At 57.6% G+C, this 121,896-nt stretch overlaps 8 protein-coding genes and 2 long non-coding RNA genes across 14 annotated transcripts; 4 read left to right on the top strand and 6 right to left on the bottom strand.

Annotated features, from left to right (window-relative positions):
- Positions 1–2,094: 2,094 nt before the first annotated feature.
- On the top strand, positions 2,095–22,379 carry LOC117650901. Its single transcript, XR_004588070.1, has 4 exons — positions 2,095–2,365; positions 7,318–7,504; positions 19,938–19,975; positions 22,134–22,379. It is a non-coding gene; the product is annotated as an uncharacterized LOC117650901 (long non-coding RNA).
- A 135-nt stretch (positions 22,380–22,514) lies between these two features.
- Positions 22,515–31,189, top strand: LOC117650822 (receptor-type guanylate cyclase Gyc76C-like). The gene is made up of 20 exons (XM_034394428.1): positions 22,515–22,808; positions 22,899–23,096; positions 23,174–23,239; positions 23,342–23,582; positions 23,666–23,812; positions 23,892–24,088; positions 24,177–24,351; positions 24,429–24,583; positions 24,666–25,220; positions 25,307–25,544; positions 25,628–25,777; positions 25,877–26,069; positions 26,147–26,287; positions 26,358–26,481; positions 26,572–26,670; positions 26,762–26,903; positions 26,988–27,244; positions 27,326–27,691; positions 27,780–28,013; positions 28,094–31,189. Exons 1-20 carry the CDS (start codon positions 22,515–22,517, stop codon positions 28,541–28,543), a joined length of 4,422 nt encoding a protein of 1,473 aa, XP_034250319.1. The 3' UTR covers positions 28,544–31,189.
- On the bottom strand, positions 30,571–35,093 carry LOC117650859 (solute carrier family 35 member G1-like). The gene is made up of 5 exons (XM_034394476.1): positions 34,987–35,093; positions 33,577–33,957; positions 33,058–33,495; positions 32,192–32,575; positions 30,571–31,924 (listed from the first exon to the last, which is right to left on the bottom strand). Exons 2-5 carry the CDS (start codon positions 33,955–33,957, stop codon positions 31,754–31,756), a joined length of 1,374 nt encoding a protein of 457 aa, XP_034250367.1. The 5' UTR covers positions 34,987–35,093; the 3' UTR covers positions 30,571–31,753.
- A 523-nt stretch (positions 35,094–35,616) lies between these two features.
- Positions 35,617–61,665, top strand: LOC117639072 (protein spinster). Of its 4 annotated transcripts, none has more exons than XM_034374457.1 (10): positions 35,617–35,786; positions 36,693–36,836; positions 57,874–58,070; positions 58,159–58,310; positions 58,401–58,607; positions 58,686–58,817; positions 58,908–59,169; positions 59,256–59,354; positions 59,440–59,656; positions 59,743–61,665. In XM_034374457.1, exons 2-10 carry the CDS (start codon positions 36,734–36,736, stop codon positions 59,796–59,798), a joined length of 1,425 nt encoding a protein of 474 aa, XP_034230348.1. In that variant the 5' UTR covers positions 35,617–35,786; positions 36,693–36,733; the 3' UTR covers positions 59,799–61,665. The 4 variants fall into 4 exon arrangements, with proteins under 4 accessions (XP_034230348.1, XP_034230349.1, XP_034230347.1 ...); XM_034374458.1 differs by having other exon boundaries at positions 36,686–36,836; XM_034374456.1 differs by lacking the exon at positions 35,617–35,786 and having other exon boundaries at positions 36,280–36,836.
- Positions 45,135–47,340, bottom strand: LOC117639071. The gene is made up of 2 exons (XM_034374454.1): positions 45,502–47,340; positions 45,135–45,341 (listed from the first exon to the last, which is right to left on the bottom strand). Exons 1-2 carry the CDS (start codon positions 47,252–47,254, stop codon positions 45,277–45,279), a joined length of 1,818 nt encoding a protein of 605 aa, XP_034230345.1. The 5' UTR covers positions 47,255–47,340; the 3' UTR covers positions 45,135–45,276.
- Positions 46,836–50,282, top strand: LOC117639075. Its single transcript, XR_004587338.1, has 4 exons — positions 46,836–46,965; positions 47,179–47,341; positions 47,486–47,672; positions 47,754–50,282. It is a non-coding gene; the product is annotated as an uncharacterized LOC117639075 (long non-coding RNA).
- On the bottom strand, positions 50,290–52,675 carry LOC117639073. The gene has a single exon (XM_034374460.1). The coding sequence runs from the start codon at positions 51,640–51,642 to the stop codon at positions 50,554–50,556; it is 1,089 nt and encodes a 362-aa protein (XP_034230351.1). The 5' UTR covers positions 51,643–52,675; the 3' UTR covers positions 50,290–50,553.
- Positions 61,666–62,319: 654 nt separating the features above from the next.
- On the bottom strand, positions 62,320–65,821 carry LOC117639074 (trypsin-1-like). 2 transcript variants are annotated; one of them, XM_034374461.1, is made up of 7 exons: positions 65,535–65,821; positions 65,387–65,452; positions 65,169–65,302; positions 64,872–64,969; positions 64,681–64,790; positions 64,379–64,587; positions 62,320–62,539 (listed from the first exon to the last, which is right to left on the bottom strand). In XM_034374461.1, the coding sequence occupies exons 1-7, from the start codon at positions 65,692–65,694 to the stop codon at positions 62,372–62,374; spliced, it is 945 nt and encodes a 314-aa protein (XP_034230352.1). In that variant the 5' UTR covers positions 65,695–65,821; the 3' UTR covers positions 62,320–62,371. The 2 variants fall into 2 exon arrangements, with proteins under 2 accessions (XP_034230352.1, XP_034230353.1); XM_034374462.1 differs by having other exon boundaries at positions 65,544–65,790.
- A 688-nt stretch (positions 65,822–66,509) lies between these two features.
- LOC117648838 (enhancer of split mbeta protein-like) lies at positions 66,510–68,221 on the bottom strand. Its single transcript, XM_034391370.1, has 2 exons — positions 67,890–68,221; positions 66,510–67,700 (listed from the first exon to the last, which is right to left on the bottom strand). The coding sequence occupies exons 1-2, from the start codon at positions 67,971–67,973 to the stop codon at positions 67,068–67,070; spliced, it is 717 nt and encodes a 238-aa protein (XP_034247261.1). The 5' UTR covers positions 67,974–68,221; the 3' UTR covers positions 66,510–67,067.
- Positions 68,222–80,666: 12,445 nt separating this feature from the next.
- Positions 80,667–82,219, bottom strand: LOC117649473. Its single transcript, XM_034392316.1, has 2 exons — positions 81,974–82,219; positions 80,667–81,859 (listed from the first exon to the last, which is right to left on the bottom strand). Exons 1-2 carry the CDS (start codon positions 82,103–82,105, stop codon positions 81,398–81,400), a joined length of 594 nt encoding a protein of 197 aa, XP_034248207.1. The 5' UTR covers positions 82,106–82,219; the 3' UTR covers positions 80,667–81,397.
- Between the last annotated feature and the right edge of the window lie 39,677 nt (positions 82,220–121,896).

Below are 121,896 nucleotides of genomic sequence, written 5' to 3'. Positions count from 1 at the left end.
CCGTCGTCGTCGTCTGCCGCGGTGGCGGCGGCGACCCGCGCGAGGCGACTTGACAGTAGCTGGTTTTACGAGCGTCTGGCATTCCAGGCATTTGATAAAGCAGTTACGACTTTGCCTTTCGTCTGTGAAAACGGCGTGGCCGCCACGTGTATGTTTGTGTGTGTGAGCGCGCGCGGGGCTCGGGGGTCAGAGCACGGCGGACGACGGTGTGCTCTAGGACGAAGCCATGGCAGCTTCCCCCCCCCCCTCCGCGGGGTCATGCATCCTCACTGCCCCTTCTCGAGGCGCGGCCGGCGATAGGATATCGCGGCAGTGCGGCCAGGCCCGGGCAGCCCGGGGCAGGCCTGGGGCAGGCCGTGGGCAGACTAGCCGCCCACCGCTATCCTCGTCCACTTGATCGCGGTCGTGGCGGTCGTGGTGGCCGTCGGAGCCGTCCCTCCCGTGGCGGCCGTGGCGGCCGTGTCCCGTCTTGGAGCCCCGGCCAGCCTGCCAGCCTCGGCTCTATTTTGGGCCGTTAAACGGAGTGTCCGCCCATTCAAGCGGCCACAGTGTGGGTGGTCCCCCTCCCCCTTCCTCATCGCCCGGAGAAGGCCGCCGAGGCCGCCGAGGTGCACCGCGTCGCCGTCTTCGTCGCTGCCGCGCACGCATGCGTGCACGGGGCCTTCCGTAGGAGTGCGAGAGAGACAGAGCGGTTGGCTCCTGGCTGGGACGAGAGAGAGGCACTCCGGCTCACATGGGACTTAAAGTCACCTCTGTATGGCCGGGTCCTTTCGTCGAACGGAGGCTGCGCCGCGTCCCCGCTGCCCAGTGACAGGACAGGGAGCCCTGCACGCCGAGCGCAAAGCGAAGTGCGAAGCAACCCGATTCGCAGCTGGAGCGAGGCGATAAGGATTAGCGCGGCTCGGTTCGGCCGAGTTCGGCCCCTATCCGCGGCCCGGCGGCCCGGCTTCGAGGCGAGGCGCGAGGCGAGGCGGCGTGGCTCCCTTTCCCTTTCCCGGTGCGCGGTCCGCGGCTCGCGGTGCGCCAGCCAAACCGAGCCCAGCCCAACGACTCCACAAGCACAGTGCGGAGCGGCCGAGGCGGAAAAACAAAGCGCCTCGCCACGCCACGGCACGGCAAGGCATCGGGTGATCGGCTGCGTGCGAGGCGGTGTCATTGTCATTGGGCCCCAGAGGCTCAGCCACGGCTCAGCTCTCCTGCAGCCGGCCGGGCCAGCGGCCATGGTGATGAGCGAGAGCGAGAAGAGAAGAGAGGAGAAGCCAAAGGCCTGCCTCATGGCCGCGGAGCCGCGGAGCACTTCGGCGGTCGGAATCGGGCCGAGCCGAACGCGCCGAAGCCGAACGCGCCGAGCCCGAGCCGAAGATAGGGGGCACAGTGTCGACAGACAGCCCGCCCGCTACCCGTCCCCGTGCCGTGTCGAGTCGAGTCCCGCTCCCCCGCCCTCCGCCCCGCGAGCCCCGCGCCCCGTAGCGTGCCCGCCGTAGACCGCCGCCGTGGTGCCCCCCGTCGCCCCGCCGACCCCGCCTCGCAGCGGCCATGCCCCGGGCCGGCGGGCCCTCTCCCTCTCCTCTCCTCTCCTCAGTCACCCACCAGCACCGGCCGCGCCTGGTCTGGCTGTCTGGCTGGCACACACGCCGTGCTTGCTTGTGCTGACGCCGTGCTCCGTGAGCTTGCCGACGTACCGCGCCACCGCGCACCGTGCCTTGAGGACTACGCGGGCCATCGCGCCAAGTGCAGTGAGGCCCAGCCACGGCCAGCCGTTCCCGAGGTGAACGTCGAGAAAGCCGCGTCGCGCCCCGCCCGGGGGCCACCAGGGCACCCGGCCCCGGTGCCAGTGAGTGAAGTGAGTGTGCTTACAAGACGCTGTGGCCGCCCTGGGCCGTCTGCAGCAGCGAGCGCGGCCCACACGACACAAGGGACAAGGGGCTCAAGCGCACACAGGTCCTGGCAGCCCAGCAGCAGGCAGCCAGCAGCACCAGCAGCCAGCCCAGGCCCCAAGCCCCGGGCCGCCACCGCCACCAGTGGCAGGCCGGCCAGCCAGCGCAGCCGCGCAGCCAGGCCTCGTAGTACGGCCCACCAGCCAGCTTGCCGGGCCGAGCCGAGCCGGGCCGAGCCGAGCCGCGCAGGGAGCAGAGTCCGAGTCGGCTTGTCGCGGCTCGCAGCCCCGCCGGCCACCTCAGCCCCAGCCCCAGGACGGAGCGGGCCGAGCACACGTAGGGCGTAAGCGCGGCTAGCGCCCCGTCAAGACAGTGGTGCATCAGGTGCAACAGTGCAGCAACAAGTGTCAGAGTGGCAGCGCACCGCCACGCCGGCAGCGCGACAGGCCGACAGGCCTGTATAGCCAGCGGCTGCCATCCAGGACAAAGTAAGGAGGCCTTCACGCCCTTCACGCCCTTTACTTCCAAGTTACCACCTCACGCTGTGAATACACGCCGCGTGCGAGGACGGATTTATTGCTGCCTTTACTGGTTTATGGGGGTGGCGGCAAGCTGAGCACCTGAGCACTGAGTTAGCACTAGCACACGGAGAAAAAGGTCATGCTGTGACAACTAATGCGCTAGCTGGCATCCTCACACGTCGAAGCCGCTTGCTTTTGAGCCGAGAATTTATCTGCGGCTTGAGATCATTTATCGCACTCACGGCGGGCACCGCGTTAGTTGGTGCAGTTGATAAACAATCGTCCTAAATAACAGAGACGGGACGCGCGACTGCGGCCGGGACAGCTGAAGCTTCCCCCCGAAAGCGTGAATCAATTTTCATATCTCCAGAATCGCCACCTCCCATGGCGTCCCGATTGTTTACCAAGGCATTTTTAGTTTTCTGAAAACTGTGCATGACACAACACAGCTACTTGCGTCTACAAAAGATACGTTTTCTATTATTAGGCACGAAGTAGCCTTATTTTTTTTCGTTTTGCCTTGTCTTACTGCTTTACTGTGCTGCGCGTTGGCCCGGCTGGCCGAAGACGTCGTCATGGGGGGCGTCGGCGTCGTAGTGCACGGCGTAGTGCACGGCGTAGTGCGCGGCGTGAGCGGGGGGCGCGATTCGCGGTTCAAAGACCGCGACGCGAAGCCTCGCGTAGCGCCGCCTGCCTTTCGCCACGTTTACGGCCTGCTTCGGCCTGCTTCGGTCTGCTAGAGGGCAAGCAACCGCCGGCCCGGCCGCGGCGTAGCGTACTACTACAGCACAGCACAGCGCACCGCGAAAGTGACAGTTCTGTTCCGCCTCGCTCGCCGACTCGCCGCCGGACCGTGCCCCGCACCGCACCGGGCCTGCGCAAGGACGCAAGGACGGCCCGCGCGGCCCGTGGGCCTGTGTCGCCAGCCGGTATCAATGGACGCTCTCTTTCCGAACAATGCTTTCCTCGCCGTCTCCCTCGCCCTCGCACCTGACGGAAGGCCCGACGAGTGCGAGAGAGACAGCGAACAAGTAGCGGGCCTGCGTGTTTTCGAGGAAGCACGGTGCGTGCCGTGTCAAGCTCAAGGCCTTGAAGGCCGGGCGGCGCAGCGCACGGAGACGGCGGCGACGGCTTGGGCCCTAGGCTTGGGCCCTAGGCTTGGGCCCTAGGCTTGGGCCCTAGGCTTGGGCCCTAGGCTTGGGCCCTAGGCTTGGGCCCTAGGCTTGGGCCCTAGGCTTGGGCCGGAGCGCCTCGTCGATGATCTGCGCCCTGATTCCGTACAGCGCCTTCGTCGCCGTCTCTCCCACGTCCCTGCGTAGCCTCCTGTGAGTGCGAGAGAGACAGGGCGACGCCGGCGCCTCTTAGGAATGAATCTGCGGGGCTGATGGCCTCCGCGCCGATCCGGCTGTGTCGTTCTGCGGCCGGCGGAGTCACGGTCTTTGTGCTTCGCGCACCTCGTGCACCGGCATCCAGGCAGACGGCCCGCCCGGTCGGCCCGCCACCCCCGCGGTGACATGGTGACATGTGCGGAGCGCGGAGCAGGTGGTCGCCAGCTAGTGCTCGTCAGAACTCCAGTACGCCAAGGTGGTTTTGATTTTCCACGGCGCGCACCGTCATGGGGTTGTGGGGCGTGTCACTCCACCGGCCGGAGGCGCTGCTCTGGCGGGAGCCTTTCTCTAGGGGCGGGAGTGACGTTAGAAAGGGGTGCACTGTAACCTCGTTGTGGCAAAGAAAGCCCCTGCCCTGATCCTGGAAAGTTGAACCTACCGCGCTTGGAAAATGAAACAAATCGACTGCCAAGTCTCGGGCGGTCTTGTCGGGGGTCTTGGCGGCCTCCTTGCGCTGACGCCGTGGCCGCCATGGCGCAGCCAGTCTGTCCTGTCAGGTCCAAGGTCGATTGCAGTTCGGCACTCGCAGTCCCACACAACGGAGCAGCAGACTGCATCCGAGGAATCGTTCCGGCGCTCTGACTCCGTCGCACTCACGGTGCGTTCTGCAGGGGGCGAGAGAGACAGAGCGACGAAACAACTCCTCGGAATCGGTCGGCAGGTCCGCCGCCGCCATGTCGGACACGCCTCGACGAGGCCACCGTCAGCGACCGCGACGCCGCGACGCCGACACAGCCCGCGACCTCTGCGCGGCATGGCGGCGTTGGCTTGCCGAATCCGCAATCCGGTCACGGACCGGCCCTGCTGCCCCTATCTGCCCCGTTGCTGTGTGATTCAGAAAAACGGTTAGTCAAGTGCCCTAAGAGTGCGACAGAGACAGAGCGACGAAGGCTGGATGCAGATCGCGCAGGCCGCAGGTCGCAGGGAGTGTTGAGTGTGCGAGGCATACATACGCGGCCGCGTTCAAGTCTCCAGCCGGACAGGCAGGCCGCCTTTGCGAGCAGCTGGGCCTGGATGACCAGGAGGACGGCCAGGATCACCTTGAGCTACCTGGCGGCAGGCGGACCCGGTGGGACCGTATAGACTGATTCCGCACAGCGCTTCGTGTGTTTCGTCGCTCTGCCTCTCTCGCACCTCTACAAGACGCCTAATTAGTGCGAGAGAGACAGCCGGCTGGCGGGGCGTGGCGCTGGACGAACAGCTGCTGGATTAGCCCAGCCCTGGATTAGTCGGTGGCGTGATCCACGGCCTGAAGGGCGTTCTGAAGGGCGAGCGGTCGCTATTGCCGAGGGTCGTTTTCGCACGCACTCACGGACGGAGCATCCCGTACAGGTGGGAGAGAGACAGAGACGAAAACGACTTTCGGAATGAGTCCGCTGCCTGGCGCCGGGCTGGACTTGCAGCATGCTTGTTGGGGGCCGTTGTGTGGCCCACTGGGGGATCCAGTCCCTAAGGTCGCGGGGCCGTGGGCCAAGCCGTGGGCCAAGCCGTGGGCCAAGCCGTGGGCCAAGCCGTGGGCCAAGCCGTGAGCCAAGCCGTGGGCCAAGCCGTGGGCCAAGCCGTGGGCCAAGCCGTGGGCCAAGCCGTGGGCCAAGCCGTGGGCCAAGCCGTGGGCCAAGCCGTGGGCCAAGCCGTGGGCCAAGCCGTGGGCCAAGCCGTGGGCCAAGCCGTGGGCCAAGCCGTGGGCCAAGCCGTGGACTTGCGCAAAGGCGCTGCATTGCAGACTGGGCCCGCTGGGCCGTGCGTCGCGCCGCGCTGGCCCGGCCTGCCTGTAGCCGAAGCCAAAGCCCAGCCCAGCCAAAGCCAAGCCAAGAGCCCCCGCCGATAGCATCTCGCCGCACGCCGCATGATGAATTGAAATTGGCGCCGGAGCATGACGGCCTGGAAATATTATGTACGCTGGCTTGTTAACTAACTGGTGTGTGTGCGTGTACCTGTGCGCGTGTGTGAGTGTGTGGGCAGGCCAGGGCAGGCCGGCGAGGCAGCAGGCGCGTCCTCGCTCAGGTCGCAGACCCTGCAAGATGCATGGTCCCGAGGTGCTCGTTGTGGGACGGCGAGGAGCTCGGGCCGCCGCCGCCGGCGGCCGCGACCCCCTACAAGCTGGCTTCCGAACAGTGCTGTCTCTCTCGCACCGCTACTGGACGGCGACGGCCCTTGAGTGCGAGCATTCGGAATGAGCCCGCTGGCGCCTCGAGGGGCTTAGTCCTCGGACCTGCCCCACCACGCGCGGCGGTGCGCCGCCCAGCCAGCCAGCCAGCGCCCCAGCGGCAGGTCATTCCCATACCATGCACTGTTGCCGCGGCGGCACTGCGGAGTGGCACGGCCACGGCACACACGGCACGCCAACCAACCAACGGCCGACCGGCCCGGCAACATTTATTTATGCTACAGTATTGACATCAGTTGCTAAAGATAGCCCGGTCCGGGCGGGGCGGGGCGCGGGGCGCGGGGCGCGGGGCGCCACCATGCACCTTCGTCCAGGACGCTGCGCTGCGCGGCGGCAGGCCGGCCGGACGGAACGATGGGCGGGCAAGCTGGCCTGGCAAGCGGTCACGCGAGGATTCACACAGACCATTATCGGATCCGAATCCCGAATCCCCGCCAGGTCGCGGCAAGTTTTGTGCCGGCCATTCTGCGAGTCCGCCGGCCGGGCGAGGCAGAGCGAGGCAGAGCGAGGCAGAGGGCATGCAAGCCCCAGCCCCCCAGACCCAACGCCTGGAAACTTGTTTATGATGCAACTTTGGTGCACAATCTCTCTGTGACGATGGCGGCGTGGCGGCTCTGCGGTTCTGATATCGCTAAGCAAACGGCAGGCCGGGCCTAGAGGGCCTAGCCGGCCTAGCCGGCCTAGCCGTAGCCGGCCTAGCCGGGCCGCTGCGGGCTTTACCGCTTTGCCTTCGTCCGCCTGCAGGCGGCAGTGCCTCTCGCACTCATGGGGCGTTCCGTACGGGTGCGAGAGGGACAGAGCGACGAAATGACTCTGAGTCAGACCACTGGCCGGCTTGGCTGGCGGCTGGCATGGCCGCGCTTCCCTTCCGCGACGTACTGCATGCTCTGTCTCTCTCGCACCCCTGCGGGAGTGCAAGGGAGACCGAGCGACGTGACCCGGTGACCATCCCCGTGAAAGGTCGCGCTGGCCCGCTGGCCGCCCACTTGGTCGTGGCGGTGCAGGCCGTGCAGGCGGTGGTGCGGTCCACTTCCAACTTCCATTTCCGGTTTGCGCCGTATCCTCGGCTTCGGCGGCCCCGCGGTCTTCTCTGGTCCGGTCTGGTGGCGTCCGCCGAGGCGTCCGCGCGTCCGGCGGCAGTTTCCGCCTCGTCCTGGCTTCGGGCTTCGGACCGTCCTGCCGCTACACCGTGTGATGTAACACGCACCGCGAGCATGGCGGAGCGTGGCGTAGCGTGGCCGTCTGGTTTGACTAGACCCGGCCATGCCCAGCCCGGTCTTCTTCGTGCCTCACTCGCGTTTTTCCTTTCCCCAACATTTGGTTTTTCGAAGCTCGCTTTGCTTACGTCTCGTTTCTGCTTGCAGGCGGAGAAGCGACACCGTGGCCAGCCGCGGAAGAAGCTTGGAAGCAGCAGCCAGATCAAAGCGGGGCCGAGCGGGCCGAGTGTCAACACAGCCTGAGGCAGCTCGGCTCGCCGAGGAAGTGGCTGCCAGCCCTTTTGCCCTGCAGCGCCAAGCTGCCTGCCTGCCTGCCTGCCCGCCTGCCTTGATGGTGAGTACTATCTGCTCTTACAGTACGGCGAATTAAAAGTCACTGTCTCTCTCATCACTGCGGTACGCCCCGTGATTGCGAGAGAGACGGAGCGCTGGGCGATTGGCGACGCCTTGAGAGCCAAGGCGGCGCGCGCACCCTGTACGCGCGGTATGTACCCGTTGGTACCGTAGCCCTCCAGTGCAGCGCCAGCGCTCACGGCCTCGCCTTACAGCCTCACGGCTCCGAGGAAACCACATAAACAAAGACGCTGGAATGTGACCTCACCGCGGAGGCGGCAGGCCCGGCCCCGGCGGCCCCGCCTGCCCCGCCCCCTCCCGGCATCCCTTTTCTATCAAACCCGCTTTCCCGCCCCGCCGCCCCTCCACGACGGCGCAACCGTTAACCACTTGCTGAATTGCAAACCGCATGCGACTCGCGTCGGCGGCGTCGTCGGTCATCGGCAGCGGCGGGGCGGGGCCGTTGGGGCGGGGCGTAATTTAAGAAATTCTGGGACTTGGCCTGCTCCACGCCGTTCTTGCGTTTCGTCGGAACGCCGGGCCGGGCCGCTGTGTGGTGGCGGGGCGCGGCGGGGCGGGGCGGGGACCCAAGGGCCGTGCGGTGCCGTGCGGTGTGACTGTGTACGCCGCCCACGCCGCCACCGCGACATGGCTTCCGTGACTGTTGACTGTCCGTGACGCGAGGTTGGCAGGCGTGGCCGCGGCGGCCGCACCGGCCAGGTTGACAGCCTCCCGGGCGTGGGCGCGCCACCTCACCTCTGCCCTACAGCATTTCTTGGGGCTGATTCCTAGCACTGCTCTCGTCGCTCTGTCTCTCTCGCACTCGTTGGGCGTCCTGGATGGGCGCGAGAGAGACGGCGACGAAAGCAGTGCCGGTGGCAACGACCGGCACGTAGCGTGGAATGAAAACAAAACACGAAACACACACCTTGAGGTGGCTCACTTGGCTTTTCTTGGCCGGCTGTCGGCTCTCAATTAGTTGGCCGTCGCTCGGCCAATCTTGTGGGCCCGGCCTCCACCCTCCACCCTCTCTCTCCCTCTCTCCTCCGCGCATCGCGCATTGGCATGGTTTCGAGCTGAAGTCTTTCAAAGGAGGCCGGCAGCCCATCACCCACCCCCGTTCGGACTCGTTCGGACGCTCCAAGTTCCGAGTGGCCCGCCTCCTCCCGCCGCGTCTCCGGCCTCGGACGCCGATGGTCCTGATGTCCTGCAGACTGATTCCGAGCTATGCTTTCGTCGCCCGTCTCTCTCGCACTCATGGGGCTGAGCTGGGGCGTCCCAAAAGGACGCGAGAGAAACACAGCGACGCGCTGTTAACTTTGCGAAGCATTGCCAGACAGCGCATCTTTCGTCCGGACTTTTGACGCGGCACGCGGCCGCGTTGCCGTCCGTCGTGTAGGGGTGGCACTTGTGTTTGCGCGGGGCTGGCCGGACCGGGGGAAGCCACGCCGGCCACGCCTTCGACCCCCGTCGCCATGGCAACCGCGACGCGATGCCTCTAGATGCCCAGGACGCCAGGACGCCCCTGCGACGCGGCGGGAGACAATTAGGCCCTGCATGAAGCCAGCGAGAGCGCGGCCTGCGCGTCGCTCTGTGTGTCGGGCCGTCGTCGGGCCGCCCGGGCGGCGCGGGCCTGGCCGGCCTGGCCACATGGGGCCGCCGCCGATGACGACGACGCGGAGACGCCAGCCCCGCTGTGAGGACAAGCAGGATTCTCTCGTTGCCCTCGTCTGGCGCACCGTCACCCCGGTTGGGTTGACCCGGTGGACGCTCCAGGAAGGCGCCGGCCTGCCGGCCGCACCAAGGCTACCGTCACGCCGCGCCACGCCGCGCCACGCCCGCCGCGAAGGTGGAGGCGGCGGCGCACTCTCAATGGGCCCAGGCCCAGCCCGGCCCGGCCCGGCGACTTTACCCAACTGCCAAGTGAACCGCGACAGGGAAGTACCGCGCGCACACACATCAATGATGGCGATGGTAATGAAATGCATTTATTTGCGGGCATGTGTGTGTGTGTGTGTGTGTGCGTGTGTGCGCGCTGAGGTCGACGCTCGTTGGCCAACGCCGCCCTGCCCAGCCTGTTCGCCGTGGCCTTGTATTGTCGCCCACTTGTCCATCCGGCCGTCCGGCCGTCCGCCTGCGGGCCGCGGCGAAGCGGCCAAGCGGCCAACAGTAGACTCATTCCGAGGGGCGTTTTCGTCGCTCTGTTTCTCTCGCACCCATTCGGGACGCCCCATGAGTGGGAGAGAGACAGAGCGACGAGAGCAATTCAGGGCGGCGAAGGCGGACGGGACGCTCTGCGAACGCCGCCCGCCGCCTGTAGACCAACTGGTCCTAGACACTGCGCCCTTCAGTTACGACGGCACTGCCCGGCCCAGAAGACCAGCAGCGCTTTCATCCGTCTCTCTCACACTCCCAAGGCGTGAATGCCGTATGTTGGTGCGAGAGAGACGGAATCAATCTGCCGGTCGTCGAGCCAAAGTGCTGCTGCTTCATTTGCCTCGACGCGCGTGCGAAGCGTGCGAGGCGTGCGAAGCTGAGGCTGCGACGCTCGCCACTTTGCGAAACGGTCTCAATCTTTTATCGCGTCCGGCGAGGCGAATTGAATGATAATTGTTCCGACGCGGCAGTCAGTCTGTCACCGAGACCGCGGAGGGGCGGGATGGGCTGTCTAACTTAGGCCTGCGGGCCTTATGAATGGGTGGCCAACCCCGAAAATCCCTACTATGCGTCTATGGCAAACCCCAGCCCCGTGTCGGACATTGGCGTCCACGACTTTCTGCGTTCACTCGCGCCGTATCGAGAGGGACGCGGATTATCGCGGTGGTCGTCGAGCGCGTGATTCTCTACGGTATCTCAGGCTGACCCCTGATGGACGCCGTCGACGTAGTTCTGGGTCTTGACAGTCTGACACAGCGCGCCGGCGCGGCGCGGCGTGGCGGTGCGCGACCGGACGTCACTGCACGCGCTCAAAAGTCACCGCGCGGTTCGTAGCGGGGCGCGGCGGTTGGACCCGTAATGAAAGGGTTATTCGGCGAACATCTGTGTCGCGTGCCGCGGCGCACGGCCGCATAGTTTCTGGCGGTGGCCGGCCTGCTTGCCGCGCTTGCCGCTTGCCCCGGGCCGAGGCGGCCGTGCGGCCGTGCGGCCGAGGCGAGGCAGACAGGGATACCAACTTGTTGCTTCCGCTCCGCGGCCAAGACGGCCCCCCGGCTGCCCCCGGCTCGGCGGCGCGGCGCGACGGATGGGCTGACGTCACACAGCCGCATAAAGGCGGGCAGGGCCGGGCAGGGCTGGCAGGGCGGCAAGGCTACGAGATGTGCAATAATAGGAGTCCTTCCGGCCACCGCTCCGCTTCCGACTGCCCGGCCGCCCATTCGCCCAGCGTCATCGCGGATCGGAGTGGAGTGGGGGGCCGGGTCACAGTCGTCGCAGTGTGGACGCGATTTGGTGTGTTTCGAGCCGCCGCGCGCCGCGCCGTGTTGGTGGTCCTGGTGGTCACGCGGCTGTCATGAGTGTGCGTGCTTGCTGCCTTCGCCCACGCGGCCAAGAACCACGACGGCCAGCTCAGCGGCGGCCAAGACGACCTCCGAGGCCCTCGCCGGCTTGCCTGCCTGTCGGCTTGGCGTGGTCGCGGGCGATGTGGCGGCGGTGATGCGGGCCGCGGTCCGAAATAGAGGGCGTTGCTTTTCGGGATGTTCACCTCAGTGACTTCACCGACCGAGGAGCGCGCCGGTTCCTTCCTCGGCGACCAAGTCAAGACAGTGTCAAGACCAGGAAACGGCAGCGCCTGCCCGTGTCGCGCCGCGCGCCACGCCGGCTGGACGCCTCGGCGCCGTGCTAATTAGAGGCGCCACGGCCTCCACACCGCCACAGCCAATCGCGAATAACTGTGAAAAAGTTTGGCCGCGGCGGCCGAGGGGCCGAGGGATGCGGCCGCAGAGACCGGAGTCAGCCCGCCGGGATCATCCTCGTCCTCATCCTCGTCCTCATCCTCGCCTACTGCCGCTGCTGGAGCTGGAACTGGGAGGAACAGGTTTCCAGGGCTGGCTGCACCAGCCGCGCCACCAGCCGCGCCACCAGCCGCGCCACCAGCCGCGCCACCAGCCGGCCCGATCCGATCCAGGCGGTCCAGGCCTTGCACGGCAGCAGGCGGCAGCAGGCGGGGGCAAGATTCTGTGCGTTCAGGGAGAACTATATTTAGCTCGGCGGTGCTGTTAGGCCGGCTCGGCTCCGCGACGTCCAGCAGGCTGACTCGCCATCTGCCTCTCTCGCGCACTGCTGCGGCGTTCCGTGTGACAGGGATAGACAAGCACAGTTCGGAGTGAGCCTCAGCCTGCTGGAGACCGTTGAGACGTTTGCAACCGGCCGCAGGTGCCAGGTGGTGGTGGTGCCACTGCTGCCGCGGGTGGGATTACTTTGTGCTGCAGTGTGGTGCACAGCGTGGTCTTTGAGCCGCGCTGTGCGCGTTCGTCCGTCCTGGACTGTCCTGGACCACGGCGAGGACCTCTGGCTGCTCCAGGCCTGGAAGCGGGGCCGTGCCGGCCGGGTCGACACCAGCCAAGACACCAGCCCACACACCTGCACGACCTGCACGCAGCTCACTCGGCTCAACATGGAGCGAGTTATTTTTAGACGGCGCATTTATTATTCATGAACCGGGCGTAAAGTTAGAAAATTGTCAGCAGGCGCGTCGAGGATGGAGGGGGTATAAGGGATGGGACTTGACCGGCCGAAGATGAGCGACCGGCTGACCGGCTCGGCCAGCAGGGCGTTGCCGGCGTGGACTCGAACTCCACGGCGTCCAGTGGCGCTGAGCCAAGCCGAGGGCGTCGCCGCCATGCCGCCACGCCGTCGCCAGGGTCCTACACCAGCCTCCACCGCGGGCACGGCCTCCATGGCCTGCCCTTATCTGGCGCAGGGCCCAAGGCGCTCCATTTTTAGCAAGCGATAGCCAAATGAAAGCCCTGCCGCCGTCTCCGCTGCCCGTGTGTTGAACCACGCTCGTCGGGGCGGGGCAGGGCGGGGCAGGGCCCAAGAGAAGTCGCTCTGCGGGTCGGCGTAGCGTCTTTTTATCCCGGACTGCCCGGCCCGGCCCGGCCCGCCTGATCTGGTCCCTACTGGTCCGCCCGGTCGGCGGGGCGCTGCGGGGCGCTGCGGGGCGCTGCGGGGCGATGCGCGGCGAGGCGGGGCCAAATGTCCAGCCGGCCCCAGCCCGGCACAGGCCGAGTTAGTGGCCTGCACTTCGTGGCCCGCAGCGCCGCAGCGCTGCAAGGCTCTACGGAGACAGCGGCTCCGAAAATAACTCTGCTGGTACAGACAGCATCCTTGACCAAGCCACGCCAGCGGGGCGGGGGGCGGGCCGCTGTGGCCGCGGGGCACCGCGGGGCACTGTGGGGCTCCGAGCGGAGCGCGGAGTGGAGAGGCGAGGCGAGACCGGGCGAGCGGAGCGGCGGCGAACCGAGCGCGGCCGGGCCTTGCGAGCTAAGCCGCGAGCCGCGAGCCCTTGCCACCGCAGCGTGCGACCGCGGGCCTAGCGCGCCCCGCGGAGCCACGCGGAGCCGAGCCGGCTAGCCATCGGCTGATAATCTTCCGATCCAGGAATAGCTGCTCATTACAGTGCAGTCACTGACGCCACGCACCGCGCGCACCGCGTCTCGTGACGTCACCAATTTCTCCCCGCGACGTCGCGCCGTTCACGGCCGTTTACGCGCGCACGCCGTCGTCACCAGCTGACTATTTCGCAACTCCAGAACTATTCATTTGCCTTTCACTTGAGTTGACAAAGTTGATACAGACTTCAACTCGGTCGGAATTCGTCTCGATTTGTGGCATGTAAATGTGCGCGGAGGCATCGGACGCGGTGCGTACTACTGCGCGTCCACTACACGATAGCGTGGCGAAACTCGAAACTCGCTTTCCTTCCCCCCGACTGCGTGCACTGCGTGCGGGTTAGGGTTATTATTTGAGTGTCGCAACGCGTGGCAGTGCGGCAGTGCGGCCCACTCGAGCAGCAGCAGCAGGCACTCGCCCTGTAATCAGCTGACCCACACAGCGAACGGCCCGACGGCCCGCCGAAGCCGAAATACCTCTCGCTCGATAGTGCAGGCGCTGTGGTGCCCAGGGATGCAGTTGCAGTTGGTACCGTGGTTCGGCGGTTGACCTTCTTTCGCGCCCCTTCGAGACGCAAGGGCGGATCCAGGGACGGGTTCAGAAAGGCTGTGTGCGAAAAGTTGCGAGCCTGCAGGGGTGAAGTGCGACTTGTTGCCCACTCTTTGCTCAGGCTTTCGAGCGAGCTTTGGAGGGGTCGAGGGAATGAAGACAGGGCTTATCCGACGTCTAATGACCCGCAACCGCAAGGCTACGAAGGCCTGTGATTCCTGTGCGATTTTCCAGCGTGCGATTGCGATTTGTGAACGTTCCCGTCAGGTGTCTCGCGGTTCACGTTCTTCGCACTTCGGGCCGTTGAACTCCGCCGCAGCAGACCGTCGTTTTCATCCATCTGTCTCTCTCGTACCTATAAGGAACGCCGCATGAGTGCCGGAGAGACAGAGCGACGAAAACGAGTCTCGGAATCGGTCCGCAGGCTGCACTCCTTCGGGCTTGCCGTTCGGTTCCGTTCCTTCTAGAAGAGCGTCGTGCTCGTGGACGCCTCGTGCGACCCGGGACTGCCGGCAGGCCCAGGGCTGGCCTAGGGTCGTGTTTCGCGTCCGCTTGCATCGCGTTGCTCCGTCGTGGGTCGCCCAGCCTGGGATTTTGTTTGGAGAAGCAACAGCTTTTCTAGATCGGCCGGGCGGGACAAGCGGGACACCTAAGCGGGCCCAGCCCAGCAGGCGGCAGGCCCAGCAGCAGGCAGGGCAGGCAGGGCATCGCGGGGACGGCGAGGGGAGGGGGAGCGGCCGCGGACTTGGCGGACACATATCGCGGCGGTGGCGGCAGCAGCACCAGCCAGCAAGCCGGCCAATGGGTCTATTTATAGACGAAACTTGTTTTGAAATGTTTGTGTTGGTGGCCGAGGTGGGGGCCAGAGAGAGCGCGCGCGAGAGAGAGGGGGGAGGGAGAGAGAGCGAGGGCAAGAGAGAGGGTGTGGAAGAAGTGCGATAAGCAACGTGTGTGTAGCTGACAGCGTTGTGCTGGCGTTGTGGCTTATGGCGGCCAGCGCGGCGAGCGAAGGGGCGCGTCGACGGACAGGGCCTGGCCGCGGCCACGGCCTGGCCGCCGTGAACCGCATCATCCCGGGCATCTCGGGCCTCGCCTCGGGGGCGTTTCCGTGTCGTCCGGTCGACCACCGCCCTGGCCCTGGCCGCCTTGGCGCCTTGGCGCGCCCCCAGGTGCCCCCGGCCAGGTCGCCAGGCCCCAGTGGCGGATCCAGAGACGAGCTGAGGAGGGGGTGAGACCTCCCCTGGATCCATGCCTGCAGGTCCCGGGGGAGGGCGGCTCGTCAGCTGGAGCCCCCGGTGGGGTCCGCGTCGTCCCTGACGGGGCCCCCCGCGCGAGGCCTTGGCGTCTGGGCGCTGTCCTTGGCGCGGGCCGCGGGGCCGCGCTGTGCTGTGTTCAACCAGGTTCAACTTGTCATGCAAATGACCGCGCCGTGCCGCCGTGCCGCCGCGGCAAGGGCCGGGCGCCGAGTTTGGGGCCATACCTGCTTGTAACGAGGCGGGGTCCTGCGGGAGGGGAAGGCGGGTGCTCACGCTCACGGTATGGAGTCCACCCATATGGAAGTGGCGCGGCTATTTTCAGCGGGCCTTGCTGTCTTGCTGCGTGTGGCACACTGTGGCGGGCAGGGCACTCTGTGGCACCGCCTGGCTGCCTGCCTCACTGCCTACGTGGCCAGCCCGCGTCCCGCGCGCGACGCGCGTTCGGGTTTCCAGTGTCTCCTCACGTGGGACGTGGGTGTCGCCGCCAGTGCGCGGTGCTGGGCGGTGCTGGGCGTTGCTGGTCCAAGCCAAGCCGCCACACTGTCGAATCTGGCCGCATCTCGCCGGCGGTGGCGGTGTCGAATGCTGGAATCCACGCGGTCCGTCGGCCCATCGGCCCGTCGGCCTGTTTGTTGGTGTCGGTGGCGTTGGATCGGGCCGACTCGGCTGGATGCGCGAACCAACGCCAAGCCGCGCCAAGCCACGCGAAGCCAAAGCCCTTGGCGAAGCGAAGCGCGATGGCGATGCTCGGCCGCTGCGTAATACAGTTGGCACAACGCGTTGTGGCTTTCTGCGGCGGAGGGCGGCGGCCCTCCGTCCAGTCCCTGACGTCGACGTCGGCGCATTGTTTTGCCGCCTGGCGTGGGGCGTGGCCGCCCTAGCAGGCCCTAGCGCGAGGCGGCCCTGCAACGCCCTCCAGGCCCGCTGGGCCTGTCCCTTTCGCACACATACGGGAGTATCTAATAGTGCGAGAGACCTCTCGCCGGCGGCGGCGTGCCGCTCAACCGCTCAACTTCTGTTTTTAACAGTGCGCTGTGTGTACCGGCGGTCGTTTACGAGGTTCTTTTGAACCTATTTCCTGAAGTGACCCCCCTCTCGGTGACGCGGGCTGAAAGTACAACTGCTTCACGCCGTTGCTGCGGCGCGGCGCCTTACCGAGGGCCTCGCTGCCTCGCTGTGTCAATCGGCTGTAATTGCTCTGAGATCACCACTGCGCTGCGCTACGCTGCGCGGCGCTTAGCCCGCTTGGCTCGCTCGGCTCGCTTGCTCGCTTGCTGGCGGACGGGAGCGCGGCCTTCCCTTCCGCCTTCGCTCTGCCTTCGACGGGGAGCTGGGGGAGGCCGCGCGTCCCGTGCCGTCCTTGAGCCGCCCTTGTCCTTGGCGCGCTCGCTCGTTTTCGTCGCTCTGTCTCTCTCACACCCATACGGAACGCCCCATGAGTGCGAGAGAGACAGAGCAACGTCAGCGACTCTCGGAGTCAGTCTGCGGGCGATGCGGGCTGCCTACACGCCCCTGCGTCGTGTTCAAGCGGCAGCACTGCATCGTGGCGCCCGGACGCTGGCGACGCTGGCCCAGCAGACTGACTCCGTGAGTCGCTTCCGACGATATGTCTCTCTCGCACTCATGGGGCGTTCCGTATGGGTGCGAGAGGGACAGAGCGACGGAAACGCCTCTCGGTCTGCCGCCACCCACGCCGACGTCACGTGGCCGTGCAGGCCGGGCACGCGGAGGGTCTGCTTGGAGTCTGCCGGCACACGGTACACGGGCCGGCCGAAATAGACGACGTGTCTATACGGGCTTTCCGCTCACTTCAAGGCAACAGCATCTAGCACCTCCACCGCCTCGGTTCGGTTCCTCGCGGTCCCGCGGTGCAGGCCCGCTCTGCGTGACTGCGGGGGGTGCAGAGGGGCGTGGGGCCGGACGGGTGGTGAATGGTTGCCGTGGTCTGCCTCTGGATCGCCGCTGTCTCTCTCGCGCCCCTGCGGCACCGCGGCACCATGAGGGACGCGCCGGGAGAGCGAGAGAGACAGCACGGCGAAAGCACTGTTCGGAATCAGCCTGCAGATCCTTTGCACGCTCTGCATCGACCGGGTAGTGTAGTGGGTACCAAGCCTCTCGTCCTCTGCAGTTGGCGCCCCGCCAGCCGCGCCCGCCGCGCCCGCCGCGCCACCGCCACACCACCGCCGCCGCCGCGCCGCCACGCACATAACTTGCGAATAGTTGATGTCGGAGGCGCTGCCGCGGTGCCCAAAGGTCCCGCCTCCCCGCCCCGCCTTCCGTTTGAAGTGCGCAAACTGCGGGCCGCTTTTTGAGAGGCGCGGGCCGCGGCGGCGACGTGCACGCTGCGGCACTGCTCCATGTGGTGGCCGCGTGCGCACTGCGCGGGCTGCGCGGGCCTAGCAGCCTGGCCGGGCAGTGGGGGCGGGCCTATCTCTTTGACGTGGACGGCCTGACGGCCTGACGGACGGCCTGACGCGTCCCTGTTTGTGACCAAAAACTGCGCGAAGAAAATGCTCCTGAAGTCGGCATCTTCATCTTCACCAGGGGCGGTACTCATTTCTGAGCCCTTTGTCCATTTTCAGTATGCTCGTGCTCCCTAAGCGCGATTTTTGAGGGCCACGAACAGGGACGGCGGGACAGGGCCTGACGGACACGCTGCTACACGCTGCTGCCACGGTGCCAGCAGCAGGCCCTTTCCGAACAGTGCTTTCGGCGGTCTGTCTCTCTCGCACCCCTGCGGAACGCCCCAGGAGTGCGAGAGAGACGCACACGGAAGCACTGGTCGGAGCAGCCTGCAGTGCAGGCCGCGGGGCTCAGTGTTTGTGACTATCGGTGAAGGAAGTTTATGGCCGCCACCACCAAAGCGAAAACGTGAACGTGGATCAAAGAGGAGGGGGCGGGGACCATCCCCGTAAGTCGGTGCATGTGTGAGTGGGTGTGAGAGCGTGACGGCTTTTCTAAGGCCGTGGCTCGCGCTCAAGGGGCGCCTCGAAACGACCTGTAATCCTCATAGAATCACCTTCGTACTTTCAGGCCCAGGCGCGGATGCAGGGAAACGGTAAAAGAGGGAAAAGGGGGTGGGGAGTCACCGGTAAAGTGTAGTCGAATCGCTGTCCAGGCTCTTGCGTGCGCACCCACGTTGCACTCGTGGATCTTGAAACAAACCACTCGTCTCTATCGAACGAACCTGGCCCGGTCCCAGGCCCAGGACATGACACATGTCGGCGCGCGTGTCTCGATGACCTTGAAGTCTTTAAATCCAGTTGGGCGATGTGTGGATGGCTCGCAGGCTTATCGCGCGGACCCAGTGGGCCCGGCGATAGGAAGGCGGATAGGCCAGGCCGATCGGGCGGCCACTCTGACTGAACGGGGCGTCTCGGAATCTCTGGGATCGTGCATCGCCGCGCACCGCATCGCGCATCGCGCCCGCAGCCTGCCGAAGGAGGAATGCGATCCCTCTCCAGAGTGTTGTCCGAAAGGGGACAGGAAGGGAAGCGGGGCATCGCCCAAAAGGGCCAATTTTTGACCACCTGAGGCCTCGCTGGGATCCTCTGGGAACGCAGCAAACACGTCGCGACCCTCCGCCGCGTGCTTGAGCGCCCGGCGGGTGCATCGCGAAGCGAAAGAGGCGGGGAGGGGAGGGGGAGTGCGCCGTGCCGCGTAGAGCCGGCCTGCACGTCAATTGGACCAATCGAATCAAGTCCACTCAACGACATATGACCCTCCCGCTGCCTGGCGTACTGGCCGTACTGGCGTCCCCGCCGAGCATTTAATTCAAGCAGCCCGCTGCGCCGCGCGCAGCCCTAGGTCGAGCCCCAGGTCGAGCCGAGCCCCAGGTGCACCGGGGGTCAAGTGCTTTACGTTTCGGCGACGCCGGCACAGTGTACTTGGTGTGCTCGGGCAGCTCGGCGTGGCGGCGCCGTGTTTGCCGACCAGGGCGAGGACGGCGAGGACGGCGCGGCCCCGGAGGAGCCGCGGGGCGTGCAGGGCCGCCAAGGCTGCAGGCACGAGCGGAAAAATTGGGAAAAGAGTCGGCGAGGTGCGAGGGGGTGGAGGGGCTGGGCTCTAGGCGTGGCGCGCTGGCGGCGCGCGGATCGGGCACGTGCGCGCGGGGGCTTCAGGGCACCAAGGGGCACGCGGCGGCCGCGGCGACGGCCTCATCACTCTTGCCTGTTGATTCAAGTGAAAGGCGAGCGGTGCGCCCCGCCACGCCCCGCCACGCCCCGCCACGCCCCGCCCGTCTTACGAGACGCCGGAAGGGGGAGGGTGGTTCAATATTGAAACGGGCGGGGCGGATCCAGTTCGCGGAGGTGCTGACTGGACCTGGCAGCGGGTCGCTGCGGCTCGCTGCGGCCGGCGCCGTGCGTTCTATGTTCCCCTCACGAAGCGCCAGCACCGTCTGCCAGGCTCCCTTCCCTGAAGCGAGCCATGAGTCGTCTCGTCGCTGTCTACATTGCGCCCTCGAAACGCCCCACGAGTGCGAGAGAGACACGGCGACGAGATCGCTCGGCTGGACCCTGGTGGTGTTGACGGCGTGACTGAGGCCGTGGCGGCGTGGTGCGGCGTAGTGTGGCGTCCTCCCGAGCGTCCGCCAGTGCCGCCAGGCCAGGGCGCGGTCGGCGCTCGGCTCGGGTCAGGTCGGGGTCGGGGCGGGTTTGCCCAGTTTGCCCTGCAAACACTGCGAACGCCGCGAACGGGGGCGGGACGGGGGCGCCAGCGACAAGGACAAAAACAAAAGGGATGGAACATGGAACTGGCGGTGCAGCAAGGCGCAGCAAGGCGCAGCAAGGCGCAGCAAGGCCCGCCCGCGCGCACGCGTGCTCGGCGGGCCGGCCGGCCTCTCGGGCTGAAGGAGCTGAAGCCTTTCGGAGACGGGGCCGGGGGGCCGGGACTGCCGGGCCTCACCGCCATGCCGCCATGCCATCGTCGTTGATGTGCCTGGCGATTAGCGTCGCCCCATGATGCCGCGAAGCCTACCGCGCCACCTACCCGCCTAATGTTGTTGTTTGTGTGTTTCAGATATCGGCCCTAACAGTGCGCGCGGCATGATGAGATCCGTGAGTGTACACAGCGGGCGTAGTGGAGTCTAGCAGGGCGGCGGAGAGCGCAGCGGGACCAACGCGTTTCGGAAGCCGGTCGCGTCACCGTGGCGTCACTCCGTCTCTCTCGCACCTATACGGGGCGCCCGTGAGAGCGAGAGAGAAAGAGCGACGAGAATGACTCTCGGAATGTCGCGGAGACTAGCAGTCTCGGTGCGGCCGTGCCGTGTGCCATGTGCCATTTGCCTTCCAAAGCGTCCCCAGCCTCCCCCGCGCGGCCGGGCCGGGCCGGGCTTGGCCGGGCCGGGCCGGGCGTGGCGCCTCGCACTGTGACTGGCGCGTTCGGCCGAAGTCATTGTCTGCCGCTCAAACGCCTTCCAACGCCGTCTTCCCTGCCGGCGAGCCACGCCGGGCCGGCCGCGCCGCCACCAAGCCGCCACCGCCTCGCGGCGTGCACGCGCGTGGGTGGAGCCGCGAAGCCGCGTCGTGTCAGTCGCTCGCTCAAAGCGGCGCAATATTTTTTTCGCCCAAGATTTACTACATTTGCCTTCCTCTTTATCTCGCGGCGCGGGCTCTCTTTCGCAGCTATCTCGCTCGCACCTTCGGCCGGCATGTTTACGTGCGAGAGAGAGCGAGCGTCTGCGCTGCGCGCACATTCGCACAGCACGTTGTGTACTGTCGGTCCCAAAGTGCCCCAAGGGGTAGCGCCCGAAATGGGAGCCAAATTTGCACCCGAGTGGTCCAGGACCACTGGTCCTGGTCCTGGTGCGGCACGCTGCGGCACGCTGCGGCACGCTGCGGCACGCTGCGGCACGCTGCGGCACGCTGCGGCACGCTGCGGCACGCTGCGGCACGCTGCGGCACGCTGCGGCATCGCGGGTATTCTTCGGGACTTTCTCGCGCGCATTATTTTTACCCCATCGCGAGTGAAGCCAGGCAAGCCAAGCCAGGTGTGGCGCAGCGGAGAGCTTATCTTATCGCGACGTGTAGACGCGCTGCCTGTTCCGTCCTGGTCCCGTCGCTGTCGCGCTGCCGCCTGTCTCTCGCCGCATCTGCAACAGCGGCGAGGACGAAGACGCCGTTCTCTAGGGCGTCCGCGGACCGGCGAGCGGACCGAGCGGGCCGCGCGGCCTGCTGCTGCGCCTTACTGAACGGAGCCGAGGCGCGCTTGCATGCTTTATTTGAATTCAATTGCTCGCGCGGCAGGGCGCGGCGGGGCAGGGCGTCCACATTTCGCTGAACAGCTCGGGGCCCCGCACTGCCATGGCACTGCACTGCCGGAATGCCTGGCGTTGGCCTGGCGTTGGCCTGCCGGCCCGGCCGCCCCACTGGGCCGACCATGAAGGCCTCTGCTCGACGTTATCGCCCCTTTGATAACAACAAAGCCCGTGACGTCTACGCGGCGGCCGGGCGGCCGGGCAGCGCCCCTCGACGCCGAGGGTAGGGAAGGACTCGGGGCCGGGGGCCGCGTCGTCGCCGTCGCCAGGGCGAGGGTCTGGCTGGCTCCGCGGAACTTGCAGAGGGCCGTTTGCATCCGGGTGGCTAGAAATAGCGAGCCGCGGCTCCAGGGCGCGGCTCGTGCGGCTCCACGGCGTGGAAGTGGAAGTCCACAAGGCCCAGCCCGGCGTGGCCGCTACGCCGCTCGCAAGTACGGCTACGGCGAGATAACAGATTCGCTCCGCTGTGCTCCGCTGCTTCGCTCGGCTCGCCCCTTCTCTCCCCGCGCTGTGTCGTCTCGTACAGACGGCTGCCTCGCCTTCGGCCGGGCTGCAGCGGGCCGTTCCTCGTCCTCATCCTCGTCCTCGCCCAGCCTCGCCCAGCCTCGCCGTCGGTCGAGTAATTGGCGTCGTGGTCCAGCAGAGCGTCGCAGAGCATCCTAGTGCCGATCTAGTGCGGAGGTGTGCCTCGAAAATTGTTTCGTGGAATGAGGGAGGGAATTTAACGTTAATTGCAACCGTGCAATATTGGCGCGTCACCTTCGTCTTAGGCTGAATCATGGTGGCAGGACAAGTTCATGACCGCCTCCCCTCTCATCCGCGTCTGTGTGTGCGTGTGTGTGTGTGTGTGTGTGTGTGTGCGCGCGTGTGTGTGCGTGCGTGCGTGCGCGCGTGTGCTCCTGGCCTCGCGGAAGTGCGCGGCCACTGCTAACCTGGCTTGTTTCTCCTCTCTGTTGCAGTGAAGGGAAGGCCACCGGCCTGGGCTCCGGGCTTGGTGCTCCGGCCTGGAGACGCCCGGGGCTCCGCCCGCTCCGCTGTGAGCGCGTCTCCAGCCCGGAGTCCGTCCGGGTTGTCCGTCCGGGCCGTCCGTCCGGGCCGTCCGTCCGGGCGTGGGCATGATGCGAGGGGCCCGGACTGCCCGGACGAGCGGCATGGCGCTGGCTGCGCTGGCCACCTCTGAGCCTGAGGCCGACCCCTGCCCCTGCCTGTGCCCGCCCCCGGCCGCGCCGGCCGCGCTGCAGCGTCTGTTCCGACGCCCGCCATCGCCATCCACTGCCGCCACTGCCGTCGCCACCGCCCCCACCCTGGTGTCCAAGGCTCTGAGGTGAGGGGTGGGTGCCATGAGCCCTGGGCCGGTGGGTGTCCTGCTCGCGCTGTGCTGCCTGCTGGCCTGCTTGCTGGACGTGGCCTCCCCGCAGCCCGCCCCCGCCCCACAGGCCCCGGCCCTGTCCACGTCCCTGTCCACGTCCCTTGGCCTCAGTTTCGGCCCCAGGTCTTCGTTCTGGGGTCTGCGGCCCTTCACTCCCAGGCACAAGAAGAACATCACCATCGGCTACCTCACGGCCGTCAAGGGCGAGCTCACGGACCGCCAGGGTCTCGCTGTGTCGGGCGCCATCTCCATGGCCCTTGAGGAGGTGAGGTGGCGTTGCTTTCCTTGGGACTCAACTCAAGAATGTGCAAACTTCTGCCTTTAAATCATGCCTTTCTGTTTGTTTTATTTTTAGATCAACAATGATCCATACTTGCTTCCTGGAGTACACCTTAATCTTCGCTGGAATGACACTCGTGGCGAAACTGTTACAACTACCCGCTGCATCGTGGACATGCTGTGCGATGGAGTGTCGGCGTTTATTGGACCCGAAGGGTCATGTCATGTGGAGGCCATTGTTGCCCAGTCTAGGAATATACCTATGATAAGTTATGTAAGTGGTCCTTTGACTATTACTGTTCTGATTAATTCGCCTGAAATGAAAAAATTATGTGTTCTCTTAATTTTCAGAAATGTTCTGACAATAAGGCATCAATGGCCTCCACTTTTGCGCGGACGGAACCCCCAGATATTCAGGTGATTTGGGAAAATATTTTCCTGCTCTGTGACTATTGCTTTCTTTTTATATATCAATCTGTTCTAATCTTTGAATTATTCTTTTCCTTTCCTTTACTGTAGGTTACTAAATCATTGATCTCATTGCTCCGTTATTACCACTGGGCAAAGTTTACAGTGCTCTATGAAGAATCTTGGAGCACTGTAGCAAGCTCACTCTCTGATCAGGCTGCACACAACAACATGACTGTCCAGGAAAAAGTTCAAGTGCAAGATACTCATAAATGCTGTCAAGAACATCTAAAGTGCTGTCAAGCAGATTATTGGTATAAAATTGTACAAAAAACAAGAAACAACACCCGCAGTAAGTACAATAAATTTATTTCAAGTGTAACAGCCAAAAAGTTGATGGGATGTTGTCTTAAATATTATGTGTCTTTCTTTCAGTATATGTATTTTTGGGCAACCCTGGCCTATTGATTGACTTGATGAATGCCATGCAGACTTTGCAACTTTTCGATTTTGGAGAGTACATGGTTATTCATGTTGACATGATGACATATTCAGCAAAAGAAGCTACAAAATACCTGTGGAGTAAGTGGGTGAATTTCATGAGATATGTTGATTACCACTTTGCAGTATGATAATATTTAAAAATGTTTGGCTTTTGCAGAACCGCAGGATTTTCACAAAAATAACTGCATGTTTGATGCCAACTCTTTGAGAAAGGCACAATCCTTGCTGGTTATTGTGTCTACCCCACCAGCATACAGCTATGTAGATTTCACTGAGAAAGTTAGATCTTTTAATACCAAAGATCCATTTAATTTCAAAATGCCTCAAATATTTACGAATGTTAATTTTAATAAGGTATGGGGTATCTCTTTTTTTCTAAACGGCTACTTGGTAAATTGAATTTTTATTAGTTCATGTTGTAATGAATGACTCTTTTTTATAGTTTGTATCTATTTATGCTGCATACCTATATGACTCAGTCAAGCTCTATGCAAGAGCGTTGGATAAATTGTTAAGAGAACATGAGGAAAAAGGATCTCTTACTGATGAGGATATTGACAGAATCGCTAGCAACGGCACACGTATTATTGAAAACATTAGGAATCAGACGTACACAAGTAAGAATTTCTCATTTTATTTGCTTATATATTCAGCCTTACCAAGATGAAGCTAACAATTTTCATTCTCCTTTAAGGTGTCACTGGGGCCACAATTAAAATTGATGAGAGAGGTGATTCAGAGGGCAACTTTTCTGTCCTTGCTCTGAAATCTTTCAACCTTCGGTTAGAAAACTTTTCCTGCAACTATCACATGGTACCAGTAGGACAATTTCATCAAGGAAAATCAACAGTATGTATCTACCTTTTGAAGACAGCGCTATGCTGTCTGTTTAATCAACACTATTTTGACTTCTCTGCCTCTTGTTTCCTAGGAATACAAACTCAACTCACCAAATATGCAAATTGATTGGCCTGGAGGTCGCAAGCCAGATGATGAACCGAATTGTGGTTTCAACAATGAATTGTGCCCAAAGGATCATTCTCACCAAGGAGGTGTGGTAGCTGCAGGTACATTAGCAGTTTTGCTGTTTTGTGCAATAGTTGTTACAGTCAGCATCTACAGAAAGTGGAAAATAGAGCAGGAAATTGAGGGACTACTCTGGAAAGTGGATCCTGCAGAAATTCGAGGGTATTTCGGAACAGATATGGTTTCTTCCCCTAGCAAGCTCAGTCTTGTAAGTGCGACCTCCTATGAGTCCCGATATGGTCCTCAAGTATTTGCTGCGACTGCCCAGTATAGAAGTGTTGCTGTAAGAATTAAGGAACTGAAGTTTTCTAAAAAGAAGGACATCTCCAGAGAAATAATGAAGGAAATGAGACTTCTCAGAGAAATTCGACATGACAATATCAATCTTTTTCTTGGAGCTGTAATTGAGCCCATGCGTATTCTTCTCCTCACTGACTATTGTGCCAAGGGTAGTTTGTATGTGAGTATTGTGGGACATTTCATGATAACAGTACTACTAGCTGTCTATTCATTTAACAATGTTTATTTTTTGACAATTTTTTGCAGGATATCGTTGAGAATGAAGACATCAAATTGGATAAATTATTTATTGCTTCTCTGGTTCATGATCTCATTAAGGGAATGTTGTACATCCATAGCTCGGTTTTGGTTTGTCATGGAAATCTTAAATCATCTAACTGTGTTGTGACAAGTAGATGGGTGCTTAAAATAACAGATTTTGGCTTACATGAGTTACGGCACAGTGCAGAAAGTGGTAGTATTGGTGAGCACCAGTATTTTCGAAGTAAGTAGTGTGCATCCTTTTGCCTGTTATTTTACTCCATTCAAAAATTCCTGTACCAAAATTCATTCTGTCTGTTTTTACAGATCAGTTTTGGAAAGCTCCAGAACTTCTAAGAGATAGTTGTTTATCAATTAGGGGGACTCAAAAAGGAGATGTTTATGCATTTGCCATAATATTGTATGAAATTCTAGGTAGACATGGACCTTTTGGCATACATAACATGGAACCTAAAGGTATTTTTTATTTACAAGTGTATGACTAAGTTTAAGTAAGTTTCATGGGAAGCCTTATTTGATTTTTTAATAACACTGTACATATTCTACTATTTCCAGAAATTGTTGATCTTGTTAAAAATCCACCTAGCAGTGGACCTTACCGACCAGATGTTGATATGCTAAGAGATGGTGAAAATGAGTGTCCAGAGTATATTCTGCAATGTATGCAAGACTGTTGGTTGGAAATTCCTGAACAAAGACCAGATTTTCCAAGTATTCGCTCCCGTCTCAAGGAAATGAAGGAGGGCAAGTGAGTATTGGTTTGAATTATCATTCGTTTGATTGAAGATACAACTCCTACTTACTCTTCTTTACCCCTTTCCCCAGATATCGTAATATAATTGATCAAATGATGGATATGATGGAGAAATACGCCAATAATTTAGAAGATCTAGTGACAGATAGAACTCGTCAGTTGTTTGAAGAGAAACAAAAAACTGAAGACTTACTTCATAGAATGCTTCCAGCGTAAGTTTTTATGGTTGATCATTTTTATTCATCCTTGGCCAACTTTTGATGTTCTAATCTGCATTTTCAGGCCTGTTGCTGATCGCTTGACACGAGGAATTGGTGTTGAACCAGAATCTTATGATTTAGTAACAATTTATTTCAGTGACATTGTAGGATTCACTGCAATGTCAGCAGAGAGCACTCCACTTCAGGTATCAATACCTCACTATTTAAGAATTCACCGCTTAAATTATTCATTTGTTTTATTGATCATTCTTTTAAACTTTCTTTCTAATTTGCAGGTTGTCAATTTTTTGAATGATCTCTACACATTATTTGACAGGATTATCAGAGGGTATGATGTGTACAAAGTAGAAACCATCGGGGATGCTTACATGGTGGTAAGTGAACTCACATTGCATTCACTTTTCTCAATTCTCCCCATTTTTTGATTCATTAATAATTGTACTATTCCACCCTTTGATTGTTTAGGTTTCTGGTTTACCTCTAAAAAACGATAGCCATGCTGGGGAAATCGCTTCAATGTCTTTGGAATTACTAGACGCTGTCAAAAACCATAGAATTGCTCATCGTCCAAATGACACTCTAAAGCTCAGGATTGGCATTCACACTGGTAAGAAATGTTTGTTTATTTGGTTAGTCATTGTGTTGGTACTCTCAAAGTCGGAAATGTAGCATTCTTGCAATTTTCCAACAGGGCCTGTGGCAGCAGGAGTTGTAGGATTAACCATGCCACGGTACTGCCTCTTCGGAGACACTGTCAACACGGCATCAAGAATGGAATCCAATGGGGAGGCACTTAAAATCCACATCAGTCCTCAGTGCAAGGGTGCTCTTGATAAAGTTGGGGGTTATATTACTGAGGAACGTGGCCTTGTACACATGAAAGGAAAGGGGGAAGTCATGACTTACTGGTTGACTGGGGCCACTGATAAAGCTATCAAGAAACGAGAGGTTTGTAAAACTTTGGTAAATTTGGTGTTAAACTTAAATCATTAACCTTCTTTGCTTATTGTATTTTCTTTCACATTCCAGGTGGATATTGCAGATTTAGCACCTCTTTTCTGTCGACCCCGCCGTAGTCCAAGGCTTAACACAGATTCTCGACATGCTTCACTTTGTGGTTTTGGGGGCATACCAGGGGCAGGCAGTCGCAGGCAATCCAGTGTTCCCAGAGGAAACAGTCAAGATGTAGACAGCTCTTCTACCCTTGGCTTGGGTGCAGTCTCTGGGGGAAGCATCCTGGGAGGTGTTCTGGGGAGTACCTCTGGAAACCTCCATGGAGTTGTTGCGGGAAGTCTTAACAACAGCAGCAACAATAGCCCTTCTGGCCGTCCCTTACGTAGAGTTCAGATTTCAAGCGGAGGGGATGTGTCATCAAAATCCACCCTTAATAGTCAAGTAAGTATTGAACAGCATTACCTTTAAAAACACTTCTGCTTTAATTTTTTGCACTAGTTTCCAATGCTCCTTTCTTTGTGTACTTCAGTCATTAGTGGAACCAAGGACAGATGAGTGTTCTCAGCAGCAACCAAGACCAAGAAGGCTTCTTTCTTCGGTTGCCTCTTCCTCTGCAACGGCTGGTTACACTAGTGGCAGTGACGATGAGAATGAAATTGAACTATTGAAGTATGGTCCAGTCAGGGAGTCTAGGTCACTTGATCCTTTCCCTATGGAAACAGAATTAGAGCAGCTACCGAAAAGACAGCCTCCCCTCTCTCAAGTATGTTAGTCTTCCTATTTCATATAACATTTTGATTATTGTAAACTAATAATAAACATTAAATTCTTTTTTTTTCCCAGGTGCGCCGGAGAGGGACTCGTTCTCTTGAACATTGCGATATATTTGACCGCGTGCGTCCTGTGTCAGATATTCCTTTGCACAAAAACAATCATCGCACATTTCCAAATGGTGCTGTTTCTGGGGTCAACCCCGGTAGCCGGGTAGCTGGGGCAAGCTCAGAAGACGTTAGAGTGCCATTATTAGCGCCAGCAGACTCTCTTGTTCCTCGTGGTACTGTGATTGTCCCAACTAAACGATGGAGATCATTAGAACAATTAAAACCTGCCGCTGCTGCCAGTAATCCTACTTATTTTGGAGATGGGAAGAAGGCAGATGTTCGGGGTTCAATAAAAAGCTGGTTGTATGGACTTTTCAATGGAAATGGTTTACGGTCCAGTGAAACATCACTGAGAAAAGGAATGAACAGTGGATACAGTGATTTGCCAGGTGAGAAGGAGAGTATAGTGTGAAAACGAACCACAAAGTACGGAGGAGTTTTGTGAGTTACTGTATCAAGTGTATTTCAGTAGTTGTGTATTGGTGCCTTTTCTGTGATTGTGCTGAATGTCAGGACCCTCTGGGTTTTGGCCTGCAAAATGGACCAATTTCTACCAAGACAACATTCTGCTTGTGATTTTCAGTGATGATTTAGTCCACGTCAATACTATGTGTTTTCTTGTATGGGGCGTTGTCTTATCATGAGATCTATGCTCTGTCATTTTTAACCATAGCCCTGTGTTATTGTAAAACACATCTCATATTTTAATTTGGTTATCAAAAGATGATTTGTAAATACGCTGAAGATGTGAACTTGTAAATTTAGATTTATGTATGTATAACCACTGAATCATTTGTGTACATGGCTGGACTAGCATCTGTCGCAATCGAAAGATTAGATTGGTTGAATCACAACGAACTGCGTAAAAAGTTGCAGTGAGGAAAAATGTTTAATTTTTCTTAAAAATATTTTTCAGAAAAAAAATTTAAAGTTTGTTGTTTTTGTAAAACATTTTAGGGGTTGTTCAGATGTGCATTACATGTTCCAATGTAGTCTTTTTTGTTTTCTTCCTATTTTCTTCTTTCTAGATATCTTAATTTTATTTCTTCCTTATATGTAATGTGGCACTCTCATCTAGTGGACAGTATGAACAACTCTCTAACATTAATCTTCCCAACAACCTTTTTAAAAAAAATCTAATCAAACAAACAGAAAAAAATTTATGAAGTTAAAATAACATGCAGAACGCACTGGCTGGTGCTTTGCACCAAGTCATTGGTAATTATTTTTACAGGGAAGCCAGCCATATATTTATGAGTCTCACAACATTGCAATTTGACCATTTGTTTCTACCTTTGAAGCATCACTAAAATTGACCTCAAGGGAACGTGTATGTTTATGTTTTGAATAAATTTTTATCTCCCTTGCGTCTTTAACATACTTATGAATGGCTGTTTGTTTGTATGTTCCCATCTTTAATTACCAAACAGAATTTGGTGCTAGTCCTTTTTATATTGTCTGCCTATTTTGCTGTTGTTTTATCCACGGTTTGTTTCATCATGTTGAATATTATCCTCCAGCACTGTGACACGGCACTGACTTGCAGCTAGAACATGAATACTCTCAGAACATTCCTATTCGTGTAATTATTATATTCCTAGACAGTGCTTATTTGTTCAGCTTCTGCTTTATCTGTAACATGTGCCATTTAATATTTGTTTGTTTCTTTTTATTTTATTTTTTTATTATTTTTTCTTTCTTTTCAAAAAACTTGGTTGTTGATTTTGTCTGTTGCCATGCTAGATTATTTATTTCATACATACAGTGTGTTTTTGTTGCAGGGCATTTATGTTATGCAATTTTCAGGCAATCTCTGAATATCTTATCTTATTAGACTGAGACTAATAGAGCAAGTTTCTCCTCAGCCTAAGCTTAGTAGAACTTGAACTGACTTGTAGCTCTTTCCTGTAAAAGTCTTGAGGTGCTACATTCAGTTGTGATTGCCAGTCGTAGCTTCTGTAGAAGCTGCTTTAGTTTTAAGTTAGTGGATTTCTTTGGTAGCAAACAAATGGACAAATGTATGGTTTTGAGCGTGAATATGAAATTCTTGCTAGTCACAACTATTCATGTCGTATTCAGTGGTTATAGAAATTTCATGTGATTTATGTGAAACCTGTGATATTCTCTCATGTGCATCAAAAGGATAATTTGTCATTTATCAATGCCCAGTTCAAAGACAGCATCTAATCCCCAGGTATCTTGGAGATTTTTTTTTTAAAGAACCACTTAGGTTATTGAAATTTAGAACATGACTTCATGTAATGTGAACAAACCACAGGCTTATTTCAGCTGAAATTTTATCAGGGGTTCTCCCATGAGGACTTACAAAACAGGAGAAGGAGTCCATTGCTGTATGCTTTTGTTAATAATATTTTCTTTTGACATGCACACTCTCCAAATTACAAATGACCATTCTAAAACATGCTATATTTGAATTGATTGACATTGATTAAAGTTCATTAAGGGTGGATAAGTTCAAATTTAATTAATGAAGAGAGTTGATCAACTACAGCAACAATCGCTTGCCCACCATACTGATTGTTTCCTTAAGATTCGTAATTGCCTCAGGAAAATGGTTTCCACCCACCTTATGCGTTCATACTTGCGCAGGTGCTGTGGTGTTTAAGAGTTTTTTTGTTATTGTTGTTTTTATGGAAGACTGTTATTTATAATGAAACAATTGTGGTAATTAATTATTTTATGCATTATATTGTGTTATAACAAATGATTGGTACATTTGGAAACAAAGTAATGGAACGATGGATGGCTGTGAAACGTAATTATATTTTCTCTTTTTTTTAAATATGTGAAATATACAGATGATGTGCCAATTTATTAGTTGTGTTTTTTGTGTATCACATAGGGTACAGTTCCTCTGCTGACCCATGTTGTAATACTTCCACTTACCAATATACTTTAGAAAATAGTGTTTCCAATTTATAACAAATGCTGTATTTATATATGTATGAATATACCTTTGTTCTATATGCATACATATATATTTATCTGGATAATGCTGGTAAGCAAGACAGTTGTTGAAGTAAAATTTATAAACTCATGGAGCTAGTTTTACTTCTTTACCCCTTTCTTTCATGCGCAGAAGTCAAAAGTTGTATTTGTTACGTCCTTTGGGCAGAGAGTGCCATCTTATCAAAAACTATTCACCACTCCCTGCACATGGCCGCACCCCAGAGAGGACCCAAACCAAAGTGAGGCCATATGAGGTCTAAGGATGCCAATTTGACGTCCTAGTGACATCCTTTGGCATCAGTTTGACTTCATTCAAACTTCATTTTGACTTGCCGTTCTCCCTGAAACCTCTGCCTTGTTCCTGCAAGAATGCAACCGCGCTGTAGGGATGGCAACCCATCAGTGGCAGACTGGCAGAACGAGGCGGGCGGCGGCCAATCATCGCAAAAGAAGTAGGGCAGGTTCCTGGCCTGTCTCGGTCACAGGATCAGCGCTAATCAGGATCAGGACTTCCCGATAGCTAATCCCGGTGCCCAGTCCAGTCTCCTCGTCTCGACGGCGTTACCGAGGACGCGACTAGAGACTGTTCTCCTCCTTATCCTTGTCGGCGAGTCCTGACCGGAGCCCTCTTGTCCTCCAAGTGATGAGCATTCTAAGGCACGCGCGCCGCCGCTCGGTGCAGCTGGCTCTCCATGCCCATGCCCAGGACACACACCAGCACCAGCAGCGCGCCCGTCACGCTCATCCAGTCCGGCACCTCGCCGAAGCCCAGCACCTGGATGGCGAACGCCAGCACGATGTCCAGCGACCGCGTCACCGCCACCTGCAACACGCACGACGAACACAGTGCCCCGGCGTTCTGTCTCTCTCGCATTCTACGGTACGGGCCATGAGTGCGAGAGAGACAGAGCAATGAAATCTCTGTTCGGGGGCCTCGGGGTGGATGACCCGTGATCACTCCCGTCGTGAGGCAGGTTGCCTATCGGCGGCGCCCAGCTGCATGCAGGTTGCTGAGTGCTGATAGCGTTGCGCGTCAGTTGGCGTCAGCTCGTATTTCATTTGGCATTGCCCGTTGCCGGCCGTTGCCCACCTTGCCGGCGCCCTCCAGGCTGAGGGCGTGCGCCACGAGCAGCTGGCCGGACAGGCCGAAGGCGGCCACCATGCCGACGAGCGCCCACTGCCACAGGCCGTGCGGCAGGCGTATGTCGCCCTGGCGAGGGCCGAGGTAGGCCAGCAGGCTGCCCGACGTCAGCAGCGACCACAGCGACAGCTGCAGCACCACAACCGAGAAGTGCACGTCCTTGCACTTGCGCATGATGACGATATTGGCGGCGGTGAAGAGCGTGGCGAGCAGCGCGCACGCGTAGCCCACCACGTCGTAGGAGTGCCCGGCGGTCGCTGTGGCCACCGTCGTGGCCGCGACCGCCGTGCGGAGTCCTGCCGCGGCGTTGTGTAACAGACCGAGCGTCGGGGCCTGCACGTGCAAGACGAGGCAAAAATGTCAACTAATGTCAAATCAAAATGGAGGCGGCTTTCGCGGTCTGGGCGGGCGCGCTTTAGAGCTTTCCATCGGAAAACGGAGACGTCGTGCGATCGGTTCGCGTAGTTCGCGACCGTCGCGTGTTGTCCTAGTCAGTCCTTGACACACTCCTCGACGCCGCCGCGCTCTTTGCCCACCCCGCGCCATTATTTTTTATCGGCTTTGTTCCGATGAGTAGAGTGGCCCACCTGCCCTGCTAGCACACTAGCACCGAATGCATCAATCCCATCGACAGTGGCACAGCCCTGGCACAGCCCTGGCACAGCACGGCGCCCACTCAAGTGCGGTGCTTGGCGGGGGGATTTGGCTTCGGTAAAGCCGCGGCCGCCACTCAAAGCATAGATTCCGCAATGCCAGCAAACTGATTCCGAAGAGTGTTTTTTGCCGCTCTCTCTCGCACTCACGGGGCGGCTTACCTGGAAGAGGAAGGGCGGCTTGGAGATGAGCACGACGCCGGTGAGCAGCATGCAGACGACGAGGGTGCGGAAGAAGCCGCACGGTTCGCGGAGAAACAGGAAGGACAGGATGAGCACGAAGACGGGCGAGCTGAAGATAATGGTGGTGGCGTCGCCCAGCGGCAGCCGCCGGAACGAAAAGAAGAGCAGCACGAGCGTGAGCGCGCCGACGACGCCCTGCAGTTGCAGCAAGCCGCGGTGGCCCTTGGGCCCCAGCACGCCCACGCCACTGTACAGCGCCACCGGCAGCACCACCACCACCTGCACCAGCGACCGGATCACCAGCAGCTCCATGGGGTCCACGGAGCGCAGCGCCTTGACGGCCGCCGAGGACATGGTGAAGAACATGCCGGACACCAGCGCCAGGAAGATGCCCCACCAGTTAGTCTTCTCCAGGCCCTGCAAAGCGCCCCACGAAGCGACGGTGAAACGGTGACCTCTCTTGGGCAGCCGATGGGGTCACTACCATAGGAGACTCACCAGACGCGCCGTCAAGGACTCGGTGCGGCCTCGGCCCCGGGCGCCGCCCCCTCGACCGCCAAGGGAGCTGCCCATGTCCTTCCACGGCCTGTGGGCCGCGTGCTCCGCGCGCTCGTCGAGGGGCTCGGCCTCGGTCTCGGCCAGCAGCACCGTCACCTCGGGGAGGCTCTGGTAGTAGTGGTGCGGCGGCATGTTGGCCGTGCTGAGCGAGCGCTGCTTGCCCGGCAGCAGCAGCGTCTCCTCGCTGGCGCTCATGCTGGAGCTGTAGCCCATCCCCATCCCCAGGCCGAGCCGCGACGCGGAGAAGCGGCGCCCGCCCTGGCCGTGGTGGCCCTGCCCGTGGCCACTCGAGTAGGGCGGCGGGCCGCTGTCCATCTGCATCTGCAGGCAGGCGGAGGGTTGGACCAGTCAAACGATAAAGAAAATTTCAGCGAAAGAGGGCACCCCGGCGAACCGGCCCTCTTCCCTGCGGCAGTGGTGCTCACCAGACCATTCCCCCATCTCACCACAGGAGGAGCAACCTCGGAGTTACAACCACTCACAACCACCGCAGTGGTCCGTCATTGGTCACGACATCTGTGGCGTGGAGGAGTCCTCTCGTAGTAGGCCAGGCTGCACCTTTCCCAGTGGGCGGCATTCGATGCCCGGCCCCCTTCCCACTCAGGGGCCATACAAGCTGGTCAGGAGTCTCGCGTTACCCTGCCCAGCAGCAGAACCGCACTGAGCTGAGAGGCACTGGTGGCCGGCCGATTTTGTATACTACTTGAACCGCCTTCGTGCGGTGCATGCTTGGTAAAAACATTCGCAGGGACTCGTGCGACAGCAGCAAACGCTACGCATACGCGGTGCATGCGCGGTGCGTCGACCCCTCGACCGCGACACCGCGACGCCGCGACTCGGCCGGAGCAGATGGTCATTAGAGACCTCCACCTGCAGACGGATTCCGCACGGCATTCCGCCGCTCTGTCTCTCTCGCGCACTCGGCGGCGTCCCGTATAGGTGCGAGAGAGACAGTGCCCGCGTCCGCCCTCATCGTCCGGAGGTCATGTGGGTCTACGTCGCGCTGTCTCGCGAGAAGGGTTGTCGGGGCCGTCTACGTGGAAAGAATGGAAGGGAGGCGTGCAACCAGGACAGGAACTACACGAACTCATTTCGGCTAGAGCGAAACCTGAGCGCCAAGAATGCGCCTAGTGTCTCGAGTCCCTCGAGTGGAGGACCCCGCTTATCGGGCACGGCGGCCAATTGCTCGTGGACAGTGTAGCAGACAGCTCCGCGGCGGCGGGGAGGCGTTGTCCGAGGGCGTGTCCGTGCCCACCCACACGCGACCTACAAGAAAATCACCCTGGGGACGGGGAAGGACCAGGGATAGAGAACTTCGCAAGGATGTAGTCAAGATGACTTTGCGCCTACCTTGAGCCTTTAGCACCTTGAGAAAGAACGCCAGCAACTTCCAGTGAGGGCGCGTCGCGCGGCTGCAGGCGGTCCGCGGTGGCGCTCCGTGCGGTGCGTGGGCGTGGGGCCGTTTGACGGCGTCCTCCCCGTCAACCCCAGGGCCGCGGGGCCGCGGGGGACGCCCGCCGTTCATTACCATTCTAATTTGGCGCCGCAGCTGCGAGCGCGGGCCGTGTCAAGAGGCGGAACCAGAGACGGCTTGGGGGGGGGGGAGGGGGGGAGTCGCAAGGGCTGCAGGGCTGCCTGCCTCCAGGGACACAGCGCGACTTACATGTTGCCTTCATTTCAGGCCGCTTTGGGGGGGGGGGCGCCCCTGGATCCGCTCCTGGCCGTGTCCGCATCAAGGCGGATGGTGTAAGGTGCAAGGTGCGCGAGACGCGCCGTTTCTGTGTAAAACGAGGTGGACTGGACAGGGATTCAATTCGCCCTCTGACTCGTCATAAATTACCCCGAATGAGGAGGATCGATCAATGCTCGCCCAGATTAAGGAAACTGTCAAAGAGCCACCGCGGTGACAGCAGGCGCAGCTGTGGGAAAGAGGGGCGCAGATAACCTATCTAGCTACCACGCGCGCCGACACACGAGCCGTCAGGTACTCGGGCGGCACAGTCGCTCCTTAAGAGCCAGTCCTGCTGGTCCCACTGGACTGCATCGTCCTGGCCGCGTCTTGGCGTCGAGGGTGTGGGGCTCACTGCCAACTAGAACCTCAGCCGCGACCACAGAACATCAGCTCCCGGCAAACCGTCCATCAGGACCAGGTACTTCTCCTCTTCATGCTGCCCCGCCACCCTCTAGAACTGCTCATGCAAATGCCGTCCGTTTCCTCCGAGTTTTTAAAACTAGATTTCGACGACAAACCGTCATTCCGTGGCCCCACAGTGGCGTCGTGTCGGCGTCGGTTCCGCGGCCCCGTTCGAACCGAGCCGCGACTCTCCCGCTTCACGCGGCGCGGCGAGCGGCCCTTGCTGCGAGGCTATGACGGGAGTTTCTATGAGAAACTTAGCAGTCGGAAAAAAGCGCTTGAGACGCTTGATAAGATAACAACAGAGGCTAGGATTTAACGTGCGTGCGGCAAGATGAACATTCTCACATAATTCTACGTTTTGAAGATAAAAAGTACGCGGTGAACGTGTATTTTCCATCAAAACTAGCCTCCCACGGGTTTGAATTTCTAGCCAACGCGATAGCAACAATACTTGCGTAAAATGGCTGTAAAATTAAAGTAAAAGTCTGCCATGACAGAGAAACTCAATTTTTGAAACGAAAAGTCGGACTTCAAATAGTCAAAATAGTCTCAGACGGCGCGCGGTGGCCTACTCGCCGACGGGCCGCAGTTTGTGAGGTTGGCAGCCCGTGTCCAGCGCGGCGCGCTCCCTGGCGGCGGTTTTTCCAACCCGCCACGAATTCAGTTGCCGTTAGGCCGCCCAGAGAGATGGCGGCAGTGTCAGATCGGGCTTGTCACTGAGCGTAACGTTCCACCTTCCCTCTTCGTGTCGTTGCGCGTTGTCGTCTCGTCCGACGCGAGTCAATGCCGGCCCAAAGACTAGTGGACAGACATTCCCTGAAAATCCTCAACATGGAGTCCGCCGGCATCCCGTCCAACAACTCCCATCAGCAGCTCATGTCGGCCGTGGAGGATAACGACAGTGGTCTTGAGTCCACAGCTGCCTCGTCGCTCGTGTCAATCCCCGGAGAAAGGAGCAAGATGCACGTCTCCTGTGGGGGCGTCACGCTGGGGCAGTGGGTGACCATGGCCATCCTCTGCTTCGTCAACCTCATCAACTACATGGACCGCTACACCATAGCGGGTGAGTACGTGGCTTGGGGGTGCGCCCCGCTTCCCGCGGGGGCTGCGCTCGGTGTCAACATAACCTGCTCTGCAGAGTGGTGTTTGGCTGACGCTGGGGAGAATGCACTTATTTCGCGTGCACTCATGAATGGAGAAGTGTCAGCCAAATTTGGTGGCATCTTTTTGTTGAATTCTGGAGTTTGGTAGTTCAGGGCAGCATTCACTGGAGGCGTGCTAACTGGAAAGTAGGGCACGTCATAGAGCACTCTCCGCAGCATTTAATGTTTCTTGAATATGAGCAAATTTTATCTGAAATTGCACTGCATTCACTTTAATCCCAATCTTACCTGCTCACTATCGTTGTGCAGTATCTATGTGTCTAGGTACTTAGGTTTCTGAAGTGTTTCATGTGAACCCCCTACAAGGATCATAGTTGCGGAAATTTTCAAATCGCATTATATTGATCCAGTTTTATTTTGAAAAGAAGCTACTATATTTTATGCCAAAGTAAGCTACAGCCTAACTCTATTTAATTCAATCAGCTGCAGAACAGTATTTGACATAGTGACAGGGTGCGTTGAGCATGTTGCACTTGCAGTGCATGTGCAGTGGTGTCGACTAGCCAATCCCAGCCCCCTTGCAGTGTGGTGGGGCCTCGATTCACGGAACACTGCGACGTGCAACGAGCTGCTCGCTTCGACTTTCGACTCGGCACTCTGGTTCTGGTTCTGAAAGCTAGACAAATGAATGTCCGGCCGGCCGGGGGGGCGGGGCGGGGGCGTGGCCGAAGAATGCAGGGCGGGGTAGAGCCGCGTCTGCGTCGGCCTGACGCCTGACGCGGCCGGGCCGGCCTGGCCGTGCTCTGGTCAAGCCGGCAGCCATGCCGAAAACGCAGGCCGTCTTATCGAGTGGCAGGCTGCACTTTGAGGTGAAGGATCTTGAAATGTCTTGCCGCCCCGCCCCGCCCCGCCCCGCGCCCTGTGCCTGCCTGCATGCCCTGCGCCCTGTGGCCCATGCCGCGGTATATTTAGCGGGCGGGCTGACGGGGCCCTCTGCGGTGGGAGTGGGGCATCGCGGGGCCCTGCAGGCTCTGCTCGTCTCTCTCTATCGCACCCTTGCGGGACGCCCCACGAGTGCGAGAGAGACGGGCCGAGACGGGGTGCCCAACGCATGGTGTAATGGTGACGTGTTGAACAGTGGCTGCATTCAGCGGGAAGACCAGGACCGCCTGGCGCTGCTGGGTCGGCGCTGCTGTCCGCTGCCAACGAGTCCAACGAGGACCCGCAGACCGCCTCTCGCTGTCCCTCTCGCACTCATGGGGCATCCCATCTCATGCGGGTGCGAGAGAGACGGAACCTCGAGACGCCCCCTCGGTATCAGGCGGCAGGGGAGTGCTGCTGCGCTCGGCGGTGCGGGCGGGAAGCTGGCCAGGCGGCACTAAACAGTAAAATAAAAATTAAACCGCCGTTAGCGTTTTGGAAGCGTGCACGGAGGGGCGTGTCATGCCGTGTTATTGATCCTGGCGTTTTTACTGCACTCGGGGGGAGGGAGTCGACGTCGTGGTGCTTCTCCGACGGAGTCCTGGAAAGGGTTCACTGGAAGAGCGAGTGGGGGACTGGGAACCAGACGAACCAGACAAATCAGACGAATCAGACCGATTAAATGGTACTCGAGATCGGATCTACAACAAGAAGGCCTCCCCGCACCGGCGTGGGTGCGTTCCTGGGCCCACGCTCCACGCCCCATGTGTTGACACTCGGCGTACAGTGAGGCTAGGCCCGCCGCCCCACCACCCCCGCTGCGCCCGGTATCTTATCGAGGGCCTGCACGGCCTGCCCGACGACATCCGATCGGTTATCTATCTGTTCGGCTGCACTGCTCATGCCACCGCCGTCAGCATGCCGTCAGGGCGGTGGCGTGGTGTGCGGGCGAGGAGGCCCAGGAGGTCTGACTCCAAGAGTCGTTTCCGTCGCTCTGTCTCTCTCGCACCCATGTGGCGCCCATTAGTGGTGCGAGTGGGACAGCGACGAAAACGACTCGGAATGAAAGGGGGAGGTCATTGTAAATGACTCAGCATTGTCCCGAACCTGCCTTATTTCGCGTGTCGCGTGACATTGGGTGACGCCAATGGCTGGCGAGGTGGCGTGAGGTTGAGCTATACTCATTCATGTGGCCACATTGCTAATGCTCCCCCCTCCACGCGTGTGGCGCCACTGTCCTTCGGCCGTACAGGTGTAGGTAATCGGCGGCGGTCGACTCGGCGTTTTGATGCCGATTCGTTGTCACTTGAGCGGCCGCCTCTCGAACCGCGATTCTCCCACGCCCACCAATCAGGAGGCGTGCCGCGGATGTGCGAGAGAGAAGCACTTTTTGGGATGTGCTGTCTACGTAACTACACTGCAACATGCAGAGCAGTGACGCGGCGCCCTTATCGCTGCCGCGGCGGTGCGTGGAGTAGTGTGAGTAAATAGATAGCGGGTATTTCGAGCAGGCGGTGCCAGGTGGGTCCTACGCGCCGTGGGCCGTGCGCCATGCGTCATCGAAGCGACTCAGGTGGATGGCGCGGCTTGCCTCTCCAGCCTTTTTTCGTCCCAGGAGAAAGGGGATGGGGGCGTCGCCCCCTGAAAAGGTAGGCAACAAGTCCACTCTGCCCATGCAGGCAGGCGACTTTGGACCGCCACCGCTCCCCCCTCTGGAGCCGCCTCTGGATCCGCCCTCGGCCGCAGTGCCGCGGCGCCGCGGCCACAGAGAAAACAGCTTTGCTGGCCTCCACGTGCCGAGTCACAATCACAATAAGGCCCCAACCTGCCGGATGTCTTGACACGACGATTTGGACAAAGTGCCTCCTCTCTCGGTGCGGCACTGCCTGGCCTGATCGTCGACGTCGCCGTGGCGCGGCGCGCTGGGCCCGTTCGTTCGGCTCGGCGGTGCTAGCGCGGTGCTAGCGCGGCCTGCGGCCTGCTCGCATACCAAATGAGGAGCTTGGCCGCGCGGACAGAAGTGTTGAAGAAGTTAGTACTAGAAGAAGGTGTAGTGTTTGGAGGACGCTAGGATGTCGAGCCCCGCAGGGGTCACGACGTTCCTCGAGGTGCTGCAGCCATGGAGGCACGCTCGCAGGACGAGGTGGCGGACCAGATGATCGCCGTGCTGCAGCAGACTGATTCCAAGATTCGTTTTCGTCGCTCTGTCTCTCTCGCACTCATGGGGTGTCCCGCATAGGTGCGAGAGAGACAGCGACGAAAACGACTCTCGGAATCAGTCCGCTGAGGCTGCAGGTGGAGGTTGACGCCCCGCGGGCCATGGTGGGCGTCGGCGCTCCCGCCCCGCCGTCGTGCACCTCGGCAGTCGGCAGTCGGCCAGGAGGGCCTTCCTCTGCACCGGTGTGCCCCCTCCCTCCCAAATGGCGTTCCTCGGGGGGCGTGAGGCGTGAGCAGCGCCGTCGTCGCGTCTAGTAATGAGCTCGTCGCAGTGCCCCGCCCCTCGCCACTTGTCCTCAAAGGAAGTGGAAACGGTTTCTTTCTTCCTTCTTCGTTTTGAAGAATCGGGCGACGCGATGCAATTGTCTCGTTCCATTAGGCGAGTGGCGTCGAGGCGGGGTGCGGCGCGGTGCCGGCGAGGGGTGCGGCCGGAAGGGGCTGGCGGGGCTGGCCGTGGGCGTCGTGGCGGTGCGCCGGTTGTTGGCCGCCACATCGGCGCGGCCGTGCGCAGCAAACTGATTCCGAGAGTCGTTTTCGCCCCTCTGTCTCTCTCACACCTGTATGGTGCCGCCCTTGAGTGCGAGAGAGGCAGAGCGACGAAAACGGCTCTTGGAATCCGTCTACAGTATGTACAGTGCGCCAATGGCACGCCGGCACGCCGGTTCCCAGAAAGTGCGTGCCCGACAGAAGGCTGGGCTGGCTGACTGACTTTGCAAAGCGGCCACACGCCGCAAGCCACACAGTGGCGTGGCACCATGGCACACACCGCGTGGCTGCGCACATCTGCGCCCGTCTTGCATTCGGCGAGCCTCGGGGCGGTCGTCGTCCCTATGTCCCTCCACGTCGCACAGCGCGCTCCCCAATCCGCCCGCGCCAATCCAAACTTGGCGGGAAATTTCCCGCCCCTCGCTCCGCCATAAGATGAGACGAGCGGCGCGCGGCCGGACCAGGGACCAGACCAGGCGGGCGTCGTCGCGTTGGGATCCCCCTTTGCTTATGTTTACCTCCGCGGACGCCCCGGCGGTCCCGGCCGTGTGTCGGTGGCGCCATGGTGACGCACGCCGCGCCGCGTCATCGTCATGGTGCCCCGCGGCGTGGCGGCGCTGCGGCGTGGCGCGGGGGCGGCGGGGCGTCACCGCAAGGCGGCCGCCAGGTGGCGCTCTGGGGGGAGGGGCGGGGCGCGCGCCGCGGCGTGGCGGGACGTGGTGAACGCGGAGCCGCGGAGCAACATCGCCTGATCCGCGAGCGAAAGTCCGCGCCGCCCCGCTCCCCCTCAAGCCGCCGACTCACGCGAGGCAGGTGAGCGACAGAGCGCGCTACGGCCGCGTGGCCGGGCTGCCTGGTGGCCCGCGAGGGGGGCGGGGCCGGCGGTGTGGTGCGGCGCGGGAAGGTTACCGCGTGTCACTTTGAGGTTCGGCGCGCGGCTCTGGCGACACAGAGGCGCCGCTGCTGCAACCGCCAAGTCGCGCCACACAAGCCAATCACTGTAATCGTCTTGGAGCGGCGCCGCGCACCGCGCTGCAAGGCGCTGCAAGGCGCTGCTGCGTACTAATGTCCGATTTTGCAGGGATGCGACCGGATGTGAAACCTCGGGGATGACGCTCGGGTAACGCGCTCTGGTGGCCGTTTTCGACAACAAGACTTGGACTCATCAGACGACACTTGTAGCACCTCATGTAGTGTTGTTATTATTATCATTAGATTCAAATAATAGTAAAATTATCATAAAAACAGGAAGTACATTCTAAATTGATTCAGAAGATTACATTCTCGTGTTTATTAAATAGACCTATTAGATCTTCGTCTCCCATCTCACGTTTACACGGGTAATGCCTCTAACCATAATATCTCTTAAAATTGGTTCATTAATTAAAATTCTATCGTTTCCAAAAGACACTGACGATACTACCGAGGACTATTTTTCATGTTCTGCTTCAGCCATGAAGAAAAGTCTCCTCTCTCCTCTAACAGAACGTAACCTCTGCAGCAACAGAAGAACAATCACGTATGATGTACGTGTTAAATTTTCTTTTGAAATCTTTTCATATTGCTTCTGTTTATCATGACGACATGTGTAGCGCCGTCTTGAATTTATTATTTTGCAGATCTAGCAACTTTGCCCAATGTCAACCGTACCTCTTGATCCCTGATATACTGAACAATTTTTCCTTTCCAGAATATGGACTTGAATCGCTTCACCAAATTTCCCAGACAAACAAATACTAACCTCTGCCACAACAGCAGAACTCTCATGTATGTGTTACATTTTCTTTTGAAATCTTTTCACATTGCATTTGTTCATTATGACGACATGTGTAGTGACGTCTTGCATTTATTATCTTGCAGATGTAGTAGCAACTTTGACCACTGTGAAACTGTACTTCTTGATTCATGATATGCTGAACAATTTTTCCTTACCAGAAGATGGACTAGAATTGCTTCACTGAATTTCCCAGACGAATAAATACTTTTTCAAAGCAATATATGTTCTGCTATGTAAGTATGGTACAATTACAATGGCTTCATTCTGTTGGGGTCAGGATGTTGGTGTAATCAAACATTAAAATTTCCTTTCACAAAATTAATGATTCATTCAAATTAAACCCTTTAAAAAATTAAGTAAGATAAAGGATTAAAAAATAATTTAAAGCTGTCTCTGCGTTTATGCAGGGTTGACACTGCCTATCAAATCTGACATTCCACAATAGAACGGTGTTTGGTGTCATATCCAGATTTTCTTCATCCATACAATTTCAAAAGGGCAAAATGGTGCATTAAGAAAGGTGATTCATTACAATAAACTTTGAAATGGAATACAAGAATTTGAATAATTAAAATAATTTAATATTATATGGTCATAACTTTTCATAGAATTCTTACTGAATCAAATGACACCTATGATACTTTAACGGTGGCGAGGACGAACAATCTCTGGATTTTATTTACACCCTTAACAGTTTCCTTGTCAAGAGATGTCTGATTTGGTAGCCCGCATTAAAATTTGGAATAAAGGTACAGCAATTTTGGCTGTTTAGTTTGGTAATTTACCATAATTCACATCCAAGCTTCACTTTATGCCGGTGAGTTTAATAAAAGGAAGCCAAATAATGAAGCTTGGTGTTTCAGTTAACCTCCACTTGAAGGTGGAGGATTCAGAAAAAGTCAAACAAGAATTATGTTTATTTTAAAGAAAAAATAAACCATAACTCTTATTTTAGTAGGGATTGTGTTTAGTTTTAAACACAATTCTTACTTTTGCTGGAGTGGAGCAGATGAGATGACCTGCAACATAAACACAAGTTAATTAAATGTTTCTAATCACTCCTTCTATTTCTATCATTACTTTATTTACATAACATATGTTTGGATTATTTACTTGCTAGAATATTTGGCAAAAAATAACAGGACAAATTATTTGAATTTGTGACTAGGCTATATATGTGTATACAATTTTAGGAACATTACAAGAGAATTAAATCAACTAAGTAAAAATAATAGGACAAATTATTGACTAGGCAATGTGTGTATGTACAAAAATATTTACAGGAACATTACAAGAGTATTAAATAACTAAGTTTCTTAATTATAATGACTAGTTTAACCATGTTGAGTGCACAGCCCAATTGAAAAGTTCCCTGCCTTTGTTGGCTGACTGATGAGGAGCTGTACCAGATTGGCTCTAGCTATTCTTATCGGTCCACCACTCAAATACATAGGTTGTGAATACTTTAGTATTGTGAGCATGCAAACTTTATTGCCTGTTTATTCCCTTGTTGGCGGTCTGATGAGGAGCTGTACCGTAGTGGCTCTAGCTATTCTTATCAGTCCACCACTCAAAGACATTGGTTGTGAATGCTGTAGGATTGTGAATATGCTGACTTGGTTGCCTGCCTTTGTTGGCCAACTGATGAGGAGCTGTACCGTATTGGCTCTAGCTATTCTTATCAGTCCACCACTCAAAGACATTGGTTGTGAATGCTGTAGGATTGTGAATAAGCTGACCTGGTTGCCTGCCTTTGTTGGCTGACTGATGAGGAGCTGTACCATTTTGGCTCTAGCTATTCTTATCAGTCCACCACTCAGAGACAGTTACCTAATTCACTCATGTGCATCTGTACTCAGAACCGACCTGTATGTTAGAATTGGGGTGTTTCGTTAAGAGACATGAAATGTGGTATGGTTGGTGGCAATTTTGACATATCACATGCTTTTTGGGTACATTTTTTCTGCAACTAACACATTTTTTGTTTGAATAGTTTAAATTTCTTAGGCAATTTCCTGTTATAACTAGATAAATGCTTTTTCTGAACTGATCTATATCTACTGTCAGTGATTTTTTCTCATGAACTATTTCTTTGGCATAAAAGCAGACAAATGCCCCACAGCTTATCAAATCTTTTTGCTCTATATGGGTTGGGCATCTGACTCCCCATGTTTTTGAAATTTTGTACTCCTCATTAACAAGTTTTGTCAATTTGGGGAAAAAGTCTAAATAAATCTTTCCACAATTTTTGTCTGCAGGGTCATACACATGGATTTCCCCAAGCTTTGGTTTCACAACTACAAGAATCCAATGGAGGTTGGTGAGATTAGTAGGGATCAAGAGTGTCTCAACAGACTCCGAAATTTGGTCAGTGAGAAGCTTTCTTGCCTCTCTGCTGTCTGACATTGTGTTCAGTATATTGGCAAAGCAGCACCTTAGAGCATGAACTTTGTCATTGCCAGAACACAAGTGAAAGAGGTAAGCATCAATGACATCCTCATGAAGCCATCCCCTAGTAAATCGATAACCTAAAGTTATCAAAGATGAACTTTCAGCATCACTAATATGTGGATCTAAAGTTTTTAATGCTACAAATGTTATACTGCTTTTTTTGCCAAAGAAAAGCACATGGTCATGAATTGTATTAGCAAAACCTAATTTTGGTGTGAATGAAAGCTCTTTGTTAGTTTTAAGTTGAGACTGATCACGGAATACAGAAGTGATGTTCGGCTTCACATCAACAGTTGCTAATTTTGGCGTGATAACTTCCTGTTTTACTGTACATAATTTAGCCTGTTTTGGTGGAAGATTTGGTAACATTGAATTAGAGGGGTTGACAACTTCCTGCTTTACTGTAGACAATTTAGCCTGTTTTGTTGGAAGATTTGGTAACATTGAATTAAAGGGGTTGATAACTTCCTGCTTTACTTTAGACAATTTATCCTGTTTTGTTGGAAGATTTGGTAACATTGAATTAGAGGGGTTGAAAACTTCCTGCTTTACTGTAGACAATTTAGCCTGTTTTGTTGGAAGATTTGGTAACATTGAATTAGAGGGGTCACTATTCTCTATGTCATTTGGGGAACTGCTCTGAACAAATTCATTTCTTTGGCGTTTTAAAGTAGCCCTACCTGCTAAACTTAAAAGAGAAACTTTAATATTTTTCTTTTCCTGGTATGTTGGATTTTTATTTACTGTATCAGTTGGTTTAGGTTTCAAGGCAGTTCTCTTAAATTTGAGATCACTTTGAGTCACTAATTTTTGAGGTCCGTTTACAGACATAGTAGGTTGAAATTTAGTTCCCATCTCTACTACAGGGGCTTGTTTATTTGTATTTCTTGTCATGGCTTCCATCTGCTGTAACTGTGTTTTTATGTGGTCCAAGAATTTAAAATTTTCTGGCTTACTACATCTATCTTTTAAAATTTCACAAAGAGATTGAACTTCTTCAACGTTTTTCCTATCTTTTTCTTCTTTGGAGTGTACCTCCACTTCTACTGGGTTTGTTAAATGCAAATTCCCACCCTCCTCTGCATCCCAAAATTCCCCCTCCCTGTCTGTATGGTTAGTGGTTGAAGTCTCTCTGAGAAAGATAGAGTGAACTTTGTGGATGTGTTTACACATTCCCCCAGGACAAGGACAAGTACAAGTATACAAATGTTCACACAAACCTTTGCATGCTTGTGTGACACACTGGACAAAGCAGTGGTCCACGGGACATTTTTCATTATGCTTTACCACAAAGTATTCTTCATCCGAATCCTTCTTCTTTTCATCCTGAGACCTAACAGCCCAGACATGACCCTTAATATGAGTCACATCCTCATCCTTAATAGCTATCCCTCTAGTGTGTTTCCTTTTCTGTGTCACTGTGACACTTACTTCTGCCTTTCCCTCAGCCTTATTTTTCCACAGTTTCATGAAATAGTCTCTTTCCATTCTAAGGACTATTTGTGTAAGGTCATCAACTCTCTTGTTCTGAATTCTCTCCATGTAATATGTTTTCAGTAAGTTGTGCAGTGACTCACAATACATGTTGGTGTCAGTGTTTCCATGTGGGAAATTACGATAGCACAAAGCCCAAACTGATGGCCTCTCCTTGTAATACTTTTCAAAATATTCAATGAAAACAGGGCACCTACTTTTAAACTGAGCAATGAAACCTATAAGCAAAGTTTGGAACGTTGGCTCATGTTTTTCATACATCAGAACTGCTAAACTATGGTTAATAAGTCTCCTCAATTCTTTGTCTCCTATTGATGGCATATTTTTGTTCCAGTTTCTTCGGACATGCCACGTACAGAGAACATGTCTCGTCCCAGGGAAAATTAATAAAAAGGCCTTATACTCTGCCTGATCATCGTCAGTCATCAGAAGATTGACTTCCAAGTTCGGACACCTGAATTTAATGCTCTCAAAGGCAAGAGCCAATGTTTCCTCATCTTGAAAATTTGTGATGAAATGAGCAACAGGGTACCCCTGTCCATACGGGTCTTGAACTACCATGTTAACTAAGTAAAACCCATACTCATTTGTGGAGTATGTGGAGTCTATACACAAAACAGTTTTGCAACCCTCTTTCATAACATCTAACTGCTCTTTAGTTTGAAAACCAACAATAAATAGTTCTGCACTGTTTTTTATGCAATCAAAGTTAGGATGCCCAACTACCACTGGTTTGCCCTGAGGTTTGTAAACTAAAATTGGGCTAAAGTTCCCATCATCAAATCCATCATAGCGATCATTCTTTACTCCATCTACTTCAAATCGGCCAATGTGCATCAAATTTCTCACATGCATATCCACTGATATGTGATCTTCCTTGTGTAGTCTTCCTTGAGCTTTAATTCTGGATTTACAGTGTTTGATGTACTGCAAGGTAATGAAAAATTCCTTTTTAGGTCTCTGATTTGGGTCCCTATTGCCCAGCTCACCAACATCACCTCTCAAAAGCTCAAGAATTTTTGCTGGCGCCATACCAGTGATCAAACAAGATTGAATAAAGTGTCTTGTGGTGAGCTGAACCCTATGCAAAACAGTATGGTGAAAAATTAAAGGATGGTTGTGAGTTTCTATAAATTTAACACCAAATTTTACCCTCCGTTTCAGTCACCAGCATTCGTGCAGGACAATGCACCTCTGTTGGAATGCGTCCCTTTTCCCATTTCCATTTATTTTTGCACTTTTCCTTATCGTCTTTCCTTTCAGGAGCATCAAATTGGCATGTAAAGTAGCGATACTTAGAAGTGCCCTCTTCATTGCACTTAGCTCCATAAGGAGCTCTAAAGCAGGTCCATGACTCTGCCTCAACTTCATCCTTCCAAGCTGTAAACTCAGCCATTGTTTTGAATGACATCTGCCTAATTTTGAACTCCTTCTGATGATCCTTGATAAGGTGATCTACCATTGCAGTACGATGATAAAATGTGAGTGTGCACCCTGGATCTAAGCATTGTGTGTGTTTGGCTACTTTCAGTGTAAAACCCTCGGCTGTGCACTCAACTTTCTTGTGACGGGAAAACTCTTGTTTGGTTGAGAACTGGTTGTGGCATTTTTCGCATTCTCTGGGGTAAACAACTTTTGGTCTCATAGCATTCAATTCGGTGTCCCCACCACCATTACACTTCTTTTTATGCCGACAAAATTGGACTTTGTTCTCTAAAACAAGCGCACACCTATCACACTTCCTTGGGTACATGGAAACTTTCTTCTCTTTAGTACAGCTCTTCTGATGCTTATAATAACTCTGCCTAGTCGAATACATTTGACCGCACTCACACTGTCGAGGGTACTTGGAACCAGGTGGAATCAAGTCATCGTCTGAAGAGTCCTGAAGCTCTACGGACTCTTCCACTTCTGCTACATCACTCCTATTTATTTCCTCGTTTTCCATCTTGCCCTATCAATGTACTCAAGATATTATATTACTGACTAATGCTTTAAATATTAACAAAGACTAGTTGAAGACTGTTTAGCGATCGAAGGAATCACTTGAAAACTGTGTTCCATTGTTGAAGTATGAAATATACATACTAAATTACCAAAACAAAAACTTTTTATCAATTCTAATCCTTTTTCATGCACACCTATGGTTCGAAACTAACTATTAATTGTTGGAAAGTCAGCATAGCAACAGAACAGGTGCACCTAGCCTAGACGCCTAACTGCTATGGCGCAGCGGGGGGTCCCGACTCGTATTTCACTTACTTTTTATAACGCCCTGACCACAAATTCCACATGGAATAATACTTGATGAAATTAAGGGAGAAGGTTAGCTTTAATGCCACAAAAGGATACCAGAAGTCTTCTTCGATCAGTAACGCGCCAAATCGAACAGCCGATCGGCTCAATCCAGTGAACGGGCTGGGGTCATTGACCTTAGTTTGGACAGCAGTGTTGCCGATGACCGGCCATCACCGGCTCGACAATGGGGCAATCATAGTGTCCTACGTAAAGCAGTGTTCTCAGCCCGAATTTGGCCATGGAAAAGATATTCTTAGAGAAGGAAAAATAAAACCTTCATCCATGATGAAACATAAGAATCTTATCAGGTTTACGTTCCAGTTTCTAATTTAACCTGAGTGGGCGTGGCTTGGCAGGGAAGGAACCAATGGGCGTGGCTTGGCAGGGAGGGAGCCAATAGGCGTGGCTTTACAGAGAGCGGCAAATTCAAAACAGTTTCTTCTCACTAGATAGGTTGGGTGGGTACATGGTGAGCATTTTCTACTTCTCATCAGGGCGTCGAAATGTAAAATGACCTAGAAAATTAATTAAATCCAAGAATGTTAGAGACCATTACTTTCAGCTTTATTTAAGAGTTATTAGCACTCATTTACAGAGGTTTTCACTCTCATGAAGAGATTGGCTTTCTGATATTATTTGAGTTACAACACCCCATTTTTAAAAAATTCCAAATTTGTGCATTTTTACAAATCCCTTTTGCTGACATGCTCGCTAGACTCCTTTGTATCCCCTCTGTGAATTAAGGTGTGTTAAGAAACAAGTAGACTTTTCTATTAAAAGAAAATCAGGTTTGCTGTTGTACAGCGAGCAACATGCCCCAAAATATGATTTTTTCTCTCCAAATTTCAAAAACAGCTGTCATAAGTTTAGTTCGTTTTCACTTTCACCCACAATATAATGTAATTTTAATTGTAAAACTGTATTGGTAAACATTTTGTGTCAGGTATGAGGAATGAAACAATCTTTGCTTTATGATTCTATTTATTGAAAACTACAAGTAACAAACAAAAATACTGAGTATTTAGGGAATTTAACAAATCATGATAAAAACAAATCTTTTCATCTTGACGGGGATTCACCACAAAGATTGCTTTGCTGTGACCTCAAATGCAGCAGGAGGGTAGCTTCGAAAAGTTTCAGATTAGTACTGCCAAAAAACAAAAACTGAGTTAACAAACATGTACTGTGAAAAGAAAATGTACTAAAAGAATTTTACTTCATGATCTCTCTGCATTTACACAGGGTTGAGACTGTCATCCAAACAAAGTTCACATACTTCAAAAGGCTGATGCACCTGAACATTGTTTGGAGCCTGCATTAAAATTTGGAAAAACCGTGCAGCAATTTAGGCTGCATTTAGTTGTCGGCAATAGTATTTATGGTTGGGTTACCACTAGCTACCAATAAGTAATCAGTTGGAAATGATCAAGCTGAGCAAGATTGGAAGCTCTGCTATTAAAAGGATTCTCATGTTGCCAATAAGTAGGCATGCATAAGCAAAAAGAAAGCACCTGTTGGCCGTCACTAGTAAAGAATTTCCAAAGGAAGGTGCACAATTTACTGAAAACTTATTGGCAAAAAATAAGCAAAATCCAGTAGAAAGATCATTAGGAGCTGTACCAAATGGCTCTAGCTTTTCTAATAATCAATCTCTCAGAAGATTACTTAGAACAGTCAGAACATACACAACATGACCAGAGAGACTAATTAAATTAACAATACCAAATTTCCAAACAACCCACAAGCTACAACTGACTGGATGCAAAAATTACTGAAAGAGCAATGAACTAAGCCAGACCTCCAAAGGGAGCCAATAAATAAGTCAAGCAGGAGTGAAAAACAAGCAGAACTCAAAGCAGCTTTTGTAGATAGATCATTAGGAGCTGTACCGTAATGGCTCTAGCTATTTCTAATAATCAATCTCGCAGAAGATGCCTTTGATAATACCAACTTGTGGATTGTTTGGGATCAACAAAAACACTAACATAAAACACAAAACAGAAGAGGAAGAAGAAAATTAATTATTTACAACACTACAAAGGAGGGAATGACGAAATAGATTGGTCCAAGGAAGTCTTCAGCAGCTCCAGGCCTCTGTAGTTAAGGTGGATAAGATCCTGCCGCTGGTTGCCTGGGGGACCCATGACACTTTCAAAGAAGCTGACATCCATGTTCTCCGTCCACTTGACCACCTGGATGTTGGCATGGAACTTAGGAAGGTGTTCAATCAGCCCATTCAACCAAACAACGTGCTCTGTACACTCAGCATGGGCAGGAACAGGGGGAATGCAAGGGACGATGACTCGTGTGCACCTGGAAGCTAGAGTTTTGCCCAGTTGGCGAACAGTGGTCCTCAACGTGTGGCGGATGGCCCTCCTGAAATCCCCACCATACTTGTAGAGCTGCAAAACATCATTTGTGCCAATAAGAACAATTACAGAGTGATGAAGTTGGGCTGGCTGGATGATGAACTGCAAACTCTTCATGCGTTGACCAGAAAGGCACAAACCAAGTCGCCTGGGAAAACGCTCACGAGGCTGCTGCTGATAAGAGCCAAATGTTTGAGAAAAACGGAGCATTTGGCTGTCACCCAGGAGCTGAAAACCTTTGTAAGAGGGTTCGCCAACGTGCACATCAGGAAACCTGTGGGTGGGCAGCACTGGAGGGGTGAACACAAAGACACTGACAGGGGAAAACTGAAATATCCTGTAAAGTTCTGCCTCCACGTTACACCACTCGAGGTGGTCGTTGTAGCAACCAATGCGAGGCATGGCCACATACTTGATGCCCATCTGTTCACACAGTTGACGCAGCTCCTGCAAACAAGACACGAAATCCTGCCAACGGGGACCATAGGAATAGCTGAGAGCCTTGGACACAAGGTAGAAAATGGGAGCTTCACGATTACACATGTTGCCTGGAAGGACAGCTACTTGGCCTGGAACTTTGCCCTGATCCAGAAGATACTGCTGATGACCGAACCTGTGTTTGAACTCAACAGCAATGCCTTTACCCATTTTCAAGTCAGCACCCACACAATGAGCCAACGCATAATTACTTCTAGCATACGCAAACAGATCAGCCTTGATTTCTTGAACCTTCTCACCACGATGCTGAGCCATAGTGAACCTATTCAGACAGAGAAAAAAAGAATATGTTAGTTACGCTATGCTGAGGCAACAGGTGCAATGAAAAGATTAGCATAGAAAGTCAGTCATGAAACGTATTGAGCGCATTTTCAAAAGTGTAATTTAGTCCGTTATTTCTATGTGCGGTAAGAAAACACAGGAAAATCGCACGAAACGCGTGTTCTTCTAGACAAACCCACAAGTTTGTCACTGAGGTTGACATAACCTATGCTCCATGCAATTAGTTGAAAATTCCACATACAACTTACCCAGATGCTTAAAACGGCAAAACTCAAACAAAAAATAAATCGGCAATTAATATAATAAAGATAACTTGCAGTGATATAAGGCGACTGAGACGCTACGGTAAGCTAACAAGTAAGATTCTTAACTCCAATTCACTCAAATATTAAGACTATACTAATTAATAAAAAGATATAATGACAGTTATCCTAATAAAGTCTAAATAGTAGAGTTTAATGATAATCCCTAATGGATTTGATACCAGTGAATAAAGTCAGCGGTTGGGAGAGTATTCAAACTCGGAGCTAGTCGGAGTATAGAAAACGGCCACCAGAGCGCGTTACCCGAGCGTCATCCTCGAGGTTTCACATCCGGTCGCATCCCTGCAAAATCGGACATTATGCTGCGTACTGCGGCGTTCTCGCGGCGCGTGCGGCTGTTTATGCCCATCCCATCCCATCCCATCCCGGTGCGGCCGTGCGGGTAAACAGCAGGTTCCTCTCGAAGCGCGCAGCGCGCCTCCACGTGAGGGAGGGCCGACGGGGCCGGTGTGGTGGACGGCCAAGTGCAGGCGCGGTGGCGCTAAGTGCAGCTATCTGTGGCCGAACCTTGAGGGCTTGGGCTGGGCTGCCGCCATTGGCTGCCGCGTGTGGCGATGGCGATGCCGGCGGTGCGCTATGCGCTCCTGCCTTTCCGCTGGCCAGCCAGGCGTCAGCGAAAGTCGACTCGGGGAGGACTCGGTTCGACTCGAGTGCGGATGCATGCATTGCACGATGCATTCACATTCACCGAGCTCGCTGCCGGTCGCGGCTCGCGGGGGCATCGTTTGTTGTGACTCGCATCGCAAGCTGGACGCGGGCGCGCCGTGGCGGGAGGGAGCGCGGAGATGCGGATGACCCCTGCCATCAGCTGATATCCGCGTGTGCAGTGGCTTAGCAGCCGAGCGATTCCGCTTTGTTTTCGTCGCTCTATCTCACTCGCACTCTTGCGGCGCGCCCATTGAGTGCGAGAGAGACGGAGCGACGGCCTGCAGCCACTGCCCCCGATCCGAGGCCGTCAGAGGACGGCGGACCACGCGTTGCCCCCCGGCCCCGCCCGTCCCGTACCGTCGATAAGTCTGTTTATTTTGCTCGCGACAGTCTGACCTGCCGAGTGATTCCAAAGGGTCGCTCTCTGTCTCTCTCGCATCCTCACGGGACGCGCCATGAGTGCGGCAGAGTGACGAAACGACGCTTGGAATTGAGTCTGCCTGCTGCAGACTGATTCGGGAGTCGCTGTCTCTCTCGCTCTTATGGGGCGTCCCGTGCGACTGCGACGACAACGACTCTCTCTGCTGGCCTGGCCGCGGTGTCGCGGTGCCAACCCTCGCGGCCTGGTGGCCTGGCCCGGGGCTTGGTGCAACGGGGAGGGTCCTGCGGACCTGCGTGCGTCGCGGTGCGGCGGCGCCAGGCCGTGCAGTGCGCCTTCCTCCCCGTCCCCTCACCCCCGCGCCCGCGCCTCACCTCGCTCACCTGAGCAGTCCCAGTCCGGGGGGAGGGGCGGCGGGGCACCGGCCGCGCGGCACCACGCGTTCCGAGCCGGGCTCCCATTGGCTGCGGGCTCGGTCGTACGATGCCCGGGCACCGTGCCGGCACCCCTCCCCCTCCCCCTGACCGCCAGGAGAGTTACATTGACGCGAGGAGCGAAGCGAAGGCTAAGCTCGCGCCATGAGCTGCTTTGCCGGTTTGCGGACGCCGAACGCTCCCCTTTCTTCGGTCAAGGACGAAGGTCAAGATTCGCGGCCTCGGAGAGGCCTTGGCGCTGGGAATGACACGTGGTGAGGGGGAGAGAGCGCTGCAGTGATTAGACGCACACCGCGCCGGTTTTCCTCGTCTTTGGGCGTGTGGCGTGACTGTGGAACCTGGGCGCCTGACGTGGACTTTGACGCAACGTGCGGACGGACAGTGTAGCGGCAGTGGCGCGGTTCGGGGGCTCAAAGACCCCCGGCACTCTGGCCGCACGACACTGCCCCTCATTAGGCCCGGGATAGAAAAGGAAAAAGGACAACACATTCGCGACTGGCTGTTTGCGCGGCGCTCGCGGTGTTTCCCCTCCCGGACTCGCGCGTGTTTGATGGCCGGAGGCGAATGGCCACAGGAGGAATTTCGGCGCGGCGCCGTTTTTTGCGTTTCCCACAAAAAACGAGGTGGCTGTGAACTTTGATCGCGGCGATTGCGCCACGCTCTCACGCTCCAGCGTCATCGTCGTCGTCGTCGGCCACGTGTCGCGTCCCGGGGCCGCGCCGTCCGCACCGTCCGCTGTCGACACACGTGGACTCGGCGGACTGCTGACTGGCTCAGGTGCACCGGTGCACCGCCACACCACACGCGTGGGGCGTGGCGTGGCGGGGCGTGGCGGGGCTTTAGCGGCCGCGCTGCAGCCTGAAGAAGGCTTGGTTCAAAAATTAACGCCCTGGCCGCGGTGCGTTCGCCGGGCATGCGGCCGGCTGGCTGGACGGACATGGGCCAGGCGGGCCAGGCGGCCGGGCCACGTAGCGGGCCTGTCTCTGTGCCCTGCCTGCCTGCCGGCCGGCCTCGCCGGCCTCATGGCCTCATCAGCGATGCCACCGGCTCGGCCCGGCGCGCCGCCCGACTTGGCCGGCCCGGCTTGGCTCTCGCCCTGGCCGCGCTCGGCTCGTCAGCGGGATTTCTTGGCCGCCTCGGAATGCCGCCTCTGCCTCTACTCGGCGGGGCTGCGGGGCCGCGGGGCGTTGTGCATGGACAGCCTGACGCTCGCCGGCCCGTGGCTGCTGCTGCTGCTTTGGGGCGTGGAGCCGTGGCGGAGCCAGCCTGCAGCCCGAGCCAGGCCCACCAATTAATGCGTCTGTTTCTCCGTCTGTGTGTGAGTGTGAGTACGTATAGACGATGCACTGCACTGCCCTTGAAACAGCGCCTTGACTCTGGCTGGCTGTACTCCCCCTCCTCCTCCTCCTCTCTCTTAATCCGAAATGAAACCTCTCTCTCCTCGTGTGCCTGCCGTGCAGATGCTCTGGCTTTCTCATCCGCCAGGTCATTGCCCCCCCCCCCCTTTCAATCGCGGATAACGCGAATCGAGGTCCAGCCGTTAATTCGCTCGGTGCTTTTGTTGTGTGCACGTCCTCACACACACGTGGCGCGGCCGTGGCGGGGCCGTGGTGGGCCCACGGGGGGCTGCCGTTGGAGAAAGGCGACGTGGCGCGCTACGCCGCCCCGCCCCGCCCCGCCCCGCCCCGCCTGTCGTGCCGCGACGGATGTGGAGTGTGGCTGCTGGATATCCGTGGGCCGTTACCGCAGCGACCGCGGCTTCACAGTGTCGCACGCACACGCACGCCCGTTCACTGCTTGCGCCGCTTGCGCACTCTCGGCCTCAGGGGGAGGCTCTGGGAGGAAAAGCCACACGGCGGCACGTACTTCGGTACCGATGACGCTTTTCCGCGGCCGCCGTTCAAGGCCGCGACGCGCAGACGCGCTGCGGGTATCTGGCTGGGTCTCTCTGTCTCTGCCTCTGGCCGCGCAGATGCGAATTTGAGAGGCGCGCGAAACGACGGAAATAGCAAACGCAGCCAGTCGGGCTGCGGGAAGGGGAGGGGGCAGGCCGCCGTGGCCGCCGTGGCCGCCGTGCCGTGGGTGAGCCTGGGCGGCGCGCGGATTGCGGTAGGTAAGGGACGCGGAGCGCCGCGCCCACCGCGCCTTGGGCGGGGCGGGGTGGGGCGGGGTGGCTCGCCGACCTTGGGGCGTGGGGGCGCCACTGCGAGGCTGTCCCGGCCCCGGCTCGGCTCGCTTGGGGATGGATGGACGATGGATGGGCGGGCTGGTCGGTTGCCACGCCGTGGAGGTCACTGAGTCCGCGGAGCTATCTTGCACCCACTTCAGCGCGCTTTGGGGGATTAAATTTAATCCTAATGTAAAAATCGCTTGGATGAATCCGAGATAATGCATGCGTGACACGCCGGGCGGGTGCATGGCCAATTTTTTTCCCAATCGTGTTTCTTTCTCCTGTTTGGTTCTGTTTGGCACTTACTTGTCATGGCATTACCAATTCAGCGCAGGTTTCGTTTCTTGCGAGTGCCACTGTATGCAGATGGGGCGCAACGTTCTTGCGCAACTTCCGGCCTGCCCAGTGTAGTATCAGGTGGTCGGAATGCGACTGGCTGACTGACGGCTAGTCGATCTGGTTTCTTTGCGTGTTTTGGCCTCGCTGGGTGACGCGCTCATCTGTGTTTCGGTGTCATTATCCCCCCCCCTTCCCTTTTCCCCTCTGCGCGCTTTTTTTTCGATGTTTGCATCGGCTGGTTGTTAGAGGTCGTGTTTTGTGTCCGACGCGGCCTCCGCCGGGGATTTCGGTTCAGCCATACTGGGATGACGGCTGGATCTCGCTTCCTCGCGATCGGCGTCCTCAGCGTGCGTCGCACTGCGAGCCTTCCTTGTCACACGTTCATGTCACATGCGTGGCATGCGTGGTTGGTGCGGCCCACTTGTTCCCCTCGCTGTGTCCAATGGGTCCTAAAGCAGCCCTTGGGCCCTGGAAGGGTCCTGGCAGCCCGCGGGATTTGAAAGACCCCCCGGCAGGGCGCCGCCTTGGCCATTCGAAGAGTCTAAAACCCAAAACGCTAATCGTTTCCGTCTGGCCTGCACTGCAGCGGGTCTCAGAGGGGCGGGTGGGCGCGGGCCCCGGGGTGCTGCCGTGGCCGTAGCTGCCATCCGGGTCGCGTTTGATTGCTTCGTGCCGAAAGACGCGCCTTCCTGGTTTCTCTGACGATGTCGTTCGCGCCACTGTGTGGTCTGGGCCGTCGTCGTCGGGGAGGCCTCGAGGCCCGCGGCGGTCACCAAGCCGTGCCCCTTACAGTGCCCCGTGCTGGCCGTGCTGGCCGGACCTGCACTGTTTGGGCCCTCCGCCATCCAGGCCGCCGCCGCCGCCGCGGTGGTCAACGACTGGCTTCCGCTCTTGACGGTCCGACGGGCGCTGCCCTGGGCGCTGCCCTGGGCCCTCTCCACTGGAGAGTCTCCGCGTGGGGCCTCCTGTTGCTGGCCTTATAGGGCGCAGGCGGGGCTCGCGGTGCGTCCATGCACGGCGCAGCGGCACCGCCCCGCTGCTGCAGTCATGGGCCAGCCCTTCCGAAACGAGCCCAATTTAGCACTTAGTGGCCTGCTGCAGTGCAGCCCTCACTTGACATGCGCGCTCTTCGCTGGCCGGCTGGCCACGCTGGCCTGCTGCTCTGGTAATCTAGTCGGCCGGCCCTTTCGCCCTAATCCGCTTGACGCCCTTCTGCCAGCCGTGAGCGCGGCCCGGCGGCACGCAGCGCTGGTGCCGCAGGTCCAAAGGGAAGGGGGAAGTCCGCCCGGCCCGCCATTGTGCTCGCCCGCAGCACCCGCAGGCCGCACGTGTAGCGTACCAGTGTAGTGTCACACACCTTGGGGCTGCCTGGCTGCCGGCGGCGCTAGGGCGGCGCGGCGCGGGGCAAATCCAGGCCGAAATGCAAACGCTGGGGCATGGCGGCGCGGCGCGGCATGCGGGTCGACGCGGACGCGGCAGTGCTTTCTTCGCTATCTCTGTCTCTCTCGTGTCGTAGAACGTCCCGTAGGGGTGAGAGAGAGATGAGCAGCGACGAAGCACTGTTCGGATTCCGACTGAACACAGGGCAGAGCGCCGTCGTCGCGACGCTCCTCTTGCACGTGCACCCCCTCCCCTTCCCGCCCCTGTCGCGTCGCGTTATTTCGGTCCGAAGCGCACACCGCTTTGCTTTTTGCCGTACGGGCCGCGGGCCGGGCATCCCGATTGTCTTCCCCAAGCACTGCATGCTGGCGCCGATTCGTCGATACCCCGCTCGCCACGGGGGTAGCGAGGAGTATCGACGGGAGAGTCCCGCGGAAAACTATTTTATGTCATAGGCTCTTCTCATGAATGCTGATGACTGAACATGCCATGCCACCTCAATAAACTCGGCATTTCCTTTTTCTGTTTCAGGCGTTTTGGACGATATTAAAACGGCGTTCGACATTGATGACGACAAAGCAGGGCTTCTTCAGACTGCTTTTGTTGTGAGCTACATGGTCTTCGCCCCCATCTTTGGATACCTGGGCGACAGATACAACAGGAAATACATCATGGCTGGGGGAGTGCTGATGTGGAGTTTGACCACTTTAGCCGGATCATATATGAATGTAAGGTTTACATGATTTAAGGGGCAATGGTTTCGAAGTTGAACTCGTATTTCTAATCATTTAATTGTTCTTGCATTTTCTTCCCTAGAGCTATGGCTCATTTATATTATTCAGATTGTTTGTTGGTATTGGTGAGGCAAGTTACTCAACAATAGCCCCTACTATTATTAGCGACATGTTCGTCAAAGAAAAACGTTCCCACATGCTAGCACTCTTCTACTTTGCTATCCCAATTGGCAGGTAATTGATTGACAATTTACTATCAATTAGGTTTTATATTTCTTTGTATTGTGAAATGTATCTTAATTTGATTTACTATTTCTTTTTCAGTGGATTGGGATACATTGTGGGAGCACACATGGCCAGTTCATTGGGAAGTTGGCATTGGGCCCTGCGACTTACTCCTGCTCTTGGCATTGCCTCGGTGCTCCTCATTCTGTGCTTGTTGGAGGAACCTGTGCGTGGCGAAAGTGAGGGCACACGTGTAGAAGCCTCCCACAATACGTGGTGGGAGGACCTAAAGCTGCTTTTCACCAAGTGAGTACATTGCTAGTTTTTCAATTACATATTTAATCTGATGAATGGTGAAACTAATTTACCTCTTTCTTTTCCCAGCAAATCTTTCATGCTATCAACAGCTGGGTTCACCTGTGTTGCTTTTGTGACCGGTGCACTCGCATTCTTTGGCCCCAGTTTCCTTATTCTTGGATTTAAACTTATCCCTGGTGATGACAGCGCCAAAGAAGAGTAAGTGTTTATTTTCTGTTAATATATATTAAATTTTATTCTTTGAAATTTCAATTCCACAATGTATTTAAATTTTTACTTTTATTACAGTGTATCATTCAAGTTTGGTGTGGTTGCCATGCTTTCTGGGCTCATAGGCGTTCCGCTGGGCCCGTTCCTGTCCCAGCTCCTGCGATCAAGATACTCTCGCATTGATCCTCTAATTTGTGCAGCTGGGTTGATCATAAGTGCTCCTATCTGTTTCTTTGCCATTTTGTCACCGACAACAAACAAAACCTTGTGCTATGCACTCATATTCACGGCAGAACTTTTCCTGAACTTGAATTGGTCTATTGTTGCTGATATTCTATTGGTTAGTATAAATTTTACCACAATCTCCGGAGAAAAAAAAAGTTACTGTGAATTAAAGTGCCTCACTCATATTAATTTATTTTTCAGTATGTTGTGCCCCCTTCACGGAGATCATCAGCTGAGGCCTACCAAATATTGTTTTCACATGCCCTCGGTGATGCCAGCAGTCCTTTCTTGATTGGTTTGGTAAGTAAATATCCATATTTTCACATAAATCTTTGATATTTTTAAAATCCCCTCAAAATAACTGAAGTTTTGTCTTTTATTTCAGGTCTCAAATAACTTAAAGAAGATTCTTAATCCAGATTCATTTACCATTCCTACCAATACTTCGGTGCCAGTTACTTCCTCTGATGTAGTAGATTTCCATAGCATGCAGTATGCTCTGTTCATCACATGCTTCATTGAGGTGTTAGGGGGACTATTTTTCCTTCTAAATGCTATCTACATCAGAAGGGACAAAGAAGAGGCAGAAAAGGAGGCTTCATGTTAGTATCTTGTGATGTCCCCATTGCTCTTTTCATTTGCGTTTTGCTGTTTTTAGATTATTGACTGTTGGTTCTCTCTTTTTCAGGTGATGCACTTCCCGAGCCAACCCACTTCATAGCCAATGACCCAAGAGAGAAATAGGACTTAAGTAGTTAATTTGTAAGTTTTAAATTTGGCCTAAGCTGTAAGATGTGATAACACGCTTTTTAAACTAAATCCCAGAGTAGCCAAATTTAATACTTATCTGAATTTTTTAATATCTAGTTCATCTAGTAGATAGTAATGGATTTGCTCATACAAAGTTGCGACTTGATTTTACAAGGCTTGCAAACCTTGATTTTTAAATTCAAAACCAGTGCCTCATGAAGAAAAAAAAAACACCACACCTCTGAACCTGTGTTGAGAATGTACTGAGCTGTACTGTAATAGATTTAGAAATGTTACCAAACTGATGTTTAAAATGATAGTATAAACTTCTATGTTGTATCTTCCTTAGTTTTTAAATGTCTGAAAGTTTAAGACTGATAAGCAGCCATTAGAAAGTTAAAAAAAATGGTTTGAATGGGGGCACAAATGCAGTCCTGTGATAATCTTGTAGCAAAGCTTTTTGCCACTTTTTTATCTTGAAAAAAAAGAAAAGAAGTTGTTTGTACTTGATGTATGGCCATTATTTATTGAGCATTCGTGTGTTTTTAATATTGGAATTTTAGGTCAAAATGTCACCAAACATTACTAAATTTTAACATTGTTTGTGTGTATGCATGTGTGCGTGTGCTGTGTACTATGTTAGAAGGGGTGGGATGGGGTGGGTGGGTGTCGCTGCTGACTTTCTCATTCTGTTGTAAGGGTACCTTTATCCATTTTCTCTGAAAGTTGTGATAGGTATGGATATAGGTGTATAGTAATTGTTTTATATTTTTAATGTACATAATGTTGTGTTATATTTATTGAGTCTTTTATAAGAGGAGTCTTAAATTGGACAATACTAAATCTCTATGAAACCATAACTGTCCTATATTTATTTAATGCATTGCATTTTTAGATTGAACATTTTGATGTTTTTAGAACTTTTTAGCTCTTTTTCTTTGTCAACTATGATAGTAGTTATGTACAAGAGTAATTTATCCAGAATATAGGTGCCAATAACTTCTTCCATGTAGAAGTTTTTAAAAGTATTTTCTGCACCAAAGTCTCTTTGTTTTGTTGTGTATTTCTTGATTTTTATTAAATTAACTTTATATTTTGTTAGCTTCATGTTTTGCTTTGTGGTACAGGGGGTCAGTCAAAGATGACACTTTAGCTGATCGTATCTCAAGCAAAATGTTTATTCTTCCAAATTTTCATAGAGGTCTCTCAGTTCTGTTCCATTAGTAACATTCCTCAATACCTGGATAAGCAGAAGTGATGTGACTCTGAGCAGAACACTTCATCCTTGTGTGTAGTCAACCGAAGGTTTGCACTGAATTCTTGCACATTGTTTTCATTTACATTTTGTATTTGCCTCTCCTGTGCCGTTTGAACAACTGTCAGGATTCCTAATCCGTCCAAATTAGCACATTCTAAGTTCTGAGATAGTTGAAGGATGTTCATTTTGAATATTAATTACATCCAAGTATTAGAACTGATTCTTCCACTTATTTCGGAAACTTATTCAGCGGCAAAAATGTGAAAGTTGTCACAATTTGTGTTTGAGAAACCTTCTGCTGGACAGAAAGGAATCTGCACTCCAATTTTCCATCAGTCATTTTCATATAGCAAGGTAAACACAGGTGTTTTTCCATAAGCCTGTATGATTTATGAAGCCTGTAATCGAACATCACTGTGTTTTATCTTCACTCTCTCTTAGCCTCTATTTATAACTTGTTTGTTAAAGTTGAGAAATAGAGGTAGTGTTCGTTTGGACATCGACTGTTATGTGATTTTAACTATCATCAATTTCATCACCATCTGAAAGCAGACTCATTTACTCATGTCAGCCCAAAGCAAATAAACTATATTTGTTGACTTATTGCATTGTTTTCATTTAAAGTGACACAATCCAATCAAATCAACGAGACTTCAAATTGATGTTGACACAACTGCAGCATGTACTAGAGCAGTCAATGTTTAAAAAAAATGAGAACAGTGTCCATTCAAAGCGGGGGCAACAAAACAGAAATGAGTGAATAAAAGAGTCACTGGCAGATGGGCACAGATCACACCACAAGACGACATGCCTCAAAGCGTTGCTTTCGTAGAACATCCTACTTTCCCGCCTCTGTGGTTCTCGTGTACGCCGCTAGAGTCGCCACTGTCCCGCGCGGCCAGGGTGTGGGAGCTGGGTGAGCTGGGAGCTTGCTGGAGCAGCTGGAGCTCTGGAGCTGGAGAGCGCCGGGGCTGGTGTATCACCGACATGACAGGGCGGGCCCGAAAGGCAGACGATCACTTGTGGTCCAGCCGTTAATCGCAATCGCAATCGCAATCGCCCGCCGGGCAGGCAACCACTTGGAGTTCCCCGCCGTTAGGGCTGCCCACGTGCCGGGCGCTGCGACCGCTGTCGCCCGCTGCTGGTGTCAGTTGGGTTGCCTACCTGCAGGAGGTATAGTCCGCTTCCGCAGCCCAGTCGGCCTGACTGACACAGGACGAGTAAAGGGAGGGGCAAGGGAAGCATAAGCGGGCTGCATCGGGTTGAATCAATCGTATATTCGTTTTTGACAAAATTGAATTGAAAACAACTAATACGATGCCATGGTGTCCTGAATAAATGTCTGCAAGTCGAACACGCTGACGGCCGCACTGGGCTCTTTCGGTTTCTTGCAGTTCTTCGGCGTCCTGGTCACCATGGCGACGACTGTGAACGTGTTGTCGGCCAGCATCTCCACCAGAGCACCTCCCTCGTCGCCCTGGACAAGGAGTGTGTCACTTTCGGCCAATCACAAACCACTGCAGACTGCACGGTAAAAACGCGTCCTGGAAAAACCAGGCCCGAAGGGCTTCAAGGTTGTACGGAGGGCCCGTTTCCAGGACAGTCCTGGAGGAAATGGCAAATCTTCCAGGACCGTCCTGGAACATGGTGCGTTTTTAGCAGATGATACCTTTAGTACTTTAAAACGTACCTAGAACAATATAAAACACTTAAAGGTGTCAGCTAGCTTTTACTCGAGAGTCCAGAAACCAAGGCTGTATCCTAACAATAATGGGGGCTGGCTGCCGGGGCGGGCTGGTGAGTGAATGGGTGAAGCTCAGCCTGCGCGACGCATCGACAACTCCTCCTCCGGGTACAGCGCGAGCGGCACCGGCCAACAATGCCCTACCCCCTCTTGCACAGTCCCTCCCCGGTACAGCGCACAGAGCAGCAACAATGCCTCACGGCTCGGCCCAGCGCGCTCGGGGCACGGCGCGGCGGTGCATGCCACAGCTCGGCTCGCACCAACACTGTCCAGCTCGCTTAGGTCTATGTACCAGGTGGGTCACGGACCCCGTGTGAAATGGTTACTATGCAACCCGCTCGGAGCCCTGCATTCGGGCTTGCCTATGCGGCAGTCGGCGGGCGAACGGGAGGACTAGGGGTGCCACCCGTCTTGCCCAGCCCCAGTTGTCGTTCCGCGGACACCTCGCGGCCTCCGCGAGGGCAGTCCGCCGCGGGTCTCGCGAGTCCTCTCGCGGACTTCGCAAGTCCTTTCACGGGTTTCGCGAGGGCAGGCCGCGAGGACAAGGAACGCCCGTGAGGACTCGCGAAACCCGCGGCAGGACTCGCGGAATCCGCGGACTGCCCTCGCGGAGGGCGCGAGGTGTTCGCGGAACGACAACTGGGGCTGGGCAAGACGGGTGGCACCCCTAGTCCTCCCGTTCGCACGCCGACTGCCTCATAGGCAAGCCCGGATGCAGGGCTCCGAGCGGGTTGCATAGTAACCATTTCACACGGGGTCCGTGACCCACCTGGTATTTTATTGGGCTATCTATTTCATTTCATACACAATTATGAATAATCCCGAACTACTACCTGGAAGAAAACCAAACGAGTTGCTTTCATTAACGTTCGTTGAATGAGATTTTTTTGAAGGGACGACGACGAATCAAGGAGGACCCACCCGCGACCAATTACGGGTTGCTGGATTGACGGATCGAATACTCCGTCGCTCCAGTGCCGAGGCCAACCCGCCGAAGCGGATTGCTTTTTAGTCACCCCAGCGGGGTGGCCAGGTGAATGTGACTCTGACCACTACGCTATGAAGCTTGTACGTCTGGCCGCGTGTTGGACGGCGGGTTTGAGTTGCAGTGGGAGGAAGCCAGTCGAAAAATGTAGTGAAATGATGGGATTCGATCCCAGGACCCCCCGGGTCCGCGCGCCTTTTGCCGCTCGGCCACCACGGCCGATGCCGAGTGGAGCGGCGTGAGGTGGGTTCTTGACGCGACAGGAATGGACCGACCCGGTCAAAATTTCGCAAGAAAATTGGGGAGTCGAACCGCCGACCCCAGCACATGGAAGCGACGCCTCTACTCCTTAGACCACCACGGCACACACGAACGAACGGCTGAAGTCACGGGTTTCAACCACACTGGGCGAGGCAGTAAAATTAATAGTTAATATTTGTTAGGAGTTGAACCCCCGACGTGTGGGACTGTTCTACACGGCTCCGCTCTGATGGCCTCAAACCGTCACCCAAAAGACAGCAACAAGTCGAAAAGAAAATTGAGATGCTGGTATTCGAAGACGACTCTCCACTGGCTTCTGAACTGACCTCGCACGGAGTTGACCCTGGCGCGACGCACAGCGCGCGGGGCTGGGGCGGCTGGGGCTGGGGCTGGGACTGGCCGTGGCGGACCGGCGGGGCGGGGCAGCGCGTCGTCTGGACCACGGTGACCTGGAGGGCGTCCGGCTTCCTCCGCCCCCAGTTGAACCAGCCGCCGGGGGAAGACACTCCCCAGCCGGTGACGATCAGGGCGCCGCCTTGAACGCCAACAAGGACAACAAGCTTTAGTCAGAGAGATCCCTTCGTGGGACCATGGCACCAGGCATGCAGGGACTTCCCTCCTCGCTCACCTTCCGTGGTGTACTCCGTCAGCGGGAGCCGCGCCGGCCGCACGTAGTCTGAGAACGTGAAGGGGGTTTTGGTCCGCAACATCGCGACGTCGTTCTCCCACGTCCTGCTTCTGCGCACAAAGCAACTCACCGATCAGGCCGTGTCAGTGTGTCAGTAGACGGAGAGAGTTAGGCAGACAAAGTGTTCTCACTCGAGCTTCTTGAAATCAGGGTGCACAACCGTCTTGGAGATCTTCACCACCTGTTCGCCGTCTTCCGTGATTCGCAAGTTACTCTTCCCAGCGGCTACCTATAAACAGTTGCAAATTTAGGTTACGAGAGGTAACGAGAGGTTGCTTTGCGTTCGACTAGACAGCGGAAGCGACCACACTGTGTGGTCGCTGAGCGCCGGCAGGGTAGGCAGCCCAACGCGCTCCACTCCGGGGGCTATGTCCTGTCCAGCGCGTTGGGCTGCCTACCCTGCCGGCGCTCTATGACTCAACACTTGCCCTGAGGAACCACGCGCCCTCGACGCACGACGCCGCGGTCAGCACCCAGTCCGCGGTCACGATGGACCCCCCGCACCGGTGTCTCCAGGAGCCCCACTCCAGGCGGCGTACTGACACCTGGTAGGGGAACTGACCTGAAAATGCAGTTTCGAATCATGCAGCACGTCTCGTGTCCCTGAGTCTTGCCGAATCGGCGGCCTGCTGAAAGCGCTCGTTACCTTGCAGAGCTGTGTTGCCATCTACAATGAAGAGGCCCGCTCCAGACGGCGGCGGCGACGCCCACACTGTAAACAACGAATTGCCGGAGTCCTAATCGATTCCATTTTCGAAACAGACGCAGCCGTGCTCGTACATATGAATGCGCACCGTTCGTACCTTGCAGTGCCGCCGAGACCACGAGAAGCGCGAACAACAAAGACGCCATGGTGGTCGCGCTTGGATTCCACTGACTTCCACCTCGCACAACAGTCGAGGAATCACTGTAGGACACGCTTATCGCGATTGGCCAGAGACTTTCCCTTGTCATCGTATCTCTCAGGTGTACCGCCGTGGAGTGCTTTTCTCATTGCCCTGTATTGGCATTGGCCAATCAGGCTAAACAATCTGTCAACACTCCCGCGACCAAAACTTAAGCGAGAAACGAGTCAACCTGACGCGGTTGTGGTCTCCGACAGCCCGTTTGCCTACGTCCGGCTAAGCGGGTTGCCTATGCGCGACTGGAGGAGAATGGAGCAGGTCGTGCGGGCGGGGCGCCTCAGACCCAAACTACGGCTTTCCACATTAAATTTCAAAAATTAAACAACGATGTATAATCTTGCGCGTACACGCGGGCACTGCTTAGAGCTCTACCACATTTTCCGATTTGAGTATCAGCGATCAACTAGCGCGCTCTGGCGGCGGGTGGTCGGACTACTGCCGGCGGCCACTGCGCTCGCGCCGAAGTACGTCCGAAGCTCAACAGATGGCGCACCTAGTGGCGCCGCGCGCCGCGGACGTGGAAGTCCCTTGCGGCTGCCGCCTACTGCCGCCGAGCGCGCGTATCTAGTACACGGCCACACTCCCAGCCGCACTCTCGGAAGTGGCGCCTTCAACCTGTTGCAACAACTTGTAATTTTCTACTTTTGTAACTTGTCGTTCAAGCGAGGCGCCGCTTCCAATATTTTCAAATTGTTTCATCTCAACTACTCTGTTTCTCTATTTCTTCTTTTCTTTTTTTTTGTGTTTTTGGTTAGTGATTCAGTTTTCCAGATTTTCTTTTCCTTGTCTCTTTTTTCATGTGTGCTTTTCTTTCATTTTATCATTTTTCATTTTTGGAAGGAAAGGGAAATGATAAGAGAATGGTAAGATTGAATTTCAAATTTTAATTAAAAATATTGAAATGTTGATGTATCACAGATATGCTTGCAATACAACACAAACATCGTATATAATTTTGCGAAAGCTTGAAACATCATTAAATGATTTATCACAGGTACAGCATAACAATCACAATTGACAATTCCTTCAAAATTCTGAACAATCATTTCTCAGACATCAAATGCAATCAGCAGGAATTGAAAATTACCTAACCTAATTAAAGCTTGAGCCCTCTTACAAATTAAAGAATTGAGATCCATAATTAACACTCTCACAAAAAAAAAAACTACTGAGTCTTTCCCTCTACAAAAATTGATTCAATAAATGAGATCTGGATTAAGTGACTCTACACTTTAACTTCTAATTGTACCAATATTTAACTGAGAATCATGTTGACAAATTAGCAACATTTTACAAAGGCTTAAAAGACAGTGGTATAACCAGCCCAAAATCAGTACTGTCATAAACACGCCTTACTCTACATGACTCAACATGAACATTTTTCTTTCATAAGGCACATGGTGATAACACTGAAGGCACTGTTTACCAGGGCCGCCACATGGAGTCGACGACGACGGGCTTCTTGACGGAGTAGTCGACCACCTTGAGGAGTCCGCTGGTGTACTCCATGTCGTGGCTGGAGGCGGTCATGGGGGCGGACACCGGGGAGGCGGCGCGCGGCGAGGCGGAGTTGCGCGAGGAGGCGGGCGTCAGCGGCATGGCGTACTCCTGGGGGGCCGGTGACGGGCAGGAGGACGCCGGTGAGGCAGGGGGCGAGGAGGTGCTGGTGGTGGTGGAGCCGGTGGCGGAGACCTGCACACTGAGCGGCGCCAACTTGTCCATCTCGTTGAGGCGGTGTCCCAGGTGGGTCATGAGCTTGGTGCCGAGCTGGACGTCGACGCCGGCGGTGGCGGCCAGGCAGCGGGACACCTCGGTGGCGCAGTGGGTGAAGCCGGCGCGGAAGCGGTCGGCGTCCGTCACGGGGTTGGCGGCAAGGCGCTGCTCGCGGCGCAGGCGGTGGAGGTGGCGCACAGTCAGCTCCAGAATGTCGGCCTTCTCCAGCTTGCTCACGTTCTCGCCTTCAGCGGCCAGGGCGCCGACCATCAGGTCCTTGAGCTCGTCCAGGCAGCGGTTGATGCGGGCGCGGCGTTTGCGTTCAAGCATTGGTTTCATGACCTGAGGAAAACGAAAGAAGAATCTGGTTAGACGACCGTTTAAATGGCAAGCAGAAGGAACGAGGGAGTTTGTTTTGAAGATACTTTGTAGCGTGTATGGATAATTAAGGCGCGTTAAGGCACGTTAAGACCAGCAAACTTTAAGGGCTGATGACACAAGACAGTGAGCTCAGTACTAAACGATATTTACCTTTCTGTATTGGTAAGTCCTGGAGATGGGCTGGACCTGGTCCATGTCGACATCGACGGGAGACATTGCTTGTTCGTTCAGCATGTTTGAAGATTTGGCGAACGAGGAAGAAGAGTAGGCACAGCACTACACTTGCACTTCACTGCAGGGCACAACACACACGAGGAACTCGGTGAGTAATCCAAGAGAGCGGAGCAGACGACGACTCGCTGCGAGAGCAGAGGAGAGACCACGAGGGAAGGCACGACGTGCACTCGGCAAGAGCTCGACTTGGAATGATGGCCAGGGAGGGGAGGCGAGCGCTTAAATAAGGGAGCCCAGGTGAGGAGGGGGACGGTGGGGAGACTGTGCTGGCTCGCCGGGCGCGCCGAGCCGCGTCGAGCCGGGCCTGCCGCAGCGCAGCGCGGGCAGCGCGCAGCGTGCCTGCACACCCGCCACCCTCCCCGCGCGCTCCCCGCGCCCGTCCCCACCCCGCCCAGCCCCCGGCCCAGCCCGGGCACCGTCGGATCGTGGGAAACACTCCCGAGCCCACGTTCCCATGCCAGCCAGCCACCTGTGTGCGGGGAGGGGGCGGCGCGGGGCCGGCAGGGCGGGCAGCTGCTTCTTGCCTGGCGTGGCCTGCCAGACCTCTTTTCTTTGGACGAGGGGGGAGGCGAAGACGACGGTAGTCGACGGCGTGCTCCTGGCCGGGCTGTCCTTAGCCCTGCCACAGCGAGACCGGCCACGCCGGCGACGCCTTCAGGGAGGATGGCTGTCTCTCTTCAGCCACCGCCCGGACGGATGCCTCTCTCTCCCGCACACTGGAGAGCGATGCTCGCCGCAGGCGAGACACGCGCAGTCAATGCGCCTGCGCGCTCCGTCTCTCTCTTGCCCAGCACGCGGCCCATGCTTCTCTCTCTTCTCCGTGCCTCTTTGCGCCTCATCCTCGCTGTGCTCCCGGCAGTCTCCCGGCGGCGCGCGCTTATTCACTTTTTGGAGGAAACGCATTGGAGACGGCGGAGAGAGAGAGAGAGAGAAAGAGAGACGGACACAGTGTCGGCGTCCGGGAGTTCGGGAGGGGGTATCGCGTACGGCGTACGTTCCTGGACACACTCCAACCACGCGCAGGATTCCCACACTCGGAGGGCCATCTGCTACCGCCCCGCCGCGCCCCGCCCCTCCTATCTGACGGCGCGTTCTCACGGATCGAGCGGCGGGGCGAGGCGGGGCGGTGCCGGGGCGCACGGCGCAGCGTGTGGTTGACTCGCGCCTCGCCTCGCGCCCGTCGCGCGCCGGAGCGAGAGAGACGGAGACTGCGGCTCGCGCCGGGATGAGTTACTTGTGCCGTGCGCGGCTCGCGGCGGCTCGCGGCCCAGGGCGTAAGAGCGCGTGGCGCGGCAGGGCGTGGCGGCTTTTCCAGCGTGTCGCGGCCAGGCTCCAGGGCGGCTCCAGCGTGTCGCGCGTGTCTGCTGGAAACGGAAATTCGGAGAAATGAGAAAGAGACGGGCGGTGGCGATAGTAATCGGTCAGTCAGACTGTTTCGCTTTCGTTGGAGTGATTGGTGACGCCGTCCGCCTGACACTGTCGGTGTCGCACTTGACGGGGCACTGCCGGCAGCCCGGCCTGCAGGCACCCTGCAGGCACCCTCTCGTTGCTGCCGCCGTGCGCCATGTCCGAGGCCCCATTTGACTGACCTGTCCTCTAGCGGCGCTACACTGCCTGGCTGCCGGTCCGTCCGTCTTTCCGTGATCCGCTAATGCCCACCGGGCCACCGGGACCGGCCGTGGACCGGCAGACGGCGATACTACACTTTATCTGCCTTGCGGTCGATGCGGGGACGAGGCTGGTTGCTCGCCCCCCGCGATCCCGCGAACTGTTGTCGTCTTGATTTGTCATCGGTCTGCGCCAAAAACGGATCGCGCCGAGCGGCACTGCGGCCACTGCCCGCTGGCGGCGTGCTGGCGGCGTGCTGGCGGCCACCGCCTGGGGCAGCGCGGCAGCGCCATCGCGGCGGTCATTAAAATGCCCTACGACCGACTCGCGACTCGCGCAGAGCCGTGCAAATCTCGGAAACGGCACGCCGAATCGCCCTGCCGGGACTTTGGCTCGTGAAATAAAATCGGAGTGGCCCGAGGTGCGTTCAAGTCCCCTGCGCGCAAGCGGAGGAAGCGCGTCGATAAGGCGCTGTTTGAGTCGCGCAAATTGTGGCCCTTCCTCAATTGGGCGGCAGAGCTTCTGCGAACGGGGCGTGTGTCACTGAGCGGAAGCGCCTTATCCCCACATCGGGCACCACACCGCACCATCGCCACCAGAATCAACACTCCGATGTGGGTTAAACGGGTGCACGGCAACAAACGGAAAGAAAGAAACTGCAAAGGCTGCCGTCGATAAAGGTGCACGTGTGCCGCATGTCCGATGAGCGACTTTTAAATGGAAGCCACCTCGGCACTTCTTTTTAAAACGAGTCGCAATGTGTCGAACGACGTCCAACGAGTGGAGTGAGGCCGGGCATGCGAGCCGCGCGCGTCCAGCAGCGCGTCCAGCAGCCAACCCACTCTGCTTTCTTCCGCGCCCCTCCTCCGATCGTCAGCCCGGCTGCCAGCGGCTGCCAGCGGCTGCCAGCGGCTCCGGTGTGGGAAAATGCAGCAGGTGGTGGCGTCCGTCCCGGTCCGTCCTCAGAGTGTGCTGCTAGTGCCCCCCGGTGCCCCCGCCCCTCCTCCCGCTGCAGTGGGGCTCTCCGAATCTAATGACTGGTCTCCGGTGTTAATGTCGTAATACGGTGCTGGTGCGTCGAGCGGGTTGCGCGCACCTCGTTTGCAGGTTAGGTGCCCGGCGCGGCGTGGGCGCTAACGCGCGTCAACGCCAGTATGCCCGAGCGTCGCCGCCTGGATCGTCTTATCTACTTATTTACAGAGCGCCAATTTCACGGCCTTTGTTGACTCGACGGCGCACTTTCGCACTTGCTGCTGTTTGCTGCTCGCCGCAGCCTTTCTTCCTGCAAACGAGACAACGGCGGCGGTGCGGCATCTTTGAGGACTTTGTCTCGGGGTCCTTGGCCGGGCTGCCGGGATGGTAGGACCTGGAAGGGCTTTGCAGCCACTAAGCCGCCTACAAAACACCTTTCTGCTTCCTCGGCACCTCGGCGAAATGGCGACCGGGTGACAGTAAATCATGGCCGGAGACGAGGGCCCCAAATGCGGCGCCGGGCGGCGGTGACGGCACGGGCGGGACACGGCGGGGCAGCTCTGCAAAATTTATTGTTGACCGTTCGACGGACTAAAGACCGAGTGCAAGGACACTGCTGCTTTGTCGGGCTTTGCTTGGTGTTTCAGCAGAAAAATAAAATTGTGTTTTTGTCGCTTTCCATTTGATAGCTCATTCTTGGCTCTTGCTCAGCCGATACGCACATAACAAAGTGAATATGAATGTGATTCGAGAGCTGTTTATCTCGCAACGGTGCGGCCATTTGACGCCCGGTACACCCGCACACCTCGCAATCAGCCCCCCCCCCCTTTTTCTCTCTGTCCCGTAGGGCCATCGTCTCAAGACACCAAAAAAATCATGCATGTGGGAGATATCCCGGAGGAGAAGAAACGACGAAAAAAGGAGGACTTAAATATAATGGCCGCCAACAAGCGATCGCACGTGCTACCACTGTGAGCGCTCTCTCTCCCTCTCTCTCGCTCTCTCGCGCGCTCTCGCTCTCCGTCTTGCTCGTTTTATTTCTTGGCTGCGTCGTCTTATCTCCCTCCCGCTCGACCGGCCGCCGCACCCCTCCGGGGACAAAAAAGAAGTGTGGAGGTTGGATTGCGGCGGCTCCCCCTTCCTCCCCTTCCCCCTCCCGCACGTCTTGAAGTGCTCCTGCAGGACCAGCTGCGTTCCCACGATCCGAGCCGAACCCTCACAACATGACACTGCACTAGGAAGGAAGGGATGAGGAAAAGGCGGGCGGCAGCGCGTGTGTGTGTCTGTGTGTGCGTGTGCTGGTCTTGTGTGTGTTTTCGTATTATGGAATTTGTGCGCGCGGGGCCGGGGGGCCAGGGGGCTCGGCAGCTCGGCAGTGGGTCTTGGGTGGGTGGGGCGAGGGAAGGGGTGCTAACGGACTGCGCACTCCAAGCGAAACCGAAGAAATAACTGATTTGAACAAAATGGCGCGAAAGGAAGACAGTCCAATTTGAGGGCGCGATGTGCCCGAGCGATCGGGTTGGCTGTTGGCGCTGGGGTCCGCGACGCCCACCGCGTAGTGTGATAGGGCCTCGCCTCGCTTTGCATCGGGGACGCCGCCTAGCTGACCTCCCGGCGACCTCCCGCACCTTGAGCAGGCTGGCTGCATGGCTGGCTGCATGGCTGGCGCACGCGGCTGCATGTGTGGTGGTATGCGGCGCGCGGTGGCGCGCGGTGGCGGCTGGGGGTGGTGGAAGGGGGTGAGGGTGGCGCGTGGGAACGCCGAGGGTGCGCGCCGCCCCCTGCCGCCGCCCGCATGCCGCCAGCTGTTGCATGCCTCGGCACTCGGCACGCCGCCGCTAACCAGTTGCGTGCCAACGAGGAGCAGTCCGAAAGCGCGCTGGACGGCGCGCCGAGTTAGTGCGCTCATGCCGACGACGACGCCGGCGATGCCGGATGGCTTGGCGCGGCGGGGAAGCAGTTGGCGCGAACCCGCCACTTTGGCGCGCGGTGGCGGCATGCACCACGCGTTGCGCCGCGTTGCGCCGCGTTGCGCCTCACGGTGGAGACTTTGCCGTCGGCGCACGCCACCACACATCCTCATCAAAATAAACAATTCAGAAGAACATAATTTTGGCTTAGCTCTAAATTCATACGAGGGTCGTTGAGATTTCCATAGCACCTTGCTCGTCATACTGTCGCAACGATAACGGCCTTCTTCGCCTCGACACGCAGCGCGGCGCAGCGCGGCGGAGCTTACGTACTTCCCAGGCGAGCAGCCTATCGACGAATTAGTAGGCGCATAAGAAGGCGCACGAGTGCGCTTTGCGTTACAAAGTGTGGCTCGTGTTGACCCCTGGCCGCCCCCGGCGCGCCTTGGGTCCGCGGCGTTGCAATGAGCCGTGTTGTATTCGCCGGCCTCGACGGGGAGGTATAAGGGCCTCGACGGCCATGACGAGCAGCGCGAGCAGCCGAACGGCAGTGGACTGTCTGCCTCACTCTCGTCGTTCATGAGGAGTGCCGTGAGTGCGAGGGAGAACGACCGACGAAGCGCTGTTCGGAAACAGCCTGCTGGCACGCAAAGAAACTAAACTGCGCGTAAGCCGACACGCGCGAGACGCGCCCTCCGCGAAGAAGGCCGCCTTTTTGCTCACGTGCACCACCGCGGTCCGATCGTTCGATCCTAATGCGATGCAAAAGGAATGCTACAAAATGTGCCGGCTCGGGTTTGGTTTTCACGGCCGCCAAGGGCAGGGCGGGCAGGGCGGGCAGGGCGGGCAGGGCGGGGTTAGCGACTCGGACACCTGAGTGCCCCCGTGGAATGCAAATGGCAACCGCGACACGTGGCAAGAAGCACGAAGCGTCATCGGCTGACCATCGTTTGCAGAAGGAAGCACGTGATGTTCGGATCTCTGCTCGCACTGCTCTGCACCCCGCGCCTCGAAAATGCGAAATGACTAGTAAGGTTGTACCGGCGGACCACTCTCACTACTAAAATTCGCTAATCGACTCGGTAATTTCTCTCCAGGCTGACGGCTTGGGACGCCACGCCACTCACGGTCAGTCTCGAACTTAGTCTCGGACTGAGTCTCGGACTGAGTCTCGGACTGAGTCTCGGACTGAGTCTCGGACTGAGTCTCGGACTGAGTCTCGGACTCCGCCATGCAGGCCGACAGGAAACCGCGCCACTGAAGCAGCCAATGAAGCGCTGGGCCGCGGGTAATCAGTGGTACCGAAATTCACGGAGGACCTGCTTTGAATTGACGTCATGGCAGCAATGAAATGCACGGGTAAGTTCGTCGCTGGCGAATGCGCCGCCTCGATTCTGGGACTCTAGGTCTGACCAGGGCTGCGCCAATGGCAGCGCCAATGGCAGCGCCAACGGCTGCACGTCGATTTGATTGGCCCTAAGCCGACTGGCGGACTGTCGAGCGATTCAGAAGCGTCGTTTCGTCGCTCTGTCTCTCTCGCACTCATAGAGCCCTCCGTATGGGTGCGAGAGAGACAGAGCGACAAACCGCTCTTTTGAATCGCTCGACTGGCGCCAACGTGCCGGCCGAGCCGCCCAATCGCCACTCGCCAAACTCAGTTAGGCGCGTTCAATGGGTACTCGTTCCGGCGTTCCGGCTTGCGGCGTTGCGCGTGAGATGCACGCGTGGCCCACGCGCGCCAACGGCCCGGCCGCCCGGCGCTGCGCTAGCTGCGCTGTCCCCGTGGACGGCCGGGTGCCCGCCGGGTGCCCGCCGGGTGTCCGCCACGCACACACACGGACGCACACACACGCCCAACACGCCCCAGACGGCAACCCCACACAGGAGGACCGGAGAGTTTCCCACGTTCGGGCCAAGCAGGCCAAGCAGGCGAAGCAATAGGAATGGTCCAGGTGGGGGGTGGGGTCGCCCGGTCGCCCTGAGGTAAGGGAGGCCAGGTGCCGCTGCCGGGCGAGGGGCGAGGCGGCGCGGGGAGGGGTTGGATCGCACACACATCCTTCCTTCCCGTTCCCACGGATCTGAAGGAGCACGCTGTGCATGCTCCGCTATGCAGGCATGCAGGCTGTGCGTCAAGGCGGGAGGGTGCGAGGCGGCGCGGCGGGTCGGGGAGGGTCGGAGGGTCGTCCTTGGAAGGGTGCGTCGAGTCCAAGGAAATAACGCAACCTCGGCCGGCCCGGCCGGCCGTTGGGACGCGGCGTGCGTGTGCGTGCGTGTGCGTGCGTGTGCGTGCTGCGTGGCCACCACGCGGCGCGCCATTTCCTTTGGCGCGAAATAAAGGCCCTGCGTCCGAAAGGTTCCACAGCACGCGCGTAAAGCAACATCGTGCGTCGCGGTTTCAGCAAACAACTCAAACAAAATAAAGAATGTTTCCGAATTTTTCCAATGGCAAGGCGAGAGTTGTACAGTTCGCCGGAGAATTTCAGTCTCCGAAGAATTTTGAACGCGTTGGAAGCCTTTTTTGGGTAGCCTCCTACGCCGAATTCGGGCCTTCTATCCCGTCCGCCCCGCCTGCCCCCTGTGAATGCATGAATGCATGCATGCGTTCGGACCTGACACTGTACACGCTCGGCCCACGGCTCGCATTGCTACCCGTTCCACGTGTTCCACGTGCACACCACGGCCTCGTGGCATCCGGGGCTTAACACGCCGTAAAACAATAGTCCCAATAGAGGTACACGTACGTCCCTCCGAAGAGCCTACCGCCATGAACAGGGGGCGGGGGTGGCTGGCGACGCATTGCGTATTTGTCATAAGTTTGTTGTCCGCCACGCTGACACCTGCGCGGTGCGGACGGTCGGCTGGGCAACGAACTGTCCACGTGCAGCACGTGCGTGTCGCCTGAGTGGCCCGACGGGGCGGCCTGACGGGCCTGACTCCTGGTGCCTTGACGCCATCTTGCGCCATGCGGGCGGGCCAACGCCATGGCGACGCGGCGACGCAGAGGGGCTCTACCGGGCCACGCTGTGTCGCCGCGTCTGGCGCGCTGGTCATGAAATCTGGCCTGTGAGGCTTCATTCATAAAGAAGCCCCGCAGTGGGGCGGGCGGGGCAGGGCGTAGCGCTGGCCATCAATGGGCTGATGGACTGCGGCCCGCAGTAACCCAAGCCGATAGCACGGCCAGGCGTGGGGCGCAAGGGCGGGGTGCAGGGCGGGGCGGGGCGGGATGCAGGGCGGGGCGGGGCGGCCAGCACTCACAGCGACGCCTTTGATCGGGAAAGAAAGAAAGCAATCAAATTTATCAAGGAGCGGGAGGGTGGGGCGGAACAGCCCACGCCCAGGAAAGTCCTCGGCGAAACGCCCGGTCGGTCGGCATTAGCGAGTGGCAAGGGGAATTCCGGGGAAAGGGCGCGGCGAAGTAGATGCAACTTGCAGCTCTCCTACTTAGAGTAGAGCGCCCTGGACACTGTCCAGGTCACCTGGCTGACGCCTGCGGCCGACGCCTGGCCGCCTGTCATCTTCGTCACGTCGCCGTTCGATGCGCACTTCCTGCGCCCTGCCCTGATTAGTCTCAAATGAGCGCGTCGGTCCGGTCGGCGAGGGCCCCGGCCACCTCCAGGCTCTTGTTCTTGTTCTTCTTGTTGCTGCGGTGATGATGATGCTGAGATGAGGTCCGGTCCGACGGTCAGCCCCTTCCCGCAGGGAGCCCTCTACCACCGCCCCGCCCGCCCCACCACGCCTCCGGCCAGGACTCCGGCGGCTCGATGGGCCCCTGCCCCGCCTCACCCCGCCCCGCCCCGCAACGTCGAGTAGTGGCATCACGCCGGGCAGACTCCGGCAGCACGCCCTTCCCTCCCCTCCCCGCCAGACACCTTTCCTGCGCCCCGGCAGCCCCGGCAGCCCCGGCCCCCTCACCGGCGGCATGCGATGCGTGCCCGGTCCGCCGGGGCGGCCGGGGGTCCTGGGGGACGGGGAGAGGGCTGGCGGGGGCACCGAGAAGCGTGGGAACGCGACGGGAAGGAACCTCGGCGCGCCTCGCCTCGAGCGGGCTGCCTGCCTGGCTGGCTGCCTGGCTTGCTGCCTGGCTTGCTGCCGGCCGGTAGATGGAGTGGCTCCGGCCGGCTTCTTGGCGTCGGCGCACGAACGGGTTGGAGGGGGAGAGGGGTCTGCCGGCACGGCGCGGGCGTGGCGGCCGTCTCGACGGCACGCTCGCGTCCAGCCCGCGGCGTGGGGGCCACCGGGGGGACGTGGACATGATTGGGGCGTCGCTGTCCTGTACGGCACACCACGGCACGCCACGGCACGCCCCACGCCTCGTGATGCCGGTGTGTGATACATCCAAGTGCCTGTCCACGCCAGGACGTGCCGCCAGGCGGGGAGTGGCGGCGCGGCGCGTCTAGGTGAACGTGTGGGTGAAGCCCCTGTGGCCCGCGCATACGAATGCCAGTGTATTTCAGAACACGTGTTTCTTTACCGACGAGTGGGACACGCTGGAATGCCTGATGGCGTCGGATGGCGTTGACAAAACCTTCGCCGCCCGGTCCGACGAAAAATATGGAAATGCCCAGGGTTGGTTTCGGCAGCTTGACGGCGCGTCCGGCGACGGCCAGGTCATGGATGGCCCTGGCTCCGCAGTCATCAGCATTATTGGGCCCGTGGTCGAAATTTGGTCGCGGCGGCACGGACTTGGCGCACCTCCCCCTCCCACCCCTGGCCACGCGTCGCGGCACGCTGCGCCGCGGGCGGCGCATGCCTCCGCATGCCGGCACACATGGCGCGGCGCCGACGCAGCGCGCGTTCCCACGGTGGGGTGGGGGCCGCGGCGCGTCGCGGCACGTCGCAGCTGGCGATGCGCGACTGCCGCCCAACTAGCCCCGCGACTTGGACCGCCGGCCGGCAGGGCGGGGCTGGCGGCACGGCGTCGCGGCCCATGGTCTAGTGCACACGCGCCGCGCTGGTATGCGCGCCGAGGTGGCACGCCGTCATGGGAGAGCGCGCGCCCCGCCAGCCCCGCCGGCGTCGTGTCGTGCCGCCGCGCTCGCGTGCCCCCGCGCGATGTGAAGCGATGCGGCAGCACCTGGCGCCGCGGCCGGCGGCCTGCCAGCCCCGTCTGCCCGGCCGCGGACACGGAGGCCGCCCCGCCTGCAGCCAGCCAGCCGCACGCGCACAGCCCGGCCTCCCGTGCGAAACCTCGATAAGCCGAAAAGGGTGCGGCCCCAACAGCGCACCCACCCACGCACGCGCCAAAACCCGACCCGCGCGGCTTCGAGTCCACCGCGCAGACAAATGGACCCGCGTACGAGGCTCTCGTCATTTCAACACAGCAAGCTTGGCAAGCACGGCAAGTACGCACTGCGGTCATCTCCGCCAGCTTCCACCGGTTTCCAGAAGAAGCTTGTTGGCGGCCAAGGCCAGTCGGTGCGATGGTGATTCACGCTGTCGCGGCTGTCGCGTGTGTTTTCACGAGGGCGGTCACGGCGGCCACGGTGCCCCGCCGCCACAAGCCAGATGATATCGCGGCGCGGCGGGGCGGGGCGGCGGCCGGTCTTCATGGGAAGTGGTCCCGCGGCCGTGTGCCTCCGCTAACAGGTGTCTTCATGTCACGGTCGGTGATCGCAGTGGCGAGGCAGAGCGCGCGGGGCGCGGACCAGCGGGGCAATCCGCCGCGCCTTCCTGCACACCTATTTCATTTTTTCCGGGACCATTATACGCCCCAGTCGATCGTGCCGCCGTTCGCTCCCCCATTTCGCCTTTCAAGAAAAAGATTCCCCATTTCGTATCATTATGTGTATGCTTTTTATGGCCGCCCCGCCTCCGCGGCGGGCCCAGCGGGCTGGTGGTGGCGGTGCGGTACCTGTGCGGCGGTACCGCCGTCGGGGCCGCGCCCAGGGGCCGCGCTGCCGCGTGACAGGCTGCGCTAGGTTCCCACACTGCGGCCCCACCTGCTCCCCGGCCAGGCCACCCCAACAGGTCCATTGTGATGGTCACTGGGCAGGAAGTGCATTTCGGCTGGCCCCGGGGCTGGCCCCCGATATGGAAGTCATCTCGGTGGGGCGCGGCCGACGCGGCGCGTTGTGCCCCTATCGAGAAAAAGGAGGAACGGCAGCGAGACGTGACCGGAAACCTGGATGGGAGTGTGACTCCCGCCGCCGCTGCAGCGCGCTGAGGCTCTGGAATTCGTTTGGAGGCTGCTACCGGTATTGATGATGGTAATGACGGGGAAGAGGCGAGCAGCGAGCATCGCGCAGCACCGCGCAGCACCGCACAGCACCGCACAGCACCCAGGAGCGAGCGGGGTCCGCCCGGCCCGTCCGGGGCGCATTCCGTCTGAAAAGTGTTCAACTGGGCTCAAAATGACTGCAGCCTCCCTAACCACACGTCGGCGTGCTCCACGCTGCGTGCCCGGGGCGTGCCATAACTACGCATGCCAGGCCTTTTGCTGTTATTGACTGCCGACTCGTCGCTGCGTCGGTTGGATCATATCCTGCACAATTTACTTTGGGCCCAAGTAGTGGTCTATTGGGGAGCATTGGACTGCTGCCCGCTGCCCCGTCCTACCACGCGGAAAATGTGTCAATTCACAAGAAACAAGAATCCCCAGGATGTCCACAGGAACTTGCCTACAGGCCGAAAAAAGTTGGCTAGTTTCGTTGTTTCCATAGCGGCCTTCTCGCCCTCCTTGTATCTCGAGAAGCACTTGATTGACTTTGGCGCCAAAAATACTTCGCGCCGGTTTTACCGCGGTGGGCTGCCGTTCTAATAGCCTGTCGAATGACGCGCTGCGCCGTGACTGCGCCAAAGTGACCGGCAGACGACGCGGCGCAGTTAAAGTGCCTGGGGTCGTTTGGCTAATCCGCGGGCAGTTCGCCCCGCGCCCCGGCGGGCCCGGCGGCCGGGGGGGCCACACAGTCTGGCCACTATCGGCCCGCTCGCGTGGCCGGCGCGGCAGCGCGCCCCAGGGACACGTCAACAAACACGCATCAACTCGATGCCTCTGCGAAGGGCTCTGAAATACGCGCCTGAGGGTGACTTGGTGCAGTAACGAGCGATGAGGCATGCCGAGCCACCTAAAAAATTATCGACCACTATCACTGTTTTTAGAGTACAAATTCGATTGTGAAATCAAGCAAATTGACTTTGGTTGCAACTCGGGGCCTTCAAGTTACAGGTGGTGCCCACATTCGAAGACAGCTCGTCATTATCGTGCGAAGCCTCTTCTAGTCACGTCCCGCCGCTCTCCGTTTTCTCACTAACGCTATCGAACAACAACTTCTAAATCGTACTGCTTATCGAGTTCCCCCGAAAACGCCCCATTTGATCCGGCGGGGATCAGACATCGCTATCGTCGCGCTGCCGTCCTTCACTTTCCACTCGATAATGCGGAAAAGGGACGAAGCGACGAGGCCAGGGCCTCTCTGATTGCGCCTTATCAAAGGGAAGAAGTTTCCTGGTCTAGCCTAATCCAACCACTACCCTCCCATTAATGAGGCAAGCTGAAATTTTGGCGCTGGCTCCGTTCAGTCAGTAGTAGAGCCGCTTAAAGTAAGACTGAAATGACCGGTGATCTATCGTCCTGTCCCCCACTTCGTTTCATGTTTTCGATTCATCGTCCAGATCGAAACCCAAACCGCGACGCCTCTGCTCTCCTTCCTCAAAATCTTTGACTTGCTTTTCTGCCGGCGTTTTTCCGCGCACAATGCTTCAAAGTTTTTCTGGCTGCGTTTTTGAAGAAGCGCGCCCTCGTGCAACAACAAGCGCGCCCATTTGACCACAAGCTTCCCCCATCCGCCGACGGAGCGCGCCTCTGCGCCGACTGCACCGCCTCGGCGACGCTGGCGCTGCGTGGCGCGCGGCAGAAGCGTGAACTGCAGGGAGCACGCGCTCGGCCCGCGCTCTTTGAAACGCACGTGCTCTCGCGCCGGCGGCCATGCTGGGCGACCGCAGCGCTGGCACCCCTCGTGAAGAGTGCGGCGATCGAGTCAACTATCTGTGCAGGTCTCTGCAGGTTTGGACAAGTTCCGTGAAGTGTGGGTGCGCAGGTGTTTCGATTTCCTCATTCAAATTTCTTTTTGAAGTGTGTGTATTTTGTGTTCCTGCCTTTTTTGGGTGTTTATCTTTTCTCCAGGCATTTCTTTCTTTCATTATTTCATTTTCGTTGGTTTCAGAACGGGTTTTTAGGGGTGCTGTTGGAATGATATAACTAGGATAAGGTTCAATTGATTTTTAATTAAAAAATTGAGAAACGATTCATCAACATACAGTCACTGGTGAGGGCACTTGGAATTTGTGCAACTCATAAAGCTTTGTACCATCACAGTTTCAAAATTAAACTACTCAATATCACATGAATCAATGCGATTCACAAACAAATTGAGCGAATGAAACTCAGTTCATAAAATGTACATGTTACCGACACTTGTGCGATCTGCGCGGGCTACACATACTTCACAACAAGTACATCAGTCACAAAAGAATTAACGCTCCTTACAGTAAAGCTCCATATCACTTCAAAGGACGGAAATTTTTAAATTCTAAAAACTGCGTCCTTCAATCCGTCTTACTTAACTATGAGATCACAAAAGGCTGCTGATTTCATAACTTCACAACAAAATCCTAAACTCTCAACATCGATAAAACTTCGCAAAACGTAGCGGTCCCGGAAATTATTTTTATGGCAATACAACGCGGATCCACTACTATAAAACGAAAGACCTAATCCATCTAATTAAAGCTTAAAACCAATTGTCAATTATTTATCAGATATAATCCGATTTAAAACAGTAAAAAATTCTCAAACTGATACAGTTTAAACAAAAGCGAGTAACTTTCGTCACACGAAAGTCGACACTCACGGCACATTTCCACTCGTTTCACGACGGCCGCGACCGAACACAACTTGAGCAACAAATTAAATCACTGGGCTAATCACTTCACTGGTTAGCAGGCGCAGGGCGTGCAGTTGGCGATCGGGCAGGCGCTGGCGAAGGTGGAGTAGGGCTCGTAGGCCTCGAAGGCGGGGGTGGCCTGGACTTCGGGGAGCTGGTGCTCGGTGATGTAGGGCGTGTTGTCGCTGCAGCACAGGTCGCTGTCGGCGCTCATCGGGGTCCAGCAGAAGCCGTCGACGGCCTCCTGGTCAATGACGAAGTGCACGGGGATCACCTGGGGCTGGCCGGGCACGATGGGGATCTCGACGACCTGGCCGCCGACCCACACTTGGATGGAGGCGCCCTTGGGGTGCGCGAGGTCGTCCAGGAGGCGGGCCTCGAGGGCCTCGTTGGCGGCGTTGTCGGCGTCCGCGTCCTGGCAGGAGTCCTGGGCCCAGCAGCAAGGCGCGGTCTCCTTCTGGTAGTAGGTCTTTTCGGAGCGGCCACGAACCAGGGAAAGGACTGGCTTGAGCATCTGCACAAAACAAGAAAGCGAGTACGTTAGTCTCGAGGTCTTCGCGGGCAAGGCGTTCAAGTCGCCAGGGAAACACAAGTTCAGAGCAGAGTGCGCACTGGAGGCGACACGTACCTTTTTCAGCTTGTGGATTTTGCGGTCCAGGGCGGATCGGCGCTGCTGCCGCTTGGCGGAGGAGGCGAGGAAGCTGCGGTAGCAGTTGCTGATGTTCTCGTTGTGGCACATGGTATCCATGACGGCGGACATGTCGAGCACTGAGAGTGAAGCAAGGCGAAGAGCGAGCGAGGTGCTGGCAAGAGCGAGCGAGGAGCGACGTGGAGTGAGCGTCGGAGAGGTCGTCTACAGACTGTGCCGGTTCCACGTCGGGCAACGCTTTTATAGTTTCTCGTGACGTCACGGCCACGCCGAGCGGCCGGAGCGCGGCGCGAGGGAGGCTGCAGGCGGTGGTGGGGGCCGACGCCGGGCGACGCCGGTCCTTCGGCAGGGCTCGGCCGCCGCTTCGGGCGGGCCTCGGTCGGGCTTCGGGACTCGGCTCGTGGCAGGTGTGCGCTGCACCAGGCGCGGGGGTGAGGCGGGGGAGGAGGCGGGCAGGTTGGGGGTGGAGGGGTGCTGCAGCCGGGCGAGCAGGCATGGAGCAGGCGAGCCTCGAATCGTGGGAACACCGAACAGCGAGCCTTTCCCACACCGAAAACGGCAGATGGTAAGTGTGAGTCCTCCGGGGGTGGGGGTGGGGGCAGTGGAGGGTGCATGCAAGTGTGTGAGGGTCCTCTCGGGGGCGGGGGAGGGGGTGGGGGAGGCCTTCTGTATCGCACACTGGTTTCTCTGCTTCTCTTGCTCTCTCCTTCGCTCCCTTTTTTGTCGTATGGGATCATCTCTCCGTGCCCCGCACCTTCGCCATGCTTCGCGCTGCCCCCTTTGCAGGCAACGCACACACACACTCACACACACGTGGCGACACACGTGGCCAGCACGCTGAGGAATCTTGGGCGGTGGGGTGGGGACGGGTGAGGCAAGTACGTGCAGTGACATAGGCCACGCCAAGAGCGGCCGCCCTGGGGCCCAATGCGAGGCCTCGGGGCCATAGGGCGCCACCACGTGGCCCCTCCCGTCCCGTGGCCCTCGCCAAACACTTCGCAGTGAGTCACGCTGCACGGCGCTCGGAATGCGGTGCCCAACTGGGCTGCACTCTCGTGCATAACTTTGGGCTTGAGCGCCCTGTTGTCTGCCTGCGCATCGGAATCGCAAACGAATGCGGGGCTCAAGTGTTCGCTCCTGAGTTACAGTCTCTGCTTCGGGCGCTCCGTCCTCCCCCGGCCGTCCCTGAGACATCCATAATCCCCCGCAATCCTGGAGTGGACGCGCTGCCGGGCCTGGAAGCTGGGGCTGGAGCTGGAAGGTTGCCTTGACAGGCAGGTGGCGCGTCGCTGCATCGCTCGGGAGTCCGTCGAGGCCCCGCTTCCCACGACGAGATATTGGCGGGAAAGCGAGGCACGGAGCCCCCAGCCCCCCGCGGGGCCCCTCCCCACCTGGCCCAGGATGGCTCAGGACCCAAGTGTGTGCTTTCCCAAAGAACAGAAAAAGGTCACGATGATGTCAAATGATTAGTGACAAGATGACATCATTGCCGACGGTCAAAGTTGGCGATTTGACGTCAGTGCATGTCAAGATCCTTGATGCCGTAATCTATGATCGAATATTGCGGAAATCGAGTCAATTCTAGTCATGAGGGGTCCCTGATGCAGCGTGACTTTATCAATGGCTCATGACGTCAATATGCTTTTTCTGTTCTGTGTCGCAGCCTCCACTCCCCTTTTACTACGGCCACGCTGCTTCGCTACTACGGGCCGACTGCGGGCCCCTCCCCTTGATCGCGCCAGTCCGTCGCACCGTCGCCATGACGACACAAACTGCAGTGCAGTGCCCTGCAGTGCCCTGCACAGGTACGGCGCGGACAATGGGTGATTATTACTTTGGCAAGCGGAGCGGGGGAGGGGAGGGGTGGGGCGCATTGTGCACCCCTGTGCACCTTGGGCACATCTTTTGTGCACCTCGCAGCGGCCACGCTGCGCCACGCTGTGCCCATGTGGGACAATATAGTGTCGTAGTAAGGAGTCGTAGTAGACCTAGGCCCGCGTGGTTGTGGCCGGGGCGAGGCGGGGGCGGCGGGGGTGGGTGGCCCAGGAATTGGAGGGAAAGCTGCGCCGACCCGGCCGGCCCCGCAGCGCAGCCCGCGCAGCGCGGGAGAAGAAGAAGAAGAAGAGGGAGAAGGCACTGACTGCAGCAGCCAGCAACAACAACGCGTGGCCCTCACGTGGGCGTCGTGCACGTGGTCGCGGAGCACGCGGAGCACGCCGCCAGCGTGCAGCGCCACAAACAAACAAGTCACACGCACGCACGCGATGTCGCGATGTCATGTAAGTCACGTCACCGTCATGCACGGCGTCGAGGGGGCATTACAGTGCGGGGGCGTTCCCCGTCTTGTTCCGTGTGCCACGTGGTCATAAATGTATTCGGAGGGCTTGTCACTCCCCCCCACGTGGTCGTTGCGTGAGTGAGTGTCACTTGTTTTCGTCATTTGTTTAGCGTAAACACGCGTACTCACCAGTAAAAGCGTAAAATATCCAGTTGTAAGTGACCTGCTTTTCACTCCCCCCCACGTTCGTTGCGAGTCGATGTCCCTGTTTCGCGGTTTGTAAACGCGAGCGCGTACTCACCAGCTCCAAAAACGCTCCAAAATATCCAGTTTTCAGCGACCTTCGTCACCCCCAAAAGCAGTCGTCCCCGATCGCGCCGCTCAAAGCAGTGCGGGGATGACAGCACAAAGCTTTGCCCCACGCCCCTAAGAGTGCGGACGCAAGGCGCAGGCGGCGACTGCAGCGGTTTCTGCGCGTCACTCGGCGCGTCACTTTGTCCCTTTGTCTCCGCGTCGCTAAACGGACACCCATCGGACACCCGTGCCGAATCGGGCCCTTCCAGGACGCCGTCGAGGACAACACTTCCAGGAGTTGGCGGCCAAGGTGTGAGGACGGCGCGGACGCTTCGCGCATCGCGTCATCAAGATGGCGCAGCGCGGCCAGGCGCTGGAGCGTCACGTCACGCCACGCCACGCCACGCCACGCCTCGTCACGGGGCCGAAGTGGCGGCCACACCCACGCCACGCCACGCCGGGCAGTAGTGCTCAGGTAGCGCTCCGGCCCCCTGCCCCCGTTCCCTCCACTTTTATTTTTTCGTGAGTCAGAAAAGTCGAAAAAGCAGCGCGAAGGCCCGAGCCCCGAGAGGGGGCCGGGGGCTCCGCACACACACGCTCACACACACACACACACACACACACACACACACACACACACACACACTCACGGCGTGTATACTCAGGGCGGGAGACAGCCGGACACTCGGGGCAGCTGCACCTGCCTGCGCCTTACTGCGGTAACAGGACCAGACACGCTCGGCAACCTCGTCCCCTCCTGCCCCCCTCCGCCCCCTCCTGCCCCCGCCCCTGAAAGGATCGCCGAGACCCGAAACTCAGCTTCTCCTCTCCCACGGTCCTGGTGCACGTGTTGGGCTGCCCCCTCCCCCTCCCCGCAGCACACACGACCCTCCCCTCGCCCCTCGGGCCCTTCGGGCGCCGTGCCATGTAAGGTGCGCAGACCCCCTCCCCCTCCCCAAATGATAGAGCCCTGTAAGTACGAAAATGATAATGACTGCGGCCAAATTGCATGCCACACGACTTTTTACGCACTGATACTTTTCGGCCTTGTCCTAGTCCCTTCAGCACAGGGTTCAAATAGAATCCGCTCAGGGTTCTTCATCAGACCGAAATGCTCACTTGCCTGCCGAACAGGTAGTGCCACAGCCAAAGTTATAATTACAATGAAAATTACACTTGTAAAAAAGGAGACCGTTGCACTCGGCGTGCAAATCAGAGCCCTTTTTCTGGCGTCCTAGTTTTTTCCCCGCGCCCTGTTGCACACGTGTGTCGCGCTCCCCTCACGGCCCGTCACGGCCCGCGGTGGGGTTCGTGGGGTTGGAGGTCGGGGTTGGGGCAGCCCAGGGCGGGAAGAGGGGCCGCCCCCCGCCGAGGGCACTGTGCCGCACTGCACCGCTATCCCAATACTAAGCAGGGGTATTAATTTGCAGGTGAGCCTCTGCCCAACCCTTCGGTCACGCTCCACTGGAAAAACTTCAAAAAAAATTTGAAAATATGTTTTCCCATTCTGACATTTTGCTGTTCGCGGACTGCGCTGCTCGCGAGTGCTGGCTCGCGGGCTGGTCTAGCGGCTGCGCCCGCGAGCCGCGCGTAGGCACCACGACACACAGCGGCGCCCGGGCGAAGCCTACCCTTCCGCTAGAACGGAGACGCGGAGACGCGGAGCCCGCCGCGGCCTGCGTCAAGCTGCGTCAAGCCTCCTCCTCGCGATGACGAAACGGAACATCGTTACGGCGCGAAAAAAGCGCCTCGGTCATGTCATGGGCCTTATTAATACAAAGTGAAGGCCATGATGGCTCGGTAATGATTCAGAAAGTGGCTCAATTCAACGCGGCATGCAGTCATCGGCTGCAGGCTGCGTGTTTTTGCCCCGCCGCGAGGCTGAGGCGCCGCAGTGCCGCAGCAGTGGCGCCGCTCTTCCAGGATCCCGGAGGCGCCGGCTGCAGGCGCTGCAGGTCGCCGCCGTCCGGCGCCACGGGGAACAACAAGTGCTCGCCGTTTTTGTCCCGGAGTCAGGGTACACAAGCCTCTTAGCGGGCGCGTCGCCCCGTCGCCCCGTCGCCCCGTCGCCCCGTCGCCCCGTCGGCGGGGTGGTGGCCGCGCTGGCCGCGCAGGCAGGGTGCCCGATCTGGAGGCAGCAGTCCGGAGCCGGGCCTGGCCGCCGTCGCCGCCGTCGCCGCCGTCCCCGGGTCCAGGGCCTTCCAGGGTCATTACGGAGGAAACAATTGCCGGCGATAGCGCGCGAGATTGTCTGAGTGAGAAATGTGATCCTCCAGGCGGAGGCTTCGGTGTGGCGCTGGCTGGCGCCGCGCGCCCACGGCGAAGGAGCACTACTTCTTGCAATTCATTATGGCATGGCGCCCAGCCTGGTCGGACCTGGCCGGCTGGACCACTCATTAGTAGAACAAACAAGCTGCACGCACGGCGCGCACCGACGGCGCCAAGGTGTTGTTATCGGACGGTCTGGTGCACTCGGCCGCGCACGAGGGCCACGGGGACCGACGGGGACCGACGGGGACCCGACGGGCACTCGGGGGAGTGGCGGCCGAGGCCATCAGCAGCTCCTTGTCGTCGTGATGGTGTTTTGTTTTCCGGGTGGCGCCTTGCCGCCGAGCCGAGCCCCGCCAGGCCGTCCGCAGAAAGCAAGCAGTTCGCACTGCTGGCTCCCGGTGTGGCGCATGGCCCACATGGCCTGGTGGCGGCTGGCGCTGGCTGGCGCGGTGATCGCCTTATCGGAGGCGACAACGGTCTTGAACGCCAGCGCGTTTGTACGTGGTAATGGATGTGGGCGGGCCGGCGGGGCAGGCGGGGAGACGGCGCTTCGACGCCACGACGCTCGAGGCTGGCCGGGGGTCCCAGACTCCCTTCCCGAGTCCCGGGGGACGCGGCGGGACTAGGCGGGACGGCCCGCCCCCCGCCGCCAGGGGCTTTTAGCGGACGTCGCGCCGTCGCTCCGTCGCACGCACCAACCCGACAGACCACAGACCACACGGCCCGGGCGCACGGCGCGCCACCAGGGCGCTGGAGGTGATGGCCATGATGAGAGGCTGCTAGTACCCCGAATCACCTCTGCCGGCGCCGCTGGTGCATCGCTACTGGCGCCGGTGGCGGCGGCGGGCCGCCGTGGTCTGAAAGCCCTGCCCTTCTCCGGCCCGTTTTTTACGCCACCCACCACCCTCCGGGGGGACGGCCCGTCCCGGACGGGGTACTGAAGGCCTGCACTACCTTACGCCGTGTTTTGCACGCCCCCTGAGGGGTGGCGGGGCCACGGCGGGGCCACGGCGGGGCCACGGCGGGGCCACGGCGGGGCCATGGCAGGGCGGGGCCGCGGCCTCATCACCGCACCCCGGCGCCACCGACGCGGAGACGCGGACCGAAAACAAGAAAATTGGCCAACATGCCTGTGTCGCGGAACACGGCCGTGTCCTCCTTTCTTCCGTAATTCGCTGCTGCAAGAGTATCTCCGCCCGGAATCGACACCGCCGAGACCGAGTCCCCGAGTTCCTGACGACTAATCAAATAATAATAACGCAAAGCGGCTTATCTCCATCTCCCCGGACGGCTGACCGGAGTACCGGAGTCACCCGACCCCCGGCGGGGCTGCGTGCCGGGGGCCTCGTCGCCGTCCTCGTCTGGCGCGGCCCGTGCGCCGAGCGAGAGCAAGCGAGAGCGGAGACCTCGGCGGCGGCGACGGCCTCGGGGGCCTCGGGGGCCTCGGGGGCGGCCCTGGCGCCAGGCAGAAACAATCGGCGTGCACGTGCAGCCCTGCCAGCCCTGCCGGTGTAGGAGACAATGCGGTCGGGGACGGTCCCATGTCTAATTGTCCAACCTGGAGGAGGTTTCTCTCGTCCAGCCATTGTCTGCCACAGGTAAAAGAGGGCAGAGGCCCTGCGAGTGCCCTGCCAGTGGCGTGCAGAACCCGTGGCACGCTGCGCCACGCTGCGCTTTGCTTGCTGGCCCTGCTGCTACGCGCTTTGCTTGCTGGCCCTGCTGCTACGCCACCACCGCTGCGTTCCCCGCCCTTTCCTTTGTCATTCCTCTTCAGGGAATACGGGCCAAAAAAGGAATCGTTGTCCATCCCCCTGTGGAGACTGCGGAGGCTGCGGCCCGCCCCGGACAGGTAAAGGACGACACCGATCTTGATGTGTGTGCTGCAAGCCTGCAAGCTTGCTGCAGCGCTGCAAGTGTGTGCGATTGCCCCGCAATAATAAGACCAGCGCCTTGTAACTCCCCGTCTCTCGCAGTGCAGTTGCGCGTTTCCCCTCCACTCCACGCGGCCTTCTGACAGGCGCTTGCCCGAGCCTTGTCTCTTTGCGATGACGCGACACTCGACGTCACGAGACACGCGCAATTGTCGCCCGAAAAGCGAATTACATTCACGACACGATGATGAGCGCATTAAAATATGAGGCGCGTGTATTTATAAAACATGTCGCGGCGCGCGACGCGCGGTTGAATGTGCCGAAGGCGACATTGCCATTGATGACCGCAGTGCTGCCAATAAAATGGGGAAGGCGAAAAAAGATAGAAAAGTAAAACAAAAAAAGTAAAAAAAAAACACTATTGGTGTCAAAGCGCCTGCGGGGGCAGCTGTTGCATCTGCCTGCAAAAGAGGTTGGCAGCCCTTTCGATACTGCAGCGAGATTTTCGCCCGCTCCGTTGGTCACCCTGCCTCCGGTGCCTCCGGTCCGGTGGACTCACTGTTCACACGACGGGCACAACAAGCGAGGCCGTTACGGCAAGAAGGGTGTGAATCCGCTTCTTTTCATTTTAGCGCCAGCAGCGGCCGGCAGCTTTGCGACGCTTTGCGCGTTCCCGAAACCGCACTCATCACCTGAGCCACTCCGCGCCACGCTGCGCAGTCTCCCCTTTCTTCCCGTCATCTTCGGGGACGCGCCGGACACAATGAAGTCCATCATGGAGCACGCATAGCACGCAGCACTGCCACACTGTCACACTGTCCGCAGGGGCCACGCGTTCGGGTGAAACGTCCGGTGCGACAATGCTGGGCAGCGCATTATTGCAACCCGCATGCAACTCTTGCGCACGGCCGTGCATTGCCGTGCATTGTGGCACACGCAGGCATGGCGCATGGCCACAGTGTGCTGCAGTGGCCACAGCACAGCCACAGCGCACGCAAAGGCCACAGGCCCAGGTGGGCTTGACTGACAGCTATCCCCTGAACAGCGAGCGCATAACCTTCGCACAACCCGTCTTTCCCCTGAAAGGATGCTGAGGCGAAACAGTATCTGCATGGGACTGGGACACGCGGACGCACGGACACACGCCGCCCGATTCTCGGATCCAGAAAGACGGTAGCAGGCAGCAGGCCGCGGTCGGTGTAGTGTGGTTCCCCTTTCAAGAAAATGAATGCCAAAAAAAAAGTTGACCAAATACATTTTTTTCAGAATTTTTTAGAAATAAAGTTTGATGATTTTGTGTACGGTTTGAAACTGTTATTCAATTGTGCGAGCCCAGCGAAAAACAACCCCAACCTTTTAAAATGTGTTCCTCTTCTTTTCTGACTCACCACGCAACTAACCATCAATAAAGACCCCGTAAAATAGTCGTGTGTGACAAACTCTTTGAACCCTCGCAGGGCTTGGCTAGGGATGAACAAATCATCGGAGCGGGAGATCTCTGTTAGATCTGCGCTCCCAGACCAAAGAAAGACGCGCCCCGTGGTATAATTGATATAACGTGAATAGAGTAATAAAACGGGCAAAGCAAACAACGCCGGTCCAAATCCTTTCTTCGCTCCACCCGCACACGCTTGGGCAAGCTTGAGCGACCCCACCCCTTCTATGCGCCGCGCAGCGCGCCCCAGTTTAAAGGGGTTCATCTTCGGCAAACAAATAGTGGGAGGGACGGGCAGATAAAAAGCCCTGGAAAGCCTTTTCATACCCGTTGTGCACAAAAAGCCTTCCCGCCGAGCCCCGCCGCGCCGCCACCAGGCCCGCCAGGCCCCGCCGGGGTCGCGGGGACACGCGCGCGTCGACGGCGGGGTTCAAGATGTCACGGGGAGACAGTCGGGGGCGAGGATGGGCTCCAGCGAGGCAGCGTGAGAACACGGGGACCACGGGGAGACTTCGGCGGCAACTGACCGACCACGAGATGAAGACGAACACAACGGTTCCTGCTGCCCGTCTCTGACCGTCTCGTCTCCTATTTCGCCGGGCAGTTCAAATCACATTACAGCTTGCTGCGCTGAGATCCCCAAAGACGCGCTGTGCAGCCTTTGAGCGGCCACCGCCCTGCACCCTCTACAGTGTGCAGTCCGCACCCCGCAGGCCGTCGGCAGGCCGTGCACGTGAATGCCAACTCGTTGCCGCCTCCATGGCCGCCTACATGCCGCACGGGGCGTCGGCGCGTTTGCCCCGGTTTACCTCGTTACCATTGTGGCCACCACGTGCGTGGTCACGTGGCCACCTCGCCGAAGTGCGTCCTTTACTTCCGAGGCGGAGGAAATGGACGGGAAGGAAGCGGATTCGATTCATAACGGCAGGTTGGGCAGAGAGGCTGGACGCGCGGAAATGAGATTTTGGCCCTAAGCGGAGGCAAGCGAGTGTCACAAACGTGCGTCAGCGAAAACTCGCTTCTTCTGGGAAGGAAACGTGATAAATACACGTCGCGAAAATGACGAGCCACTTTGCGGCCCAACTGCGGGCATATCGGTATAATTTCAATTTCCGACCGCCAAATGGCTGGACCCTCGTCGAGACCGTGCGCCAATTTTCGTGTCACTTGTCCCGCGGCCTGCGGGTCGGCCCTGGGCTGGCCGACGACGGCCTTCCTCCTCGAGGGCCGGGCAGTGCAGTGCCCTGCCAGTGCCCTGCCCCCCGGAAACTGCTGATTGCTCACAACGACCCGGGAATCACGCTTGATACTTTGGCACTATTAGGACCGCGAGGCGGGGCTTCCTGGCTCAATCTCTTCTTGGGGTTCCGCCCCGCCCCGCCCCGCCCCGCCCCGCCCCGCCCCGGGCCAAGGAGCCCGCCCCGCCTTTCGACTCGGAAGTGCGCCCCTCGAGGACGAGGAGTGTGTGGGCGTGGTGGCGGCCAACGGTTTTCTCTGCGGGACGACTTTCGCGGAACGAGGAGGCCGTCCAGCCTGGAGCACTTACCGTGGGGTACCGGGCACCAGGAAGTGATGAGGTGATTTCAGGTAAAAATTAACAACTGAAATGACCGTCTAACAACAAATTTGATCAGCCAGTTCATGCCAAAAAAGACGAAAAAACGTTGAAAAATTGTGTTTATGAACTGCACGACGTCACCTATTATCACTGTCCTTATCACTGCAACGTAGGATATGCCACTGAAAAGGCCCTTCCATCATCAACCGTTCGGCGGGAGCATCTGCCTTTTCCAGCCGCCGCGGCGTTGTGCTCCGCGGGCGGATGTGTCCTTGTTGCCACTCCAGGCTCGACTCCAGGCTCGACTCCAGGCGAGCACCGCGGCCACGCCTTCGGCAACTCCCCCTCGACATCCGAGACGTCGTCGACTCCAGGTCAAAGGTGGCGAAGACGTTGAAAGTCATCGCGGAAGTCTTTTCATCGGCCGCGCCGCAACGCCTCCCTCTCTGCAGTCCGGATACAGCCGCCCCGCCCCACCCCGCCCTGCGCCCGGAGGAGTCTACCCTTTGTCTCTCTGGCTGGAGCTGGCACACTGGCACCCTGGCCGGCCACGCCCGCGGTGCGGCGCGGTGCCGCCCCCGTCTTCCGGCGCACAATCATGCCGTTATTGATCCGACCCTCCGGAGCGTGAATTATTTATATCTGGCGGAAGAGGGTGGGAGTCACCCGGAGGCACAACCGGAGGTGTGGATTCCTCCCGGAGCACGTGCTGGGGCCGCTGGGCCGCTGGGGCAGAGGGCGTGCCGCCCAAGCCCGGAGCGCCCTCACCTCGCCGAGGGACCGCCCGGTCAGAGAACCGATTTCTATCAGGACATGCGAAGAACGCCCAGTTCACGCTGATAGGAGTTTCGATAATTTGCAGAGGGACCGGGATAACCGAATCTCAGGCCTATACTTCACCCCACCGGGAAAAAAAATACACAGGACGGGCCAAACATGCCCTGCTGGCTTGCGCGCGACTTTTGGTAGAAGTGGACGTAACCAATGGCATTTCCACAGCACTCGGCACCTGGTCGGCGGAAAACGACTTCCGAAATCCCGCTGCGCGGAAACAAGACGCTTTGTCTCGGCACCGGATACACCGCTGCGAGCACTGCGAGCACCCCGTGCTCGTGGCCGCGGCCGGCACCGCAGGGCACCCCGATGACCGCCACAGGCGCGCCACCGCCACTCAGCGCGCACAACAACCACGAACCATCCGTCATGGGCGTGGTCGGCGTGGTCGGCGTCCTCTGGCCGCTTTGGCGGAGTCCTTTGCCGTCGACGCGGCCGGCCGGCGCGGTGCTCGTTGCAAGTGAATACCTTGCCGTTTGCCGGCTCGTTTTGTATCTGCCGTGTTTGCGCCGCCCGTGCCGCCCCCGTGCCGCCCCCGCACCGCCCCCGGCGATTGTCTCCGCCCGTTGTTCGCACCTCGTCCCCCGCGCCCACGACGCCAACGGCTCGGCCACCTCGTTACCCGCGTTTGTCGCTAGGCCGATTTTCCGCTGCGTTTCACGGCCACTTTTGAGGGCGGCCCGCGAAACAAGAGGATGAGGCACTCGTGCACCAGCTGCGGGCCTGCGGGAGCGCGCCGCCAGCGCGCTAGCGCCCCGGTGTCGGCGGCGAGCTTTGTCGGGAAGCGTTCCCTTTCCTCGCCACTGAAAGGCACCCACGGCACGACAATGTCGCGCGGACCGTTCGTTAGCACCTCGGAAGCCGCAGCCCGCCTCAGCCGGGATTACAGGCTTCGAAGAAAGCGAACGAGATGCACGGCCACACTGTGCCACACTCCACACGCGTGCTCTGCGCTCTGCATCTGTTACCGGCGGCCTTTGGGCGGCCCTGCCAGAAAGCCGCAGAAAGCAGCGGAAAGTGACAACGGGACCAACCGGCCTGCAAACGCAGCGAACGCAGCGAATGCTCACAGGCAGTCCGACTGTGCGGACTGTGGGAAGGAACGCGCGGCAAAGCGATACAGATCGCAGCATCGCAGACCGCGCGCCCACACGTGTTCGACCCCCTGCAGTGTAGTGGAGCTGGCAAGCCCTGGAGGACAGCCCGCGCCCTTCTTAGCGGGAACCCACGTGATCGCCGTCTCGCTCGCACTCGTGCCGGCGGCGGCGCAGCAGTCAGGACGGACGGCGCTGACGGTAGCGGGTGTGAGGTCGGCGAGGACCTCGGGGACCTGGACGGCGGGGGACCGACCGCCGCCTCTCGATTGGTGCCGCCCCTGATTTTGAATGCGACGGGGGCGGGGCGGCTGCGAGCCGCTGCGAGTGGAGGCCCGGAGGGGGCTCACGTCGCCACCCCAGCGACGCACAGCGACGCACAGCGACGCACAGCGAGCCCCGCATGGCGGCAACGATTCGCCACCCTTGACTGGCGTTTCGTTCCGCCTCCGCACGGGCCGCGTTCGGGGCGGTCCGCCATCTTCGTCGCGGCGCGGGGGCTGGCGGGGCCTCTCGGCCTCGCTCTCGGCCGCACCCAGAACGAGTCGACTCGCACGCAGCCAAATCCCTTCACCGGGCGCCTTTCAGAGCGGCGCACAAAGCTGCAGCGGCGGGGACGGGCGGTGACGCGGACCGGGCGGGGCCACGCCCTCGGCCCTCGGCTACGCCGCTAGGGGATGCTCGGCCTGCGGCACGGCCTGCGGCACGGCCTGCGGCACGGCCTGCGGGACCTACGGCGTGGCGAACGCGCGGAACACAGCCGTGGCGGCGGCGGAAAATCCGTTGACGCTTCCCTGCCAATACTGCGCCACTTAGCGTGCGAGCCACGCGTGCCGGCGTCGTGACGAACCGCCGTGGAATCGCAGCGTAGCCGCGTAGCCCTTCCACTTGACGCAGCCCCGCGCGCGGCCCCGCGTCTCAATCCAGTGTGGGCGCGCGCCTCGGCCGGACCAATTTGTTGCTCTAGAGCGGCCATTAGCAGAGCAGGCCGCCGCCTCGTTCCTGGAACCAGCCTGGACCTGGAACGTGCCACGCACCACTGCCAAAAACACGAGCGCCGCGCGGCCCCTGACGACGGCGGCGATCTTGAAGGTGTCCTGATGGACAGGCAGGGGGCGGCCTGGGGGCGGCGCTGCGCTGGGCGGCTGGGCCCTGGGGGGGCGGGGCGCTGGCGGGCGCTGGCGCGCTGGCGGAGGCCTTTGGCTGCCTTTGGCGCCGTGCCGCCCGGCTGTGGGGTGGGACGCGGCGGGACGGGCCGTGCGGGGGCGGGGCGGCCGGGCGTTGTTTTGCAGCGCGATGCAGTCCAGAGCAATCAGGCGGGCGTGCGCCCCGCCCCGCCCCGCCCCGCCCCGCCGCCCCCCCCCGCCCCGCCCCGCCCCGCCACGTCCCACCACGCCCTAGGGACGCCGCCCGAACGGCCTCGGCGCCAAGACGGCCACCACGCCAAAGTAATGCAGAACCCTCGCTAGAACTGTCATGACTTGCCTGCAGCTCGTCAGCCTGCGAGTGTGTGTGTGTGTCTGTGTGTGTGCGAGTGCGTTTCAATGCCGCGCCGCCTTTGTGGAAACGAACGCGGCGTAGCTTTGTGTGTTTGCATGGCACGCATGGCGGCCACTACACTGGCAGCCACGTGTTGTTATTTGCGCCGCGTCCCGGACCGGGATGCGGGATTGGGGATTAGCCTGCGGCCGAAACGAGTTTATTCGTATCGCACGGATGATCCGGCCTTTATATCGATTTTGGATTGATTTCGGCCTTGGCGGTTGACCGGCAGCAAACCACCAGCAACCGGAGTGAGGTGGATTGCCTGTTGATGAATTTGGCCTTTCAGGACCGTCCAGTGGGCGGCGCTGTACTGGCACACTCACACGACGCGCGTGCTCTCTCTCTCTCTCTCTCTCTCTCTCTCTCTCTCTCTCTCTCTCTCTCTCTCTCTCACACACACACACATACACACACACGCACGAAGAGATAGGACAGGCTACAAATGGGTGTGTGCCGCCGTCTGTGGCGCGGGGCTCAAGCAACACACATGTGCGCGCCGCCAGGGCCGCCACACAGACCCCACTCTTGTCTTGTTCAAGCCTGTTGTATCTCCCTTCCTAAATTTGTGCCTTTTATTTCCCCCAAGCAAGCAGCACAGGAGATGACGGTTTGCTTTTTATTTTCGTTTCACAGATTGCCGTCAAGAGACAGCAAGCGCGCTGCCGCCGACGAGGACGGCGACGACGTCGACGCGATCCCCGATCCGCGCCGAGTCCAGCTGAGTCGCGGGGAGCGCGCAGAATCACGCTCAGCTGCTGGGCGGGGGGACGCGAACGCGCCTACCGAGCCGAGCACACTCGATTGAAAAGTAAATTTGTCGCGAGCGATCAATATCAATGGAAAGTCCATTAGCGGCGCCACAACACTTGTAACTTCCCCGCCACTCGGGTTGCCGGCCCGTTCCCAAGGCCGCCTGTCCGCGCACCCTCCCTCCACCCCTCGCGGCGTCCCCGCCCCGGCGGTCGTCGCGGTCCCCGCGGTCGCCGCCACCACTTCACACGGCGCCGCGAGTGTAAAACGCGCACAAAGAGATGATCACCGCAATTCAATCGCAAGCTTGCCGCGCGCTGGCTCCGGACGGTGCTTTCCTTCTCTCGCGCACTCGCGCGGCGTTCCCCGAGGGTGCGAGAGAGACAGGGCGACGAAGCACGCGAAGCACGCGGCCTGCAGCCACCCCCTTCCTCCCCGAGGTAATCACCGCGGAGTGGCCGCGGCCGCAGCGCAGCGTGGGACGAGGACCCGGGACACGGTTACACCGACCGCCACCGCCCCAGCCCCTTGGAGCCCTCGGCGGTGGCCGGCGTCATGAGATAGTTCGTGCAGCCGCCGCTGCAGCGCTGCTGTCGCCGAAGTGTCAGGGCTTGATTTGCATGAGGTGGGCCAGGGCCGTGCCAGGGCGTCGTCGCGTCTTGTCTCGTTTTATTGGGGCCGTGTTGCCTCCTCGGTGTAGTCCTTCCCCGTCGCCGCGGCGACCCTTTTGTGAGACACGCATTCGTCCATCTCGCCGACAGTGACAATGACCGGGCCGCGTCGAGTGGAAATAAAAACCTGTTTGGCCGAGAGGAGCGAGAGAGGCGACGCGGCGACACCCTTTCCCCTGTCTCTCTCACCCCTCTTGCACGGCTTGCCTGCCGGCTGCGGTCGCGCGCCACTTCCTCAAATACTTCATCACGCGCTGCGTAATCTAATTTTGGACATTTTCCGCGCCCCGCAGGTCGTGTGGCTTGTGCATAAACCGCGAGAGGGAAGGGGAGAGGAGGGGGAGAGGAGGGGGAGACAGCGCCGAGCATGGATGCTCGGCCATGCGGCGACGCGGTCCATTTGCTGTGCCTGCCGGTGCCCCGCGGCGCCGCTAGGACTCCGGAGGCTCATAATCTTTCCGAAAAGCATAACACGCACGAACGCCGCGGCCGCGAATGCACTCACCACTGACATTTGGCCAGATTTTCGGCAGCGACTGCTCGGACGCCTCGGGCCAGCCGGCTGGAGGCTCGGCTCCAAACATGGCGGCACAAATTTCCCCGGTGATTGGTGAATCTCGTATCCACATTTAAAGGGAGGAAAAATCTGCGGATTGTTTGGTTCACGAGGTAAAGAAAGCAGGTAAAACGTGCAAAGTGCAAACGTTGTCCATTGTGATTTGATTTCATAGTTTCCACTTTACACAACCCTTGTGTTGGTACCCCTGTTCGGTTTTGTTTTTGTCGTTTTTGTTTTTTTGTCTGGAGTGTGTGCATGTGTTGGAGGTGATAAGAAAATTTTGGACTCCGTAACAGTTAAAGCGATATTCAATGAAACCCCATGAGGGCATGCGGTGAATGTTCTCTCCGCATACCTCATCCAGAACATATGTGTCTCAAGGTCTCAGTATACTTGGGTGTTCCCATAACTCTGATAATCAGCTCAATCTGCATTTACGATGCAAATATTTTTCCATGTGTGGTTTAGAGGGCAGGGCTTTGGCCGAGATTCAAGGCCCAGGCTTTTGGCGCCTGCACCGGGTCCTGTATCGTGGTGTAGAGTACACTGTAGAGCTGCATCAAACATGACGCCTCAGCATCCAGCTTAGCATAAGCCGAACCCCCGTCCGGCCAGTTTTAATCACCATCATATGGTGCGCTTACCGAGGGGTCCGTGGGGGAGGTGGAGCACCACATGGAGCCATATCGCGACCTGCACAATGAAGCTAAAAAAAACGACACACACACAGTGGCGTGGACAAAGGCGAAAAAGGGGGGGGGGTGATAGTGTGGCCAGGCTGTGCATAAGTAGCTCCGTGAATGAGAGTCTGATTGAAAACGAGCCATGCGGCGATCCTGCCATGTCTTGTTTTTGTTTTTGCTTTCGCCAAAGTCCTGCACTGCCCGTTGGTTGACGACCGTTTCCAGAGAGAGGGAGAGAGAGAGAGAGAATCTTCTTTATTTGGCCGAGGCCAAGGGTTCCACCGTTTCCACACAGGCAGATTCTGAGCAGCGTTTACGTCACTGTCCCTCTCGCACTTGTGGGGTGTTCCGTAGGGGTGCGAGAGAGACAGAGCGGCGTTTGCCGCGACGTGCACTCCACTGTACGGAGTCGGCCGCACGCACGCACGCCCCGTGTTCGCGACGCGTGCCGCCGCGTGCCGCCGCGCACGCGCCGGCGTAATGTCGTGCTGGCACGCTCCGTCTCTGTCGCACTCGTGCGGTCTAATGAGCGGACAGAGACGGACAGGCTATGGCACTGCCGCTGCGGCCATCGAGGTGCAGTACACGCGCGCGGTCTATCGCCCCGTGGGGACCGCGCGGCTCGGCTCGGCGCGGCCCGGGAGCCGCCGCCCCGGCTGGCGGCTTTCGCGGCTCCGTGCTCGACTCGAACCGGCACCGCGGCCGCCTGGGCCGCCTGGGCCTCCCGGCCCCCGGCCCTCCCGTAATAATCAATGAGTAATCAGCAATAAAGTATATAGCGCTGGCCGATGAATTTCTCGACACTCGCGGCACTCGGACTGATTGAATCGCCCGGCGCGCGACGCACCGCTTGATTGATCTGGCTCCATGGTGCGCTCTGGCGGCACTGCATTGAAACACACAGTAATTGGATGTGAGTGCGGCTGTACGTTTTGCAACGGCATAACGGTTGTTAATTTTTATAGAACAAAAATTCGGGGAGGGCATAAAAATTTGTACAATTCCACTAAATAAAATTTTAGATGATTTTTTTTGGGGTGCCGCCGCTGCACTGTATGAGTTGCATATGTCGCGTATTGGCTGCCATCCGATATGCATCGCGCCATGCGGACGCTCTGCTGCGCTCTGCTCGCCGCACTGCAAGGTCATGCCGCCTGACCAAACACAACAACCCTTTCTTCTCCTGCATCAGGGGCAAAAGGGGGGGGGGGGGGCAGGGGTCATCTACGCGGAGAGCACGGCGCGGTCCATTGTCTGCTGGAGGGGTGCGCGTGCAGTGCGTGTGTGTGGTTGAATCCGCGTGGCACGCAAAGTGATGAACAGCGATAGGGGAGGGAGGGAGGGGGATGATCCACTGCCGTCCACTGCACTCCGCTACGTGTCAGGTGTTCTTCCCTTTCCGAGCTTGTACAGGTGGGCGCACTGTGAAATGACTTTCTTTCATTTTTAGTGACCTAAACACCACATTCTGATGGGGATATCGCGTCCGGCCCTCGGTCTGGCCTGGGCGCTCCGCAGGGGGCGGCCGTCTAGTCCGTCTCGGCCGTCTCGGCGGACGACGACATTTTCGAACAGGCCGCCTAATCTCCCCCAAGTAACGCGGCATTTATACGGCCGGGGGACCGCAGCAGGGCACTGGCTCCCCGAGGGCGGAGGCGGTATGACCAGTAAATCCACGGAAGTGGCCCGTTTTGGGGCCGACAAGCCGAAAAGCCCCTGTTAGCCGGTATCACTGGCCACATCAAGCGTCCCCAACTCATCCCCTATTCATGTTCGTCGTCGCCCAACCCGACTGGCTGCAAACGTTACACCTCCAGTTTTCCGTTTTAATTTTATTTTAATCCTTTTCACCCCCCCCCCCCCCTTTCATGTACTCTTTAATTTTCCCAGCAACTCGTTCGTTTTTCATTTGATTCTGACCCGATTTTTTCATTAATAAATTAAATATGACCTTTTCCAAATTGACCTCACTCCCTTGAAAATGTCTAATTCACGCTCTTAAAAAGTACCGTGACGGGAAGCTAACAAAGTATCATCTGCTTTTCTTCAACGTTCTTCAGACGAGATTTTATTTCTCCAGAGGCGTGTCCTATGCGACAGTAATGACGCACCCTCACAGCCATCAAAGTCACCGAGATATCCATCGACCCGAGCTTTTCTGGCCCAAGACGCAAGGCACGCCAGGCGCAAGGGGTGTCCGCCATTTGCTATTCATCCCTCCTGTGTGTTGATATGCTGAGTCTGAAATAACAACCGGGGCCCTCGCCGTCCTACGAAAACAATCGGCCGCCGCTTCTTTGTGAAAGGGCAGCCAGTGGCAAATAAGGAAAATGTTCACGTTTCGGTGTGTTTTACTTGTTTGGTGTGACGGCACACGGCCGGCGCGGCATGCCGCAGCTGGCGCGGGGGAAGGTTATCTTTATTGGAATTTGGAGGTGCCCTGTGACCCGTGACCCGTGGCAGCCTGTGGTCACTTCTTTAGGATTGAAAGGTGTTTGCGTGCGTGGGTGTAGGTGGTAGGAGGAATTTGATTTTCGGGAGCGGAGGCTGAGCCTGGTTGTAGTCTATCGCTGTTTGAGAAATTCCTGTTAGAAAATGGCTAGGATTCGAACCCGGGGCCCCTGTTTATTCAGCGGCTTGGGCCTGACAGGAGGGGCGGTGCCGAGATCAGCGAACGGAGCTAAAAGCAAAACGGAGTGTGTCGCTACGTCTTGTTATTGTGTGATGCCAGTCCTTTGCCGGGAGATTGGGGGCTATTCAAGTTTACATCACGGTCCGCAGCGCTGCGCAGCGCGCACATGCCCCATTGTGGCGCAGGGGCCGAATTTTTTTTCGGTTTGAGGGGCGCTTGGCAGCGGCTCTGCAGCGCAGGGGGGCGACACTCCATCATATTTCCTGACGGCTCGCCGATTCCCCTTTCATGTATTCCAAACATTGGAAATTCATCAGCAGGCTCGCCCCCCCCCCTCCCGCCCTGTCGCAATGCGCGGCCCAACAAACCAACCAACTTGAAATGCCTCGCGGAAAACTGGAAAACTCAAACGACGCGCGGCTCCGCCATGCCTCTGTACTTTTGTGCGGCGCGGTGACAAAGAGAACGATAACGCATCCAACTCACACGTGCAGTGCGTGATGGGACAATCAGGGGGAGCGCAGTGTCCAGCCTGTCCTAATGCACTTCTTCACAGAAAACTTGTTGCTCCATGGAGGATGCAAAAGCAGCCCATCTCCCCCATCTTCCTATTGATGGCGCGTCCAGGGGCGCGGTGTGACCAGGAGGGCGTGGCCCAGGCCCTGTAGGCCTTGAAGGTCCCCGTGCTAAAACGGGCATGCGCTGATGCGGGCCGGGCAGCCAGCCGCGCGGACGATTGACCCTCAAAAACGCCCCGGGCTCGTCCACTCGTGAAGGGGACGGCGCCTCACGCGACCTCATTCATGCCAACCAAAAAAATAAAAATGAAATCTAAACCTTAAAAAAAAAAGTTTCCTTTGATTTGCTCTCGAGTGATCTGAATCAAAGAGCCAACCGAAAATAAATATAAAAGCGACGAACTGATACTTACACCAACTTCCTAGCAGCACTCGAAAAGAAATCTCTTAGGCACACACGTGCGATAAAACTTGATGTATTATGCCGTGACTTTTTTCGAAAATCTGATGTCGAAAATGACGATAAAGTAAATACGACGCCGAGTTGTAATAATAGCGATTGCATGCGGATCGTGGAGCTCATCGGTCGGTTCCTGGAACACGCGGCGCGACGCGGCGTGACACACGCGTGTCCACGTGCAACATCGATCGCCGCCTTTTAGAAAGGAGGGGACGTGCGTCCAGATTCGCCTCGCCCGGTGGCAATGAAATGGCTCTGCGAAGCCATTCTCGCTCGCTGTCTCTGTCGCACTCGTGTGTCGCCCCGCACGGGTGGGAGAGAGCGAGAGAGAGCGCGCTAACAGGCGGCGCGGCCGCGATCGCCGCTTTGCAAACAAGGTGGCCGTCACGGGGCTCGTTACCCTCTTGTTGGCGAGGAAGCCCCGCCCCGCGCACTGCGCCCCGCGGCCACGCCCCGCCCCCGCCAGGCCGCGATAGAAAACGGGTCGGGCAGAGCGAATCGGCGCGTCTTTTGACGCGGGGCGCGTCGAATTGGCCGCAACCGCCGTCATGTGTGTGTGTCGCGAGGAATCGAATGGCGTTCAACCGCCGTCGTATTGGCGGGGATTTAAAGGAAATCGCCGAGCTGCGGTCCAGACAGCGGGCAACCTGCGTAAGCGGTAAATTAAAATTTTAAAATTTTAATTTTTGCATTTTTTTGAAAATTTTTGTAAATTTTTGTAAATAGTTGTCCTTATTGCCTCTGAAATAAGCTGCCTTTTCCGGGCCAAAAGTGTATTTACCGGTCCTTCCGGACGAACACCCCTCTAAACTCCCTCGTTACGGCCGGCTGCATTTCCGACTTCCTCGCAGCGCGAGCCACAGCCACCGTGCTGGTGACTCCATTATGCCCTGCATGTTGACAACGCCTTTGACGCCGGATTAAACGCGGCCGCGAGTGGCGACGTCCTCCCGACCCCCGCAGCGTGAGTTCCCCGAACGTACGACTCGGTATTTATCCTCTTATTAATAACAAACCAAATCTGGATTTCCATATTCCGTCTGTGATCTGAGGATCTGAATCTGTGCGCGCCCCGGGGGGGAGGCGGCCGTCAACCACGTCGCGGTGGGGCTGGGCTAGGCGGGGCGGGGGCCGAGGTTCGGGCCGAGGTTGGGCTGGCCGGGGTGCCCGTCAGACACTATAACCGCGCGGGCTTTGTGGTGTCCTATCCGCCCACATTCCAGAATGGCTGTGCCGCGAATAAAGGCCGGGGCCGTGCGTTCTGCCGTCTTATATTGTCGGAGGCCTCCGTCTTGGCCGTCAATATAAAAGTGGACTTGTTTACACAATATTTTGTCCGCGTTTCGGAGCGTGCGTGCGTGCGTGCGAGCGAGCCGCTCGGCTGCTGATTTCGCCTGAAAATCTTGAAACACTTCGGCGTCGACGACTGTGCCATGATGTCTATCTGCTTGATACCGTCGACGGCAGCGTCCTCACTCGATGAGCTGCGTGCTGCTGCTGCGTTGCGAGGTGTTCGGCGTCCTGGCCGCCTCGGCCTCGGGGGTGATGACCTGCGGGCATGCTGCCCCCGCACTCCAGTGAACCGCGCCATCCTCCTGTAGTGACGCCCGGCATGTGTCGGCGGAGTGCACTCAAAGTCCTTTTCCATTTCCTTGGGCCGTGCTGTGTGTGTGTGTGTGTGTGTGTGTGTGTGTGTGTGTGTGTGTGTGTGTGTGTGTGTGTGTTGCAACACAGGCGTATAATGCCGCGCAATGTATGTCTGTATGCCAGCCGAGGCCCTCATCCTTATTGCAAAACTACAACAACCCCGCGGACGAAAAAAGAGAAAGAAACGACGGAGCGCAAAAAAAAGGGCGCGCCCGGCCGGCCCGGCCCCTGATTCCGAAAAGCTTAATCCGAAGTATATCTTTTCATCCGGGGCTGCTGCTGCCGCGCTGCGATTCTGGCCGAGGTGTAATGCACAATGGCTGAGCAGCGCGCACGCAGTCATCGGGGCGGAAAAAGATTCCGGCAACCTGAGACCGTTTTATCAAGTAATTGTGTACATAAATAAAGGGCCGTGCCCCGGAGATACCAATCTGGCCGCCGTGCGCGGCCGAGCGTCGTGGCGTCGTCGTCGGCGTGCTCGGGGTGCTGGGGGTTGTTTACCGAGGGCGCGGCAACCGAAGAGCGCCTCCTCTCCCCCCGCGCGCTTTGTGGGCCTCTAGTTTGCATGCGTCTTGACGTCCACTGGTCAACAGGGCCAATGGCCGGGGGATTTGCGCAGGCCGGCAGGACGGCCGCAAATATTGGCGCAGCTAATGCAGTAATCCTGGCGGAGACCTCGACGCGCGGCCGGGCCAGAGGCGGCAGGGGCGGCCGGGGGCCAAGGCGCACCGGGTGGCACTGTTGCCTGCCACCAAGTTCGCTCAACGTCATAGCCAACTCTGTGTTGAGTACCTGCTTTAATTTCTACATATTTCTTGCACTTTTCGTATTGTGTCGTGCGTAGTTCAGGTAATACCTGCATTATGTTACTCCGGTCCCAACGGACTTTTGGACGGGGCCCCTTGTGCTCGTGCCGCGCTCGCTGCATTCGCCGCCCCGTTGTCGCCCCGGCGGGGAATTAATGGCTCAGGCGGTTCTGCGGCTCACCCCCAGATAGGCAGTCCACGGGGGGCACGCAGTGGGCACGCTGGTGACGACGTTTGTAAGAAGCGGGATCTTGGGGGCGGTGCCGCGGGGGGCTGTCTGCCTGGCTGGCTGGGGGCGGGCCCGCGTACGCCCCAACAAGGCTTCTGCGAGCCCATAAAGCCAAAGGGCCCGTGTATGGCAACACGCGAGAGGCCGGGCGCGGGCATCGCCTGCATTTCTTGGGGATGACCTCAAACAACGCCCCGGCCCGCCTGACTTTTGGCTACTTTGGAAGGCCACAATAATTCAGCGGTTCGGAGAAGACGGGAACAGAGGGCGTCTCTGGACAACGCCTCCCCTTCTCCTTCGGACGCTACGACGCCGAGCGCGCCTGTCAATGGAGGAGTAGGCTACCCGCACGACGTACTGTACCGCTCGCTGCTCCGAGCAGTTGGACTCTTACTCCAACACTCAAAGAAGTTCTCCGGTACCAACTATCTCCCTGATGCCTCAATTTGAGCGGAAACCAGAGCGCTAACATCATTAAACACCCCCGTGGGCCTGAATGGGGCACTCTGGGCGTGCATGTCGCCATGAAACCGATTCCGTCCGTGCCGGGGGAGGGGGGCGGCGCGGCGTTGGGCCTTGCATGGGATAATCCGGCGGGCTTTCGGTAAACCGTGTGCTTCTGCAAACAAATAGCCCCGCCGGCTTTGCAGGGCTTTGCACACCGCGCTGCACGAGCGGGCCGCACCGCCTGGCCGAGGCCACCAGGCCGGCCGAGGCCACCAGGCCACCCGAGAACCGAGAGAGACCCTCTTTTTTCCGGCTGCTTTTTTTAACGCTTTGGTTTGAAATGGGTTGCCGCGGGGAAGGACCTCACAATTCCGGGATTAAGCGTTTTTCCTTTCAATTAAAGACACAACGACACCATATTCTGCAATTTCTCCTGCACATTTCTTCAACACAAAGGGGATCTTAACAATTTTTTAAAAACGGGGAAATCTTTGAGCGGGCGCTGCGCTCCCCGTCGGCAAATATTTGACTGGGATTTGAGCGGCGAATCCCGTAGACCGCGCGCATCTGCTCTCCTTTCTCTGCCCGTCTTGTCCCGCCCGGGGCAGTCAGCCAGATTAGCCCCTTTTCGTCTTTTAGTCTTTTTAGCCGCACGACCAAAGCGGCCAGCCAAGCCAGCCAAGCCAGCCGGAGCCGGGCCGAGATTGGCTGAGTGGCGCGGCGTTTTGGCCCATTCAGGGCCACTCTATTCCACCCCGGGGCCTCGGTGCGTCTAAGTGCTTAATTTGGCCGCCCTCGTCCGGAGCAGCGGGGAGCTTCCTGGAACCACCGGTCCGGTGGGTAACCTAACCTCACCGTGTTCGTCGCGCTGCCTAACCAAACCTATCTTAGCCGAGCGCTTACCTACGAAGCTTTATGGTTTCTTAGTTCTGTTCCAAATCTTTATCCGTCTCAAAATATCAAGTAATCGAGCACCTTGAACAACAACAACAACACGATGAAATCCATTTGACGTCCGTACGCCACATCCCACTGGTCAAGCCTAGGCGACATCCAATTGGCTGTCGCGCCCGGCGGCACAATATGTGGCTGTGGCGGTGACCCGCGACGCCGAACAGGGCCCCGAGGAGCCCTTCCAGAACCTATTCCGTTTCACAAGAAAGCAGCTTTTCCAGCAGCGGGCTGCGGGTAATGAGTCTTCTAGGCCTTCCAGGCCTTCCACTCTTCGCGCTGAAAGAGGCCCAGCGTTTGAAAGCCGCCAGGGCCGCTTTGTGCACGCGATGTGCGAAGGCGGGGCGGGGCGGGGCTGGCGGCGCGGGACATAACACTACACAAATAAGTTTGATCAATGGAACCAGCGGGGCCCCGGCCCAGCCTGGCCCAGCCTCGCCCAGCCTGGGCCCAGGAGGATTAGTTGACATAAAGCGCGTAGGGCTTCTTTACGGCCGCACGCCACAGCGGCACGGCGAGCACGGCAAGCGGCCTCACCGCCGCCACTGTCCTCTGCGGAGCCTGCGGCTCGTCGCGGCGTGTTGATTTGATTAGGAATGCCTGTTAATTGAACGGGGATTAGCCCAGTCGGGGGCAGCTCAAGTGACGACTGAATTTCGTCCGACATCCTGCCTCTGCTATCGCCCCCTCCTCCTTCCCACCCCCGCAGCAAATTTAAAGGGCGGCACATTTGGTTCTTGTGCCTCTTTTCTGGTGCAGTGAGGGTCGCGGAAGAGTCACCCCCTGGGTGCGTCTAATGGCCGGGTTTCACTCGTATCGAGAGATTGTTAGTGCAGCGGGTTCTCGTTACCGCCGCGGCCCCCGGCCCGCCCCTGCCCCGCCCCCGGCCCGCCTCCAGCGCGCCCCACGACCCGCCCCCGACCGCCCCCAAGTCCACCGCGACAAAGGCTTGGTGCTGCAGGGCTGGCCGCGGATCGGTGTGAATGCGCCGATTCCTTTTTCAAAGTCCTTTCTGGATGCGATAATGGGTGAGGGACCCCGCCCCGCCCCGCCCCGCCCCGCCACGCCACGCCACGCCACGCGCACGCATGCGAGTGTTGGTCCGCGGCGTCCAGCTGCACACGCCGAGGTGCCAATTACCCCCGTCTGTAAACACTGGCGGCCAATCGGTATCAATTACCGCGTCGCTCCACGCGATCACGCATCGGCCGCCTCGCCTTAGCGCAGCGCAGCCCGGCCTTATCAAGAGCACGAGAATCGAGTTGGCGGCGCGGACCAAAAAACAACACGACGACACTCACTTCACCTGCTGCTTTTCCTCTCCCTGATCCTGTCGATTTTGGCACCTGTGGCGCTGGCCGTGGTCCTTGGTCCTCTAGGCCCTGCCTGCCGCCGCCCGCACCTGACCGACGACGAGGGCGTGTCGACGTCGACGCGCTGCCCCGGTTCTCGACGTTGCCGAGGCTGCCGATGGTGTTTGCGGGTGAAATTGACGGTTCGCCGCGATGGCCGAGATGGACGTGTCGGGCAGGTGTTTGTTTTCGCCCCTCGACGACGCCTGGCCGGCCGGGGCGGGGCTGGGCCGCGGGCGGTGCCGGCCTCGCTGCGGGGGCTACGGGGGCTGCGGGGGCCTCCGCTGATCAAACAAGGTGGCGCGTAATAAGCATGTACACCCGACTCTGGAAATGAGAATTTCCAGGACGGCGCGTTTGGGGCCCAGTTGCCGCCGTGCGCGCCGCGCTGGACCGTCGCACCTGCTGATTGGAAATTAGCCCGCTCTTTACGACGGACGCATCGGGCCGCGCGGATTCGGCCGCACTAAGCACACATTATTTACCTCAACAAGTGGCAATTACGGCTTGCGGCGGCGTGCAGCTCGTCCGGCCGAGCACAGCCGCGGCGTTTCCCTTCGAGTGGACGTCGCGCTGCCTTGGTGAAATTGGCACAGTCTCCCATTGTTACCTCAAGCCACGCGATGAAACGAGCCCCTATTTCGCTATCATCGAAGCGTCAAGCTGGACGGCCCCGCATCACGCGCTGGCTCTCTCATTTCGGCCATTTTTGACGCCAGGTCGTGTCCGCAGGTGTTTGTTTTCACTCCTCTGTCTTCGGCTCGTCTCCCCTTGACTAAACAATCATGGGGCCGTCGAGGATTGTTTAATAACAAGGTCGGGCCCCAGCCCCGGGCAGGGCCAGGCAGGGCGGGGCGTGGTGGGGCGGCAAGGTGTTCCTCGGTACGCCTCTCGTGATGCCTCGCCTCGCACGGCGGGGCGCGCAGCAGCGCGTAGCACGCATCGGCTTAACAACCCCTCTTAATTGGACCACCGCCTCGGTCGTCTTTTTGAGCCCCACACCATCACACTGTTCCACTCCTACGAGCTAAAATCTTCCCCTGTACTTGGGCATGCTAATCTTCTGACAACAAGCAAAACCCAAGGCAGAAACATTTTCTTCGAAGAAAAAAAAACTACAACAAAATACACAACAAAATCTCCCTGGAAGGCCTAAGGCGCAGCCATTTTTTAAGCTCGAAAAAATGCTTTTACCAACAGACTTCTCGCCTGGGCGCGCTGGCTGCCAGATAACGCGAGCGAGCCGCCGCCGGCCACCCGTTTTTGTGGCTCGAAGTGTGACGCCGCTATCTCCGATCTTGCCTCACACTCTCGGAGGTGTGACGCTGGCCATCGTGATTATCACCTCGAAACACAAGTGTGAAGCAGCTTTTGCCCTACAACGCCTTCACTATAAATCCACCCTCGCGGCCCACCGCACCTGTGTTATGCGGCGTTTGAAATTGTGTGTGTGTGTGTGTGTGTGTGTGTGTCTATGTGTGCCTTGAGCCCCTGCTGGCTGCGCCTCGACAAAAGAATGCTAATAGAGAAAATGCCCCGCGCACTCGGGGGAAAATATACACCGGAGCCGAGTTTACCCAAGCTGACAAAATCCACAGCAGGAAACTGAATTCCATTAGGGCCGTATTATTGTGTGCATTTGTGACTTGTGGTGGCGCGGGCTTGGCGCGGGCTTGGCGCAGGTGCACCGAGCCATCACCACCAGCGAGGGCCGCGCGCTTCTCGCGCCCCGGCCAGAGAGGGTTGTAACTGCGGTGGGTGTCTTGCACTGTTACAGCCCTTCTCGGGCCGGGTCGCTATGGTAAAAAGGGAGGGGGTGCGAAAAGGGTGGAGGGGGTCATTCATCACGGTCAGACTGATTCTGTCTCTCTCGCGCTCACGGGCGTCCCGCAGGGGTGCGAGAGAGAAGGGGACACAGCGACGAAAGGACGCGGTTGGGAATGGGTCTGCTGATGAGTCTCTTGTGTCCGACGGTCCGACGCGGCCGATCCGCGGCCGAACCCTTGCCCAGATTAATGAGGCCCCAAATGGACGGACCATCGGGAAATATGGCATAAGCGTAGGGGCCGCGACGTCACGCCACTGGGAGATTGCTTTTCGTAGCCAGGGGCGAAGAACCCTCGGGACTTCTGGGGAGGTAGCTAAACGCGGAACGTGTCTGCATTTAAACGCGCTTCGGACTCGTCATTATATCCATTTATTCATGAGCCGGCGAGGTTTATTAGGCGTAGTGTAATCAGGGCGAGAGGGTCGCCGTGCCGACTTTTGTTATTGCGGTGCCGGGGACCTCCGAGGGTTCGAATCCAAGGTAGGTGCCTTTTTTCCCCCCTTGTCTGCGGTGGAAGCAAGGGTAGATTAGAAACTGTGCCGCAAAACTACCGGTCTATCCCTGATTTCCCGTGCTGCACGTGCATGTCATTAAGTCTGTACTACCTATTCATTGGTCTACCTGGTGCATGCCTCTTGGTTTTTTGGTGCATGGGCCCGGGGCGGATCACCTGTGTGGCTCTCCATTACCTGTGCAGTAATGACTGCGCACCGGAGGACGGTAGTGTTTGCCTGGTCCGCCGGGACCAAGTCGAGTGCAGCGCCGGCAGCGCCTTCCTTCCGGAAAACCACAGCCAGTGGCGCCACCGAGTCGCCCTGCTGGCCGAGCTTGGCGGAAGTTCGAAAACGCGACTAGAATCTAACATTGGCAGCCTTCGAACGAGCCTTGTACCATCAGGCGATTAATAAAGAGTCGCAGTCCACCGCAAGAGGGCAACGCATCCGCTTGGCGCCTGCGAAGCGGTGGGTAGGCCACCAGGCCGGGCTCGCCTGTCGCGGCGTTGCCTGCCTCGCAGGCGCTCTAACGACTGTTGCAGCTCGGCCACCGAAAAGCATTCCTGCCTTCTGCGCTCGGTCGCACACACTGGAGGCACGATGAGTAGGAAGTTCCGAATGTCTGAATGGACGTGCTGCACCCCTTGGGCACTGCCCTCTCATTACTGCCCAGGCGCCTCCAAATTGCTACCTGTTTCCGAGGGCCGCGCTCACCGTATTGGTCCGTGGCTCGGCCTGCCAAGCACTGCCTAGCTCTGCCTAGCTCTGAATGGCACTGCGGTGCCCGCCGCCCAGCCGATAACATTAATTTACAAGGAGCGCGGGCAGGCGCCCCGACACGCCCCAGCCAGTGCTTCTGTCTCTGTCGCTCCCTTCCGAGACGCCCCATGCTCCAGAGAGAGAGAGAGAGAGAGAGAGAGAGAGAGAGAGAGAGAGAGAGAGAGAGAGAGAGAGAGAGAGAGAGAGAGAGAGAGAGAGAGAGCGACGAGAGCGCTATTGTTGATCGTGCTGCGTGGCGATACGGCACCTCGTTGTGGTGTGGGCTTCCAGCCAAGCCCCCAGCCTGTGATTACTCTCGGGGCCTACCGTTCATTAGAAGCTGCCGAATGCAGGAGTACAGAGCCTTGCTTGACCCTACCCAACACCGCCGGTTCGATTCCTGCCTCAGGAGGTGCCTGTGAAAAAAAAAAGACTTTTTTTACGTTCCCTTTTGATTTTATCATCCAAATTTCGTTATTATTTGCGGGGCAGACGTTCCTCTCTTCCCATTTTGCTGGTCCAACAAACGCGGCGCGGCACGGCTCGATGCCCGTGTTGTCTCTACTCGGACAGACTCGGGCCGCCCCGGCTCCGGTTTCAAAGCGCGCCCTTCCGCACAGTAGCCGCCGCGCGGCCGCGTCCGGGACGGCAGCCGACGGCAGCCGACGGCAGCCGACGCACGAGCACCGCGGCGGCGGCGCGGCCCGCGCGGACGCAGCCGTAACCTGACGCCGTCGGGCCGCGTAGGCCACACAGTGGCAGGTGTGGTACGCCTAGTTTAGGCTCGGAAAGGTGTGGACATTATGCGATGCCAAGACGTTCTCCGTAGGGATCTTTGACGCGCCCGCCGCGCCCGCCGCGCCAGCGTCGACCCAGCCCGTCAGAGACTTCAACGCGCGGTAACACGAGAGCACGGCCTGCCACCGACTTGGACCTAAAATTAATCCAGGCCTTGAAGAGGTCTGTAAGAAGCACGGGACGGGAAAAAAAATGGGTCGGCAGGAAGCACCCACTTGAAGAGATACTCGCCCGGAGGATGTTTTTGTAGCGGTGATATCAATTTTGATGACGGCGCGCTTGATATCATGACGTGAAATGGCAGGCTGCCCGACGCCCCATCCGCCCAATGGAAGGATGGCGCTGATTGGCGGAGCCATTATTAGCCGGAAGTCCAGGAAGCAATCACACGTGTCGAAGGGCAGCCGCGGCCCTCTGGGGTGGCGCTCGCTTTCATTTGTGGGGGTCCCTATGCAACGCCACAGGAAGAAATCTTTACGAAGTAATTCTAGAATCATGCACAGGTTGGGAAACAAATTTCTCGATTCAAAATTAAAGGGAAACAAATAAAAAAAAAAACCTTTTGCTTTCCAGTTAAAAACACCTGTTTGGTTTATTTTGAGCAGGAAATTGAGGCCAGTAATGTTTAGACATGTGACTTCAGTGTTAGGAATGCTGTGAATAAGGGAAGAACGAAATTAAAATGCAGCGCGCTGCGGCCCCTGATTCGGCTTGCCGCCTGAGTGGGCATCGGCGGAAGTGCGGCTGGGAGAGGCCCACGTGTGGGACAGGAAGCATGAGTCCTAATTTCTCGCGCATTTAACGAAAAGCCAAACACACGGCAGGAAATATATTCCCCCCTCCCTCCGTGCGGCGCGTGAACACACAAAGGCTTGACTTTGGGCCGGCACCCACTCTTTCGGCTTTTTTCCATCTCGGTAGTAATGACGGTACTTTTTCGGCGACTCCGGAAGTCGTCGTGTATTCATGTTTGTCCCTGCTAACAGCGTAATCAGCCTGGCGCCGCTCTCACCTGAGGTGCTTCCAGTGAGGTGCTTCCACTCGTGTTTACGGCCCGCTTCCGCCCACGCGCCCCTCCAGGACGCTGATGAACCGACCGAATCTGGAAGAAAGGCGTCCTCCTTGACGAGGTCCTCATTCACGTCGTCCAGCGAGTTTGGCTTGGGGACGCGGCCGCTGAATGGCCGGACCCGTGGCTAAGCACTTCTCGAGGAAGCGGAATCTGTTTACAGCCTGTTAGCACTCGGAGGGCTCTTGTGTCCGGCCCGGCACACACTGGCCGCCAGAATGTTTAATTTTGTCCCGAGATTCCGGCATTCATCGCGCATTGACGTCAATATTTTTGTGTCGCGCCGAGGATCAACACGGAAAGAGCGGGCCGCAGCCATTGAGGGGAAGCTTAGCCGGACGAGGCCACACCTGCCTGGCCGAGCGGCGGGCAGCGCAGTGTGCAGGTCTCAATGAAAATCGTGGACGCGGTGTGACATTTAGCTAACTTCCGTTTGAAATTTGATGCTGGCTTCCGTGCAGTGAAGAGCATGGTAAAATTGTTGGATCCCAAAACTGGGGATTGAGTTCGAATTCGAAGTTTTGTTTTTCTTTTATCTTGGTTCCACCCCACTCACTCGCCTCTATCTAAGGAAAATCAAAGTCCTTCTCGCCAGGCATATTGGTGCTTGAGTGGCTGGACGATGCTATCTGGACGTCTCCCCGATCGCTGGAGCCTGGAGGCTGGGGCCCTGCAGCCCTGGAGTCCTGCAGCTTCCGGTCCGTGGCCGCCTCACGCTCCACGGCCCCCAATCGAAATCATTCACTCGCTGGACTCCAGCACGAGGTTCGTGTTTGTCCAGAGAGGGCTGGGTCCGAGCTGTGCCTGCGTCTCTCTCGCACTCACGGCGGGGCATCGCGTGGCAGAGCGAGAGGGAAGCACTAATTCCTCCCTCGCGTGCCTGGCCATGGCCGTGCGTGCCGCGTGCCTCCTGGACCGCGTCCACTCCACAATCTTCTAAGCGGATTGCTTCGGTAAATATTGTCCTTTGCAAATAAGCGGAGCGGTCACTACGCGAGCCGGACCGCCCCGATGTTTATCAGCCGCTACACTGTTGGGGAAGCAGACGACGCAGCGCGCCGTGCGGTCGGTCGTGTTAAATTCCGATCCGGAGGCAATTGCAATGTGAATGAATAACGAGGCCGGATTGCATATGTATCTCCTGGATTACGTCTGGTGACGCGATTCACGCGAGGACTGCGGGATTACGGAGTAGAGACGTCAGGCCTGCCCTGCGGTCCCTGCGGTCCCTGCAGGCCCTGCAGGCCCTGCAACACAATCCCGTCCGCCGTGTAATTCCAGGGGCCACGGCCGCGCCGTGTAAGCCGATAGTGTGGCCAACAGAAGGTGATTTACACCGGCGGCCCACAAATCAGGCTCGCTGTGTGGCGATGTGGTCGCCCATCCCAGTTTTATTTATTTTCCCAAATTAGGAATCCGGTCGGCAGGTGCGAGCCAAGGCAGCCAAGGCTGAGCCACGCTGAGCCCAGTTGGCGTGAAAGGGGAATGATGATGGTAGCGTGGATGATGGCTAGGCATGGTTAGCTTGTCCTCAGACAGGACTGCGTGCCGTAATGAATTTCGGCTGCGTTGCGCCCTGGATGTGGCCACTTTGCAGTCTCGCTTGTTGCCTCCATGGTGGCCGTCTAGGCGTCCCCGGCCGCTCGGATTTCGAGGCGGCTCGGTGATTGGCTGGCACCACCCTCTCGTCTCGAGATGAGAAAGCGATCCGCCGCACCTGTCACTTACTTCGGGGAAGCCATAGCCCCGTCCAAGGGCACTGGGCGCGCACCATAGGGATCCATAGGCCGCGACACCCGACCCGTGTCCCCGACCCCCCAGATCTGGCCGGGCAGCCAGACACTTGACCGCGTGAGGCGCGGATTTGATGAGAGTACGCCACCAGCCGTCGTCTCCCAGACCGCACCAACTCGTCGCCCAGATTAGGTTACCCGCTTCGTTCTCTATTTGCCCACAGGGTGCCGTCTCGCCGTGCGATGAAACTGAAGACTTTCTTCTGATACAAGAAAGAGTGCGCCCCGTACATACCTGTCGGGCCACACCCTTGGGCGCTGCCCGTCGGCCCAACCCTTTGCTGCTGGCCCTTTGGGGCGGGGCGCTTCAGGGCTCACACTCCTTTGTGCCTCGTAAGTAGGTCGGCCTTTTAGCGGAGCGCGCCGACAGCGCAAAGAATCGGTAATGATGATCCCTTGTAAAAATGAAAGTCCGGCTCCAGACTGGGTTTAGTCCGACAATCCGGATCGATTCCAGACTGTTCCCGGACCTGCCGGACTCCCGACTCGTGTCTGGAAAAGGTGCGGAAAACGACCATACGCCGCACTTTTTCCGGACTCGGAGTCCGGCAAGCTGCTCCAGACGCAGTCCGGGAAATCGTCCAAAAAGTCAGGCCGAAGTGCAGGAATCGCACGGAGCTCTGAAGCACAAAAACATGCGCGGACTGGATTGGAACGTCCGCCCTCCGGACTCGATGCCAGCACCTTAGACCACTGCGCCACTCCGCCACATGGGGAGGAAGCGGTGCGCGGAGCCTCTTGGCTCAAGCCCCCGCGGACCGCGCGCGCGCGCTCTCTACGTCTGTATCTACAGAAGGAAAAGACGCACAGGTATGCCGTTTTCGACAACGGTTATGTAAATGCGTGTAGATTACCGTGCGCCTCGGAGGACCCAATGCTTCTAGACACTTTTATTTTTCAAACTCATCTGCTACGTTTACAACATTGTTTCCGTTTAAAAAGACAGAACAATTTGGTGTACTGTGACCGCGAGACCGTTGGCATGGTCGCCACCCGGGTTAAAGGGGTTGAGGGCGCTCGGTCCAAGGGACCGGTAGTTTCTCACAGGAAAGCGAACACTTGCAGACCAAGTACTGATTCACAGAAAAACGTGCTTACAGACTAGTTACAACGCTAACCTAGGTCGCCAGCGCGAGCGGGCGGCGGCTCGGCGCGTGCAGCGCCATCTCGCGGCGACGATTCTAAGTTCGAATTTAGTACGGCGATTTCCGGACTTCGTCGGGCACTTCCTGACTTCAGCCGGACCAGGTATGGTGACCTGACTACTGCCGGATTAGGTCTGGGACCTCCTGACAACTGCCGGACTAGGTCGGGGACTACCCCGACGACAGCCAGACCAGGTCGGGCACCTCCTGACAACTGCCGGGCCGGGTCGGGCACACCCCGACGACAGCCAGACCAAGTCGGGCACCTCCCTGACGATAGCCGCACCTGGTCGGGCACTGTCCGGACCAAACCCAGCCTTCGTCAGACGCGCCCTGACTGCACCCGTACCATTCCCGGTCTGGATCCGTACCAAATCCGTACTTTCATTTTTACAAGGGATTGTGTGATTACAGCCAGCCGCTGATTGCACTGAGCACGCCGCGGGGCCGCCCTGGTGTGAGCCCAGCACCGCGTCGACGGATGATGGATCGGCAATGCATGTCCGAGTGCATTGTCGCCGTGCGTGTTTGCTTTGCCGACCAATGAATGCGCGAGTGGGGCCCTTGACACGTCCACAAACGCACACACCACTCTGTTTTTCCAGGTGGCATTTCACTTCCTGCGTTTTCGCCCAGACAGAGACGCTTAAGCGATCTTAAAATCACAGCGTGCGTGTGTCATTTGCACCCACGCCACGTGTACGGCTCAATTTTCCTACTTTTCCCGCTGCCGTTTCGGCGAAGCGCGGAAAGTTAATTCTCGGGTGAAATGGCAGAGATCGAATTGCGACTGCAGGGGCAGCGACTCGCAGCCTGACAAAGGCGGGGCCTGCATCAGCAGAAAGCTGGAATCGAACTGCGTTACCTAATCCGCCCTATGACCAGGGCGGCGTGCCCCGACTGTCCCACTTTCGCACGCCGCCCCCGCGCCAGCACAGTGCCAGCACAGTGCCAGCACAGTGCCAGCACAGTGCCACATCGGCCTTTGTCCGCCAGAGATCGAAAAGCAGCCGAAAAAATATATACATGTGAAGGTTTTCGGGAAAGAATGGCCCGAAAGTCCAAAAGGTTGACCGCGGAGGGGAGGGAAAAAAGTGCGAGACTTTGAATAGCTGACCCGGCACACTGTTACCGCGTAAATCACGGTGCAATATTGGCGAACCCTTCTCGTGCACGCCGTGGCGACCCAATAACTGGATTAGCAGGGCCAGCTGCTGTCGAAGTGTATTCATGCCATCTTTTACTGGGCGCGTTTTTGTCAAAAAATGCGTCTCTGCCTCTCTTGACCCTTCCTTTTCAGTCCGCCCGCAATTCTATTCGACCCCAAGGCGGTCACCAAAACGATCCGATGCAAAGGCCGGGATGGGGAGGGAAAAAAATGGTCCGCTGCCCCCTTATTGAAAAGACCCCCTTCTGTCAATCTATTTGCCGTCCTAAGCCTGAGTTATGACCCCCGCGACTTACATACGTGCGTCGCCCGGCAGCGTGGCCTGGGTGGACCTAGAATGGACCCGAATGGACCCGATCGGACGCGGTGGTGCATTCGGACGCGGTGCATATCCTCAGGCGGGAACAGCGCACCGTAGTATCACATGTTAAAAATGGTTCGTGGTTTCCCCAGGAAGCATAAGGGACATAGGTGATTTGAGTTCCTGGGAAAGCCAGGAACCGTTTTCACCGCGCGCACAAAGTGACGTCATTGCAAAGAAACCGTCGCATTCGACGTTTTGAACGTGAGCACGCGCAGTGAATTTTCGATTTGGATTTTGTTTCTGCGAGTGCAGTAATACAGCGCTGCTGCCCATTATGCGCAGTGATTTGGCAGAGCCGGGGCACGGGCGCGCGCGCACGCCTCCACACCCCCGCACCGTAAATGGCGGCCTGGACACTTCCGCTCCGGACGACGCCAGGCACGGCCGGCCACGCCTTGAGGGCCCCGGGGCTGGAAGGACGCGGCCCCGTATTTGCACGGCGGATTAGGCCCGTTCCAAGGAAGTGGCCACAAAGCGGCACTCCTGGGCCCCGCGCGGCCCGGGGCGGCCGGGGCGGCCTGGCCCCCGCGGGGGCTCCTCGCTGGCGGGGCGTGCGCCGGCATATCATTGACGCGCACGTGCAGCGAGTTACCCGGCCGGTACGCTGCGTTTTCCTTTCCACCGAACAGTCTCTGTCGCACCGCTGCGGGGCGCCCCGCGAGCGTGAGAGAGACAGAAGCCCTGCAGCGCCACTGCAGCCACTGCAGTGCGTAATGCGGGCCGCACGTGCTGGGGCACGCACTCCGCGGCCTTCGGGGAAGACGGCGAGCAAGTTGCGACTTGCTCGGCCCGTGGGGCCTGCAAGCCTGGCTCGTGCGGCCGGGGGCCCCGGGGGCCGCCGGGGCTCCTCGTGAATGCCTTCTCGACGCCTCGGCTGCCTCGGCGACTTTGTGCGCGACACAGGTCAAAGAAAGCCAAGGAGCCTGCGGGACCTGCGGGCACGTGGATGCAGCTGCCGATCCGCGCCCCACCTGGCCTCGCGGGCAGGTCTGGACACGTCGGCTGACGCAAGGCCCAGCCCGGACCGTGAGAACGCGAGGACCGGGCGACCAGCGCCGCGGCGCCAAAACGGACCGTGCCAGGCATCCCGAATGAAATGCAAAATACGACAGGAAGGACGAGATGGGCAGCTGCGTTGCCCGCAACAAGTTTCAAGGCTCCAGCCGCGGAAAGATCGCCACAAGGTCGAGAAACTTCTGAATCTTGACAGTTTGCATGGTTTGGGCAACCAAAGCAAACCGCCTGTTTGCCTACCGCACTCGCGCTCAGGGCTCGCATGACTACCATGCAACTCGCATGTCGCACACCGACTGTTCAAACAGCGGGCCTCGCCTCCCTGAGAGCAAATCAAGCAGACGTCTCTAAGTCGTAAAATCTGTGTGCTCTTGCCTGGCGCCGCTCTTGCCTTGTAAAAACACCTGGTGCAAAAACAGTGGCGGAGGGCTGAATCCGAAAACTGCTGTCGTCGCTCCGTCTCTCTCGCGGTCCCTTACGAGACGCCGCACGAGTGCGATAGAGACTGCGAAGAGCCGAGCACGCCGAGCACGGGTCTGGCGGCATCCGAGTGGTCCGATCGGCGTGTTCGGCGCGGCGCCATCCCGACAGCAATCGGTGGCTTGTTTACGCAGCTTCCCGATCGGCTTTCGTGCGGCTAATGCAAGGCCTGCGCGGCCTGCGAGGTGGCCTGCGAGGCGCGAGGCAGGTGGTCCGGAACAGATAGCAGGAACACGAGTTGGCCGCAGCCCTCGGCCACCGAAGGGCCACCGACATCGAATCCTGGCGCCACCGGCGGCCACCCCTTCCCGCCCAGCGGGGCGTCACAAGCCGCCCACGGCGTGCGAAAACAAGAGCAGCGCTGCGTCATTCGGCCCGGGTTCAAATACTGGCTTTGTTTTTTTTTTGTGTTTACCCTTTTTTCTGGCAGTGCGCATGCCGTTGTCCAATCACTGCGAGCGGCCTCATGAGGCAGGCAGGTGTGGGCGTCGCAATGAATAAGACGTCACTCCGTCGGGAGGGTCTTGGTGCGATTCGCGCCGCCCTTTGACGCAACGCTGGGCGTGGCCGAGACGGCCTCCACGACGGCGGCCTCGGCGACCCCCAGCGAGTCATCGCGGCGGCCTGCCTTTGATGAGGCGGTGGCGCCCCGCCCCGCCCCGCCCACACGACCTCCTCGGCGGCGGCCTCCTTGCCGGCCCACCCCTACGACGGCCACCCTCGACGTGACGCGGCGCGCGCGGACTGCGACGCGGCAGCGGATTTGCAGTGGTGTGAGGCGACTTACTGGCCGAGCTCGTTACACACTTCATTATGTGTGTTGTGCGTGTGCGTCCTTTCTGTCGCGCGCCGTCCTGCACGTGGTGCGCGCGGCGCTCGGCCTGTCAGTCAAATCCAATTTGCCAGCCAAGGCCGGGCCCGCCGTCGTGTCCTTTGGTTGGCCAAACACGCTGCCCGGCGCTGCGCGCTACAAAGGGGTGTGCTGTGTGTGGTCCTGGACAGCGGGGCCGGCGAGGCGCAGCGGCGCGCAGCGGGGACACTGCGGCCACGGCCCACGCGGCGCGGCACGCGGGCCGGCCTCGGCCAGGCCTCGGCCACGGCACGGGCCTTTGTGGCGCGCTGCTTACACGTCGAGATGAAGCACGCCGATACCTTTACGACTTGGAACCTCGTGTCCGTGTCCGGGGCAAAGGGACGCGCCCTGGGCAGCCCTGGGACGCGCGGAGGGCCTCCGGGCGGGGCGCCGGCCCCAGGACCGTAGGACATAGGGAGTTTTTATGTCCTGTGAGCCCTTGTCTCCCGCCGAGGCCTTTCGGGGAACGTTCAGCCGCCAACAAAAGGCGGGAGTTTTGAAAATCGGCTAACGGTGACTCATAAAGATTGGAATCAAACCTATCACCTACTTGGCACAAAGGCGAGAATTTTGGGAGGACCCTATTAAACATGCATAATCAGGGGTGGTGTCAAGGGTCCTGGCTAAAAGGTCACCCGTAAAAATGGTATGCGGGGCCTGGCGTCTCTACCTGTTGCTACTTTACTCTGTTCCAAGATGGTTCTAGAGGCCGTGGAGCAGCTGCTGGCTCGGTCACTTCTCACGGCCAACACCTAGGGACACACCGCGTTGGCTCGTTTCGGCGGCTGCATCTGCGGGCTGTCCTTGTCCTGCCGTTAGGTCCGCGGCGCGCCTCGGCGGGGCGTCTTGGCGTCGCCGCCGACGGCGCGCGCCCCGGGACTCCTAGGACATGCCGGATCCTTTCCCACCAAAATGGTTCTGACAACGGCGCGCACAACGCGAAACAGATGTTCGCCCCGAGGACAGTGTTTGGCTTTTGGTGGCTGGACTGCCCCTGCCGGCCACCGCCGCGTCGCCGGGACGTCCAGGACTCCCCCGCCGCGAGGAACAATCCTGGACGCGCCCGGAGTGCAGCGCACTGCAGCGCAGCGTCGGTGGTCCGGGACGCATTCGCCAACAACCCCTGCCGAGGGGGAAACGACTTCGGTTATCCGATGTACAGCAAATTGGTTATCCGCTATCCGGATAACCAGAAATTTCGAAGTAATCCGGGGTAATCCGGGGAAATTCTGAGGTAATCCGGGGTAATCCGGCGCAAATCAGTGGTAATCCTGGAAATTTTTCGATGTAATCCGGAGGTAATCCGCGGGTTATCCGGGGTTATCCCTATCCGATGTACACAAAATGTCTCAGTCGTTTCCCCCTCGACCCCTGCCCAGGGCATCCCAGGGCCCCGCGCACCGGCCGTCTGTCTCTCTCGCACCCACTGTCCGTCCGCGCGCCCGTCTTACGCCCCGCAGCGCGCCGCAGAGGACCACCCGGCGGATTGGGCGACGCGTGTTTCCACAAACAAAGTAATTTGCCGTACAGACGGTCTCCATCCAGGCACGTTTTTGTGGACGCGGTTTGATGCTGTCCTATGCACGCAGTCGTTGGACACAAATTATGTTGACTCCGCGTCGCTCGTGTCGGAAGAAAGAAATAAAAGCAGGGAGGAGCACGCAATGACGGGTTCGGGACGCACAGCATATCATTTCATCATTCCCAGGGCACCAATCATGGCAATCCCGGAGGTGCAAAAGGAGACAATTACAAAACTCACTCGCGGCAGCTGCAGCCCGTGGACCAATTTTTTGGTCCCTTTTCTCCGTTTGGAATGTTTCCAGAAACACACGATTTTTTTCGCAACCGATTGACTCGTGCATTCAGCGAAGTTATTGCAGGTTTCGTGAGTATGAGCCACACCAGATGAAGCGACGCGGACCTCCTTTTTTCGATGTTTTTGTTTCACCTTCTTTTGGTGCACTTTGACTTTATTTGATTTGGCAGGCGCTAGGGATGCAAAAATACCGGTAAGATTCAAAGTTACGTAAAATACGGTAAAATACGGTATTTTACCGTATTATACGGTAAAATAGGGTAAAATTGATTTTTCTTGACTTTAAGGGGTAATTCTGGTACCTCTTGTGAAAATAGGGGGAAAAAGGTACGTTTGGGTGAGGGTGTATCGGTAAAATCGTTTCATACATGCTTCCAAGCCAACATGACTTAAGAACAATGAAGCATTTTGAAAGACAAGGACCAAACACTGTGTGGGTTAAAGATATGAACTATTATCTGACTTACTGACCCCTCCCCCAAATGTCTGAGGACTTTCCCTTTTTGTAAATAAATTTTGATTCTGCCTGGTTCTTTTGACCGTAAATTAACAGCCCAAATATACTGAAGTGCAAAAATGTTGCCTTTTTTATCGTTGTCCATGTAAGTGGGCTCAATTTCATGAAAACTCTTTTTCCTGAAAGGCATCGGCGACCCCATGGTGTCCAATCATGTCAATGTTTATTGCATTTTTCAGCTCGAATAACTAACAAGTATCTACCCCTATTTCTTCCTATTTTCTGTTTAAAGTTAGTTTACATTATACTTATCTTGGCAACAAAGAAGTTTCTGGTTTGGCTCGTGTAGTTAAATTTTAGTTTCCACAAGTTTTGCAAAAGAAGAGAACATTGACTTCTTGCTTTGTTTTAAGTGCCCAGAGGTCTTACACGTACATGGGGCAGCGCGAGGGGCAGATACAAACCAAGAGTTCCCAAGAGGCGCTGTTTTCAGTCCCTACGTCCTAATTCGTCGTGTGGAAGCAAAAGAAGGGCAAATAAGTCAATATTTCAAAATTACCGAAAAATAACAATTTTACCGGGGTCTCCGTAAAATACCGTATTTTACCGTATTATACCGTTCTTTACCGGTAATATTACCGGCCTTTACATCCCTAGCAGGCGCCGGGCGTGAAATTGACTTGGCTTCTGGGAAAGGGATGCGCCGCCGGGGCCATGGCTGGCCATCCCGTCAGCCTCATCGAGGGCGGCGTCGTGGCGTTGCCGCGTCCACGACGTGTTTGTTTTCATTAAAATCCCGAAAATGGAAGCGGGGCCACCCAGGCCGCGCCCGGCCGCGCCCCGATGTGCGACAAGTCGGAAAATAGGGGTGACTCGCATCTCACGCGCGCTGCGCACAGTGAATGGACATGCACTCGAGTAATTGGCGTGGCTCTGCCGAGCGACTCGCCTGTCTCTATCGCTGCCCCGACGGGAC

Source organism: Thrips palmi, unplaced genomic scaffold (genome assembly GCF_012932325.1).
Source record: "Thrips palmi isolate BJ-2018 unplaced genomic scaffold, TpBJ-2018v1 HiC_scaffold_10, whole genome shotgun sequence".
Taxonomy (NCBI): Eukaryota; Metazoa; Arthropoda; class Insecta; order Thysanoptera; family Thripidae; genus Thrips; species Thrips palmi.
The sequence above is the reverse complement of the archived record's forward strand: the minus strand, read 5'-3'. Positions and strand labels throughout refer to the sequence as shown.

Coding starts and splice junctions, on each gene's coding strand:
- LOC117650822 (XM_034394428.1), top strand. CDS start 22,515: ATGAGCCCTGGGCCGGTGGGTGTCCTGCTCGCGCTGTGCTGCCTGCTG. Junction 23,813..23,891: donor AGCTACAAAATACCTGTGGA/GTAAGTGGGTGA, acceptor TGGCTTTTGCAG/AACCGCAGGATTTTCACAAA. Junction 28,014..28,093: donor GACAGCCTCCCCTCTCTCAA/GTATGTTAGTCT, acceptor TTTTTTTCCCAG/GTGCGCCGGAGAGGGACTCG.
- LOC117650859 (XM_034394476.1), bottom strand. CDS start 33,957: ATGCAGATGGACAGCGGCCCGCCGCCCTACTCGAGTGGCCACGGGCAG. Junction 33,496..33,576: donor AGTCCTTGACGGCGCGTCTG/GTGAGTCTCCTA, acceptor GGCGCTTTGCAG/GGCCTGGAGAAGACTAACTG. Junction 31,925..32,191: donor GCCTGGAGGGCGCCGGCAAG/GTGGGCAACGGC, acceptor TGCGTGTTGCAG/GTGGCGGTGACGCGGTCGCT.
- LOC117639072 (XM_034374456.1), top strand. CDS start 36,557: ATGCCGGCCCAAAGACTAGTGGACAGACATTCCCTGAAAATCCTCAAC. Junction 58,608..58,685: donor CTAAAGCTGCTTTTCACCAA/GTGAGTACATTG, acceptor TTCTTTTCCCAG/CAAATCTTTCATGCTATCAA. Junction 59,657..59,742: donor GGCAGAAAAGGAGGCTTCAT/GTTAGTATCTTG, acceptor TCTCTTTTTCAG/GTGATGCACTTCCCGAGCCA.
- LOC117639071 (XM_034374454.1), bottom strand. CDS start 47,254: ATGGCGCCAGCAAAAATTCTTGAGCTTTTGAGAGGTGATGTTGGTGAG. Junction 45,342..45,501: donor TGATCTCAAATTTAAGAGAA/CTGCCTTGAAAC, acceptor TGACATAGAGAA/TAGTGACCCCTCTAATTCAA.
- LOC117639073 (XM_034374460.1), bottom strand. CDS start 51,642: ATGGCTCAGCATCGTGGTGAGAAGGTTCAAGAAATCAAGGCTGATCTG.
- LOC117639074 (XM_034374461.1), bottom strand. CDS start 65,694: ATGACAAGGGAAAGTCTCTGGCCAATCGCGATAAGCGTGTCCTACAGT. Junction 64,970..65,168: donor AGGGCGCGTGGTTCCTCAGG/GCAAGTGTTGAG, acceptor AACTGTTTATAG/GTAGCCGCTGGGAAGAGTAA. Junction 62,540..64,378: donor CAGGGTCAACTCCGTGCGAG/GTCAGTTCAGAA, acceptor CTCCTTGTCCAG/GGCGACGAGGGAGGTGCTCT.
- LOC117648838 (XM_034391370.1), bottom strand. CDS start 67,973: ATGCTGAACGAACAAGCAATGTCTCCCGTCGATGTCGACATGGACCAG. Junction 67,701..67,889: donor GGACTTACCAATACAGAAAG/GTAAATATCGTT, acceptor CGTTTTCCTCAG/GTCATGAAACCAATGCTTGA.
- LOC117649473 (XM_034392316.1), bottom strand. CDS start 82,105: ATGTCCGCCGTCATGGATACCATGTGCCACAACGAGAACATCAGCAAC. Junction 81,860..81,973: donor AAATCCACAAGCTGAAAAAG/GTACGTGTCGCC, acceptor TGTTTTGTGCAG/ATGCTCAAGCCAGTCCTTTC.